We start from the raw sequence: 116320 nt of genomic DNA on the forward strand, positions 1-116320 counted from the left end.
GGGGGGGTGGCTGCGGCGGAGACGGGCGGGGGGCGGGAGCGGATCGGGGGAGGGGAGCGATCGGAGGGGCGGGGGAGGCAGGAAGGATGGATTGGGGGGCGGGGGCGCTGCCGCGCTGAGAGGGCTGGCTAGGTGACAGCGAGGAGGCTAAGTGGCTGGGGAGGGGGTTGGGGGTCGGAGGCTCCCTGTGGAAGGGGCACAGGTCCTGAGTAGGGGTGAATGGAGAAGGGTGGGAGGGAGGGTCGTTGGGGGAAGGGATGGACCGAGAAGGAGGGGCATCCGGAGGGCTGGGAGGGAGGCTCTGAAGGGGGGGGGTCCCCAGTCTGTGCTAGCCCCAAGGGCTGGAAGCAGTGTTCATCCAGAGGGGCTGGGAAGCTGTTGTGCTCTGAAGGGTCTGCAGGGGAGAAACCAGCGAGGAACTGGGCTTGGTGGGAGAAGGAGAGGGCGCTGGAGAGGGGAAAGAGAGAAGTGGAGAGGCAAGAAGGGAGGAGGGGCCAGGCCAAGGGCTTCATACTGGGGGCCACCACGGAGGACCAGGCTTTACTGGGGGATGGGAGCCAAGGGGAGAGGAGGTTATCGGGAGGGAGCAGAGGGGAAGGTGCCAGGGAGCTTGAGGCAGAGATGGGTTTGTGCTGGTGGAGAGCCGGGAAAGATAGGGGGCCTGAGGGAGAGGAGCGGAAGCTTGCGGGGGAAGGTTGGGGGCGATGGAGAGGGAGACTGGGAAATCAGTAGGAGGGGGCTGTGCTGGGGTGGGAATGCGCTGGGGGCAGCGACAGGGTTATGGTCAGAGAGTGCTGCAGGGAGAGGCAGCTGCAGGGCCCTGGGCTTGCTCCCCCACCCCCAAAGAGGAGGGGACCATTTCTCATGTCCCGGCCTTCCCCCCAGCTGAAGGAGCCATCTGCCCTGGGTTCTTTGGGCTAGGTGTGAGCCCTTGAACCCTCGATGGGCCCTTGGAGGCAAAATTGGCTTTTCGGGGGGTGGTTGTCTTCTTTACTCTCAACCTCTACCTGAGTCCTGGGTGAAGGCATTTGGTGCCTCACTGAATGAGCAAGGGCTGGGAAGGGATTGTTTCTTGGTGCCTGGAGGTGAAGGGGGTAGTCGTCCAGACCTGGAGGGATGGAATAAACCTTAGGGGGTGGGTCTTGGGCATCCAGTCCTCTCCACTGCCTTGGGGGTTTCCATACACCTCTGGTTTTGTGTGTGTTGGGGTTGGGGTGGGGTGGGGGAGGACCTTCCACTCGCTCCCGCCCCTCTTTCTGTCCACCTGCCTTGTGTCTGGGTATTCCTTCTGGGGGACTTTAGGGCTTTGCATTCTCTATCTTCTGCCAGAGAAGTAGAAAGAGAAAGGAGACGGAGGGAAGAAAGAGTGGAGGGAGGTCGGCTGGTCTGTTAATCGTGAGGCCTTCTGTTTTGTGGGTGCTTCATCCACTCCAGTCCCTAAGTCCTCCTGTCTCCAGGGATGCCTGTGGGGATGCTGGCATCTGAGGCTGGGTTGGATCTTCCTGAGGGCAGGGGAGAAGGGTCTAGCTGGGGGTTCCTTCATTCCTGCTGGAGGAAGTGTTCTCAGACCCATCCTGTCCTCAGATCCATGGGTGGGTGGGACTGACCGATTGGCAGGGGCCGGTGGTCACTGGGTGGCTGGGAAGCTCTCTCCAGGAGTCGGGGTTCTGTCCTGGCTTCTTGGCCTGGGCTGAATCCACACTAAGGGCTCCTGAGAGGCTGGGGCTCGGCTCTGGAGGGGCTGGCTGTTAGGGACCTCTCTGGGAAGCTCGCAGTCTCTGCCCGGGTCCAGCGGCTCCCTCCTGCCCGCCCTTGACAGTGACACAGACAACCTGACACTGATACATACACTCGGTGGCACCCACCCAGACACACACCTACACAGGCACACACACCTGCATACACAATACACCTCCCGGCAGCACACGCCTACACTCCCTGCCCGGAGACTGCCACCTCGCTGCCTGCCTCAGAGACCTCCCCCAGGTGCCCTGTGCTCATGTACGCGACACATGCATGGCCCCTACCTGCCCCCGGAGCCCCAGCCCCAGCTCTGCACTGTCAGCCCTCACCCTCACACACACACACACACACACACACACACACACACACAGCTCCCCACCCACCCGTTCACTTCCCCAGGAACCAGGGTCAAGTCAGCACTCTTGCGCTCCTCCATACACACCCTCGCCTCCGGAACACACCCTCCCGGACACCCCCAGCCCCAGTCGGCATCACGATGTGTCATGGTACCACGCTGCCTCAGGCCTTTGTGTGTGTGTGCACCCTGGCACACGCTCGTGCTTGCTAACACCCTTTATGCCCTGGCTCACCCCTTAAGCTTCTCCCCCACTTTCATTCGCTCTCGTTCACTCTCATATCTTTGTGCCCTGCGAGAGCCCCCTCAAGCCCCAGGCCCTCCTACCCCTCCTGACCACAACCACAATCCCTCCCTGTCACTAGCTACACCTGGCCTTCCCCAGAAACTCCCATTTCTAGGCCCCCACCCTAGGCACTAATCCTTGGGGGCCCTACCCCTGCCTGACGCTGGAGCCACGCTGTCCATTCATCCCAGCTCCGAGCTCAGCCCCCAGGGGGACGCCAACCATGTGTCTCACACGCCACCTACCCTGCTGCTCCATCTGTCGGGGCGGCTCCCCGCCCGGCTCCATCCACACTGGCAGGCCCGTGGGGCTCAGAGACTCACTCAACAGATAATCCAGCATCTGCATGGCACCTGATCATTTACAAAGCCTTCTTGCCACCACCATGGGGGCGCCATGTGGGCTCAGCTCTGCCCCTCAGTGAGCCTCAGTTCCTCATCTGTAAAATGGGGGTCCTCGTACCTACCTCATGGGGTTCCTGCAAGGACTAGATGAGGTGTCAGTAATAATAACAATTGTATGCATCACGTTCCTATTGTGGGCCCGGCTCTGGGCTAAATGCTCTGAACTTTACCCTGTGTATTTGTCAGGAATGGAGCGAGCCTCCGGCAAGTGGCAACCCTTTTCATCGTGATCACATAACCTTCCACACACACGTGTGCACACACCTGTCATGGGTACCTTTAGGATCAGTCCCAGGTACCTCATGCTTACTCACAGGTCTGCCCCTGGAAACCATCTGTCCCCCTGCATCACTGGGGTGTGCCCACCCAGGTCGGCGTCCCCCAGCTGTGCACAGCTCAGAGATGGGCATAGGGGTGAGCTCACCACTTCCACTGTCTGCCCCCAAGCTCCTAGGCACCTGTGCTCCAGCCCCCACTTCGCCGAGTCATTCAACTGCACCTCCGTCCCCAGCCCACCCAACTCCTCAGCCCCACACCTGACAACAGCCTCGTCATGCACGCCTCGAGGCGCTGCCTCTTGTGCCCAGCCCCCTGCATGCTTCTCTCCATGTACACAGAGACCTGCTCAGGGGGCCGCCATGTACACACTCAGGTTGTCCTCACTTCTACCGGTGCTGCTATGGGACTCCCTCTGGTCTTTAGACCTTCTCCCACCTTCCTAGGCAGGAGGAGGTGCCCAGCAGAATCGGGGAGGGCCCGGGGGGCAAAATTTGAGTCCCAGCTCTGCAACCTCCAAGCTCTGTGACCTTGGGGGGGCCCCTTTTCCTCTCTGACTGTGTTTCCCCATCTGCAAAAGGGGGCAGTTATAAGACCTGCCTTGATTGCTTCTCCCACCGGGCCCTGGTGGAATCAAAGGAAACATGGGACATGTGGAATTTTGCAAATTGCAAGATGCTGAGATGAGGAGTTTTAAATGTAATCATTAACACAACACATACTTTAGGCTATGCCAGACACTGTTATAAAGTGCTTTACATATATTAACTCTTAATTTTGACGACGCCAGTATTACCTCTATTTTACACGTAAGGGAACTGAGGCCCAGAGGGGCTAAGTGACTTGCCCAAAGTCACACAGCCAGAAAGGGGTAGCTCTGGTATTTGAACCCAGGCTCTGGAGTTAGTGCCTCCGATCACTGCTTTGTTTTTGCCCACTGCTGAGGGGTGGCCAGATGCGGACATGCTCTAGGTCTCCCCAAAAAAGTCATCAGGGCTGGAAGGAGGGAGCAGAGGAGGGAGGTCAGAACTGTTTGTGGCCCACCAAGCCTGCCTGTGGTTTCACGGAGGAGAGGGGACCCTCCAAAAAAACACATTGGGACTGAAAGGGGCCTTAGGGCGCAAGTAGTGTGATGTCCCCTCCCATGGGATTCAAGGGCCCCCTCCTGAGCTACTCTGAGCAGTAGTCATCCTGCTTCAGCTCACACACCTCCACAGAAGGGGAACTCACCCCCCTCCCCCGCCCGGAGGCAGCCTACTCCACTGTTGGAGGCTTTAAATTGCCAGCAAGCCTCTCTTTAGCTCAAGCCAAAATCTCCCTCCCCCTAACACGCACTTCTCCCACCTGTCCATGGGCTGCCTTCTGGGGCCACCAGAATGTGTGTAAACCCAGCTCTTCCTCGCCGGCGCCTGGGGGAGGCCCCTGCTGTCACACTCCCAGCTGGCGTGAGGCGAAGAGAGCCAGAGGGAGGCTGGCGTTCCCATGGCTGGAGGTGTGTGTGTGTGCACGCGCGCGTGTGGTATCAAGGTGGCCCGAGATGGGGGTGGGTGGATGTGGGGAGAAGGCCCCTGGCCAGGGGCTCTGCCGGAGTGGGCATGGACTAGCTCTCCTTCCGGAATTTGCATCTGTTCGCTCAGGTTGCCCCGAGGGTGTAGGGGCGCTGAGCCTTTTGGTCAGGCAGAAGGCCCAGGTCTGGAACGGTGGGTACAGGGGGAAGCATCTAGAATGGAAGGCCAGTGACCTTTGTTTGAGTCTTGCTCTGCCGTGTGGCCCTGGGTCAGTCACTGTCCCTCTCTGGGACTCAGTTTCCACCTCAGAAAAAGCAAGAGGGTTGAACTCCATGAGCTCTGAGTTCTGTGGTTTTCAGTTCCAGGGGCCGACTAAGTCTGGGTTGTCTGTAGAGGGCAGTGACCCCCTGTGATGGCCAGATCAGAGAAAGGTGGGCTCTGAGCTTGACACCTCCCTGTGGCCCGTGGCCCGGGCAAGGTGGCAGGAAGGCCATAGGTGTTGGAGCCAGCAGACCCCTTACCTGCACTCGTGCTTGGGCAAATGGGTTTATCATGCTAAGCTCAGGTTGCTTGTCTGTAAGCCTGGGGTGATGAGTGGGCTCATCAAACTCCTGAAACTGAGACAGTGCGTGTGGTGGTCCAGCCAGGCGCTGGGTGCGCACTGGGGAGCCCAGAAGTTTCAGTCCATGTGCCGCCGTGGCACTGTCCTGGCCTGGCCACGGGAGACGAGAAGGCGGCTGTCAGCCTAGGAAGACCTAGAAAGAGTCTGTGGGAGAGGGCTCAGTGGGCGAGAGAGTAGGCCAGATCCTCAGAGTAGACGAGTCACCCCACACCCCCTCCCCATGCGGCTCCCCTCCCCATTGGCTCAAAGTTACAGAGGCCATCTGTGGGTAGGAGGCGCTAGGAGGCTGACTGGGTGCAGAGTCCTGGGGAACATGGGAGAGGTCAGGTCCCCCAGGAACAGTGGTCGGGGGACCAGCAGTGGCTGGCTGTGGGCAGTACACTGACGTCAGTCAGCAGACAGGATATCCCGAGGCTGCTCTGGCCAGTGTCCCTGCACTGACAGTGGGCACTGGAGAAGAAGAGTGGGTCTTGGGAAGCAGTGCCTGGACGGTGGGGGTAGGGGGCTTCCAGTGTACAACTCGAGGGGAACCATTTACTTGATGTAGTTGTGCAAGGCAATGGGCCTGGCCCATGGCAAGGAGATTGAGCCCGGAGAGCTGTGTGCCAGGAGTAGAGGAAGGTTAGTGGGTCCTAGGTTTGCAGGAACCCCCTGCGTCCTGGGAGGAAGGGTGGGCTGGAGGCTGGGTCAGCAGAAGCTTAGTCCTGGGGAGGGGAAGAGCAGCAGGTTTCCCCGGGAACTGTGGGGTGGGGTGGGGTGGGGTGGAAGGGACCCAGGTGTCCACTTAGCACACAGTCTTCTTGAGGCCATCTCTGTCTCACAAGCCTGCAGCTGCCCCAAGGGTCTCTGGGTCCCTGGAGAGAGGACTGGGGGAGGGTTGGGGCTTCCTCCTGGCCAGGCCGGCAGCCCCTGTGCTCGGCACCGAGCCAGGCTGGCCTGGGCTGCGGAGCTGTGGGCTGTGGGGAGAATGAGTAATGAGCCTTGAGGGGCCCTGGTTCCCAGACCCTGCCCTCGCCCCTCCCCGGAGACACCGCACAAGCCCAGTCTCTGCCCCCACAGCTGCCTCCCAGCATAGTACCCGTTCCCTTCCCACACTCTCCCTCCACAGCTTGGCACACACCGCCCTGTGGAGTCATCCGCTCCTGGACTCTCACGCACTTTGCCTCCCCCACCCCCACTGGCCTCCAGGTAAATTCCTTCTGGCTCCTAGGACCCAGGCATCTACCTCCCAGCCTCTGGAGGCCTCCTCACCAACCTTCACTTGATCTGTGCTCTGCCAGCCTCCCGAACAAGGGAGACCCAGCCCCGAGGCTTTTTCAGTAAGAAGCCCTCTGCCGGCTCCCTCCAGGGTGGGGGATGTGAGTATGACAGAGGGATTGGGTTCGGGGTGGGGCAGGAGAACTAATCCCCTCCCTCTCCTGAGCTGAGGGGTGAGTGGACAGCAGCACAAAATCCTATTCCCTCTGCTAGTGGAAATCGATAGCTAATTAATTCCCTCCCCAAAATGTGTCCAGAGGTGGGGGTGGGGTTTGGGAGAGAGGCAAAGAGAGGCTGGGCCAGTCGGAGACTGAGACCCCAGTCGGGGAGGGAGGAAGGACGTCACTTTTCTGGTCTTCCGGCCTGTGCCTCCACTGGGGGTCTCCCTGCCCCTTCTGGAGAAGAGGGGGCTTGGCCTTTCCCTCCCCCAAGCCTGAGGGTCCCCCTCCCCTGCCCTGGGCTGGGGTGGGGGTGCATGTGTGTGGGGGTAAGGGCATCAATCAGCCTGGGAGCAGGTGCTGCATTTAATTTGATTGGCTAATTAGCCCGCGCATGTTAATTATCTCCATTACCCAATGAGGAGAGGCAGTGGTAAAGCTATATATAACCCGGACAGTGTTTGGAGGGAGAGGGGGCTGTCTGCCTGCTCTGTCCCCTGTTCAGGAAGGGGCAGCCCTTGGAGGGGCAGTGAGGCAGGACACTTGAGTCCCCATTGATGCCTGTGGGCCTGGGAGGGGGGGTTGGTGGGGGGGGGCAACAGTCAGAAGAAGCCAGATGGAAGGACCTGAGAACTGGGCTTTGAGGGTCTCTTGGAGATGGCTCCCCAAACTCTCCCGCTGTTCTCCTGGGACCTTCTCTGGCCCTTCTTCCTTCGGCACACATGTCACCCTAACCATCCCTGCCTTCCTTCAACTCTTCTCACTCCCCTGCTGTGTTTTTTTTAGGGGGCCCCTAGCTTTCTCTCTCTCCCTTCATACCCCAGCTTTCTCCCACGTAGAAAGGAACTGTACCCCTCCGACCTCTCTCGCCTCTTCTCTCCTTTTGGTTCCCACTGCCCTGAGCCACACCTGTGTCTGCCCTACCCTTTGTATCCTTTGTGGAGAGACTGGAGTCTGACACCTGTGGATCTAAGTCCCAGTTCCCTGCTGATGGGCTGTGTGACCTTGGGCAAGTCCCTAGACTTTCTATGAGGGCTTCCCCAGTGCTTAATGGGAACAGCAGGACTTCTCAGAGTGATTAAGTAAAATGCCATTTGTAAAAATGCCCAGCATCCAGGGCTTTGACAAATGCTGTTTGGATTAATTTTCTCTATCGTCTCTTTCCTCTTCTCCCCGCCAGGCCACCTTTCTCCTCCATTACTCTTCTGTCTCTGTCACTTTTCCTGTGCTCCACCTCCCCCCCCAACAACTTCAATCTTTCCCTGTCTCTTCCTAAACTTTGGCCCCTCCCTGCTTCTCTCCAGGGTTCTCCCCACCTCCTTCCCTTCCTCCCTCCCCAAAATAAAATCAATGCAATATTCAGGAGGGTTGTTGGATATAAATAATTACGACTCGGAGTTTAACGAGATGCAAATTCCCCTCCCCGGTGTGGGGTATAAATTGCTCTCTGACAGCCCGTTACAAGGGTAATCATTTCAGAAAGGCAATTTTATGTAAATAAGCCTGCCTGCCTCCTGGTGGCTCCCCCAGCCCTGGATGGGGAGGGGGTGGAACTGAAGGGTGAAGAGAACCCAGGTATTGGGCCAGGACTGAGGGTGAGGACTGGGAATTGGAGGTTGAGGGTAACAGACATTTAAGTTTAGGAAGGATCTGGCCTTCCAGTGAGCAGTGGGGTTGGGGCCCAGGGAGGGGTGAGTGTTGTTTAGGGGGACTTGGAGATGAGTGTCCTTGCATGGATGGAGAGGGTTTGGGGCCTGGATGCCTGGGTCCTAGCTGGCTTCTCTCCCTTGCCCCCTTCTCAGCCAGGTTACCCAGTGATCCCATTGACGAATTGGCATTTAATTAATCCCAATGAATTATTTAGCAACTTCATTATCCAGCATCAGGAGCTGATGAGAGAGCGGCGACTAGCTGGCTGGTGGTGGGAGCATCACACAGAGGTTGCGTGGCTCAGAGAGGAAGGGGCTGGGTCACCAGCTGGTGGAGAGTCTCCAGGCCTCACCCACAGGAGCTGGCCCTGGTCCTGACGGGGGCGGGGGGAGGCACGAGGGTGAGGGCGCCCCGGTTGGGCTCCTACCGAACTTTAAGATGCTACTCCCACCCGCCCACATCTCAAATTAATAACTACCCTAATGAGTGCTATCTCTCTGCAAGTGCTGGGCCCCCAGTCCTACCGTCCGTGGTGGTGTCTCTTGCTCTGGGACCCTCTCCGGGTCAGGGCCGGCTCCTCAAATCCTAAAGGGGAACAACTGGGTGCCTCCTGGTGTGACGGGGGAGTCAGCACCGATGATCCCCTCCTTAACCCTCTCCCCTCCTCCGAATCCCTCATTAACCCTTTCCTCTCTGTTTCCCCGCAGGCATCCCTCCCCCATCTTTCGTCGGAGCCCGCAGCGGGGGAGGGGCGCCTCCGCCGCCGCCGCCCGGGGAAGCCGGTACCTGGGCCTCTGCGCCTCGCCCCACAGCCGGGCCCATGGCACTGTGAGCCGGCGAGGGAGCCCCGCTCGGCGCGGGGGGCGCCCGGCCCCCTCCCCGCCCCATGCGCCCGCGGCTCTGAAGCCTGAGCGGGGCCGGGGGCCGGGCGGGGCCGGGGCCGCCGGAGGCATGGCGGCCGGGAGCCCGTGGCGGCCGCCGTCGCCGTCGCCGCGGTTGCTGCTGCTGCTGCTGCTGGCGCTGGCGGCGGGCGCGGGCAGCCTGGAGTTCGGCGGCGGCCCCGGGCAGTGGGCTCGCTACGCGCGCTGGGCGGGCGCGGCGAGCAGCGGCGAGCTCAGCTTCAGCCTGCGCACCAACGCCACGCGCGCGCTGCTGCTCTACCTGGACGACGGTGGCGACTGCGACTTCCTGGAGCTGCTGCTGGTGGACGGGCGCCTGCGGCTGCGCTTCACGCTCTCGTGCGCCGAGCCGGCCACGCTGCAGCTGGACACGCCGGTGGCCGACGACCGCTGGCACATGGTGCTGCTGACCCGCGATGCGCGCCGCACGGCGCTGGCGGTGGACGGCGAGGCCCGCGCGGCCGAGGTGCGCTCGAAGCGGCGTGAGATGCAAGTGGCCAGCGACCTGTTCGTGGGCGGCATCCCGCCCGACGTGCGACTCTCGGCGCTCACACTCAGCACCGTCAAGTACGAGCCGCCCTTCCGCGGCCTTCTGGCCAACCTGAAGCTGGGCGAGCGGCCCCCGGCGCTCCTGGGCAGCCAGGGCCTGCGCGGCGCCGCCGCCGACCCACTGTGCGCGCCCGCGCGCAACCCCTGTGCCAACGGCGGCCTCTGCACCGTGCTGGCCCCCGGCGAGGTGGGCTGCGACTGCAGCCACACGGGCTTCGGCGGCAAGTTCTGCAGCGAAGGTGAGCCCGGGGTGGCGGGGGGGTGGGTGGGGGTGGGGAGCCGCCGCTGGGCGCCTGGGCTCGGGAGTGAGGGGCTGCCTGCGCCGGGTCCCGGGGTCGCGGCCTGAGGGGGAGCCGGTGGCCCGCGGGCTCGGGCGCGAGGCCGTGTGAGAGCGTGCACCAGCGCGCGAGGGTCGTGAGGCGTGTCCTTGCGAGGGGCGGGTGAGGACGCCTGTCCCGAGGAGAGGGGGCGCGTGGCTAGCCAGTGACCTGTGTGGACTTGGCCTGTGCGGGGCCACCTGAGGGTAGTACTGTATCGTCTGGTCCGGCGAGGGGCTGGCGGGAGGACGAGGGTCCCGGCGCTTGAGGGCCTGTGGGTCGGGCGTGTGAGGGGGTGTGTGAGGGAGTGTGCGGACTCGATCTGTGCGGGGTCGGCTCATGTGGGCGGGGACTATGCGGGCGCCAAGTCTGGGGCCTGGGAGGAGTCCTGACGGTGTGTGCGGCCTGGAAGGCCGGGCGGTGTGCAGGGCCGGGAGTGGGAGGGGTCTGCCCGGGGGGCGGGGGCTGCGGGTGGGGCCGGGGTGGGCGGGGCCTGCGAGGCGGGCGCGCAGCGGGCGGAGGCGGGCGGAGCAGGTGCTCCCAGCGGCGGGAGGCGATCTGAGAGTTTGTGAGAGGGAAGCGCGGGAAGTATGGCTGGTGAGACCGGGGCACGACGGGAGGAAGGGGCCCTGGGCGTGAGGAGAAGGGCACGCAGCGAGGGCAGGTGAAGGAGAGTGGGGATGGCAAGGTTGTGCCTGGAAAGGGAGGTTTCAGGGAGGGAGAGCTTCCACCAGCTCCCCAGCTTCCAGAGGCGGAGCTGAGTGAAACGAGGGGAAAGGTCGCGCGGGTGGCGCCAGACCCCGGTCCCTGCGGGCTGTGGTTCAGGGGGACGGGAAAGGAGGGGCTTGAAGGCGCCTGTTGTACCTTGGTCTGGCGGGGGGCGGGGAGACGTTCCCCGTCAGTTTGGGGGCGAGGGTGGGCATCTCCTTCGACCCTGGTCTGTGGCGGCAGGCATGCTTTCCTCTGCCCCAGACCCCTAGAAGCTGTGGGCCACCCAGCTGCTGTGTGTGTGCCTGCCCCCTCCCCCGAGAGGTAGAGTCTCTTGGGGAGTGTGTGCGTGTGCATGTGTGTGCCCTCAGACTAGTGCGGCCCTAGGACCGCTTTGGGGATGGGTGTCCTCCCGGCTGTCAGCATGTGGACAGCCATGGGAGGAGCCGAGTCTGCAGTTGTGGCCCTGGGTTTGGGATGCACGGTATATTGACTGTGTATCTGCAGTTGTGGTAGAGGAATCCTTAAGGAACGTGTTTGGATTGCTTTTGTGGGGTTATTTGTACAAGGTTGTGGGATATATCTTCAGGAACTGGGTGTATTAAGTTAACCTGACACCTTCTCACCTTTTCTCCAAGGAGTTCAGGTGCTCCCTAAACTGTGAAAGTGTGTGTCTGTGTGTGTTTGCCTGCACGCAGAGGCTGTGAGTCTGGCACTGTGTGCATTATGTGTGAATGGTCTGCTTGAATAGAGTCGTGTTTACAGATGGGAGTGCAGTGCTTAAGGGAGTGAATAGTATACAAGTGTAAGGGCGTGTGCTCATATGTAGGTACCCGCGTGCATGTGTCTTAATGTGAGACCTCAGTAAGACACTGGAACTCCATAAGGAATTTTTCTTCCCATGACTTTGAACTTGATTCTCTGATCTCTATGACCTTTCCCCTCCAAGCCTTTCTAAGAAAATAGGATGAACCACCCTTCTAACTTGATGGAAAGGGAATCTGAGCTTCGGAGAGGTTATAGTAGCTGGTCCATGGGCTTACTGGCAGAATTGGGCCTGAGTGTATGAAAAATGCAGCCAGCAGCACATTGGTCAACCAGACCCTTGTGTCCATTCCCTGAAAGGATTTATTGGCCAGAGGCTCCCAGTGAGCCACATAAGGTGTATGCTTCTGAATATGGGTTGTGTGGTTGTGTGTCTGAGATGTGTTGGAGTACCTGTGTGTGGGAGGGACAGTTTGTGTATCATATGCGTGTGTTGGATGTGTGAGGTGAGAGTTTGTGTTAGCTGTGTTGGAGCTAGGAGGGACGGTTCCTTATCTGACCCATTGTGCGTGTGTGTGTGTGTGTGTGTGTGTGTGTGTGTGTGTGATTCATGAAGAAGAGGGAAAGGGGCTATTAGGTGGGTGTCAGACAGTTGTTGGGGCAGGATTGCCTCTGTGTGTATGTGTGTGTTTGTGTTGGTAGCTGTTGAGGGAGAGGTGGTGCTTTGTCTGATAAAAGGGCAGAGATAGGGGCACCTGGGTGGCTCAGTTGTTAAGCGTCTGCCTTCGGCTCAGGTCATGATCCCAGGGTCCTGGGATCGAGCCCCGCATCGGGCTTCCTGCTCGGCGGGAAGCCTGCTTCTCCCTCTCCCACTCCCCCTGCTTGTGTTCCCTCTCTCGTGGTGTCTCTCTGTCAAATAAATAAACAAAATCTTTAAAAAAAAAAAAGGGCAGAGATATTCCTCTCTGTATTCCTTGTACCTAATATAGTACCAGGCACTTAGTGGGTGTTTGATAAAAATTTGTAGAATGGATTAAGAGATGTTAATACGTATTTGGGAGAATACAGGCTTGGGTAAGGCTGTGTGTGTATATGAAAATATGCGTATATTTTCAGATATGTGCTGTGGGTGGGCACGGGGTTGTAAACACTGATCGTATCTGGAGGTGACAGGCACAGTGACAGCCCTACTCATTTGCCTCCCTCTCCCCACCCCATGACCTCATTCCCTCTCCTTATATTTGTTCCTATTTCCTGGGCAGCTTTGGTAGTATCCTATGCTCATTACACTTCTCATACATTCTCTCCAGCCGAGGAGGAGAGGAATGCAGCCCCACCCTTGGGTGTGTGGGTTGAGGAGGAAAACTTTAAGGGGAATAGGCCTGGCTCCTCATCCCTGAGACAGATCTGAGGGCCAGAGTCCGCAGGTTTCCCCCCGAAGTTACTGTCATTTCATTATTATCTGCTTTGAGTGAGGCTCAACTTTTTTTGAGATTGTGGGCATTTAAAAAAGTCAGTAATTCATAGTACCCTTTCCAAATAGGAGTTATTTTTATATCTGTCCGTTGTGAAAAGGGACAACACAAAGCTACTATGAATTCAGGAAAGCTTTTACATGACTTCGATGTTACCTTTGCCATTGTGGTTAGTCAAATATACATTAGAAAAAAGTTTTTTAGCCTTATAGGCAAGACATATCAATGTGCCTTCAGTATCTGGTGTGCATATGGATTTGTGGGTGCTTTGGAATCCCCCCCAGGCCTTCCTGGGTCTGGGCCTACCCACTGACTGAGAACCTCCCTGTTAGGAAATATGCTTCTTTTTCCTCTGGGACGGCGGGGGGGTGGGGGGGGTGGGGAGGGTGTGGAGAGTCTGGCCACAGGTAACTGAAGAGAGAGCTAAGTATGAGTAACTGAGTGGGTGTACCCAGTGCTGATTATCTGCCCAAGCAGGGATGGAGTCCACGGGGATGGTGCAGTGACTTGCATGGGAACTCATCCTGTCCCTCACGTGTGAAGATAAAGGGCTGAAAAGTGATCAGGGGAGAGGGTGTGCAGGTGTGTGTAGGAGACCTTGAGTGGAATGGGGGCACAGATGTATAGGATGGAGTGGTAGGGGTACACCTAGCTTGGGAGAGGAGTATGAAGCTAGTAGGCAGGGAGTTAGATGCATGTTATTCATACGTATGCTTCTTAGGTTCGTTGGTGATTGAATTCAGTAAGTAGTTTTCAAGGCCTCCTTTGTGCGAGGCCTCGTGTTGAGGGCTGAAGAGGGGTCAGAAATGAATAAGATGCTGCTCTGGGCATTGACTGTTTAATCGGGGAAGCAGATAAAAAAGCAGTCCAGTCCATGGTAAAGAGCACAGATTCTGCAGACGGGCTGCCTGGGCAGTGACCTTGGACTTCAGCTCTCTCCATCCTGGTTTCCTTTTCTGGAAAATGGGGGCAATAATAGTACCTACCTTACGGAGTTGTTATGGGAGCTAAATCAGCTAATTTGTGTCAAATGCTTAGAATAGCGTCTGGCACATAGACAATGCTCAATAAACACCAGCAAAAGAACAAGACACAAAATAGTATGGTACAGGGACACCTGGGTGGCTCAGTCGGTTAAGCATCTGCCTTCAGACCAGTTCATGATCTCAGGGTCCTGGGATTGAACCCCACATTGGGCTCCCTGCTCAGCGGGGAGCCTGCTTCTCCCTCTCCCTCTGCTGCTCCCCCAGCTTGTGCGTGCTCTCTCTCTCTCTCTCTCGGACAAATAAATAAATAAAATCTTTTAAAAAATGGTGTGGTATATACCCAGAGATGTAGCAAGGCAGTGCAGCTTAGTGATCAGACCCCAGACTCCAGAGTCTCAGGTCTGTGTTTCAATCTGACTTCTGCACTCACTAGGCCCGTGCCATCAGGTGGGTGCCTAAGCTTCAGATGAATTTTTCCTTACCTGTAAATGGGGATAAGCATGCCTGTCTCACAGGTCTGTTGTGGGAATTAAATGAATGTCTGGTACATAATAAGTGGTGAGTAGATGGTAGTTACTATTACCAGCAGAGTGCTATTGGTGTTTTGAGGAAGGGATAGTTTTACAAGTTGAGGGGGGATTGATAATAAAAGGCATGCTATTGAAGATTGACCTTGCCCATGGATGAATAAGCATGGTCTGAGGAGGCCACTGCACAGGCACTGGTAAGAGCAAAGGTATGGGAGGGAGGGACATGTATGTCCTGTCCATAGGGGACGCCAAGAATATAAGGAAACTAGTGGAATCTAATGCAGGAGAAGTAGGTTGAAGCCAGCTCTTGGAGTTTTGACTTAAATCATTCAACCAACATTTATTGGATGCTGTGTCCTGAGTATTGGCAAATGTAGCCACAGAGGAATTTTGAGCAGATATATGAATAATAAGAGCTATGTATCAGAAGCCAGGTGTCTGGTGTAGAAGGATTATGGGCAGCAGAGTTATGCAGTGGAGAAACCACTTAGGAGATAGTTCACGAGAGAGATTTTGGGGCCCTGAATCTTGCTGGTCTTTGGGAGTGGCGAGGAAGGGTGGTGGCCTTTGTCACAGCAGGAGAAGCAGCTACTCGGGAGCTGATGCTGGAATGGAAGCCCTAGGACTCTGCCTGTTGCGTGGGGGGGAGGTGGGCAGCGAGGAGGCAGAGGTGATGAGGTTTCAGGTTGGTGTGGAAGGACGGTGGTGGCGGGCCATGGCAGCAGAGGGGTGAAGGGAAATGGAGGGCGGTGGGAGGGGAGCAGTGTTGGGCCACAGATCATGCATGTGTTGAAATGTGGTGTCCCTTGGTGTTCTTAGACAGAGGCGCCCGGGCTGTTGGAAATGCAAGACCAGAGCTTTGCATTGAAGGCGAGGCTGGGGATGGAGACCTGGGTGCTCCAGGGGGCGTGTGTGGAGAGAGAATATTTGAAGCTCTGGAATTGGATGAAGTGGCCAAGGAGAAGGTGAAGAGACTTCAGAGGAGCCCACAGTTGGAGAGGAGTGGCCTCAGATATAGCGAAGGAGCAGTGAGAACAAAAAGAGACCAGATCACACAGTCAAGGGCAGAGAGCCTGGGGCCTCCCAGCTAGTGAGCGTTTGCTGTGCCTTGGACGCTTTCTCTCATTTCATCCTCATGCCACCACCTGAGGTGGAAGAGCTGGGATCTGAACCCCGAGCTGACTCCGGGGCCAGTTGTCCCCCACCTTTGTCCATGCTGCCTCCCAAAGCTCAGGCATTCGGTCAGCTGTGTCCGTGCATTACTTGCATGTGGTTTATTGGGGTGTTTAGGAACAGCGTTTCATCAGAAGCCAGTAGCCACCCCCAATTCTTCGGGTCACAACTTCTCCCTTCAGCCAGTGTGCCATGAGGGTGTTCCTTTGTCTGCCAGCCAGCTGTCCCAGCACCGGGAGAGGGCAGTGGAAATTGATCAGTAAAATCTCAGTCTTCCAGAGCCCTTGGGGAGAAACTCACCCTGGAAAGTGGAGCATTATCCCATTAAAATACACAACTCACCAACACTGAAAGCATTTCAGATGGAAATCTTTCTGAGATATGTTGCACACCTCTCTGCCTCCCTAAGCATAATATTTTGAAAGTGATTTAACCTTTTCTGGATGACTCAGGATGTCGTGATTCCCCTTAGGTATTGGACTGCTGTCACACAGTGGTTCCTTCACTGAGATTTGTCCCTGCCTGAAATGATGCCTGACTGCTGCATTTGGAGTTCTTCTATTAGCTTTTCATGAGTTTTCCCACCTCTGTCCTTAGGACGAGTTGTCAGGTGGCAGCCCACATCTCTCCCCCCGGCCTCCCCTCTCTGTTGGCGAACTTGGAAATCAGCATTCCCAAGCGTGTTGGGTTGTGGGTCGCCACCAGTATGTGGGTTCTGGGTAAGGTCTGAGAGGTTCTCCTATGAGGAGATAACAGTTTTTATTTTTTTTTTAAGATTTTATTTATTTATTTGACAGAGAGAGACACAGCGAGAGAGGGAACACAAGCAGGGGGAGTGGGAGAGGGAGAAGCAGGCTTCCCGCGGAGCAGGGAGCCTGATGTGGGGCCCCGCTGGTGGGGCAGATAAGACCTCTGTGTGTGAAAGTTGAGTAAATGAGGTCATGTATGTGGCACCACTCTGTCAGCTGTAACATCCGATACCTGTGGTCCTGACAAAAATTCTGCTGCGAGAGAGGTGGCTCTGGTCTCAAGAGAGCAGTTCAGGGAGTGGCTGGTGTGAGAACCCAGAGATGAGACAGATACTCACAAGGAAAGCCTCAAACGGCAGCGTGGTTAAGAGCAAGGGCTGCCCGGGGTCCAATCTAAGTTTGTGACTTGCTGTGTGTCAACTTGGGCAATTTACTTAATCATTTTGTTCTTCAATGTCCTACTCTGCAACATGGAGTTTAAAATGTTGTTGCAAGGACTCAATGAGTTATGTGGAAATCCTTTACAATGGGCCAGGCACTATTCTAAATGATCAATAAAGGCGACTATGATCATTAACCCTGGTGGTCAGAGAAGGCTGCAAGGAGGACGTGGGACTTGGCTAGATCTTGAATGAGGGCTAAGTGAGATTTGTGGAAGGAACAGGCGGGGCTTTCCCTCCAGGAAAACAGCCTAAACTCGCTGTCTAGGAGATGTGAGTTGGGTGTGTGTGTGTTGGGGGGGGACGACGGGTGAGGAGACCAACATGGTTGTGCTTTGGGGGAGATAAGATCAGAACTATAGAGTCAGGTCAGCTTCTAAAATTCTTGACTTCTGGCCAAGAGTGCAGGCCATGGGACGTTTTAAAGCCAGACAGATTTGGGTTCAGATTTTGACTCTGTCCCTCACCGGCAGTGTGACACAGGACAAGTTTCTCCCACTTTATGAGGCTTAGTTTTCCCATCTCTACAAGAGAGTGATGGCAGCATCCATTGACAAGGTAGTAGTTGCAAGGGATGGAAACAATGCATGGAAAGAGCCAGGCACCCTCGAAGTACTCAGTATGTGAGAAGTGTTTTTGATTATTCATTCAACAAACATAGGCATGCCTTTTTCTGAGCCAGGAACTGTGCAGGCAGCTGGAGGTAGAGATGAATGAGACATTGTCCTTGCTCTTGGATATCACACAGTCCAGCCAGGAAGCAGACATGGAAATGCAATTCGCGTTGGAGATACAATAAAGCGAAATGATGATACAATGTGCATATTGAGAGCGGGCACAGAGGAGGGGCGGCTAGCCCTGCCTGGGAGGCCAGTTGGGAACACAAACAGAGGTATACTGACCTGATCTTAAAACAAGAGCTGGCTTTCTTAGGGAGCTGAGGGTGGGAGGAGTGGAAATAGGGAAAGGTGTTTCAAGCCAAGGGAACGGTATTTGCAGAAATGTGGGTCATTAGGGAAATGGACAGCAGTTGGGTGTGGCTGGAGCCTGGATTGTTGCAGGAAAGGAGGTTGGAGGGAGGCATGGCCAAATTTGTGTGAGTGCGTGTGTGTTGATCACAGTAGTATTTTGTCACGTATATCTGGCACCTGTGCCAAGAGAGCTTGGTTGGGGATGGGCAGGGAGAACAACCAGGAGGAGGCTCTTGCAGAAAAACCAGAGGTGAAGGGTGGGGGCGTGGTCAAAGTCTAGTGGTGATTTTGTGCTGCTGGGCAAGTTTCCTTCCCTGCCCACAGGAAGTAGGTAATACCACCAAGCTCATGATGTTGCTGGGAGGGTCATGCGTGAGACGCCTATTGAGGGTCGGTAGGGTGCTGGCCACTTGGCTAACCAAAGGCATCTCGAGCCTGGCAGAGTGGGGGGTACCTCGTGGGTGCTCAAGAAGTGTGGGTTGAAAGCAGTGCCCTTGCCCAATGCAGGGCAATGGGCCCTTGGTAGCAGGGGTTGAGATTAGCATGGCTTTAGTGGTGGAGTTTGGATGTCAGGGAAGCTGTCCGAGTAATTGCTGAGCAGCCAGATGGGGATACACAACTGGTACCCGGGGAAGGGAAGAGGTTCAGTCTACAAACACAGGTCGGGGAGTCCTTTTTTATTTTTTTAAGATTTTATTTATTTATTTGACACAGAGAGACACAGCGAGAGAGGGAACACAAGCAGGGGGAGTGGGAGAGGGAGAAGCAGGCTTCTTGCTGAGCAGGGAGCCCGATGCGGGGCTCGATCCCAGGACCCTGGGATCATGACCTGAGCCCAAGGCAGACGCTTAATGACTGAGCCACCCAGGTGCCCCATGGTCGGGGAGTCCTTAAGCCACGGAAGTGAGCTATCGCCAAAGGAGGGCACGGAGAAGGAAGGAATGTGGAGGGCATAGGACCGAGCCTGGAGGGGTCCGTGATGGCAGGTTTGGGACACAGGTGAATCAGCAGAAAGCAAAGAGCAGCAGAGAAGGAGAGGTCAATGAGTCTCTAGGAGCTGTGTCTCGGAAGCCAGGAGAGGGAAGGCTCATGCAGCCAGCAAATCAAGCTTGCTTGTTGCACCTTCCTGAGTATAGTGTGGCCTGCGTTTGTGGCAGGTGGGAATACTTTTTGAAATACCAGCCATGTTGGATTATTTAGAAATCACCATGCCTGTTTGTTTGTACAGGTGCTGGAGAGATGATTGTGCTGACTGGCCAGGGCCTTTGCACACTGGGGCCAAAGAGGTCCTGACGTGAGGCTCCTCGAGAGAGCCCAGGGGTTTTCCTGAGGGCCCCTTTCTAGTCCGCATAGCAACCCCTGCCCTAAATGCAATGCGATTCAGTTTATTTAAGAACATCCTTGTAGACACAGCTTTGGGGGATGCAGCTGATAGGTAAAGGCTTGCGTGAAATGCAGATAGATGGTCGACAGACAGAAAGAAAGGGGGCTATGTTCATCACAGGGCAGGAGTATTCAGCCGGCCGAGGGAGAGTGGGGTGTGGTGGTGGTGTATGCATCTAATATTAGGTATTAGATCACTGTGTGGGTATTGATTCTGCATTCAGCCTGTGTGTGTGTATTAAGGAGGTGGGATAAGGTCTGATAAATGACAGTGTGTGTGTTTCTGGAGTAGAGCTAACCCCCTAAGAGCCCCTGAGTAAATAACACAAAATGATGCTGGAGGTAGAGACAGTGCGTGCATGCGGGCGTGAGTGTGTGCCGAACGGCTGTTTGTGTGTGTATGTGTGTATCCTGGGGCCTGCAGGCCCATGTGCGTGTGCATGCGTGTGTGTGTTTCCCCATTGGGTCTGTGCGTTTGTAGGTTGCGCTGTTTCTCTGCCCCCCTTGTTTGCTTCCTCTAAAGTCTCCCAGTAGGTGGGCGTGTGAGAAATGTTCGGGGAAGGGGGTGACCCGGTCCTCTCCCAGGGCAGACCAGAGCTTGGGTTGTTGTAGCTTCTTTGAAGGAACTGTCTCCATCCTCTCTTGACCCACTGGGGTCAAGACCCATTGAGGTCAAGACCGAGGCCCAGGCCGAGCCCCGCCTAGGGGAGGGCTGGCTACCGAAAGGCTGTGGCGGGACTTAGGGGTGGCCCCAGTGTGGCCCCTGCAGCTGGGGGGGCGGTGCTCCACCTCCCCCAACTGCTTGTCCTAGAATCACAGAACCAGAGCCAGAGGGGCCTGGGAAACATTCGAGTCTGCCTGTCTCATTTTTACAGAGGAGGGACTGGTGGCTCAGAGAGGTCAAGTGACTGGGATGGGATGCGAGTCACATGGCACTTTGAGGCAGAACTGTGCTTTCTGACCTGACCGCATTTGGACGGCTTTTCTCCCCTGGGGCCGGGAGGGGGCGGTGGTTGCGTCTGTGTGTGCAAAAGCTTCGAGTGTGGGTTGCGTGAGAGATGACATGTGTCTCCGGATCGCTGAGTGCCTATGTGTGTCAGTGTGTCACCGAGTGTGAGTGTGTCTCGGGTAAGCCCTGTGTGAGCGTGTCCCCATCTGTCTCCGAGGCACCGTGGAATGCAGGGGAGGAGCGTGCCTGGGAGAGGCAACCCTGCCTGCCTGCCACTCCGGGCTTTGCCTCCCATTCTCCATGTGACCTTGAGGGTCACTTCCCTGCCCTGGGCCTCAGTTTCCTGAAATGTAACATGAGACGGGGCGGGGGGGGCTCCTGGACTGTGTGACCCTGTGTGTGTGGCCTTGACTCAGGTGGCCGCCCGGCCTGGGTGGGCTCAGGGACCTTGAACTCCTCACCCCCCTGGGAACCTGTCCTTGGTACGTGCACTAACCAGCCCTCCTTTCTTCTCTCTCTCTGCCTTGCCCTTTCCTGAACCTTGCTGGCCTGCAGAGGAGCACCCCATGGAAGGTGAGTGATGCTTTTTTGTCATTGGGGTGGTAGATCAATCACCACAGGGTCCTGTGTGAGGGGGTGTCGTTGGCCACCTAAGGGCTCCCTCTCCTGCCCATGCCTGGGGGCCCCCTAGGGGAAGGATGTCTGGGGGTCCTCTTGGCTCTCTCGGCCTCACCTCTCGTCTGTTCCCTCCTTATTGGTTTGCTGGAGAGAACTGGCGGGCAGAGGGCAGGCCTTTCCACGGGCCAGTCTGCCGTCCAGCATGTCTTCTTCTTTAGGGAGGAGACCGGAGTGAGGACGAAGGGATGGGGTTGGAGGATCTGAAGTGCCCAGAAGTGAGTGAGGAGACACCCTTTGGCCCAGCCCAGTGGAGGGAGCTTAAGAGGGCCATGCAGCCGGGGGCTGGGGGCTGCTTGGGTGAATCTGCTCTGGGTCTGAAGGATGCAGGCAGAGGGTGGGGGGGCCGTGTCCCCGGGTCCTTGGGTGTAGGTGGGTGGCAACTTCTCTGCTCTGACTGACACGTGCGCTGGGAGGTAGGGGCCGTCTGCTTCTTCTTTGGGCCCTGGCCGAGGGCCAGCACTAGGGCAGGAACCTGCCTCTCTTTGGAGTCCCTCTGTCCATTCCTTCCCTGTCTTCTGTTTCGTCTGCCTTTTCTCTCTCTCTCTGGTTTCTGTCTTTACCTTTCTTTTTCTCCAGGGCTCTGTCTCTGGACCTTTTTCTGTCTCTGTCTTTCCCCAGGCTCTCTCTGGGCTCCTGTCATTCTCCAAACCTTCCCCTCTTGCTTTGGTGTGCCCTGCTCCTTTTCCTTCTCTGGGGCTGGACGAGATGGGGGAGATGGGAAAGCTGGGAAGACTCGGTGGGCTGGTCCAGGCATGGAGGCTGGGCTGCAGGGGAGCTCGTGCGGCCACCGGGCAGAAGGCAGGCAGCAAGGTGGGTGGGAGGTAGGATACCATCCCCGAACCTGTCCCGTGTTCTTTTCCTGGAGAAGCAAGAAGAGGGTAGGAGTGGGAGGGATGCAGCAAGTCTAGGCTGGGTGCTCCCCGGGCCCGGGCCTGAGAGGGGCAGGGGACAGCACCCAGGGTGGGGGAGTCCTGGATGAGAAAGGAGGGGAGGGCTTTTGGCTGGAATCCGATTTTCCTTGTGGTGTCCATGGTTTGGCTTGTCTCTTACTGATGTCTCTTCTCCTTGGGTGGCTTCAGTGTGTGTGAGAGAGAGAGAGAGAGAGAGTGTGTATCTGTGTGCACACGTGTTCCTCAGGCTCTGCTGCTCGGTTGTGTCCGTGTGCCTTTGTGCACGTCCGTACCTCCAAGCTTGTGGGCTTGTGCCTGAGCGCGTGTGGAGGGGTGTGCACGTCTGTCCTCATGTCTTCCGTGGCGTGGCCCACATCTCTGTGTGCCTCTGTAGGAGCGCCTACATCTGTGTCTGCATCTCTGTATGTCAGTGTTTACCTCTGTGTGCGTGAGAGGGTCTGTGTGTCTGCATGGACGCAGCCTTCTGAGGGCTGGAGATAAGATTTAGTGCTGATGTGACTTTTACTTGCTCTTGATGTCATGTCTCCTCTGGAACAAAGGGAGAGAGGGAGGGAGGGAGAGGGGAGGGGAATGGGCCTGAAGGGAGAGAGGCTTGTGGCGAGGAAGAAGGGGGCAGAGAGACGGGAGGAAGGAGGGGGGTAAGTAGAGGCAGGAAGAAGAAGTGGGGGGAAGGACAGAAGGGAGAGAACTCAGGGAGGGGAAAGAGCCAGGCCGCAGAAGAAAGCAGGAGGGCTGTCGGGGAGAGGTGGCTGAGCCAGGAGGGGAGGGGAGAGGGTCCATCAGTGCCTTCCCAAGCAAGCAGGGTAGCCGGGGACAGGAAGGGAAGCCGGGCTTGGGGACACGTGGGGAATGAGCCCCTCTGGACGCCGCTGAGCCATTTCTTGGGGGTGGCGCAGTAGCCTGCTGGTTTGGAGGGGGCAGTGCCTGTGCCTGTATGTCGGCGCGTGTGTGTAACACACCCAGGGGTGTGACGCATCTGTGCGTCTCTCTGTGACGTGTCTGCTCGTGTGCCTGTCAATCTTGTCTCCTGTCACCAACTTCCTTCTTTCGGTGCTGGTCCTTTTGGGCTTCTGGTAGAAGGGCAGGGACTGAGACTGGGGGTGGTTTCGGGGCGGGTGGGGCTGGGGCGTCCTCTGTGGCACGATGCTCTGGACTCTGCAGTTGAGATCTTGGAGTCCTCTGTGCCGCCTTCACCCTCTTTGCCCGACCCTCAGCGCTGTGCCTCAGGCCTAGCTTTCTCCCAGGAACCCGGCCATCCTGCTCCCTAGCCCCTGACAACATCTCCTTTTGGGGATTCTGGTTGCACCTCCTCCTTTCTCCCTAGCCTCTTGTAGCAGGGAGAGAAGACCCAGAAGCAGCCAGATAAAGTGCCCGAGGAAAGGACCCTTGGTAATGCCATCCGTCACTGCCAACCTCTTCTCCAGGGGGTGGGAAGGAGGGGCCGATGCCACAGGTGGACGTGCGGAGGGCTTCCCCAGGCTGGTTGGGCACAAGGAAGGAGCAGAGATTTCAGGCCCGGGGGATGGGGGTGGGGCGTGGGGGGGGCGTAGGCTTTAGGGGGTACACCGCAGGCCAGGCTGGCCTGAGCCATGGGTAGACAGGGCAGGGAACCGACCTCCCTGTCACCAAGATGGCTGGTGCTGTCACGCCTGAGGGCGCTGAGCAGCTGGTTGCCGTGGTGACAGAGGGAGAGTGCCGCATGCTAATGAGGCTGCCTGGGAGCTGGGCAGTGGAAGGGTCTGCGAGGGGAGAGATTTGGCTCCGTCCCTACCCCACGCAGCTGCACAGGCCTGTGGGGGACAGAGCGCCAGTCCTAGGGCCGCCAGCTCCTGGGCCTGGATTTCCAAGGCTGGAGACTACAGGTGAGGCTATTTCTGCCTGGAAGAGTTAGGTGAAGGTTTAGGGCTCTAGGTCTGCCTCCTGGATTTAGGGGGTTTGGAAGAAGATGCTGGTAGACCTTGGGGGAAAGTTTGTGGGGGGCATTCAGAGCCAAGAGTAAGATTCAGTCCAAATGCTTGGTCCTCCCCGGTTTTGTGGATAAAACCTTTGTCTTCCCAAGAGCTGTTCGATCCTGATGCAGCTGCCGTCCCCTCCCCCAACTGGCCTGAGACACAGAGGTGGGGGGAGACGCATGCCTTTCCCCCAGGAGAGGAGTAGGGGGCGAGGTGAACCGCTGCCCCACATCTTGCACAGGGTCCAGGCCTTTGGCCCCTGGCCACTCGCTTCCTGACCTTCCGGAGCACAGGCATCCTGGCCTCTGCTTTGTCTCAGAGGCACCTGGAGTCCTTTACCTTGATAATCCCACTCTGGCCTGGTCTTTTGTCCCTAGGGCCACCCTCTCATTGCCACGGCACTGGGATGGTTTCCAGGGGCTGTTCCTTGCCCACCCTTTTGGCTAGAGACCTGGGATGCAGGGTGGGGGGAGAGGGAGGGCCTGGCTGGTCATGTCAGGGAGCCCTGGGGCCTCAGCTTTGCTGGGGGCCTGGTGCTGCCAGCCTCTCTGGGGGAAGGCTTTCTGTGGCTGGTGTTCTCTGGGAACTAGGGTGCTGGTCCATTGGGCCAGAGTCTTTCCCCCTAAGGTTTAGGAAGGCCCGGCTCAGGGCTGACGAGGCTTTTTCAAGGGGCCGAGGTAACCCTGGAAAAAAAATCTCAGCCCATCATGCCCTGAGTCTTGGAGATAGGACTTCTGTTCTCCATTTTCAAAATTCAGCTTTTGGCTCATCTCAGAGAGGGCCAGACCAGAGAAAGGGGGTCCGTAGAGAACCTCTGACCTCTCAGAGAGCCAGACCTCTTGCCCACGGGCCTTGGCCATCCTCTTTGGTTCTTGCTCTCCCAGAGTGTGGGCCCTAGTCTCCTAGTCCTCCCTGTGGAAGGATCCAAGCTCGGGATCTCTGCTCCAGCATTTCCCGGCCTCCTTTCTGCTTCTGCTCTAACTTTGTCCTCCCGAGAGCCCCGCTTTCCTCATAGAGTCCAGGAGCTCGGCAATCCGAATGGAGGTTGTTGGGGAGGTGGGCAGCTGGAAGGACTGGGGCTGGACAGATGCCTTTCCAAAGCCCACTTTGGTGGGAGATTCCTTCTAGGCCCAGGCCCCGCACACCCCCCTCCACCTTCTCTGCCAGCCTCACAGGGGTGAGGGCGAGGGGTGGGGAGTGGGGTCGGACGTCCCCCCTGCCACTTAATCCTGCGCTAACAGGACACTCTCTCTCTCTCCAGGTGGCTTTGATTTTTGTGTCGTGTTTTATTTTTCTCCTCCATCCGAACCGTTTTTTCTCGTTGACTGTTTTTTTTTTCTCTCCGCCTCCCGGAAGAAAAAAAAAAAAAGAAAAAAAGAAAAAGGAAAAAGCAGCCCTCCCAGCCTCATGCTTCTCCTCCTTTTCCTTTTTTTTTCCGGCAAGAAGAAAAAAAAAGAAACCAAAATCTCCTCTCCCCCCTTGCAGTGGCTCCCCGCCCCAGCCCTTCCTCTGTTCTGCCTGTACCCCTCACCCCCTCTGGCCCCCCCTTACTCTCTCTCTCTCTCTCTCTCTCTCTGTCCCCCCCTTGTGCCCTCCTCCCTGTTTCTGGCATCGGGGCCCCTCTCCTCAGCTTCCGGGGCTGGGGGCTTTCCCCTCGATGCCTGTCACAAGTTAAAAAGGGTTTTTAAATTGTGGCAGCAAAAGCTTTTTTCTCCCCTCTCTCTGGCTGATTTTGATGACTCGTGTTTTCTTTGTTTCTTTCCCCTTTTCTTTCTCTTTTCTCCTTTTTTTTTTTTTCCCTTTCTTTCTTTCTCCCCTTCCCCTTTCCAAGGTCCGGCTCACCTGACGTTAAACAGCGAAGGTATGGTTTGAAGTTCTGGTTTGGACTGGATTGGATTGGATTGCCCCCAACCTGCGACTGGATTTTCTGTTCCTCTCCCTGCCCCCTCTCCCTGCCTCCACCTGTCCCACTGCCTTCCTGCCCTTCCTGCCCTTCCTGCCCGCTGCCTCTGTCGTCTCTCCGTGTTCCGGGACTGGGGTGCTGGGGCGGGGGCGGGGCCGGCCCCCCCATCTGTGCTCTCCCCTCCCCCGCCCTCCCTGCCGCGCTCCATCCGCGCTCATGTCACCTTGGTTTCTGACATCAAGAGATGTTGCAACTCCTGCCGCTGTCTCCAAGTCACCCTTTTGCGTTTTCCTGGTAGTGTATCTTCTTTTCCCCTTCTCATGGTGGTGTTTTATTTCCTTCCACTCATTCTGATCATTCTTTCTTTTCTGTGGACCCAAGTACAAAGAGAAAAGCATGGGCTGGAGGAAGAGGCTTCTAGGCAGCCTCGCCACCCTCCCCCTGCTGCTGCAGGGTGTCCCCTCTGTCCACAGCGGCAGCGAAGCAGGGAGAGGCAGGGGATTGGGGTGCAGGATGCCCCCTTTGCACAGCTGTCCCACCGTCCGTCCTCACCAACATCTCTTGACCCTGTTTGACAGATGAGGACATTCAGGCCCAGAGAGATGAGGTGACTCGTTAGTGATTATATGGCCTTTAGTCGGTGGTACCATTGGGGCTGCTTCTCTATTTTTAGCCTCCCTTCAACCAAGTCCCTACCATCTTTAAAAGCCCGGTGTTGAGCAGACCTGACAGCCCAGGGATCCTGACTGTGAACCCACCCCAGCGCTGAGCTCTCCCTGGCCTCCCCATCCCTGATTCTTGAGCTCAGCTATTCTGGACCCTTAGGCACTGCTCCCCAAGCCCAGGGCAGTTCTCTGTCAGGGCTCATTGTCTGTAGAGGGGGGGGGGTCTTTAGCCTGTAGGCAGGAGAGGCCTAGGGGATGAAGACTGGGCTGTGGGGAGAGACTCAGATCTGGAATTTGGGATGGATTTAGGTCTGGGAAGGTGGGGCCCTGGGCTTCTTCCAGGGATGTGAAATCATGGCAGAAACTGGGGGGAAAGGAGGCGTTCTGAGGGGGTGCAGGACAGGGTTGGTTCACTCACCTCCTTCTTGCCTCTCAATGCCTGGTTCTGGGGGTGTTGGTGGTGGCACACCTTTGTCATAGATGAAGACCCAAAGGATCCAGAGCCCCGCTTCCCCCTCCCCTGAAAGGTCCACAGCTCAGGTGTGATTCTAGCTTTACTGGTGGGGATTTGGGATTGAGGTGGAATAAGGGCCCAGACATGGACGTTTAAACTCCATTCTCAAGCCATCCTGTGGGGTCTAGCAATAGGTGTGGGGGCCCCGGAGCCAGGCGCTGGGTGCACGAGTCACTGTCGGGGGTGGGGGGTGTGGAGAGCTCAAGCCAGCCTGGAAGCCAGTGCGATAACATGTGTCTGTGGGGGCTTTGGAGAGGAGGCCGGAGGGTTGATGAGCTGTGTGTTGGGGGGGGTGGGGGGAGGTGGGAAGTGGGAAGTCAGCCCTGAGAAAGGCCTTCCCCACATACATGACGAGCTCCAGTCAGGCAGAACCTCTCTCTTGGTATGCATAGCCCTGCTGAAGGCGCAAAGAACAGACACAAACCATGGCCCTGGCCCTGGGAAGCCCCATGATCTGATCTAACTGGCAAAGCAGGGAACAGAGGTGACAGTAAGAACACTCACTACTGAGTGAACCAGGTGTAGATGGAGAATCAGGTTTGCCTTGAGGACAGGCCAAGAACACAAGAGGCCTTTGGTGTGTGAATCAGGAAGGTCTGGGAGGAGGGGTGCCTGTGTCAGGCTTTTGGAGAAGTTGAAAAGCATGAACTCCCGCCCTGCAGAGAAGGTGCGAGAAGATGCAGAGTGGGGAGGAGAGTGAGCTGAGAATCTGGAAGTAGAAGCTTAGGGGCCTGCAGGTCCCCAGGGCTGGCCTATTTGCATGTTCTTGGGAAGAAGGAGCTCCTGAACCAGCAGGGAGCCCCCTGCTCCTCCCCGCAGTCTCCCCACCCCTGGGCTGAGGGCAGAAGTTGGTGGCTTGAGTCTCACGGGGTCTGTAGGCCTGTTGGGTTTGTCATCTGGCTCCTTCCCCAGAGGCCCCGAAGCAAGTGAGCCCCCAGAAGAGCACCCCTGTGCCCCACCTGTACCTCCAAGCAGGACCTCTACCCTGGAGAGGGCCTTCCATCACCTCAAGGCTGGGGTGGGACTGGCTGGGTAGCCCCCTGTGCCTGACTCCCCAATTCTGCTTCTCCAGTAGGGTCCTTACTGTTCTCCGAGGGGGGGGCCGGGAGAGGAGGAGCCGGCGATGTGCACCAGCCAACGAAAGGTCAGTGACCCCACAGTCCCCAGAGAGCCCAGCCCTCACCCCTTGCAGGCTAAATGCACTTCCTTGGGGGGGGCAGCTGAGTCAACAGAGGTGTGCCCCTTTGTCCCCCCTCCGAGGTCCATGGAGACTGCCGGGCCTGCATCCCTGGGACCTACCCTGGTGTGAAGGGCCACAAACCTCCATTTCTTTCCCAAATCCCAGTTGTCCTAATGACCTTTTTCTAGAACACAGACGACTTTTGGTGGCAGATGTTCAGGCCTGTCCTTAGAAAGTATCTGGGAAGCAGGGTACCTTCCCCATTTAACCATCAAATTCTGGAAGCCTGCTATGCCAGGTACCAGCAGCCCCGGGGGATTCTGGTTAGGAGATGAGGCCTGTATGATAGGTATGCCTCCCCTAAATGAGCCTTCACCACCCTTTGTGGAAGGCCTCGTTGCCCTGGGTTTACAGATGGGGAAACTGACACTTGCCTGAGCCCCCGCAGCTGACTTTCGGTCTGTCTCAGGCCTCTGTAGGTTCTCAGTGACTTTTTCTGCACTCAGGCTGCTTCTCTTAAGAGAATCTCTTTCCGGGGCGCCTGGGTGGCTCAGTCGGTTAAGCGTCTGCCTTCGGCTCAGGTCATGATCCCGGGGTCCTGGGATCGAGCCCCGCATCGGGCTCCCTGCTCCGCGGGAAGCCTGCTTCTCCCTCTCCCACTCCCCCTGCTTGTGTTCCCTCTCTTGATGTCTCCCTCTCTGTCGAATAAATAAATAAAATCTTAAAAAAAAATAAAAAAACAAAAAACAAAACAAAAAGAGAATCTCTTTCCTAAAGAGTTCAGGGGGGCAGTTTGGCAACCCTCAAGGAGCTCAGTGGGTGCCAAGCCCTGGGGCTACTGCGTCCCGAGTCCCGTCTTTGCTCCCTAGTACGTGCTGGGCTGTTGGCTTGGCCTTCCGCCATCCCTGCCTTCTTCCCAACCATTCGGTGTCTCTCTCAGCCCACTCTTGAGAAAGCGGCCAGGCCCTCTACCCTGGAAGTCTCCCCTGAACTCTGCAAGCAAACCCATACGCTGCTCACTGTCGCCTTTGTCTACGCGTCGATTTTATCCCTCACCGCCGTTATCCTGCATCGTTACTGTCACTCCCCTGTTTGCCTCCTCCTCCCCCCAGACCGAGCTCCCTGAGGGCAGGGGTGGGGTGTTGTCATTTGTCCACCCCCAGCACTTTACACAGCTCCTGGCACCAATGTGGGCATGTGCTTGACAACTTTATTTTAAAGATTTTATTTATTTATTTGACAGAGAGAGACACAACGAGAGAGGGAACACAAGCAGGGGGAGTGGGAGAGGGAGAAGGAGGCTTCCCGCCGAGCAGGGAGCCCGACGCGGGGCTCGATCCCAGGACCCTGGGACCATGACCCGAGCCGAAGGCAGATGCCCAACGACTGAGCCACGCAGGCGCCCTCGGCAAACTTTATTTATTTATTTATTTATTAAAGATTTTATTTATTTTTCAACAGAGAGAGAGAGAGACAGCGAGAGAGGGAACACAAGCAGGGGGAGTGGGAGAGGGAGAAGCAGGCTTCCCGTGGAGCAGGGAGCCCGATGTGGGACTCGATCCTAGGACCCTGGGATCATGACCTGAGCCGAAGGCAGACACTTAATGACTGAGCCACCCAGGCGCCCTTGGCAACTTTATTTTATATGGGTGAATGGTCTCTGTTCTCAAGGGGCTCACTGACATTCTAACAAATAACTACAAGAAAGCGTGGTCCGTGCAAAGTGTATGAAAAGTGCAGACTTGGTCCAAGAGGAGTTAACTTATTCATTCATTTAGAGAGAGAGGCCACACGTACACACACACACACACACACACACACACACAGTTACACACCAGTGCGAGAGTCATTTATTAGTGGCATGGTTTACAGTTTACAAAGCTCCATCCCATCTGTTCTACTTCCAGATGGCACAGCAACCTGTGAGGTAGGTCAACGGTCAGCCCCTTTGTCCAGCAGAGAAAGCTGGGGCTTAGAGATTTGCCTCTTGGTCAAGGTCAGGTCTTCTTTCTCGCACCACACTTCCTCTCCAGGGAGCAGTACAAGATGTTACTAGGCAGTAAGTGCCAAATGAGCAGAACAGACAGCTGGAGTGCTTGAGAGTAGGGAGGGGCGACGGAGGGCTGGAGACCTTCCCAGAGGAGGGCTTTGAGCTGGGCCCAGAAAGGAGGCCACTGCTCTGTCCCTCACGGCTCTGTGACAACTGGTCTCTAGCCACATTCAGCTTGACTGGGGACACTTGTGGGGCTCCCCACTCCCTGACCGTGGGAGGTAAACAAGAATCAGCCCTGACCCCCTTTCCTGTGCGGGGGTGGGGTGGGGGGTGGGCACCAGGAGCTGAGATTGTTGCTCAAGCACTGCGGGGAGTTGTAGTCCCGGGGGGTCTGTGCGCAATGGTGGCTGACAGCGCCCCTTGGTGCTTTGAGTCTGGCTCCTCCCAGGTCTGGTTTGCGGCCCCCTGAACACCCTGGGTGGGCATCCTTATGGCCACAGAGGCCCCCATCAATCCCTTGAGGTCCTGCTGCCCTCGTCCCCATTCGGGGTCTGTCTCTGTCCTTCCCACCATCTTTGGGTTGTCTTGTTCACATTTGCTCACCTCCATTCTGTCCCTCTCTTCCAATTCTTTCCCACCCCGTCTCGCTGCTCCAAGCCCCTGTCCATCTCTGGGCCTATCCGGGTCGCTGGTGCAATTGGAGAACGCGTAGACTCCTCCGACTCCATGGCTGGCTTTGCCTCCTCTCCTAGGAGATCCGAGGCAGGGCCTAGAGGAATCGAGGAATGGCCGTGTTTCTTCATTTCACCTTGGCAGCTGTGGTCCAGCCCCTGGCCCTCCTCTCTGGTCTCTTTTGTTCTGGCCCCATCGCTTCTTCACGTGATTGCTTTATTCTTTCTTTCTGTTTGACTGTGCCTTTAATGATAGTTCCTTTGACTGCAGTGAAGGTGAGGGAACGGGAGGGGAGGCCTGGCTTCTGGGAAGGACTAGTACGTGTGGCAAACCCAAGGTCAAACGCGTCCCCTTCCCTGGTCCTTGAGCCCCCTTGGCTCTGCCAGGACTTGGGCAGCAGGCCTAGTTGCTATGGAAACGGCCAGGCCCCGAGAAAGCCTTGGCTTCCATTCCCTAGAGGCCCCTGTCCCCCTTTCCTTGCTGGCCCTGTTCTGTCCCCCCTCTCCTGTCCCCCCTCGGCTCGCTGCTTGCCTTTAACCAGACTGCTTCGCTCTGTCACCTCTTGCTCCATCCGTGCTCTGAGCCGGCTCCATGTCCCTTCTGCCTCTGATGGCCATCTTTCCCCCTCTCTGTGGCCCCCCTCTGTGTGGCCCTTCTTCCTCACGTCCCCTTCACATCTCAGCCTCTCTCCTCTATGTTTTCTGGCCCTTCTCGCTGGAGCCCGAGGGTAGGCAGAATGGGGTTCCGACTGTCCCCTTGTTGCTCCCGCCCCCACCAGCCTCACGGCCTCGTGGCCTCAGGAAACCGGGCCTTGCCAGCTGCAGTGGGTGCGGTGCCAGGCTCTGGGGCAGCAGCTGGTGCCTTGGCACCCGGAGGCAGTGAGGATGGAGTCTATGGGCAGCGTGCCCGGAGGGAGAGAAGCAGGGCTGTTGTGTGCCGGGGAGGGGCATCTGCGGGAAGCGCACCTGGGTCGCGGCCGCTCCCACACATGGTGCTTGCTACTGTGGCTGGGCTCACAGGGGCACAGGTGTCTTCAGAGGGCTGTGCGTGTGCCCCGGCATTGCGCCCTGCTCCTTCCTGGGCCTGGTGGCCTAGACTGAGAACCCCTGCGCTCCATGAGGGCCTGAGGCCGGCCATCCCTGCCCTCATCCACCCTGTGAGGTGGGCGGGATGAGCCATTGCAGCGCTGTGTGCTGGGGAGAGTGAGCCCCTGTCACCGTCACGTCCTCTGCTGTGCCCTGACTCTGTGCCCCGTTCTCTTCCTCCTGTGTGTGCTCTAGCTTGCGGAGGTGTGGGGCTGGGACCCCAACGTGCCTCCGCACAGCTGTTGTCCTGTCACTTGTCACCCACTTACAGACGCTGCAAATCCCTAGGGTCTCCCAGTCTTTTTTTGCTTCTGCTTGAAAAGTGCCCTTGGAGGGAGCCCTGTGCCAGGTGCTTACACACACACACGCACGCACGTGCGCACAAGACCCACAGCCGTCTGCTGGCACTCAGAGGTCCTACCCCTGCCCTCTGGGGCCCTTGAGAGGCTCTCCACCTAGGGCCCGTCTGCACTCGCCTCTCAGGTTGGAGTAGAAGATGGGGCTGGGGATGGTAGCTGGCCTGCGGTCATCTGTATAAGCCTCACCCGGTGGCCCACAGCTCCCCAGTGCATATCGTTGTCACCTGCATTGTCCTCCCGTGTGTCTTCCCGATGCCTTACCCCACCCCACCGCTCCCCATCCTCCTCTACTGCTCCCTGCCGCCTAACAGGCCTGCTCCCATCCCCCCACAAGAGGCCTGAAACGGCCCCGGGCACTGAGAATGACCATCGCCAGAGAAGGGGCAGGGGTGGAAGGCGGGCTGCGCTCAGGAGACCCTCGGTGCCCCAGCCTTAGGGGAGGCACTCCAGGGAGAAGGCAGGTGGAGGCTCTTCCGCATCCCTTTGTTCAGGGGAGTGGCCGATGGAGGGTTGGCCGGGGAGGAGAGAGTGCAAACGTCCTCTTTTCCTGGTCCCGTGGCAGCTAAATTGTCAGTTGTCAGTGTGAGAGCCACTTAACAGCCTCCTGCTTTGGAAATGGACACGGGCGGAGTGGACTTCTGACAGTCAAGACGTCTGGGTCCAGAGAGGAGGGTGGACGGGCGGGGGAATGGAAGAAGGCCTGAAGCTTGCAGAGGGGGCTGTGGGGCTCCCGCCGGTGCCCAGGACCCACGCCCCGGGCCGTTGGAGGGGCCGCGGGAAGTCTGGCGTGCCCAGCCCCACTCAGCCTCTCCTGTTTCCCCACACCGCGGCATCCAGGCAAGGAGGAGTTTGTGGCGACCTTCAAAGGCAACGAGTTCTTCTGCTACGACCTGTCGCACAACCCGATCCAGAGCAGCACGGACGAGATCACGCTGGCTTTCCGCACGCTGCAGCGCAATGGGCTGATGCTGCACACGGGCAAGTCGGCCGACTATGTCAACCTGTCCCTCAAGTCTGGGGCTGTCTGGCTGGTCATCAACCTGGGCTCAGGAGCCTTCGAGGCCCTCGTGGAACCCGTCAACGGCAAGTTCAACGACAACGCCTGGCACGACGTCCGGGTCACCCGAAACCTGCGCCAGGTAGGGGGAGCAAGAAAGAGGTGGGGGGTGGGGTGGGGGTGGGCAGCTGTACTGGGGCGGATGGGAGCGCTGCGAGGGGGCAGCCTGCGCTGTGGGTGTCAGGAGTCAGGGCCTGGCCCATGAGGTGTGGTTCTGGAGAAGTTCCAGGCTTGGGGTGTGAGGGCCCAGGAGCGCGGGGCCGCGGGCAGGCTGCAAGCAACAGGAAGCCCAGTGGAGAGGAGACTGTAGAGCGGCCCGGGGCGGGGGCCTGAGGGAAGGGAAAGGGCCTGGCTCGCACTGGTGGCCGCTGCTAGGCTTTCAAGGGCCCCAGGCTAAGAAGTCAGGTGACCTGGCAGGAGGGCAATTTGGGAGATGGGAGGAGGGCGGTAGAGCCTGGGTGGGTGGGCCCTGGGAGCCTGTGGAAAGGCTCTGGCCTGGCATAGTAGCTGTGGGTACCCTGATTCTAGGGCGGAAGGGCGCAGATGTACACGTGGGGACAGAGTGCGGCCTGCCCTCAGGCGGGGCCTTTCCAGAGCAGAAGCAGGGATGGGGTCCGGGCAGGGTCGAGGTCCTGCAGGTGTGAGGGAGAGCAGGACTGCAGGGTGTGCTCGGCCCCGCCTCTCCTCAGGGCGGCACACTTCCTTCTCCTTGCTCTTCCCAGAGGGCCCAGCAGCCCACGGCGATCTTTCCGTGGCCCTCGGGCCCCTTGCAGGAGCCCAGAGGAGGCCCTTGGGCCAGCCCCTGCAGGAAGGACGAGATTCTCTGCAGTGGCTCCTCAGCTCTGGCTCCCAGATGGACCACCTGGAGAGGGTATCAGCTCTACCATCTTCGTGGTGGCCTCCGTGCCACTTATAAGGACCAGGGTGGCTACGGTGGGTGAGGCCATCTCTCTGGCCAGGCTTCTGCTTGACACCACCCCCCCCCCAACCCCCCGGTTCCGATCCTGCAAGCTCCTGCCTCAAGCAGAGTCCCAGCCAGACCCTTCTTCAAACCAGCGCGGCCACTGTGCATCCAGTGATGCTTGTCTCCACCTCCTGACTCCTTTTTCTGTTCCCTCAGGCAGGAGCCAGGGGCCTGGGCTTCTGCTGGTCCTTTTCTCTTGGATGCACTGCTCTCTCTTGCAGCGAGTGGCCGGGAAGCTCATCCAGCTCCATTTCCAGCGGGCCGAGTGCCGCCAGGAACGCGGACCGTCTCTGTCCCAGGAGGCACTTAACCGCTGCTGGGTTAGGCCTCCTCTTGCTAGTTCCCTTCCCTGTACTTCCGAGTTCTAGCCATGCGGCAGCTAGCCTTCCGCTGCCTCTCCTCCTCATGGTCCTCACCGTGCTCCTTCTCCGGCCCCCGTCCTCCCTGACGGGCTCCTCCGTGGGAGTGGGGATCCCGGCTGACCTCACACTCTTCCTCCCTGTTCTTCACCACCCCTGGGGGATGGTTGAATGGGGAATCCACCTCCTTTGGCGCCTTCCCCCTTGCTGGGAGGCCTCCGTGACGAATCCTGCTGCTCTTTCCTGAGCCTGCTACTTGCCGTGGTTGTGGGGCTCCTACCTCTGGGCCTGTTCTCTGTGCTCCCCGTCCTCCACGGGGTACCAAGCCCGGTGCCCTGCCTTGCTTCCCGTCACATCGTTCTCTGACCAGAGGTCGGTCCTGTGTTGTCTCTATTGTCTGAGCGCACCTGAGCGTGTCCCGTACATTCGTTCCACTTGTAGGTGCCATGCACACGGTGCCCGCTGGGGGCCGGAGGGCTTGTTTTGGTACTTCTTGCTGGTTTTCCCTCCGCAGGACCGGTGCTGTCACCCGGTACCGACCTCTGGCAACACGCTGCAAGCCCAGGGTCCCCATCCACGTGTTGTTGGTCAACAAACGTATTGTGCATCCACACTGGGTACAGAGGGAAAAAAGGCAGTCCACGCCCTCCCAGCCCTTTGGCTCCCGAGGAGACAGGAGGAGTCTGTTAAAAGTGAGCAGAGCAAAACTACACAAGTGCCAAGGGAGCAGCAGGGACCCTAAAAGTCCTAGGAGCTTGAGAGTCACCAAGAGGAGACTAGGGGAGGCGGATGAGGTCTGGCCTCAGCAGTACTGAGTGTAGACAGTGACCCACGGTGGCCTCTTCCTCAGCTCCCAGAGTCGGGGGTTCAGGCTGGTAACTGCTGAAAATCACTTCCCCCTGGCCTTTTTTCTTTTTCTTTTTTTTTTTTTAAGATCTATTTATTTATTTGAGAGAGCGAGCGCACGCCTGAGTGGGAGGAGGGGCAGAGGGAGAGGGGGAGAAATCTCAAGCAGACTCCCAGCTGAGCACAGATTCCAACATGGGGCTCGATCTCAGGATCATGACCTGAGCTGAAATCAAGAGTCGGACGCTTAACCGACTGAGCCACCCAGGCGCCCCCTCCCCCCGCCCCGGTCTCTTACGACGGGTCAGAGCAGAGTCCGGTCATGGTGACCCCAACACAGGCCTCCAGGGCCAAAGAGGGTGTCTGCCCAAAGACTTTGATTGCGAGTGCGGTTTAGGAAGGGTTTCTGGAGGGATCCACATCCATACATGCGAGGTGCAGTCCTGTTTTTGTCACTGTGACGATCCCCGAGAAGGTCAGCCTCGGGCTTGTGCTCTGGACTCACTGTCCCCACTCAAGGCCCAGCCTGTGGCTGAGTCCATCCTTACCAGGCCCTTCGAGTCCCTGGCTTTTTTTGGGGGTGCTCCTGTCATCCCTAGAGCTGTGGTTCTCAACCAAGGACAACGTGTCCCCTCAGACCCCCTGGGGAGACACTGCCGATGAGACAATGCGTTCCAGCCCTGTCATCACATTCCTTCTGCGTGGTCGATATTCGTGTTCATTTCTTCTCTCTACCAGGTGGTCCCATGCTTGAGGGCTTAAAACCAGCAGCTAGTGCGCATTTGTAGCTGTTTTTCAAGTGTTTTTTCTGGTTCGTTTAGGTGCTTTCTTGAAGCTGGTTGGTGAGATTTTGGACATGAAGACCCAGCCGATCTATTTCACCCCAATATCACACTGTCTCTGATGCCCTGGGAACAACTCCTCTTCCCTTACAAACCAGAGGAAAGCAAGCCTCTCCCTCCACCCCTCTGAAGTGTCTCAGGACTGTGTTCTTTCTTTTTACAGCGTTTCTCGGAAGACACTGACAATCTCTTTTCTTTTTGTATCTCACCTAATTTTCATGAACCATCCTGTGCAGTGGGACATACTCCCATTTTATCAATGAGCAAATTGAGACTTCACAGGTTAGAGAGCTTGCCCCCCCAAACCCCCCCCCTTATCTGCTTAGGAAAGGGTAGGACTGGAAGTCAGAAGTCGGTCTGACTTTGAAGCTACGCCCATTTTCCTGCCTCCCAGGGAGAGCCTGGTTGTTGTCGCTGGTGCAAAGTGCAAAGGCTGCTCGAATTCGTAATTTGTCTTGTGGATCTGCCATTCTTGGATGTTCCCGAATCTCGAAACCATCTGAGCGTTCTGAATACCTCTCTGAAAAATGGGTCCCTGCGATCCCTGAGTAGAGTGAGCACCTCTTCTCTGTCCTGAGCTGCTCTTCCTCAAGCTCTGCGAAGGTTGCCTTCATCCAGAGTTCTGTGATTTATGATTTGTGTGTAGAGTCCCCGTCTTGACTTTCTTGAGGGGTTAGAGCTACAGCCAGAGTTCAAGGTAGGGAGGGGGCTAAGTTGCCCCTGGATATAATGGCTGAGCCCCACCCCCACCCCCATGACTTGATGCCTTCTTCCTTCCTCCTTCGCTATCATTCTTGTGCTCTTGGACTCCAGGAGTCCTCTGTTCCTAGAGTGCGGAAGAGCCTTTACCACTCATGTGCTAGTGGGAAGCCTAAGTCTTCCGCATCCTGACATTCGGGAAGGCACGGGCTGCTCCGTGGACCCCTTCCTTGTGCTGTGTCACAGGCCACCAGGAGTGGCTTCCAGTACCCTCTCCACTCTAGTTAATTTGGCCACAGTCGCCTTGGGTTTTGGGTTCTGGACCTGCCACTGCCTCACCTACTCCAACCTTGCTATTTTTCAGAGGAGGCCGGGATGTCCTGACATTAGTGGCAGGCCCAGGCTTTGAACTCACATCTCTTTCCTCTCAATCCTGCTTCTGAATTTGCTGTTCTACTTGTTAAAAATTAAAGTTGTCCAAGAAAGTTGAAAACGTTTTTTTTTTTTTTAATTTTAGTCTCTGCAACCAGTTCTAGTTCAAAAAGAATAATAGTAGTTGGATTTTTACCTCTGATCCCCAACCACCCCCCCCCCGCCCCCCGCCACGCCTTTTTTTTCTGCCTTGCTAAACTAGACAGGGATATCAGACAACTCTTCCTTTTGGGGTGCAATTGGTTTAGCTGCCCTGGAACTAATTGTCCCTTGTCCTGACTGGTTGGCCTCTTCACTTCGCAACAGCCCCACCGGCAGTATAATTCTCGAATCCTGGGTTAGCGCCTCGCACTGGTCACTGCATCTGACATTCGACTCTTGCCTTCCCGTTATGTAAACTGCTTCTGCATCACTAATAATTGATATTGGTTATCTGGCACTTCTTCTAGCTGCTATATGTAGAATTCTGTTATTTTTCATTATACGAGGCCCTTATTAATTGTCTTTCTGAATTAGTCCTGTGCCCACCGGTGATAATAATGCTGTAACTAATGGATCTGTCCCTAGAATACTTCTTGAAATCGCGCTCTCGGGTGTGCAGTTTAGTGTTTAATGGCTATCGAGCAATGGTATCCCACCATTTCTGATACCCTCTGTGAAGCTGCCTCAGTCCCTTTGATTTCTCCTCCACAAGGACAGGGTTATTGGGAAGGTGATTGTTGCCTCTGCCTTTGGCCTTGAGAAGAGAAAATAAACAGGGCCACATGGGGGTGCGGACTCTAGAGACTGGGAAAGAAGAAGCTGGCTTATGGCTTAGGGAGGAGTGAGGGGTTTTAGAGGTGGGTGGGCCTCTGCGTTCCTTTTTATGGTGTGGTGTGTGGGGGATATGGATTTCTGGTGCTGGCTGGGGGGAGTGGAGGCTCAGGGGTCTGTGGGTGTGCATGGAAGGAGGCTGGGCTGCTGGGAAAGCCTTACCAATTCCAGGGACTTGCAGGGGTGGTGGTGGGGGCACTTTATTCCAGGATGGGTGGCTGCCCAGAGGAGCATAAGGGACCGAGGGTGGGGTGTTTGAAGAACCTGGGGAACTTTGAGGGGGGGAATGGGCTCTGGAAAGTCAAATTAGGCAGGAAGGAGGGATCAGTGATGAGTAGGAGAGAGGAAGGAGAGGAATGAGATATGCCGTGAACATGAACCCTCTGCCAGCCCACGGAGGGCAAAGTTTCCTTTTCCCTGTTCTGGTGGCGACTCTCTCTCTCTTCTTTTCTCAAGGAAGAGAAACAATAAAAGAGAAGGTGCCCCCTTCCCTCCAATACTCCCTGGATCGATTTGCCTATCCTCCATGCCCAGGAAAAGCAGACCCCTATATCCCTTCCTATGCTCCTTGGGAACCTCTTCCCTTTGCCTCCAAATGAAATTGCCTCTCATTCTAGCCAGTCCTGTGATTCTCTAGGGGCGTTGGGCACCCTTCTCCCGGCCTGACAGCCAGCTGGCCCATCACCAACCAGTTAACCCATTAACTCAATATGGTCACTGGTCAGCCAGTTGGCCAGTTCTCTAGAAGGCCATCTGGTTGACCAGTTAGCCAACAACCCATTGTCCATTACCCGAGTCAATAGCCCATCCCTTCTCACATCCCTTGTTCCCCCCCTTCCTTCCCCTCAACTCCCTAACATTTCAGCTGAAAGGACTTACTAATACTGCATAACTGGGTCTGCTTCTTAACCCCCTGCCTTCCCTCTCTCACCCTCTGTTGGAAAACCCCGTTGCCGACTCTGTGTGTGTTACTAACACGCTTATAACCCAGGGGACCAAGGGATGGCAGGGACAGGTGGGGTGAGGTATGAGTGAAAAACCGAACTAACCTTTCTGTCTCATTGCGGAATGTCGGCCATCTTTAAGTCTTTGCTTTCCTGGTCCAGTTCTTTTGTTGTTTTCTTCTCTACTAACCAAGGTCTTTAACTGTTCCCCTTCTCTGCAGCCGGCTCTTCCGGGAGGGGTTGCGGGGGTAGAGGAATCCAGAGGAGGGGTTGGGAGGGGGGATTGGGAAAAGAAGGGATTTAATTTTTTTGTGTGTTTTATTTCTCCCTCCCATTATAATTTAATTTTCTTTAAACAGAATGCTTTAGCTGAGCCTAAGGTGGGAGGGTCTGAACCACCAACCAAATATATATGGATATATATTTTTCCTCCTTCCTTGAGTTTCACAGTTGGTCATTTTATTTTTCTTTTCTTTTCGTTCTGTTCTTTCGTTGTTGTCTTTGTTGTTGTTGTTTTTTTTTGACCCCCCCCACCCCTCCCCCATATCTCCGGTGAAGCACGCAGGGATTGGACACGCTATGGTAAACAAACTGCATTATCTGGTAGATATCACTCTAATTGTCTTACCGTTTGGTTTGCCGTGGGTTTTTTTAACTGTTCGATTCTCCCTCTTTTGTTGGTTCCTTTCCCCGTTTGGTTTTGGTTGTTTTGCTCTTCCGATTGTTTTTGGCGTCCTGGACAATCTTTAGATTTTGCTTCTCTCTTTTAGTTTTCCTCTTTCCCTTTTCTTTCTTTTTTGGCCCAAACTCAAATCCAAAAGACAAATGGAAATCGAGGAATTTGGCCTGTCCTTGCTCTAACCCTGAGTCCTGAATTCAGATTCCTGGCCAGAGAGACTTGGGGGCAGGCCCCATGTTCATCGGCTCTGGTTAGACCAGCCCCAATGCCAGGCTGCTGATTTCTATTGCTTTATTTTGTTCCTTTTCCCCCACACCCCCCACTCCCTCGTTTTTTCTCTTTGATTTAGTTTCTTTCTTGGTCTCCTGAAAATCCATGGAAAACACCATCCCATGACATGCTACGCTCTGGTCACTGTCAGCTCCTGGACAGGCCCCTCCAGTTGGGAGTGGGGGGCTGGGGCTGAGCCTCCAGTGGCAGCCAGCTGGGCAGGTTCTGTAGGGGGGGCGGGGATGGCCCTGGGAGATGTGGAGCGGCCCGGGACCAGTTCACACCAGTTTGGGTGCTGTTCTATGCTGGCTGCCAGGGAAGAGGTGACATCCCCTCCCTCCCTCCTCAGCCTTGAGGGTTCGTGGTTCCGTCTCCCCCAACATTTGCATGGCATGAATGGTCTTTTCCCCCCAGGAGGGATAGCGGCCAGTTCCCCCCACCGCTCTGCTGTTCGGACTAACACTGTGTTTCACACTGTCTTCCTTCCCCCCGCCCCCCGCCCCATCTCCCCTGACCTCCGTCCCCCTGCCTGTCCCGCATGGCCTCTGACGGGGTGGTTACCTTCCCTCGTGAGGGGACGAGAGGAGGAGGTGCAGGAGGGGTGAAGTGGGGCCCCCTGTTGCCAAACTCCTCTGTTTGGGTTGGGCTCGGTCCCGGTGAGTGTTGGTGTGGGTGTCTGTGTAAACGCAGCTGGTGTGTGTTGGTGTGTGGGTGCGACTGTGGGTAAATGTTGGTGTGACATTTAGGGGGTGTTAGTGGGAGACTGTGCTGTGTGTCTGTGGGCTTCTGCTGGTGACTCCACACGTGTGAACGCTGGTGTGAGCTGCGGGCTGTGGGATGGTGCGGAGGTTTGACCCTGGGCAGGGCTCTGCGGGGAGGCGAGCAGTGGGGGCCGGCCCTCAAGTCTTGGGCTGTGATGGGCAGGAGCAGGGCAGGAGCAGGGCAGGAGCTGGGGCTGGCCCTTTGCTCCTCGCCTCGCCTCAGCGCGTGTGCCTGCTGGCTGTGCTGGTGCCATCCCCTGGGATTCCCTCGTGCCTGCCCGTCCCGGCTCTGCAGCGCCAGGCAGTTAGTCATCGCCTATTAATAATGCAGAGTGATTGAGCACCAGGCTGGGGACCCCGCAGATGGACGTGTCTGCTCCCGTGGGGCCCATGCTGCTTGGGGCAGCTGCCTGGCCTTCCCAGCCTCCCTGATCTGTGAGGCTGCCTGGCTGGCCACGAAGGAAGCTTGCTGGCTGGAGCTCCCAGGCAGAGCAGCTCCTCGGCCTCCCCAGGGGCTCGACCTGTGAGGCTATGTCTGGCCTGTCCTGATGTTTTCACAGGCTGTGTTTCCCTTTTACCCACAGACCCGTGGTGGCCCTGTCCTCTGCCCGGTCCCCGAGGCAGTGCCCACAGCCGCAGTCATCATCCCAGCCCTTCCCCATCCGAGACCTCTTCTGGTCACTCCAGGCATCCTGGCGTTCCAGTAGAGCCAGGTGGTGGTCCCGGCGCCATGCCACCCACAGGCTCTGCTCTCCAGCGGCTGCTTCTAGAAGTTAGCTTCGGTCCACCCCTCCAGCCAGGCCAGGAGCTGGGCATTTGGAACTCTTTCTTTGCAGAGCCCCCCTGGACAGCCAAACTGTGACTTTGGGGACAGAAAGGAGGCAAGATAAACCCATGTGGCACACCCCAAACACCGGGGCAAAACCATCTGAGCATAAGGACTCCGTAGACCTTCCTTCTGGTCTTGGCTCAGTTAAAAATTGACCACATGGGCTTGGGCCAAAGCTCAGTTTCCTCATCTACTGCACAGCTGATGATATACATTGGCTGTTTCATGGGGTCAGTGTGAAGATCAAGCAGGGTAATGGAAGGGAAAGCATCTGTACTCTGTAAAGGAAATTATAATTTTATTCATCCTTATAACATATTAACTGATTATCCATCTCAGTGTTTCCAGGGTGAGGGTGTGTTGTAAAGAAGTGATTCCCTTCCCATAGCAGACCCTGGAGAATACAGCATCTCGGGCCCCACAGGAGATCCTATTACCATCCCTTCTTAGGAATCAGTCTCAAAATAACTGCATGAAACCCCAGAATGCCTCAGGAATTGGCCTGGGGAGGAGGAGGAAAGATGGAGGAATGTGGTTAAGTTGGTTAAGAGGCAAACAGCCTTGTGCGGTTTCAGCCCTGGCAAGGAACGTTCCTGCTAAATTCTACGTTTTTAAAGTCTACGGTGTGAGCATCACTGCTTGATGATCAGGGCTGATTGCCTCCTGGTGGCCTGAGGAGCCTCATAAACCCTCGAAAACCTGTCCCTGGGATCAGCCTTTTCAGGGCAAGACTAGACTCAGAGCATGGGGCCCCAAAAGAGATGGGGTTCACCCTGTTGTTACTCCCGGGCATTCCTCAGCCCCAGTTCCAGTTGGCTTTGAATTTATTTTTACTAACTCATTTTTATAAGGTCTCTTTTCTTGTTATTGGAGGGCTTCTCGTTGGGGGAGGGGGTGGATACAGACCAAAAAGGCCAGTACGTTGAGAGGTTTGGGTCAGGTGTGGTCAGGATGATGGACGTTTTCTTGTAAAAATAGTAATAGTTTTCTTGTAATAATAATCAAAGACACACACTGGGGTCTCTGATTCTTTTAAATAGCTCTCACATCCTGCATATAATTTAAACTTGACAAATGCCTAGGTTGAGGCATCAGGCAGAGACTGTTGTCAGTTAACCGAAGGGGAAACTGAGGCCCAGAGACAGCTGGGGGGGGACACATAGCAGTTATGGAGGGTCCGGTGCCTTCACTTCTGTTATCTCAGTCGATCCACATCATCAGCCTGGAGTACGAGTGATGGAGGTAGTTACACCCCTTTTACAGATGAGAGGCAGAGATTGTTCTGGAAAATGGGAAAGGCGAGAGGAACTCAAGGTTTCTGACCTGAAGTCTTTCCCCTCTAGCCCCAAACTTTATCAAATCCAGATGTCAGGAGTTGCTGTAGGGCTATAACTGCTGGCCAAATCATTTTCCTGGGAGTCTTTTCAACCTGATTCTCCTTTTAGCTTCTCCCTGCCCCAAACAGATCGCTGAACTTGAGCAGGTAGCAGGCCTGCACGACCTCCCTCAGCCATCCTGTCTTCATGCCCTACTCCACCCACTTAATCTTTTTTTTTTTTTAAAGATTTTATTTATATATTTGACAGAGAGAGACACAGCGAGAGAGGGAACACAAGCAGGGGGAATGGGAGAGGGAGAAGCAGGCTTCCCGCTGAGCCAGGAGCCCAATGCAGGGCCCGATCCCAGGACCCTGGGATCATGACCTGAGCCAAAGGCAAACGCTTAACGACTGAGCCACCCAGGCGCCCCCACCCCACTTAATCTTATGGGGAGGCCCGGGCCTTCTTCCTAAACTAGTTGTTCTTAACCACCTTTGGCTTCTGGAACCCTTTGAGAATTTGATGACAGTAATGGACAAATGAGACAATTTTGCATACAATGTCGATGGCCTTCAAAATCCCAGAAACCCTTCTAGCCCATCCACAAGTCAAAAACATCAGCCCTCCATCTTATTCTCTCCTGAATAGTCCCCCTCCCAAGGAGGTCAGTGACCCTGTGATCCTAGTAGGCAGCTGGGAAAGGCGCTGGATGGTGCCAGAGGGGCTTTCCCTCTTCCTCAGCCTTTCTTCCTGGGTCAGGACAGGCATGGAGTGTGCCTGTGGGGACAGGCATGGCCAGGACCCGGTTTCACATCCCACCAGCCTGCCTACGAGCAGACAGGCAGAGCAGAGCGGAAGAGAGGGGGGCCCAGCAGGGAGGGTTGAGACCCTGCCCAGGTCAGAGGCTGCCTCTTGCAGCCACCTCCAGCCACACTCCATGCTCCTGGGACGAGGAGGGAGGCTGGGCTCCCGTGTCTTCGGTGCGTCACCCCTTCTTCCCCGGCTGCGCATGGCTGTTCCAGGGCAGAACTATGGCTCATTCCCGTTGGCGTCCTCAGTCCTCACTCAGGGCCCTGGCGCGGTCCGGGTTGATGTGTTGGTGTGGGTTGGGTGCTGAGTGTCTGCTGTGTCTCGGGTGCTAGCCGTGGTCCTGGTGACCGAAAGGAGGATGCTTGGAAATGAGCCGGTCAGGACTTCCTCCCACTGCCTCCAGCAGGATGTGGTGTGTGAGCAGGTGTGTCTGGGTCAGTGATCAGTAGTGAATGGGTGGTGGGAATGAGCGTCTGAGTCACCCTCTGGTGAGGAAGATCTGAGCCTCGTGTCCCTTCCGTTTCTTTCTCAACCCATAAATGTCTCTGTCCTAGCGGTGGCTCCTCTCTCCTCCTCCGTTGGAAGGAAGCTTCTCCTTCCTGCACCCACAGCTTCCTCGCCTCCATCTCTGCTCTTCCCCATCTCCCCTGACCCTGCATGCCCTCTCACCTGCGGCTGCCTCTCTCTCCTCTCCTGCTGGGCCTGGCTCCCAACCCTGGCCCTCTAACCTGCATGTGTCCCAGCTGCAAAGGCTGTTCAGTCGCACGGCCCCCCTGCCCTCCTCCCCCGCCGGCCCCACCCCTTCCAGAAGCTGCGCGGGGAGAGGGGGTTGGGGGGCAGGGGCATCACGAACCCCTGGGGTGGAGGGGGACGGGGGAATTATGCCCCTGTTTCCTGCTTTTACTAACGAACCTGCCATTTTTGTGTCTGGACTTTGATTTGTCTGAGGGAACAGTCGGGTTTTACTAATCTCTGTCATCTCCCTCCTTGCCTTCCCCAGAGACTGTCCTCCATTCCCCCTACTCTTGGCTTCCTTTCCACCCAGTGCCCGTCTCTCCCTTTCTCCCTCTACTTCCTCCACCCCCAGGCTGACCCCCCCCCTTCCTCCGTGCACCTCCGTATGTCACCCTGTCTCCTGCGACCCTCTCCCTCAGCCCCTGGGCCAGGGCTGCTCTAAAAAATAGTTGTGAATTTGGGGGACAGATAGGAGGGTGATTAAGGCACCCCTTTTCCAAAAGGGGCACCACATGGCAGGGATTTGCATAAAGCCGTTGAGGGCAAGGTCAGATTCACGCCCAGTCTGAAGGGGAATCGAGGAGGGTGCTGCCCACAGGTCAGGTCCTTCTAACTGTAGAATGGCAAAGGCAGGTGAGCTCACTGCATGGACTGGGCCAAAGAGAACCCATAGGGTGAGGAACGTGTCTATAGCTGGTGCCCTGGCTGCTGGGGCCGAGGGGGGAAGACACAGCTGAGTGGCTCAGGGGGGCTGGAAGCCTGAGGAGGCCAGGGAAGCCTCTTCCTGAGGAACTTGGGGGCCAGCGGGGCCCTCCGGCTGCACCGAAGCAAGGGCACCTGATTAGAGCAGTCTCAGAGGGTGGAGGCTCTGTCCGCTCAAGGCTCCTGAGGTGCTGGGCTTATAGATGGGACATAGGCAGTGAGAGCCCAGTGTCTCTCCGGGTCGCGAGGTGACTTGATGTTCGCCTTTAATGACCATGATGTGTCCCTGGATTGTGCTGGGATTAATGTGGTTGCAGGGACATGTCAGGCCAGATACCTGCCCTTCAGGAGCTGACTGTCTAGGTGGGGTGGCCAGTCACAGGCTCAGGAACTAATTAGTGGCCCATCTCCAGGTCTTGGTGTGGGATCAAGAGCGGAGCTGCAGGGTGGGACGGGACGGAATTTGCCCTAGGGAGACCCCTTCACCTACCGCCCCTCCCTGTCTTATCCCACCCCTTCACCCCAGTCCCCTTCTTCCCATTCCCCAGCCTCTTTCTGCCCACATCCTAATCTGGTATGCATGTTTTTGTGACTAATACTTTGACCCTTCCCTTTTCCACCCCGATCCCTACTTCCCAGCCTCAGGTGGGTTGAGGGAAGAAGAAATAAACAATAATGACCAGCCCTCCCCTCAAAATAAGACTCAAAAGCCTCCAAACTGCCCCCTCCCACATAGACCTTCTGTCCTTGAACCTGATCCCCCCAGCACAAGGTTTGATGGTTCCCAGGAGGGGGCCCCTTCAGCCCTCACTCTGCTCAGCTGTACCCCCACTCACTGTGAGTGAGGAGGACTCGAGGGCCCTGTGGGGGAAGCTCCCCTTGCCTCGTTGTGCCCACGTTCTTTCGGAGTTCCTAACATCCTCCTCCTGCCCCATGACAATGGAGCCCTGGAGACCAGGCTCAGGAAGATGGCTGGTGGCATGTGCGTATGGGCTGGTGTGGGTGGGGACATCACAGGATGTGACTGGAAGGCCCAAATCTCCAGACGGTGCCTGAAAAGAGGGTCCTGAAGCATCTTTGGGGACTGGGAAGTGGGGGTGAGCTGTGGTCTGCGGAAGCACAGTGTTGGGTTCACTGCGAGCCAGCTTCCTGATGGCTCCCGTAGGAGCCTGCCTGCTCTTCCCAGGTGACCATCCTAAGCCACAGCTTCCCTACAGTGGGGCGCTCATGGTCCCGAAGCCCTTGGTTCTTCCCCCACAGTCTTGTTGGGTCTCTGGAGCCCTTGCGGGCTGCTCCTATGGCTAAACTTTTCAGGGGCCAAGTGGGCATTTGTCTGGGGAGGGCGTAGACAGAGAGTTCCTTGCATCTGTCACTCCTCCCCAAGGTCACTTCTGCCTTCCCCAGGTCACGGCTGAGCCCCTGTCCTCTCCTTGGAACATCGGGTACTCCCCCGCTCCTTACCCACGTTGCTTTCTTAGCTGACTTTTCAGCCCAGGGTTAAGGTGTTGTGAAATTAGCCCACACCCCCTGTTCCCTAACCTGAGTAATGATGGCGGTGTTAGTAGGGAAGACAACGAAGAAAAGAAGGCAGGCTGATAAATAAAGGGCTACCCTCTCCTTGGGAGACAGGAGAACCACCGGCATACAGGGGGACCTGGGGAACAAAGAGACAGACTCAGGAAGAAGGCAAGGACCAGTGGGAACCCTTGATGTTAGGGTGGTGGTAGTGGGAGTCAGCCCCGAGGGCGTTCTGTGTCCCCCAGGAAGTTCCAATGCTCCCCAGTAGTGTCTGAGTTCCTGTTCCGCATGCCCTCGCTATCTCCCATTTCCCTGTTGGTCTAAGACTGAGAGGACTCCCCAGTGCCCTGAGGGGACAGCCTCAGGTGAGGCAAAGCCACCAAGATCTAAGGAGAACTGGTATTCTCTACCTCCTTTATGAAAGATGCTCTGAAATCACATGAGGGTCCAGAAAGCACCTCAAGAGGAGGGAAGTGAGGATGCCATTTCCATCCCCCCATAATGGGGCCTTGTCCTGAGGTCGCTACTCCTGTTTGGAGCCATTTCCAGGAACTGCTTCTTGCTGTTCTTCATGGTGGGCCCTCCAAGTACCCTTCAGGCCTCTGCCTGCTGAGTTGGGGGCTGTGGGGCAGGCCTTAGCCCACCCTGAAACCATCAAATCTTGTGCTACCTCCTTTCCTGCCTTCCCTCTCTGCCCCCCACTGTTCCTCTTCCAAGACAAGCAGACATAAAAATGGGGGTCCCCCTCCCCCTGGCCCCCTGGCCCCTCCCTTGCCCAGCCCGTGGCTTTTCCCAGGGAGTTGATGCCGGTTGTCTCCTTGTCTCTCTCCCTCCCTCCCTGGGCTGGGCAGGTGACCATCTCAGTGGACGGGATCCTGACCACCACAGGCTACACGCAGGAGGATTACACCATGCTGGGCTCGGATGACTTCTTCTACATTGGGGGCAGTCCCAACACGGCTGACCTGCCGGGCTCACCCGTCAGCAACAACTTTATGGGCTGCCTCAAGGACGTGAGTAAGGCTAGGAAGGGTCTGGGGTCAGCCAGGAAACCCTTTGGTCCCTGTCTTCAGTGTGATTTAGTCGGAGCTGGCCAACGGCCTGGTTCCTCTGTTCCTTCCAAGGTGCAGGGAGACTTCCCCTCTTCAAAACCTAAGCCCCATTGATTTCATCAAGAAGCTTCTCCTCTCTCATTTCCTTGAGCCCCCAAAGTCCCCCATCCTCTCTAGGACCCTTGAGGACCCTTGAGGGTGGCAGTGGTGCAGAGGAAAGAATGTTGGATGTGAAGACTAAAGACCTGTGTTTGGTCCTGGCTCTTTCACCCACTAGCTCTGTGACCCTAAGGTCAAGTCCGTTGGCCTGTCTAATTCTTAGTTTCCTCAGCTGGAAAATGAGTAGTCAGTACCTACTTCTCAAGGTGGGTGTGAGGGGCAGATGAGAGGGTAAATAAAAATACTTTGTCAGTTGGAAGATGTCCACTAGATGTGAGCAGTGATTCTCTTGTCATTATTATCAACCCCGATTCAGCAGGTACTGAGGGCCGCCCGGCTAGGCTGGGCCAGAGGACAGAGCACAGACCCTAAGTGGGGCAAGGGAGGTGTTCGTTCACAGCCTCTGTGCATGAAGTTCTAGAACAGAGGTCCAAGCCAGTGATCCAGTGGCACTGAGCAGGCCCCCCCCCACCCCCCTTGGCAGGGTCCCATGGTGGCTTCTGCTGCTGCTGAGCAGGAGTGGCCAGGCCCTGAGCTGCTTTTGCTTCTTCATCCCTGACCCCACCCCTTCCTGCAGGTGGTCTATAAGAATAATGACTTCAAGCTGGAGCTATCCCGCCTGGCAAAGGAAGGGGACCCCAAGATGAAGCTGCAGGGGGACCTATCATTCCGCTGCGAGGATGTGGCTGCCCTCGACCCCGTGACCTTTGAGAGTCCTGAGGCTTTCGTGGCACTGCCCCGCTGGAGTGCCAAACGCACTGGCTCCATCTCCCTGGACTTCCGCACCACTGAGCCCAACGGGCTCCTGCTCTTCAGCCAGGGCCGGCGGGCTGGGGCCGGGGTCGGCAGCCATAGCTCTGCCCAGCGGGCTGACTACTTTGCCATGGAGCTGTTGGACGGTTACCTCTACCTCCTGCTGGACATGGGCTCTGGGGGCATCAAGCTGCGGGCGTCTAGCCGCAAGGTCAATGACGGAGAGTGGTGCCATGTGGACTTCCAAAGGGACGGGCGCAAAGGTCAGGAGGCCTGGGGGTTGGGGGTCTCCTTCCACCCTCCCCCTGCCCGACTTCCTTTCCAGGCCCCTCCCACTCTCCTCCTGGCCTCTCCCCCATCTGTTCTAGGCCCCTCCCACTCTCCTCCTGGCCTCTCCCCCATCTGTTCTAGGCCCCTCCCACTCTCCTCCTGGCCTCTCCCCCATCTGTTCTAGGCCCCTCCCACTCTCCTCCTGGCCCCTCCCCATCCTTTCCAGGCCCCTCCCATTGCTGTCCTTCCCTTCCTCCCATCCGGTCAGCCCCTTCGTTGCCCCTCCTGTCATGGTACATTGACAAGAGGAGTGTAGTGTTTCGAGTCAGCAGAGCTGGCTTCACACCTCAGCTCTCCCACTTACCATGTGTGTGACTTTAGGCCCTTACTCAGCCCCCTGAAGCCCAGTTTCATTATCTATAAAAGGAACCATTGCACTGGGGTCCTTGAGAGGAGAAAATAAGAGAATATCTGTAAAAGCATAGCACAGTGCCCAACACAGAGTAGATATCCCATTCTCCTTTAAACAAACAAACAAAAATCTTCCCAATCCTGCCTTCCTTCTAGCTAGGTCCACGCAACTTTCTTTTATTAACTCATTTAACAAGTACTTACGGAGTACCTACCGTGTGCCAGGTGCTGTCCAAGGTGCTGGGTTAGGGTTGGTGGTGGACGAAACAGTCTTCGCTGTATGGAGCTCGTGCTCTGGTTGGGGGGGGGGGGACACAGGAGCACCCGACACTCTCACCGGGTGAGGTTTCTAGCACAATAAAACAGCAGGGCAGAGAGTGCTCGGGCCAGGCAGGTGCTATTTCTTGAAACTTCTGTTGCTTCCAACCACCCTTTCCTCTACTCTTCCTTTTTGGTCTTCTTTTCTGCCCAATTCTCTTTGCTCTTCTCCATTTGTTGACCACGAGAGAATGGATTGATGTAAAGGAGAACTGACACAATGTCCAACGTAAGCACTTACCAACATCAGCTAAATTGTTGTGCCCCCCCCCCCCGCAGTTGTCCCTGCACCAGGCCTTTGAGACTGGGTGAAGGGGCTGTTTCCCCCCACACACAGGGAGCAAGGAGGCACTGTGGCTCCCGGAAACATCCACCTCTCGTGGCTGGCTGTTTCTTCCCTTCTCTTCCCCAGAGAAGTGTCGCCTTCCCCAGGCTTTATAGTACATGGGTTCATCCCTCGGTTTTGTCTCATGATGGCACCTGGGGGTCTTCACAGAGCACTCGCTGCCTCCCAGGGTTTCCCCGTAGGTGACTAGTGACTCTCTAGGTTGGAAGTCTGCTCAGGCCTTGCAGAAAACCCCAGGGCCTTCTCTTCTCTCCCTTCATGCAGTGGTCTCATTAGCCTCCCACAGATCTCCAGAGCCCACACACCAGGTCTGGCTGGTCCTTGGGTCACTGTTTGACCAGCTCTGGCCATTTCTGATGTCCCAAGTTCATTTGTGCACTTAATCCCACGCTTGGGGCAGTCATCCCAACAAAGCTCTCCTTGACCTTTTCCGTGGTTTTTTTTTTTTTTAGTTGTGTTAAATTACACATAACATTACCATTTTAACCATTTTTAAAGTGCACAGTTCGGTGGCATTAAGGATCTTCACACTGTTGTACAACTGTTACCACCATCCACCTCCAGAACTTTTCTTCTTCCCAAGCTGAAACTCTGTCCCCATGAAACACTAACTCCCTGTTCCCCTCCCTCAGCCTCTGGCAGCCACCATCCTACTTTCTGTTTCTAGGGATTGACTACCCTAGGGACCACCTGTAAATGGAATCATATAGTAATTGTCCTTTTGTGTCTGGCTGACTTCACTGAATGTGTTTTCATGTTCATCCCCATGTTGTAGCGGGTGTCAGCCTTTCCTTCCTTTTCATGGCCGAATATTATTCCATTGTATGTAAATACCACCACCTTTTGTTTGTCCATTTATCTGTCAATGGACACTTGGTTTGTTCCATTTCCATGTTTTGGGGCAAGGATCTGGAGCAAGGCCTGTACTCACTTTAATTTCCTTTTGTTGACTCTCCATTATACATTCTTTCCCCACCTCTTCCTTCTCCCCCATTTGGTTCGTTTACTGAGAGTCCAGCTGGGCAGCGTCCATGTCCAGGAGGCCCCACAGCAGGTGGGTAGAGCAGGCATCTGGGGACTCTGCTACCAACAGGGATATGGGTGATCAGAGGGCCATATATGGGGGCCTGGTCGGGGAGTGGGTTTTAGCAGCGAGACCCTGGAGCATCTGACACCTTGTCAGGAGAGACAAGCTAGGGCCATGTTATTAAAATGGGACACAGGGGAGTGACTTCTCTGGCTTAGGAGAGGCTTTGAGCAGAGGAGAACGTGCTCCAGATTAGGAGTCCCATCCATAGAAGAGGCCCTAATTCTGCTTCTTGAATTTGACACCCTGTACTCAGGCTTTGATCTCCTACTGCACCCCCTCCCCTATCCAAGATCTCTGCCCAGTCAGGCCTAATGTAGACCAGACCCTCCTTACCTCTCTTTAACCCCGTGGAGATAGGCAGACTTTTTAAAAAAAATTTATTTATTGGGGCGCCTGGGTGGCTCAGTCGTTAAGCGTCTGCCTTCGGCTCAGGTCATGATCCCAGGGTTCCTGGGATTGAGCCCCGCATTGGGCTCCCTGCTCAGCGGGAAGCCTGCTTCTTCCTCTACCACTGCCCCCTGCCTGTGTTCCCTCTCTTGCTGTCTCTGTCTCTGTCAAAAAATAAATAAAATCTTTAAAAAGATTTATTTATTTATGAGAGAGAGAGAGAGAAAGCAAGTGCACTAGTGGATGGGTTGGGGGGGTGGGAGGGAGGGGCAGAGGCAGAGGGAGAAGCAGACTCCTCGCTGAGCGGGGAGCCTGATGCGGGGCTTGATCCCAGGACGCTGGGGTCATGACCTGAGCTGAAGGCAGACACTTAGCTGACTGAGCCACCCAGGTGCCCAAAGACTTTTTTTTTTCCTTAAGAATTCTTGAGAAAGGACAGAAGAAGGAAAAAGTATAGAAAAAACTGTAAACAGAATAGTTTCTAATGTATAGGCTTCTGCTTCTTAAAGATCTCAGTAAAGGTTTTGAAGCTCCCACTTGATCCCAAATCTTTTTTCTAAGGTAACCAGCCTTTCCTTCCAAAGAAGTCTTACGACTCAGGAGCTCTGTGCCTGGCCACCCCTCTCGTGACTGTCATCCTGTGTCGGGCTCTGGGAGCGGATCTGCCTGCCCATTTTGTCCACCAGGCAGAGGGTTGGACCAGCAGGCTCTGGATGGCACTCTGCCTCTGCTCCTTACCCTCTGGGGTGCTTTGGGCAGGTTCCCCAATCTCCCTAAGCCTCACCTGCTGCTTCGAATGGGATCATAAAGGGCTATTTTCATAGGGTTACCTTGAGACTCTGACATAAGAGAAGTGCCGAGTGCCTGACATAAAAGTTCAATAAATGTTAGTAGGAAGAAAACACTTTGGATTCAAACTTTTCAGCCTCCTTAGGGTTCTCTGCCTCTGGTTTCTGGTCTAAGGCACTGGCCGGGGGGATGACCCATGAGTGATCCAGCCCTTTGGGGCATGTCCAACTGCTGTGCATGCCCCGAGGACTCACTCGGGTGCAGAGGGAGGAGTGTGGACAGAGGCCCACCGCACACCACAGCTGGGCTGGGGCTGGCTCACCTGAGCTCCTGAACTTGAAATCTTTGTCAAGTAGTATCTGCAGCTGCAAATAAGACTGAGTTTCCGGCCCAGGGCTGCTGTAGGGTACGGGGTGGGAGGTCAGGGGTCCCTTTCTGGCCCGTGTTGACTCTCAGTCCTGCCTTCGTCCCTGAGGCCCACTCTCCCTTGATTCTTAGGCTCCATCTCAGTGAACAGCCGCAGCACACCGTTCTTGGCCACCGGGGAGAGTGAGATTCTGGACCTGGAGAGTGAGCTGTACCTGGGTGGTCTCCCTGAGGGAGGACGGGTGGACCTGCCTCTGCCCCCGGAGGTGTGGACGGCGGCGCTCCGGGCTGGCTACGTGGGCTGTGTGCGAGACCTCTTCATCGATGGGCGCAGCCGAGACCTTCGGGGCCTGGCCGAGGCTCAGGGGGCGGTGGGCATCGCCCCCTTCTGCTCCCGGGAGACACTGAAGCAGTGTACCTCTGCCCCCTGTCGCAACGGGGGCATCTGTCGAGAGGGCTGGAACCGCTTCGTCTGTGACTGCATCGGGACCGGCTTTCTGGGGCGGGTCTGTGAGAGAGGTGAGGCTGGTTTTCATTCCCGGTGTCCCCGCTGCCCATCCCTGGGCCCCTGCCTCCTCAGGGTGCCCCTCCCAGGCCAGCCCTGGGCCTGTCATCCTTGTAACGATCCTCTTGGTCTCTCTCCCTCCACTGGCCTTCACCTGTACCTCGATTCCCTCTCCCCCCACTTCTGGGGCAGAGGCCACGGTCCTGAGCTATGATGGCTCCATGTACATGAAGATCATGCTGCCGAATGCCATGCACACGGAGGCGGAGGATGTGTCTCTGCGCTTCATGTCCCAGCGGGCCTACGGGCTAATGATGGCTACCACCTCCAGGGAGTCCGCCGACACCCTGCGCCTCGAGCTGGATGGGGGCCAGATGAAGCTCACGGTCAACCTCGGTAACCACCCCACCCTGTGTTCTGGTCCCTTCCCTGTCCTTGCCTCTGACCACACCCCCTCTGTCTGGAGAAGCTGGTGGTGGCGCCACCGAGAGTGGGAAATGGGGAGGTGCCAACCCTGGGTCAGCGCCTCTGAGAGCTCCGTCTCTAGCAAGGATGCACAGGGTAGGGGATGCTCCATGTTTGGCAGCACCGGGTATGGGGTACCCCCAGCATGGCTGTGCCATCCATCCAAGTGTGTCTCGGTGTGACAGCTGCTCTCCCGGGACACTCATTTGGGTTTGGTGGCTTCTGTCCTGTATCCACACGTAACAACATAGCTCCTTCTTGGTTGTCGGCTCATCCACTTACTCTTTCACTGGTTCATTCATTTCGGAAGGACTCACGGATGCCTATAGTGGTGCTAAGCCTGAGCTCAGCGCAGCTCATCTGGAGATGAGGAGGACCTGGCCATGTACATAGCCACTCTCACCTGCTCTGAGTTTAAAAAGCCATGTCTGTCTGTGTCATAGGTGCGCAGGTGACGCTGGACAACTCGGGACATGTCTTCCCTTGTCTACTTTCACATTTGAGTCCCTTGGCTGCCCTGTGAAGCCACAAGATCACCTGCTGGGCTTTGCTTTGCCTGCTTTATAGATTGTGAAATTCACATACTGACTCATCCAACATCACAAAGCCAGCAGTGGTTGGGGAAGGAGCCCAGACTCAAACCCAGGTCATTTGCCCTAAAGTACAGTGTTTTCCCATTGCCTCTAACAGACTGGGGAGTGGAGGGCATCAGGGACCCTCACCATCAGATGGCTTGCCATCTCGGCTCCTGCCCAGAACATACCTCACCGGGCCATCCCCAGGGTGTCTGTTTGGATGGGACCATCAGTCCTGTTGGGGCAGGAAGAAAGCAGCAGGTGCACTCATTTAGCTCATATTTATGGGACACTTTGTAAGCGCCAGTGTCTTCTGCCCCTGGCCTACAACAGTAGGGAAGACGCGGATCCCGCCTTGGTGGGACTTTCAGTCAGGGGAACACTGGAAGTTGGAGGTCCTCAGCCATCCAGGCTGGGCTCATGACTGTCCATTTCATACTAGACTCGCTAAGCACATAGAAGTATAGCACCCAAGGGCCTGCCATATAGGAAGATTCAGGCCACGAGGCTCACTTGTTGTGTCCTGGGCAGGAAGAGAGGTAGGATTCTTCTGAGCAGATTAGGAGTCTCAACTGGAAAGAACACAGAGCTTTGAGCTTTTAAATCTTGATCTGGAGTTTCACCCTAACTTTGGTCTCTAGGCCACTTGTGGGACAGACTGTGGCCTTTTGGGGATCCATTGCCTCATTAATAAATTTATACGATGTCTTTCCCTTTCCCCTTTTGGCCACTTGGTCTTTGTCCTCCTAGGACAAGGATTTGCCGAGCAGGGCAGGGGCTGGAGGCAGGGAGATGTGTAGGCGGCTGGGGCCACAGAGTTGGGGAACATGAGGGCTCTGTGAAGCTCTGCTTTGGGCCATCATCACAGCCCACAGAGTGGGTGCTGGGTGTCAGTGCTGCAGGGGGGAAAGTGGGAAGGGAGGCTCCCTTTGGCCAATGTCTCATGGTCTGTACAACATCCCTGGCCCCTCTGAAATGGTCACGGGAGGAAGGCACCAGCCCAGGACCCCATGGGTGGCCCCGTGCTTCCTCAGACATTCCTGGTCTGTGTACCCAGACCCAGTGTGACAAACGCCTTCGCCCTGGGAGGCGTGTGTTCTCTGCACAGTAGCACATGGTTCTGTGTGCTGGGGAGTGAGACGGTAGGGAACATCTCTGGCCTTCTGTTTGCAGGGAAGGCAGATGCTGTTTCCTCACCTGGGCTGTCTTAGGTGCCTGGGGAAAAAGCTTGGGTTCCTTTTAGATTAGACAGGAGGCAGTGTCCTCAGCCAGGAAAATGCTCTCTGGTGGGTCCTCAGGACCTTTCACCCTTAGGATCGACCCTCTCCTTCCCGTCGGTATGCTTTTCTGTCTGTGCCTCATAAGTACTTAGAAGGCAGAGAAGAAGGTGGCCCTCAGGATGCCAGCCAGCAAGACAGTCCTCCTACCTCTCACCTGTCCCTGCCTCTCACCCCTGCCTGTGCCGGGCCCCATGTCCCTGCCTCTCACCCCTGCCTGTGCCGGGCCCCATGCAGAGGTGCCATCTCTGATATGGCTCAGGACAAGCCGTGACCAAATGCTTGGTGCAGATGCATCTGTCCACAATACCAAGGGACATGTGTACAGGGAGGCGTGTGGTTGCTGTGTGATCTGCACCCAGCCATGCAGCCTCAGGCTCTGATGGGAAGAGCACTTCCCATCATAGGGCCAGGAGATCTGGGTTTCAGACCCGGTCTCTTTGACTGCTGGGTAGGTCATTCCCCTCTGCTGGGCCTCTGTTTTATCTGTAAAATGAAGTTAAGGATCCTCGCTCTGTTTACCTTCTATGGTGGTTTTGAGGCTCAGATGGAATAACGGGAATGAAGGCATTACACAGATGCAGGACACATATGTAGGGACTCACCCAGCCTTCTCGAAGGAAAATCTTACTGGGGTAGGGACGTAAGCTTCGAGCCAGGCCTGGAGGCTTGCTTCCACACTACATGACCCAGTCTGACTCCTGCTTCCCCAATCTGCTTGCTACCCAGGGCCTGTGGGGCCTCACAGGCGGGGAACACCACCAAGGCTGGTCCTGGGCTGCACTTACTGCTGGGGACCAGAGAGAAGCCTGAGAAGCCTTGCTCTCTGGCCTCGAGGTCTCATCTTGTAGGGAAGGAAGGCAGCTCTGCAACCTGTCAGATGCTCGGTGGAAGGACGCAGACTTGGTGCTGGGTCCTAAAGAGGAAAGTGAGGCTGCCGGTGGCCACTTGGTGGGGCAGCTGGGAGGAGGTCCTCAGTGCCAGCTTCAGGAGGCGGGGCGTTTGCTGGGCCACGAAGGGCCAACCAGGAGTCGCTACGTCCTTCTGGGCAGAGGACGCTAGAGACACTGGACTGTGCCTCCTGGCTGTCCCTTGGCCTGCAGACACTGAGCAAGTACCCAAAGCTCTGCTGTCTGCAGCCTCTGAGCAGGTGGTTGATTTCTGTCCCCAGAGAACATTAGAGTCCCCTGGATTCTTCACCCTGTTCCACTGTGACCTGTGTTCCTGGGTCCTTTTGCCCTTGGTATGGCCTCTTGGGCCATTGCCCAGCCTGGCCTGTCGCTGTTGCCCTCCACCAGGCGTGCCCCTGAAGATCCAGCTGTCCGTGAGGCTGACGTGAAGGGCATATTGTAATAGGAGAATCTCCAAGCTGGAGCTACCCTTAGAAGTTATCTCCTCCAGCCAGCGTGCCCCGTCCCCTCCCCGGCCCATGTGTGAATTACCATTAGCTCCTCCATCTCTGCTCAGACGCCCATGTCAGGAGCTCCCCGCCTCTGATGGCCACTCTAATCATTGGGTCATTTTTCCTTCATGTCAACCGCCCCTTCTGAAGTTCCCACTTGTGGACCTAGTTCTGCCCTCTCAGGCCATACAGAGTAAGCCTAACTCGTTCTTGTCGTAAATGAGGCTGAATACACATTACGTTCCAAAGCCTGTTAATCCCCGAGGCCATGGAAGGGTGCTTCGTTCCCATGGTGGGGCGGGGGCTGTCAGTGGTTCTCAAACTCCTCCCATAGCCTGGGCTGCCAGGGAGATTGCTCTGAACAAGAACTGCAGGCTGCCGCTCTTTGATGTCACTTCTGAGATGAGCTTCTGGCCAGTGGGCTCCTGAGGCTCCTTGCCTAGGAGCCTTGGGCCCACCATCTACAATCTGTGGGATCTGTGTGGTCTGGGTGGGGCAGGGGATCAGGTGGCGTGTGGATGGAAAGCCTAGGTTCTTTACCCTGGGTTCCTTAACATGCAGGTGACCTTTCCCACCTGTTTCCTCACACGCTCGTCCCCTCATCCTGGTCTCTATGTCCAGCCAGGACCTTGGTGGGTCTGCACAGACCTGTCACTTCCATTCCTTCCCAGAACCTGAGGCACAGGTCACTAGCTAACAAGTCGCTCGCTGGTGCTGCCTGAGCTGGGCTCCGGGCGGGTGGGCGCACAGAAGGCTGGTGCCCTCTCTCACCCCCACTTTCTGCCCGCCTCTGGGATGGTGCTGGCTCCTTCCCGCAGTACCCATCTTCACGGGGTGTTTGCTGTCCTCAAAGCCCACTGGAGCGGGGCTTCTGAGGGTGGGGTCCTTGCAGGGGGTGGACCTGGAGCCAACACCTCTTCTCTGGACAGATGGACCCCCATTCCTGGCACTCCCCTGCTGGGGAGGGGAAGAACTGAGCTTTTCCCAACAGGGGATCGGCCTGCCCTTCCAGCCCCTTTTTTCTTTTTTGGACCCTTCATTGGTGAAGGCTCTGCTGGCCCAAAGAGAGCCCCCGTGACCCGACTCCAGGCCTGGCACCCTCCCACCCTCACCCTGACATTCTTCCCCTCCCTCCATCTAGCTTCTCCTTCCCTCAGCTCCCCCTTCCTTCCTCTTTTCTCTCTGCACCCTCTCGACCTCCTTCTCACTGGGCCTCTGACTTTCCCCTGAGTCTGCTCCTTGGCCTTCCTCTGCTTCCTCTTCCCTCCCTTGGTGCCAGGCAGTGGCTCAGGGTCCCGGCTGCTCCCCCCACTCTTCTGTTGCGGTTGACAACGCGTGTGGAGCTCAGCCGTACTGCCCGAGGGGCCCATGCCCCCAGAGCCACAGGGGAATCTGTTCACCTCCACTGCAGGAACCTTCAGGGGTCCAAGGGATGCCAGATGCCCCCGCCTTTGTTTCCTGGGTGTAGGGCTGTGGGCAGAGCCTGCTCTGGGAGGAGCCATAGGATGCCAGGATATTGCTGGAAACTGCCCCTTTTCTGAAAGACAAGGGCCCGCTCCGCTGAACCCCTCTTTCTTGTTCTCAGCTCACAGGGAGGAAAGCTGAGGCTCAGAGAAAGGAGATTTGCCCACAGCCACGTAATGAGATTAGGACCCAGCTCCTCTGCCTCAGGGTGTAGGACTTCTGCAGTCCTAGGCTGTCTGGGTCCGATGGTGTGGTGCAGGTGTCCAAAGGGCCCTAATTCCCGACTTCGTAAGACCCTAGTGTTCCATTCCCTCTGTAAGGCTGGCTGACTAACGGTGTGGATAATGTGTCCCATCGAGGGGGGGTGGGGGTTGGCCCAAGGCCCTGGGGCCCTGGGCTGCAATTCTGTGTAGATAGCGTGCTTTCTGGCCACACGGGGCCCGCTGACCCTGGAGTCATAAGATAGCAATGCTGGGGCTGGAGCAGGGGCAGGAGACTTAGCCTATGGTGCCTGCCTGTCCCTGACTCGCTGGGTGTCCTCTGGAATCATACTGTGGGGGCCTTGGTATCCCCACCTGTGAGGCCCTGGCCCCTCCTTTGGAGAACAAATTGATGCTAGTTGCTCTTCAGGGTGCGAGATCACTCCAGTCCCCAGTGGCAGCCTGGCATCCTCCGTGTTAGGAAGGGTAGAAGGAAGGTTCCTGGAGGGGTGGTGCTGGCCCCCTGAGACTTTGGGAGGTGGATGGCCTCGGGAAGGGAGCCCTGGGGCAGACCCCTCCATTTAGCTCAGAGCCCAGGGGGCATGGGGAGTGACGTGTCACAACTTGGGCTCTGAGCCAGGGAGTCGTCCCAGAGCAGGGGATGCAGGGATTCTGGCCTTCCCCATCCATCTCCCGGAGATGTGGAGCTATGGGGTTGGTCAAGCCTGCAGCCCCACTATGATCCCCTGTACGACTGGGATCCCCAAGGTGCCCATCTCCCTCAGACATGAGAGGCCTGGGCCCCTCTAAGGGAGACGCAAGCCCTCTTCCCATCACCTGACTGCCCTGCCTCCCAGCTCTGGGGAGGGTTGGAGCCCTCTTGGGGGCAGGAGGGACAGGGGTCCAACTGAGGAAGGGGAGAGGGCACCTGGGCACGCGTGGTCCCCGGAAAGTGGTCCTGGGGGGAACCCCCACCCGCAGACACCCCTGCCTGTGAAGGATGTAAAAAACAAAAAAACAAAAAAACAAAAAACTTGTTCTGCCTTTTTGTCTTCCCTCCCCCTCTGCCCGCCCCATGGCCCCCCCAGACTGCCTGCGCGTCGGCTGCGCACCCAGTAAGTGGCTTCCCTCTTCTTCTGCAGAGCCCCCAGGGGCCTGGGATGCTGGACGCTGGGATCTGGGGAGGGATAGCGGGGAGCTAGCTTGTGTGGGGGTTGGGTAGTGGGTGTGGGGAGGGGAGCAGGCATGAGGGTGGGTGGGGATGGAGTGGCTGTGGAGGGCAGAACGGGCCCAGTGACGCTGAACCAGGAAGAGTTGGTGGAGGACCGTGGGTCAGCATGCTCCCTAGGTCTGAGCAAAGGAAGGCCAGGAAGCCTCGTCATCTCAAGTCCTCAGGAGGGTGGGGCAAAGCCTTGGTGGCACCTCCCGCAGGAAGGCCCACAGCCCGCAGGAAGTTCCCACCGCCCTACCCTACGGCCAGAAGAAGCCCTCGAGGATCGGGGACATTCCACTGCAGCTCCAGAGGTGGCCACAAGGGGGAGGGCGAGGCACACAAGAAATAAGATGAGGCTAGGGGAACAGGGTCAGGGCTTCAAAGTTCAGCCCTCCACAGCTCCTGTGGCGGGTGGGGGCTGAGCTCCTGCCAAGCTTGGGGTGCATTCAGAGGGGACGGGGAAGCTCTCGGCTGGGGTGAGATGGAGAGCAGGTGTGGACATTCTGAGCATTCCAGTGTGCTGGGCTCAATGTTCCGTCTCCGAGAGAGTGTTTCTGCATGGTGTGCCCTGATGTCACGCAAGAGAGCCCAGGGGCACGGCAGATGCCGGCAGAGGGGCTGTGTGTGCTCAGCGTGTCTCTGTGGGTGTTTGGTCCCTGTGTGCGCATGCCTGGTGAGCCCGGTCCCCGCTGGCCTGAGCCCTGGGGGGGCCTGGTGGTGATCTGGGTGTGCAGCGCGGTGTAGCATCATTCTACAGAAACATATATTTCATCCTAGACTTGGGACCGGATAATCCTGGTCTTGAAGAAATGGTCATGATTCCTAAGAAAGGTTCCCCTCTCTGGCCATGTTGGCTGCGCTGTGTGTGTGGTCGCATGTCCAGGTGTGTGGAGTTAACCAGTTGTATACAGAAGGGTCCCACGGGGTCCCTCCGGAGATGGGGGAGCTGCGTGTCTGTACGAAGGTTTCACTGCCAGCAACGGAGCTGTGGGTGCAGACTCACACGTGGGGGCATGGTAATGCTCTGTATTTTTGAAAATTATAGGTCTATGCCTATATGCTGGGAATCTCACTGCTGGCTACACACACTGACATTGAAGTTCCTTAGAAGACTTGGAAGGAAAATATTGGTTGTAGGTATGAGTGTCTGTGTGCAGGGCCTCAGGGCACCAGTCTAGAGGCACCTTTCCCATCAGACTCTATTCCAATGACGCCCTTGGAAGTCGCACAAAGTGGCAGTACTGCTATCTGGATTTATGACGGGGTGTGGAACCACCGTGCGAGCGTGTGTCCTTGTGTGTGTGGGTGCGTGGCACGGCTGAAGAGGTGCCGCAAGCTGTGTGTGTGCACCTGTGTGCACGGGGGCGAGACTGTGCGTGCTCGGGGCGGCACAGGAAGCCATATGCGGGCGTGTGGGAGTGCCGTGCTCACTCCCCCCTTGGTGCCGCAGGTAAAGGCCCCGAGACGCTCTTTGCGGGCCACAAGCTCAACGACAACGAGTGGCACACGGTGAGGGTGGTGCGGCGTGGCAAGAGCTTGCAGCTGTCTGTGGACAATGTCACTGTCGAGGGTAAGTGCTCTGAGACCAGGGAGTGGCTACATCTCCAGTGGCCTGTGGATGGCTCTCTTCTTGGTGAAAACTTCCTGGGCCTCCCTCCCCGGGGCAGCATTCTGGCAAGCTACGGCTGCCATTTCTCCCCGAGGAGTGGTATATTAGGGGGGGCTCCTTGCAGGCAGCACGGCCCCGGATGCCCGTGAGTGCTGGATCAGAGGGTCGGCCGGCTTCTCCAAGGCCCAGCTGCCGGCACCCCTCCCCCCGAGGCCCTTGTGTGGAGGGGAGGCTCCTGGGGGACCCGAGGCCCAGCCCCGGAAATGCTCCCCATCTGCCCACCTCATCTCTGTGTCTGGCCCCGAGCAGGACAGATGGCAGGAGCCCATACGCGGCTGGAGTTCCACAACATCGAGACGGGCATCATGACGGAGCGACGCTTCATCTCCGTGGTGCCCTCCAACTTCATCGGGCACCTGAGCGGGCTGGTGTTCAACGGCCAACCCTACATGGACCAGTGTAAGGATGGTGACATCACCTACTGCGAGCTCAACGCTCGCTTCGGCCTACGGGCCATTGTGGCCGATCCGGTCACCTTCAAGAGTCGCAGCAGCTACCTGGCGCTCGCCACGCTCCAAGCCTACGCTTCCATGCACCTCTTCTTCCAGTTCAAGACCACAGCCCCTGACGGGCTTCTCCTGTTCAACTCGGGCAACGGCAATGACTTCATTGTCATCGAGCTGGTCAAGGGGTGAGGTGCTGGGCCCGGCACCGCTGGCGAGGAAGGGATCCCCTTCCCCTACTGACCACGATCTGGCCCCCAGCCGCTGGCTGAGATATCCAGTCCCCTTGAACCACAGCTCAAGGTGCAGGTCCCCAGCCGCCAGCCAAGGTGGAAAAGCAGCACCCCCTTCTTCCACCCTGGTGACTCCCCAGTTACAGGCTCGCCAGGATTCTCCCAGTTACAGCTGTCCTACGTTCACTGTCTGGGCTCAGGCAGGCCCTTTCTACAGGCAGAAGGCAGGGCCCGGCCCCTGTGGCCTCTCTTGCCTGAGAGGACCCCATCCTAGAGCAGCTCTGTCCTGCCCCCGCCCCCAGAGGGCCCTGCTGTCCCCACAGACCTCTCCCCAGACCAGCTCCTCTTCTGAGCCTGTCTCAGGAGCCGGCTCCTCTGTGGCCCTCCAACCCCACGTTCCCTCCGTGATGGGACTTCACACCAGAGTCCTCTTGCCATTGGGCTGGTCCCTCCACTCTGGGGTCTCCCTCTCCATCCCTTTGTCCTGTGGTACCTGGGACCCCTTGTGAGCCATTGCTCCTCTTTACCCTGCCCTCCCAACTTCGCCCCCGCCTTGACCCAGTGTCTCCTCCCTACTGTGGGGCAGGTACATCCACTACGTGTTTGACCTGGGGAATGGCCCGTCCTTGATGAAGGGGAACTCAGACAAACCAGTCAATGACAACCAGTGGCACAACGTGGTGGTGTCCAGGGACCCGGGCAATGTGCACACGCTCAAGATCGACTCCCGCACGGTCACGCAGCACTCCAATGGCGCCCGAAACCTCGATCTCAAAGGTGGGGCCTAGGGCCTGTGGAGAAGGCCTGGCCTAACCCAGACACTGCCCCCCCCCCGCCCCCGGCCACAGCACGCTCTCCCCCGGCCCTGGGGTCCTCTCTCTCCACCGCCACCACATTCCGATTCTCTGCTGCGTCCAGCCTGATGTTTTCTCTTCAGCTCTCCTGTGAGGCTGCCCTCAACAGGGGAAGCCTGGCCACAAGATGTGCCTTGCGGGGAGCTTGGCGGCCTCGCTCCGGAGCTAGGAGTAGGCAGCCCAGGGCTGCTGAAGGCCTCTTGGGCCTCCAAGCCGGAGAAGCCTGCCTTGGCTGAGGGCTTGAAAGAGAATGGGGAGCTCAGCGTCCTGGCAGGTGCCTCCCCCGGGTGGGGTGGGAGGGGGCAGTTGATAAGGGGAGGAGGGAGTAGCAGTCGTGGACTCCCTGTCTGCTGCCCTAGTTTGGGCATTGGCTAGGCTGACTTGGGGGGTTCTTTTGGACCCGGGCTCCCCTGTAGGCTCTGTGTCACACCAGGGTCACGCATTCCCCAGGGCCTCTGGGGAAGCTCTCAAAGTCACCAACGCCTGCCCTCAGAATGGGTGCTTGAGAGAGCAGGGAAGGAGCCTAGAGCCCGGGCGTTGGACCAGGAGTGAAGATGAGCCCTGCAGCTTCTCCGGAGCCCACCGGGGCAGCATGAGCGGCCTCCACTCGCCCCAGGCAGGCATCAGGCCCATGGGGACCCCTGCGTGTCAGTGTGACTCAGACTGTGTGGACTTGGGGAGGGTCCTCAGAGACCCTCTTGAATTCACCCCCCTCTTGGAGAGGAGAAAATGGGAGCTTCAGAGGCCAGTGAGCTGGAGGCAGAGTTGGAGCTAGAAGCTGGGTCTGGTGCCGTCAGAGTGCTGCCAGTCCCCCCAGCTCCCAGAAGGGGGCAGTGTGTCACAGAGAATCCGGGGCGGCAAACCCGAGGCGGGGGTCTGGGCTCCTCTGTGTTTTGAGGAGCCAGTGGCCGAGACTGTGTCTTGCCGAAGCTCTGCGATGGGCTGGCCAAGATTTCCAGGGAGTTGGGTGTGATGTGGCCAGGCAGCGGGGCGTGGGGTCAAGTGTCCCTGAGGAGAACTGCTTTCTGGAGTCGCTCACAGTCCCCAGGTCCAGCCCCAGCTGTTGGGGAAAGGGAGCTGGGTTAGAGCACCCGGGAGGGAAGTGAGAACTGGCTGGGAGAGGCCTGAAGAAGCCCTGGGAACAGGGAGAAGGAGGGAGTGGGAGGGGCCCAGGGAGGGCATCACGTCTCTGAAAGGCCCTGATTACAGGCCGGAACTGGAATCAGATGTGTGGGAGAGCTCACGGAACCCGTTCTTCCAGCTGCTCCCCCCCCCCCCCCGCCCCCAAGCAAGCCTGCCCTGGGCATCTGGGCTTCTCTGGGAGGGGAGCAGACAGATGGCAAAGTGGAGAAAGAAGGAGGAAGAGGTGGGGTGGGTCGTGGGATCTCTGTATGGAAACTGGCGCCTGGGAGGGGATGCTGCAGGCTGGGAGGACTTGTCAACCAGGGGCTGGTGTCCTGGGAAGGGACCGGGGGCCAGGATGCTGAGGTTTTGACCCTCCCCCCTTTACAGGGGAGCTGTACATTGGTGGTCTGAGCAAGAACATGTTCAGCAACCTGCCCAAGCTGGTGGCCTCCCGGGATGGCTTTCAGGGCTGCCTGGCCTCAGTGGACCTCAACGGACGCCTCCCAGACCTCATCGCTGACGCCCTGCACCGCATCGGGCAGGTGGAGAGGGGCTGCGACGGTGAGTGGAGGGTGGAGGAGTTAGGGGTGATTCTGCAGGCTGCAGGAGGGCCAAGCTGCAAGGGGTGCATCGGGGCGGCTCTGGGGCAGGGGTGCAGGGGGTGAAGGGTTGTTTGCCCTTCCTGTTGCCTCTCACCCTGGCCCCTTATCATAGTTCAAGGCCCAGCCTAGCAGTCCCTGAGCACCTGTCCGCTCCCTGCCCCCCATGCCCCTGTCAGGATTTGGCCCTTCCAATCTGGCAGGGTTGAGAGCAGGACCTCCCGCCTGGCTCTGAAGCTTCCACACCTCCTGGGGAGGGAAGGGGCTTGGCTGAGCGGGGGGTGTTCCTTCCTCCTGCCTCTTCCAGGCCCCAGCACCACCTGCACCGAAGAGTCCTGTGCCAACCAGGGCGTTTGCCTGCAGCAGTGGGACGGCTTCACCTGTGACTGCACCATGACTTCCTATGGAGGCCCTGTCTGCAACGACCGTGAGTGCCCGGGGAGGGGGGGGTCCTGGCCTATGCCCAGCTATGGGGACTTTCTGGGAGCCGGGGGGGAGTCTCTGAGAGCCACGCCACTTGCTTCCTTCTTATCCCTTCCTGCCACGAGAGCCAGGGGTGCTGCTGGCTACGGTCCACTCTGGAGTCTTTTCTTTTGGGCCTGTGCAGGATTGCTGCTGCTGAGTCCCTGGGGCGATCTGTTGACAGATGGCCTCCTCTCCTCGGTCGGAGCTGGTTGGACACTGCTCCCTTCACCTATAACCAAAGGCATCAGCCTCTGTTGCTATTCCTGTGAGATTTGGTTGATAGTCTTCCGTGTCTTATTTGTAGCTCCACATACACGCTATGGTGCAGGATAGGGGGCAGGCATTGACCTGCACCCCCTTTCCTCTGGTGCCCTCCAAATTGTGCAGTGGAAGTCTCTTATTTCTTGCCCAGAGTGGGCCCACTCCCAAGGGGCAGGCTCAGGCTCAGTTACCGGGAGGCCAGGCCCAGCTGGCTTCCCTAGACCCCGGCTGTGCAGGTCCCTTGTCCCCCCTGCCCCCTGGAAAATCTCTGCAGGTTGTCCCTTGGGGCCACAAGGACACTCCTCCGTGTTCTTGTCTGGTTCTTCTCCTCCCCGTCTGGGCATCTGTCTGCCAACTTGCATGTTGTTTAAGGCCCCTCCCTGGAGAGGGCAGGGTGAGCAGCAGTCTCCACTCCCTCGTGGTTGGTGGCCAGCAGCTGGGGAGAGCTTGGGGCAGGCAGTGGAGAGAGGTGACCTCCTGTCGGAGGGGGGCTGTGGCGTTTCTCTTGGTTGATTGGGCTGGGACAGCAGCTGGGGAGAGGGCAGCCTTCTCAGGCATCACCTGAATGGTCTTCCTTGGGGTAGCCCTGCTGAGAGACCAGGGATGTGACAAGTCAGAGGCCTGCAGAAAGATACACACACACACACACACACACACACCACAATGCAGCACTGGGCTTCTTCATTTTACAAAGATGGAAACCGAAGCCCGGAGGGGTGGGTGGATTTCTGGGGGGTAGTTAATAGTAGATCTGGGCTAAGAACTGGGGTTGCTGCCTTGCCTCCGTGACAGACCTTGGAGCCTTCGTCGTCTGGGCTTGAGTCCTGAGTCCAGGATCAACCTGCCTGTTTGGGGGCTTGGGCTCTTGGGCAGGCCTTGGTTTTTTCCTTCTCCTCTGGAAGTATGTCCCGCCCGTCCCCCTCAGCGTTGTCCCGGTGCTCTCAGGCATGGCCCAGCCTTGAGAACCTCCACGTCCCCCTCTTATCTCCAGGATTTTCTCGTCTGACCTGCTACCCTCTGTTCCTTCCAAAGCCCCCAGATGAGGGCCACCTCAGGGACACTCGAGCCCTGGCTGCTGGGGAATAAAGACAGGGCTGGGCCTCTTTCTACCCAGCTTGGTTGCTATACACAGGAGATCTGGAGATGGTGGTAACTTTGCTGCTTAATAGTAGCAATGTCTGCTGATTGTTTAGTGTTTGGCAGCTTACAGGGCCCTTTGAATTTGTTCCTCAATGAAGTCAGGGGATGGAGACCAACCGTCCTGTTTAACTGATGAAGACCACGAGGCCACATGCCCTAAGTCCTAGGGTGCTGGGGGCAGAGTGCAGCTAGGCCCTAGGAGCTGCTGCCTCTGTTACCTCCTGCTGCTCATTTAGGCCCGGGTGCTGGGGTTGCTAATAGTGGGCATTTCTTGCCTGCGGTGCAAGGGATCACAGTCAAGAAATGCCACTGCCCATTGTCACTACTACAGCCCCCACACACTGGAGCCTTCTGGAAGCCAGCATAGTGATTGGTGGGGGTTTAGGGAGTCACGCCATCTTTTAGCAAGGGTGGGAAGAGAGGCTGGAACAGCTTTTCCAGGTTCCAGGCAGGTGGGAGGCAGGGGTAATCGGGGCTGGGGAGCAGGGCACGTCTCGGGAAGAATCACCATCCCCTAGCATTGGTCTGTGTGTCTGGTGGAGAGCCTGAGCAAAACCATGCAGGTAAAGACAAGGTGGGTGCAGCCTGGCAGCCGGCGGGATTCTGCCTGCTGTTTCTCCAAATGCCAGCCCTGGGGGACCTTCTGAGAAGGGCAGGGTGGGAATCTGGGGCTGGGGGCTCTGCCGTTGCTCCCCAAACCATACTTCCCTCTTCTCTGGGGGTTGTGTCTCCTAAGTCTCCACACTCGGCTATTTCTTGTTCATGCTGCCTCTCTATGGCTGGTCTTGTCGGGGCCCGATTGAGGCACAAGGCCAAGCAGGAACCTGGCCGAGAGGCCTGTTCAGTTCACTCTACCCATGGGCACCAAGGAGCTCTGTGCCTGAAGACAGGGAGGAGGGTGGGCCTGGCCAGGGTGTCTTCAGAGGGTTGGGGTTGTCTCGTGGGGGAGAGACCGGGATGAGGAGAGGTCTGACCTTCATTCAGGACAGCCTTTCCCAACTTGTGGCCTCAGTTTCTCCATCTGTGACATGGGGTGTGAAGGACCTCTGTGTCCCTTTAAGGCTCATTAGTCTGCTCTGAGAAGGCAGGAGATTTAACAGGAGGGAGCCCATCTCTGCCCTGAGAGAGAGGAAAGTGGAGAGAGAATGAAAAAGAGAATATGAAGCGAGAGAGGAAGGGAAGAGAGAAGGAGTGACACTCCCTGCCATGGGGCTGGGGTTCAGGACCCAGGCACTCTGGTTCGGGACGCAGGCACTCCCATCAGTTCTGCTCCGGGGTTCTGTCTTCCAGAGCCCGCCCCTCGCAGGCAGGCAGGTCTGCCCCTGTCTCTGTTTCCCAGCTCATCCTCTTGCTCTGTCCCTCTCTGCAGCCTCTATTGATCTCTTGCACACCTCTCTTCTTTTGTACCCTCTGTCTCTCCCCTCGCTCCCCAGCGTCACCCCCTCCAACTCTCTCCACTTCCCACTCACTGATATTGATTGGCCTCTAGGCGGTTTCCCTTCCTCTCCTCTCACTGCCACAGGCCCCTCCCTCCCTCCCTCGGGGACCATACATTTTCTGCCTGCTCAGAGCTTTGTCAGTCTCTATTCCGGAGCCAGGGGCGTAAGAATGGGATGGAGAGGGCCGGACGACAAGGCTTTGGGGGACCCCAGCCCTGCTTCGCAGGCTGCCGTCCCTCCTCCCTCCTGAAGCCCTGTAGCACCTTGTAGCCTTCTCTTCTGAGGAACCCCTTCTTCACTTCTGGAGGGCCTGAGGCCAAATGGGAGCCCCTGTCAGCTCAAGAGGTTGGGGAGGTGGCAGTGGCAACAGAGGAGCTGTCCTGGGTGCTGACTGCATTCGGGAGCCGCTTGAAGCACGTGCGCGGCTCTTGGTGACAGTTTTTGCTCCAAGATGGAATTCAGAATGGATAAGCAGGAGCCAGCCCTCTCCTCCCTGGGCGCCCCCATTCTCTCTCCCCTTTCTCACATCACCTCCCCCTTCCTTTTGCCCTTTCTTCACCACCTCTCCTCCCCACTCTACCCCACTATTTCTTTGGCTCCTTCCAGGTCCGTGTCCACCTCCCTCCCTTTTCCTTTCTCTACCCTCTGGCTCCCCCCCACATACCTCCCCCTTCCCTGGTCCTAACCCAACCCAGATTGATGTGGGTGCAGAGGTCACATCCAGATGAGGGGAAGGGAGACTCTCTGCACTTACCTCTTGGGCTATGGTAAGTGGGGAGGGAGCAGATCCCAGTGGAGGGGCACCTAGATTAAGTGGCTTCCTCAGCTGAACATAAGTGACCCAGGAAGGGTTTTGTCTTATGTGGGACACTCAGGGGACAGGTGTCCTCAAAACTCCGTGGAGGGAGAGGTTGAGGCTGGTGGAGGGGCAGGGGGAGTTGAGAGGAAGGACTGGAGGAGTCCAGCAGGGGTGTCCAGGGGGTAGGGGAGCATCCTTTGGGGGAGGTGGTGAGAAGACTGTATGCGTGTGTGACATGTCTTACTCTTGAGTACCTTTGAGGCTCTGGGTCATTGTTTTTGGAGGGTAAGCTGGGAGGAGGTGTCTCTGTGTATGTTGGCCGTTCATCACTTGTGGCCAAACATGTATGTGTGCGCGGATGTGTGCCTCTGTCCATGTGTATACCCCGTGCCCCTCCCCCGCGCTGAGTGTGAGTCTGTGTGCCAGTGTCTATGGGCACATGTATGCATGTATGTGTCTGAGCCTGTGTGTGTCTGCGCGCTCACTCGTGCCTGTATGGGCACGTGGGTGTCTCCACACCCGTCCACATCCTAGCGTGCACGTGTGTTCCGAGGGGTGCGTGCAGAGGTGGCCGTGGCCACATCTCTGCGTGCTGGACCAGAGAGCCCTACTGGGGTTCGTCCAGGTGCGGGGGAAGGGAAGGAGGAGGAAGAGAGCTGCTTCTCTTGCTAGCCTCAGTCCTGTTCAATTATTCAGCAGGGCCTCTTCTCTGGAGCCGGCGGGAGGGGTGCGCGCGCCCGGAGCGGGGGAGGGGCGGGGCGCGCGCAGAGGAGAGGCGAGCGCCTAGCGGGCTAGCCAGGTGCCGTGCGGCGGAGCTGCCCAGCGCCGCCCGCAGATCGGGAGCCGCTCGGGTCCCTCTGCCCTGCCCCCTCCTCCTCCCGCGCTCCCTCTCCCCTCCCCTCTCCACTCCTCTCCTTTCCTCCCTCCCTGTCTCCCTCCCTCCCTCTCTCTTCCAGCCCTCAGCCTCTGCAGCAACACTCCGCTGCCTCCATCTCTCCGCCGGAATCTCGCAGGCTCGCGCCTTTCCTCTGCTCAGCCCCGCTCCCCTCCTCTCCTCTCCCCTCCTCTCCTGCCTTCATTCCCCCCTCACCCGGATTTGCTTCCCTCCTCCCTTCTCCCGCCCCCCCCCCCCACCTCGGCCGCTCCCTCCTTTCCCCGGGCTTCCGTCGGGCGGCAGCGGCAGCAGCGGCGCGGCCGGCCCTAGTCTCCGTCGATCTCCCTCTTCTCCCCTCCAGTCCCCCTCCCCCCTAGCTCGGTTTTTCCGCAGGATTTCCCCCGCTCTCCCATCCCTGCTTGGCCCCCGCGCCTCCCCTGCCTCTCCACCCAGCACCATGCCCCCTCCCCCGGGCGCTCCCCCGGGTTTCTGACGGCCCCCCTGCGCCGCTCCGACCCCGCCGGGATGCGGGCAGCCCCTTAGCTCCTCGGGATGGACCCAGGCGTCTTGGACCTTGGCGTTGCCGCTCGGCGGACCTCGGATTCCCCGGCGGGATCCAGTTGATTTCGTTGGCTCCGGACCGAGGCTTGGGCTCTGGTTTTCCTTCTCTTCACCCCCTTACCCCCCCTCCCGGGGCTCGGAGCCGGAGGGGGGCTTCGCGGGGCTGCGCAGCCCCGCGTCCCCGCCCCCGGCCATGGGGCTGTGAGGCGGCCGCCCCCGGGCCGAAATGCCCCCCGGGGGGAGCGGGCCGGGGGGGTGCCCGCGCCGCCCCCCCGCCCTGGCCGGGCCCCTGACGCCGCCGCCGCCGCTGCTGCTGCTGCTGCTGCTGTTGCTGGGGGCGGCCGAGGGGGCCCGGGTCTCCTCCAGCCTCAGCACCACCCACCACGTCCACCACTTCCACAGCAAGCACGGCACCGTGCCCATCGCCATCAACCGCATGCCCTTCCTCACCCGCGGCGGGCACGGTAAGTGGCGCTGCCGTTGCCGGCCGCCCCCCCCCACGCCCCCTCCCCGGGCCTCCCGTGCGCGCGGCCCTGGCCCCGCGGGCCGCACCCCGGCTTGTGCGCGCCGGGCTCGGCGCCCTCCGCTTCGAGGGCCCGCGCTCCCTCACCGGCCAGCTCCGGCTCCCATCTTCTCAGCCCCGCCCTCGCCTCTCCAACAGCCCCTTCCTTCCTCGCCCTCAGCTCTGCCTCCATCACTCATCTCTTGCCTCACCTTCACCTCCTTCTCCCCGTCTGGGGTTTGTCATCACCTTCCTGTTTCCGCTCCGTCCCCTCCCGGTCTCTGTCCTTTCATCCTCTGTCCGGCTCGCCCCTACCCGATCTCTCTCCCTCATCGTCTCCTCCATCTCTGCCCCTTACCATCTCCCCAGCCGCCTTACCTCCACCTCTGTCTCTCCCCACCTTCCCATGGCTGCTCTAGCATCTCTGTGCCTGGGTTCTTATCTGTGTCCCCCCATCTGTGCTCCCCTCTGTCCCATCTGTCATCTCTGCCTCTGACATGTGCCATCTTTTCCTCTTTCACCTCTCCATGTCCGTCTGTTTCACCTCTGTCCCTCCAGCAACCTTCCTTTCTGTCCCCCCTACTGTCCTTCCATCACCTCCCAAACAGGCGGCTCCCTCCACTGTCCCAGCCCTCTCCCAGCTTCCGTTCTCCTTTGCATGCCCCTTCTGCTCTGCCCTACCTCCACCTCTGACCCCCAGCATCTCTCACCTCTGCAGCCCAGTTGCTTAGAGATTACATTCCCCCATCCTGGGCTCTCCATCACCTTCCAACCCAGGCTCCCTGTAATCTCCCAGCCCATCTCCCCATCACCCCTCCTCCCAGTCTCTCCCTCATCCCCATTCCAGCCTCCCTATCACCCCGTCACCCCCACTGCAGGCTCCCCATCACCTCCCCACCCAGTCTCCCCATCGCCTCTTGTGGCAGGCCTTTCTTACTTCCCACTGTCACCTCTTATCTCAGCCCCTCATAACCTTCCACCTCAAAACCTACTTCATCTTCCCTCTCAGACCTCATCACCTTCCAGTTCCAACCTCTATCACTTGTTTCCGGCCTGTGTCACCTCCCATCTCAGGTCCCTCATCATTTCATAGCTTCAACCCCAAGGTTCTCTGGATGCCATTTCTGACTCTGTACCTGTCACTTTCCATCTCTGTCCTTTCTGGTCTTGTGGACTCTCACTTCCCATCACCGCACCCCACACCTTCTGTCTGTGCACTATCCATCACCTCCGTGTCCGGCCATCTTCCCATTTCACCTCGTTTCCATGCCAGACCCCATCACTTCCCACCTCAGTCCCTCCATATTCCACCTCAGACCCCCTGTCACCTCCCATCCGAGGCTCCATCACCTCCCATTTTAGTCCACTCATCACTTCCCTTCCCTGTATACTGCCATCAGTTTCCATAGGGGGCCCCCCAACTCTGTACCTCTCTTACTTCCTGCTTCTGCACTTACATCACCTCCCATCTCTGTACCTCCTTCGCCTCCTAGACCCGTCCCCCATCACCTCCCATCTCTGGACCTCCTTCACCTCCTAGACCTGTCCCCTATCACCTCCCATCTCTGTACCTCCTTCACCTCCTAGACCTTTGCCCCATCACCTCCCATCTCTGTACCTCCTTCACCTCCTAAACCTGTGCCCCCATCACCTCCCATCTTGACTCCCATGGTGTCCTGACATCTCCAAGCTCCCATCACCTTTTATCTTGACTCTCCTGGGCTCTCATCACTGTACTGTCACCAGGTCTCACTCTGTACCTTTGTTGCCTCCCATTTCTGTGCTTCCATCACTTCCCATTTCTGCCCATCCATCACCTCTCTCTCTCTCTCTCTTTTTTTTTTACTCCACTTTTGTTCCCCCCTCATCTTCCACGCTTATGTCTTCCTCCCTTCCCGGCCATGCCTCTCAGGCCTACCGGGTCTGCGCTCACCTCTGCCTCCCTAGTCCCGCTCCGCATCTGTCCATCCTTGCTTCCCAACCTTTGCCCCATGTCCCTTCCAATCTTTTCACCCCGTTTCTACTCTCCTCTGCTCTCTTACTTCGTCTTTAGCTCATTTTTCATGCCTCTATGCTGTCTTTGTCCACTTCCCAAGAGTGGCCCCTTCCCAGCCCCCTCGCCATTGCTTTCTTCTCTCTTACCCAGCTCAGCGTCCCTCTGCTCATGTCTGTCCCTGCCCCAGCTAGGGTCCTCTCCATGCAGCACTCTCTCTCGGCTCCCTCTTCCTCCACTTTCCCAGCCTGCACCTTCTCCGACTCTTGACTCTCTTCTTCTCCCCACGAGCTCTCTGGCCCTCTGTGCCTTCCTCCCTCCTCTTCATCGCTCCTCTGGCTCCCCAGAGGCCCAGTGTTGCTCCCAAAGGGGCCCAGATAGGACACAGTCTTTCTGCGCACTGAGGCGAGACATGGAGGGGTGAGACACAGAAGGGGAGGCAGGGATGTTGGGGGAGAGTGTGTGCAGGGAGGGCCAGGGGACCAGAGGTGAAAGAGGAAGGGATCGAGAAAGGAGTTGGCTCAGGGGAGGTGAGCAGATTGGAAGGAGGGGCCTTCCTTGGAGTTGAGTGGCACAGGGAGGCTCAGTGAAGGAGCTGGAGTCAGGATGCAAAGAGCTGGGAAACCAGGAGAGAAAATGGAGGAGAGAGCATGGGTGGGAGTGTGTGTGTGTGTGTGTGTGTGTGTGTGTGTGTGTGTGTGTGTGTGTGTATGGAATGTTGGTGTTGGGGTTGCCTGAGAGATGGCCACCCCCTTGCTGTGCAGAGGAGAAGAACAGCCCCAAGAGGGCTAATGGCTGCCCAGTGCCACATGGCAGCAGAGGGGAGCAGGAGGGTGCTGCAGGACAGGGATGGAAGGTGGTAGGAGCCTGAAGGGAGGAGCCAGAAAAGGTCAGGCAGGTGAGAGCAGGGAAGCGGGTCAAAGGGCAGCTAGAAGAGTAGGGAGGAGGCCACCTGTTATGGCTGACCCCCACCTCTGCTGACCTTAGTCATGAGAAGAGGTGAAGGGAAGGCTTCTCTTGGGACCCCATGCTTGGCTAGAGGAAGAGGCCAGCTTGGGAGAGCTTTCTAGGAGGGGGGGAGATCCTTCCTCTCTGCCCCAACATCTCCCTAGCATCCCCCAGTGTGAGGGAGCCTCTCCTTCTGCACTCGCTTTTCCATGTCCCTTCTCTTGGCTTCTCCCTATATTTCTCTTTGCCTTCCTTCCCTCCTCTTCACTCTTTCCTCCATTTACCTTCCATCCCTCAACCCCTCCTGTTACATAATATCCCTACCGACCTGCCAGACACCCATTGACACCCCTGCACCAGATGTCAGTCTGGGCATGGAGGGACTAGTACACCTGGCTCCTAAAAATGCCCCGAGGGGGTGACACTCTCCTGGTTCTTGACCCCGATTTTGGTTTCAGAGCCTTTCAGCCCCTCCGATCTTCATTTCTGCTACTCCCTGAAGTGGGGGTGGTGGGGGTAGGGGGGTGGAGGGGTCAGTTCCAGCCTCAGTTCTGAGTCAGTAGCTTCCAGGGTTCTGGATTCATCACTCTAGCTTGCTTCTAAAGGGGGCTGGCATTGATCTTGATTCTGAAAAGGGGTGTGTTAACTTGGGTTTCTGACTGGGTGGTTATGGCCAAGAAAGGGCACAAGAATTGAAGGAATATTGTTCTGGGATTCTAGATCAAGAGAGCTGAGCCCAGGGATGTGGACCTGTGGAGGTCCCCCTGTGTTGTGGAGGTCCATATACAAAGAGCTGGTACGGGCTATGGGCACCCGGGACCGTGGCTTTTCGGGATTGTACAGGCGTTTTAGCTTCTCAGATTCTAGGTCTACCAGAAGGTTTTTGTCATGGCTTCTGATGCTGCATGGAGGCAGGCAGATGGAGGGTCTGCACGTGTAGTTTTAACCACAGGGGCATCGCTTTGTGGGTGTTTTTTTTTTTTTACAAGAAATGAGTTTATTGTTTGGGTCTGCATTAGCTAACCATTATTAATGGCTGGTTGTTGTGTTTTTCTAGAATGCAGGTGTGTGGGAACTCTAGGGAAGATTCTTGATCATTTAGTGTTTTACTGGGGTCAGTGAATTTTGGGGTCCAGGAGGCCCAGACGATGTTGGGTGTAGACAGAAGGTGCCAGCCCTGGGCCGTTGGTGGTGGGTACCTGGACCCGTGGCACCTTGTGTGTGGCCAGAGGCTCTCTTGCCTTGGGCTTCAGGGTTGTGTGCCCCCCTCCCCGCTGCTAGGCACTATGTAGCTCACTAGCTAGATGGGGAGGTCAAAGACAGTGGGTCTGGGCCATCCTAGAGTAACATTCTGGGCCTTGGCTTAGGCCCCTCCCCCGGAGCTCTTTCTGGAAACTTTCAGAGGTTCTGGATGCTGTGTGGTGTCCTGGCCTCCTTGTCTGCGCGCCCCCGGGGAGTCTGGTGGCCAGGGGCGTGGAGGACAGCTTGCAGGGGGTGGGGTGGGGGGAGAGACAGGAGTTACCTTCAGGGCCCTGCCCTCCTGCCTGCCATCCACCCCCCCTGCTGGAGGGAGAAATGTCTCCCCAGGGTAATTACTGCTGCCCCAGTCCAACAAGCCATTCAGCCTTGTCGGTGCAAGAGGCGCGTCTCTCCACCCGGTTCCCCCACAGTGTAATAAACGCCCTTAGGCTTTAACAGGCCTGCCCTGTGTAATAAACTGGCTGCAGGGTTAGAACAGCTGGGTAGTAAACCCCGGGGGAAGCTGGGCTAGCAGGGCCTGGGCTGGGGACTGGGAACCGGGGTGGGGGGGTGGGGCGGGGCGGTGGGGGCTGGAGGGCTGGGGCGGGGCAGCCTTTGGCCTCGGGGGCGGGGACATGTGGCCGTCTTGTCCCGCGTCCAGCCGGCCCCTGCCCTCGCTGCCTGCCAAGGCCCGTCTTTGTGCGCTCCCCGCCATGCTGCCTCGTGCCTCCTCCCGGAGCCTGCCTCCCCACACTGGGTCTTTGTGTGCAGCTGGGTGTGTCCTCGCCTGTGTGTGGGTGTGGGGTCTGTGGGTGCCTCCCTGGGGACGGGTCTGCTGTGGGGCCTGGGGCTTGAGTGCCGGCAGGAGGCCTCAGTGCCCTGTGGGGCGTGGGGCCTGCCTGCTCCTCAGACCCTCTCTGGGCTCAGGCAGGGTTCTCTCCAAGGCGATGTGCTGTCTGGGTTCCTGGGGTGTGGAAGTGAGGAGGAAGGGCTTCCTTTCCCTTAGACCTGGGAGGTTTGGAAGCAGGTCCCACGGACATAGGGTTTGGCGGGTCTGAGGTACCAAGGAACCCAATGAGCCCCTCCTGCGTCTGACTTGGGGGACCCTGAAGCCCATGAGGTGAAGAGGCAGCGGTCTCTGGTCAGGGAGGCTGGGAGAGGAGCTGTGTGGAGGAAGGTCAGCAATCTCAGTTCCCCTGGCCCTCCCCACGCCCCAAATTGGGACTTACAGCTTGTGAGTGGCGGGGGGAAGGGAGGACCCTGGGTATTATGGTTGCCATGGAAACAGCCGGTTTTCCAGAGTGCTGCAGTGTTGGGAGTGGAGAAGCTGCTCCTGGCTGAGGCCTACCCTGCTCCCAGCTTGCAGGCCCAGCCCCTTCCGGGCAAGTGACCCGCCTGGGGTGGGGGTGTGGCTCACTGTGTACCCTACCACCAGCCAGCTCTCCTCCCTAATCCTGGGTCCCCCATCCTGAGGGTTCTGCCCTCACCATGGGGCCTCCAGGGCCCCCAGGTATAAAGGATACCTGGTCTGGGGGGCAGGGGGCAGAGCCAAGCTCCCTCTGTCTGCCAGTTATTAGGCATCAGGGTGGTTCTTTCCTGCCTGCCCTGCCCTGCTCTGGGGCCGGGGTCATCTCTCCTCTCTGGCCACATCTGGGGAGATAGAAGGCATTGATGACAAGTGCTCTGGAGAACAGCTCCTGCCACCGCCCCCCCCCCCCCAAGCCCTGCTGGCCTCACTGCCTCTCTGGGACCCAGGCAGCAGCCTTCCCTTCTCAGCTCTGTCCTGGGCCTGCAGGTGGTGCAGATGGCGCCTCCCTCCTTCAGGGGCCTGGGAGCTTCCTGGGGTAGAGCCCCCTCATCCCTGCTGGTCCAAACTGCACTGGGGCTCCTAGTCCCTGAGGTGAGAGATGCCCCAAGGTGCTTGAGGGGCCTTAGTGTTACCAGCTGGGCTGCCCTCTTGATGGAGCAAACATGGAGCGGGTTTGCGCGCCTCCGAAGTGTCTCATGCCTCAGGCCCTCCTCTGACCTCGCCTTACCGGCTCCTAGCTCCCTGACCCCAGGGCTTTCCTTCCTACCTGGAGGCCCCACTTTCCTCCCAGGCTACTTCAGGCTTTTGCCCTCAGGCCCCACCTGCCTTTCTCTCTCTGGGTAAGTCCTCCCCTGAACCCCTCTCCCCCAAGAAGTGCTTTGAGAGGAGTTGTTAGTGGCTAATTATTTAATTAAGCGTTTTATGAATCTCATCTGCTCCATTTATGTTCTAAAGAATGCAAGATTGTTCTCTTCCTTCTCTGAAGGCCCCGGAGTACTAGTCCTCTAAGGCTTCCCAGACAAGGCTCCCTTCCCGGAAACTGGGTGACCAGCCCCCAGCTCCCACCCCAGCCATCCGTCTGCCCCCCACCCCCCACCCCCGGGAGCCCAGTCAGCCACAGGAGGGAACATGGCGACTAATGGGGTTTATTTTGGGGCTGAGATCGTTAGGGACCTCACACCCGCCCCCGCAGGCAGCCGGATGGAGGAGACTAGGAGGGGGAGGGAGGGTGGGGTGGGGGAGGGCAGGGAGAGGGAGCCTTCATCTCTGGCTCCCATTCTCCCACTTTCCCTCACCTACACCCCTCTCTGTCCCTCTCTGTCCATCTGTCTCTCTGCCTCCTTCCTCCTCTGTCAGTCTCTATTCCATACCACCACACCCCCAGCCCCAATACCTGTTTCTTCTTTGCCGGGTAGGGCTCCAGGCACCCCCTCTTTTGGGACCCAGGCAGCCCCCTAATTGGGAGTGGAAGCAAGGAGTCCTAGGCAAACTGGGACCAGGATTTCCAGGGGTTTGGGAGGGGGTGGGGGCAGGTGGTGGAAGGATGCCAGGCTGTGGGCTATGAGTCAGAGCTGAACACAGCCCCTGCGCCTCTCGCCATCGCCTGGGGCTCCTTTCGCCTTGGTGCCTGCTCAGCTTGGCCCCACGGAAGCCCACACCTCTAATCTGTCACCTCCGCCAGCGCTGAGAGAAGTTGAGCTGGTGGGGCCCAGGCCCCCCGGGGCCCACCTGCCCTCCGTACACTTCTCGATCCCCTTGCAGCCTCTCTCTGGGTTCTCTCTCTGTGTCACTCTCTCTGTTGCCTCTCTGTGTTGCTGTAATTACAGCTAGAATTCTTGATGAGGTAGCTACATCTGTCTGTGCGCGTGCACAGGCTCTCACCGGGCACCCGCCCGCCAACTGTTCCCGAGGACTGCGGGGCTGGCGGCTGCTGTGGGCATCACAGCCCAAGCCCGGTGGCCCTGTGCTCTGGTTGCAGCCCCTAGGGCCTGCCAATTTCGCTCGCCTGAAGTCATATCTCCCTTTCTCCCTTCTCTTTGCAGCCGGGACCACATACATCTTTGGGAAGGGGGGAGCGCTCATCACCTACACGTGGCCCCCCAATGACCGGCCCAGCACGAGGATGGACCGCCTGGCCGTGGGCTTCAGCACGCACCAGCGGAGTGCTGTACTGGTGCGGGTGGACAGTGCCTCCGGCCTCGGGGACTACTTACAGCTGCACATCGTAAGGATCTAGGGCCCTGGCCCCTGCCCCCAGCCCCCCGCCACCCCCGGTCTTCCTACCCCAAATCTACTCAGTCCTCTCATTGCCATGGGATCAGCACCTCGAATCTTCCCTCATGTGTTCCCCAATTCCTGGAGGTCCTTCTGCGTGGCTCTGCCTCTGAGGCCCACTCCCTTCCTGTCATGCATTCCCAGAGCCACCCTAGCTGATTGGAAGCTCTCCACTCCCCACTCCCTGACTCCATCTGTGTCTTCTGACCTTCCTGAACACAGGGCCTCCTTGAGCCTTCTGGGCCTTCTTGCAGCCCATGAAGTGTCCCCACATGGTGACTGGCCTGGGCCACCGCCTGCTCACTGCTAGACCACCCAGGGCAGCCAGCTGTGTCCTGCCCAGATTCTCGCTCTGCTTCTTTTATTTTTAAAGATTTTATTTATTTATTCAACAGAGAGAGACAGCGAGAGAGGGAACACAAGCAGGGGGAGTGGGAGAGGGAGAAGCAGGCTCTTCACTGAGCAGGGAGCCTGATGCAGGGCTCGATCCCAGGACCCTGGGACCATGACCAGAGCCGAAGGCAGACGCTTAACGACTGAGCCGCCCAGGCATCCCTATCTCGCTCTGCTTCTTCACATCTCCTGGCCCCAGCGCAGTCCGTGCCTGCTCCTCACCTTGATTGTAGATCTGCGGCTGCCTCTGCTCTGCCCTTAACCGCCGCTCCCATGACCTTTGCCCTCCCAGTGGCCCCTTTACCCTGCCTCCCCTGTACCCTCTCTGTCAAGCTCCCTCCTCTCTAACTTCTTGGTCCAGCACCACATCCCCACCTGGACCTCCTGGCCCACTTGGCTCTGCCCTTTTTTGCCCATCCTCCCGCCTCAACCTCTGCCGCTTTCCAGTGCCTCCCTCTGGGCCTCCTGCCAGACCTACCCCTATCTGCCCTCCCCACCGCACCCCTGCCCCCTTACACTTCATACCCCCCCTTCCACGCTACCTGCCATATCCACCATTATTGCATATCCCCCTGCCCACCATACCCTCCACCCGCCATACCCTCCACCTGCCATACCCCCTACCCCCCATACCCCCTACCTCCATACCCCCAGCCCCCATACCCCCTACCTCCATACCCCCTACCCTCCATACCCCCTACCCGCCATACCCTCCACCCACCATACCCTCCACCCGCCATACCCCCTACCTCCATACCCCCTACCCTCCATACCCCCTACCCTCCATACCCCCTACCCACCATACCCCCTACCCTCCATACCCCCACCCTCCATACCCCCTACCCTCCATATCCCCTACCCGCCATACCCTTCACCCACCATACCCACTACCCGACATACACCCTACCTGGCATACCCCCTACCCTCTATACCCCCTACCCGACATACCCTCTACCTGTGATACCCCCCTACTCGCCATATGCCCTCCTCACCCTACCTGCCATACCCACCATTCTTGCCATACCCCCTGCCCACCAGACCCCTCTACCCACCATATGCCCTACCCATCATACCCCCTGCCCACCATATGTCCTACCTGCCATACCCCCCTGTCATACCATGCCCCAACCCCCTCACCACCATATTCACAGCTCCTCTCAGTTTTCCTCTTAACTCTGGTCTTCAGGTAGCCCCTTTCCTTCCTTGACCCTTTCTCCATCTCTAGTCCTACCCCATACCCTTCCCAGTGGCCTCTGGCCTTGCTCTGTTTCATTTCTGCACTTAGCCTCTTCCCCGTCCCCTTCTCATGGTTTTAACCCCTGGGCCTCTGACCTCAATCTCCACTTCCACCTGTAAGTCCCCTGCTGCCCACATCCCAGGTGCTGACCATGACCAGGACCCCCTGAGCCGGGGGATCGAGCAAGGTGGCCAGGCTCTCTGTGCTGGAAAGATCTGGGTGAGGGGGTCCTGGGCTTTAGGGGGACCAAGGAAGTATGTTTGAGCTCTGGCCCCTCCCCATCTGACTGGACTGTGGCAACTGGCCCCTCCGTGCACATCAACTTTTCAGGGTCCCCTGGCTGCACACACCTCCCCCAATACCAGGGAGCAAAGGCAGGAGGTGTGAGATGTCCCGTGGGCGGAGTGGAGCTGGAGTGGGAGCCGCAGCTGCTGGGTGCTGGACGGGGGAGGCCAGGCAGAGAAGTGTGTTGGAAAGGGGTGCGGAGGGGCGAGTCGCCGGGGGAGAAGGCCTGGAAGGTTCGTGCCTGTGTGAGTGGGACAGTGTCTCCGGCTGGAGGTGAGAGACCGTGGCTGTGGACGGCACACATGAGTGTGTGTGGCGTGTGGGGCTGGGAGCATACTCTGTTGGTGTCAGGACTGACAGTGGGGCCTCGAGGGACTGTGGTGGAGAGGCTCGCGGCCCCTGATCACGTGTGCCGCTCCCCACGTGCCTTCCCCAGCAGAGTGGTATGTGCTGTTACTCCAGTCTCCTGGCCTTGTGGCAGGTGTGGCTGTGTCCCCATGGCCCCGTCTGGGAATGAGGGCTGTGCTCTGTCTCCACACACTCGCGAGAGGCCAGCCATGGCTTCGGAGCTGACGGCCTGGGTTTGAGTCTCAGCTCTGTCACTTCCTTGCTCTGGCCTCGTGCATTCACCCCATGAGCCTCAGCGTCCTCATCTGTGGAGTGGCCCGATAACAGGACGGTAAAAGGACAAAGGGAGTCTGTGAGGTTCCAGTGAGTGTGTGTGTCAAGCCCTCAGAACACGGCCCAGCCTGCAGGAAGCGCTCGGTATCAGCCCCTACCCCGAGCGTCTGGGATTCCAGACCTGCCTGTGCTCTGCGTCTGCCTCGTTGACCACTCCTGCGGGTCTTTATGTCTGTGGGGTTAGGAGACAGGGCTCCCCAGCACTGAAGAGATAGCGTAGGGGCTCGGGGTGCAGGGAGAAAGGACCCCCTCTTCTCTCCCAGCATTCCCCCAGGCCTCACCTGGCTCAGGGTTATGGAGGGATGAGGCCTGGTGCCTGGTGCTGCAGAGGGCAGGGGTGGGGCGCCAGCTGAGGGCTGGGGCCCCGGAGGAAGGGTGCGAGCCCTGGGAGAGGCAAGCTCTGAGGGGAGCACCGGGTGGGCCAGCCAGGCTGAAGCCCCTGGGGGACAGCCCCCAAGCCACTCCTCTCCTGGGAACACACCAGCTCCTGCTGCCGTGCGTCACTAGCAGCTCTCAGAGAGTGGGGAGGCGGCAGCAAAATAAGAGAAAAGCAATTTGACGTTTCTAATAAAGCGTCGCTCCACTTTGCCAAATTAATTTTGACTCCCATAATTATTTGCTGTAGGAGCGGCCGCGTTCTCCCCACTGCCGCCTAATGAGGTAATTGGGGAATTAGGAATTAATGACTTTAACAGAAGTGACAACTGACTTCACGTCGGGAGCAGCTCTGGGAGCTGCCTCTCCCCCGGAGTGTATGGCTCTGAGCTCGGCTGCCTCCTAGGAAACCCGGGTGTCCTGCCTTCCAGTCACCCCCGCAGGCCTCCCTGGCACCCCAGCTCCCAGGCGGCCTCTACTCCTTGACCACCATCACTGTCTGGCCTGAGCCTCACAGGGAGAAAGCCCCTGAGGCGTCCAAGGGGCTGATGCTATTCTGGGCGATGTTATCGCTAATAATAGTACTGAGGAGCATCGGCTGTTTCCCTCATGTGTGTGGGGAGCATGTGATCATCCAGTCTCCCTGGGATGTTGTCAGTCTGTGGGTGGTGGGTGCGTGGGGCTTGTGAATACTCTTTGTTAGGCGAGCCCGGCCTCAGTTTCCCTGCTTTACTGCACCTGAGGAGAGATGCTACATGCGTGTATGACTGTGTGTGCATGTGTGCGTGTGTGCGTGTGCGTGTGTGTGCGCGTGTGTGTGCGTGTGCATGCGTGTGTGTGTGTGCGTGTGTGTGTGTGGCGGGGGCTTTCCCAGGTTCTAGGAGGGGGAGAACTGGGCCCACAAGGTGGGAAGGGATCAGGCCTGGATCTCCCAAGTGAGCCACAGCTGCCCACCCTGTGCCCGGCTCTCTGCAAAACCCCAGTCTCCGCCCCATCTGTGAGCCCCACATCCCATCCTCAGTGCCACCAAGCTGCTTGGCTCTGTTGGATGAGGAGTTGGCAGGTGAATGGGCCCTCATGCCCAGGCTGGACTGGGGTAGTCTTTCAGGAAGACCTGTGTGAGTGTGTATATTCTCTGATGATCTGGGTCCTATGACTGTGTGTGATTCAGGGGGCCTAAGTGAGCCTGTGTGGGTGTCTGTCCTTTGCAGGAGGAGGGCTGTGGGGGACTCAGGAGGCTGAGCTCAAGTGCTGCTGGCAAGTGCATGGGAATGGAATGGGAGCTCAGGTTTAGGGCCTCCTGGGCCTTCCGCTGGCTTCTTTAGGTAGGTGTCTTTGGTCTCTCAGGGGGATTGGCCTTAGTAGCTGCTCAGATCATCCCCCTGCAGTTTGAGTCAGTGTCTCCCTAGACCAGTGGGAGGGAGAGCGCACTGGCTTTGGAGTCAGGCCAACTGGGGTTCAAATCTGGGGTTCTTTTCCTGTGATGTGGATTTGGGGGTGTTACTCAACCTCCCTGAGCCTCAGTTTTTTCCTTGGTGAGTTGGGAATGCCATCAGCTTCCTGAGAGGGTTGCTGTGGGGATGAAGAGAACAGAAGGCCCGGCACATTTTAGGGGTTTGGTGAAGTGCTCCCTCTCACACCAGTGCCATCAACAGAACTCTTCTGGGGCTGGATCCTGAGTGGCCTCTGCAGGGGTCCCCAGGCCCTGCCATGTCCAGAGCCTGGGACCCTAGGTCCCAGAGGTTGCTGAGACTGACTCTTTGCTTCCCTTCTCCAGGCCTGGGTCTCTCACTTTCTTCTTGTGTCCTTCCTCAGCTCCCAGCCCCATTGTCTACCCCTTATACCCACACACTCATCTTTCCTTAATAAGTCTACTTTGGTTTGTCTCCCTGATCTCTTTCCATACTCATCACCCCCCAAAATACAGAGTTCAGAACCCCACCTCCACTCCTATGATTTCACACTCAGGCCTGACCAACATGGGGCCTGATGAGATGCCAGGAGAGGCATGTTGATGCCCTAGTGCAGGGGCCCCGGGGGACCTGCTCAGTGCTGAGCATGCAGAGGAGGGGAGGCTCGAGGCTGGGGGTGGTAGGGAGCAGGGAGGCCAGTCTTTCCTCTGGCACGGAGGAAAGTGTTGGTCATGCCCTAGGGAATCCTCCACCCTCTGAGCTTCCATTGGCCCCCAGCTTGGTCCTGGCCACCATGTCTGGGGCCTGGACTCAGTGGCCCTTGCACAGAATGGGTGCCCTGTAAACATTTGTGAATATTCTGAACGAACCAAAAGGCAAGAGGCAGGTGTGGATAGTGGAAGTGCTCCCGGGCCAGGTTCTGCACCCCACCGTGGTCTCTACCTCTCTGAATCTCAGGTCACTCCCATGCCTGCGAGTGAGAGAGAGGCAAGCCTGCCCACCTCTTTGGGCGGGTGAGAAGGTCAGCAAAGGCATGATGAGGAGATGTGCATTTTAAAGCTGTGAAGTGCCACAGATTTGGGCCAGTGGTCACAGGTGGAGTTCTAGAAAGAGTGAACTCTTATTCCCTCCCGGTTGCTGACCTCTACCTCCTTGTCCCCAGGACCAGGGCACCGTGGGGGTGATCTTTAACGTGGGCACGGACGACATTACCATCGATGAGCCCAACGCCATCGTGAGCGACGGCAAATACCACGTGGTGCGCTTCACTCGAAGTGGCGGCAACGCCACCCTGCAGGTGGACAGCTGGCCGGTCAATGAGCGGTACCCGGCAGGTAGGCGGCGCCGGCGCGCGGAGGAGGTGCTGCGGGCGGGGCGGGGCGGGCAAGGCGAGCTCTGATAGGATCGCTGCCTGCACCGGGGGCGGGGCTAAGCGGGGAGGTTGCCGGCCGTGCTGGGGCTGGGGTGAGGCTGCGCGAAAGGCAAGGCTAGTGGGGACGTGGCTAAAGAGAAACGTCGGCATTCGCAAGGCGGAGCTAGACCTCGGTGGTGGGAGTCTGGGCTAGGGAGGGGGCGGAGCTGAGCTGGGAAGGCTGCAAGGCCAGGGTCCCGGTGGCGGTGGGGGAGAAGAGAAGAGGAAGAGGGGTAGAAGTAGGGAGAGTCTGACGCGACCGAGCAAAGGATGGGTTTAGAATTGAGGGACAGGCCGAAATGAGGAGGCAGATGCAGAAACCAAAGAGAGATCCATCAGTAACCCAAAATATATCTCTGCGAGGAGGCAGGCCTGATCCCAAGGACAGAACCAAGGAATGAACCAAAGTCTTTACAAAGAGCAAATCAGATCCATATCAGGAGATCTAGATAAAGGAAGAGAAGTGACCACAGAGGCTCAGAGAAAAGGAACCCCAATGTCTCAGGGAATAAGGGACATGGTGAAAGGGAGAGAATGCCAAGTGACAGGGGTGCAAGCGCATTCCACAGACCTTTACAGGGAGCCTCCCAGGTGTCAGGCTCGGGCGACACGGGGGAACAGGACACAGCCTCTGCTTGCAGGGAGCTCACAGTCTGGGGGGGGCACGGGGCACGTTCGATAGCGTCACACAGTGTGATGGCTGTGGTGGCCCAGGACAAACCAAGGTCTGAGGAGCAAGGGGAGGGAGGGGGTGAGGACATAGGAGAGATGAGGAGGCAGAGAAAGAGCCTCAGAGTGCGGGGGAGCCAGGGGAGGGGCGTTGGAGAGATATAGGAACAGTCACTGGGACAGTAGCAGAGACGGAGGCAGCCCCGGAATGATGCAGAGAGATATATGGAGATGCTGTGGCACGGACCCAGCCAGTGGGAGAAGAGGTGGACAGAGCCTTGGGAAGGAGAGGAGGAGAGCCCAGCGCGGGAGACCAAGGGGGAGGGGAAGGGAGCCACTGCAGGGGAGAACTGCAGAAATGCAGACTTGCGGAGGTATGATCTGGCTGAGCGACCCCGCACAGTCACACATGGGGGCGACTGAGGAGAAGGGAGAGCATCTGCAGCCTCAGTCCCTCTCTGAGGCAGAAGTTATAGCCAAGGCGGGGGCAGAGAGGCTGCCCCACGCTGGCTGAGAAGGGTGTGGGCAGAAGGACAGGGAAAGGTGCAGGTGTGCAAACCCTCATGGGCCCACTTACACTGGCAGAAAGATGCCAGTGTAGGTTCCCAGCTCCCCATCGTGCAGGCTTGTGCCCAACCCTCTCTGGAGCTAAAGAGAACCACATCCCCCCCCAACCCCCACCCCCCCGCCAAGAAATACAGAGGCTAACAGACATACAGGCCAACCACAGACACATGGATGACAGCAAAGACTTGTGAGGTCAGACTGACATAGGAGAAACACGAGCCCTGCCGAGGGACGCCAGCCTACACCCAGGTTCTGGGCCTGTGTGGGGTCGCTGAAGCACACAAATACTCCTGTGTGAAGTGTTGCAGGTGCACAGGCTAGGCTGCGCGGGTGTGATTACCCTATGGCCATCAGTCTTCTCTCTCTCTCAGCCACACACATGTGAGGGCAACAGTGTGGTAAGAGTGAGGACTCCAGCCTGGGCTGAACAGGGTTGTACTGGGAGGACATGAAGGCTTCACCACATCAAGCCATGACTTGGGTCCAGAGCTTCTTCCCTTGGGGCCCCTCAGGCCAGGGGCCAGGTTGGAGGGTTCATGCCTGCTCTCTTCTGCTCAGGGACCCCTGGCGGGGGGTGGGGAAGACTGGTGGGTGCCCCCTCTCTCACAAACCAGGGTAACCTGGTGCCTGCCTGTGTGCAGTGTGAGGGCAGATGGTCGACGAAAGCCAAGTGTCATCCTGAGCCCCACTGGCGGGCTGGGTTGGCAGGCTGCACTGGCCCAGACCCTGGGCCTCCAGACTTTTCAGGAGCACAGAGACTCAGCTCTTAGGCTCCGAGTCCTTTTAATCCTGGACCTCCTACTGACAAGTCATGTGGCCTTGGGTGAGTCATCTGGCCTCTGTGAATCTGTCTCCACCTCTGAAAGATAGGGATAATCGGCACCTCGTAGTAATAACCCAAGAAAGCACTAGAAAGGCATGGCATAGAGGAAGTGCTCAACAAACAGAACTTTGGTTAGAACTGTTATGTGCTCCAATGAGGCAGATGTGCATTCTTCCCTTCCTCTTGGGACACACACAGGGACAGCTACACAGACACACATGGGAGGTGTCTGAGAGCCTCCTGCCCTCCTGAGTCTCTGGCTCTGCATATGTGCTCCCCCCTCCTTGCTGTGCCTGACTCCCTTCTGGCCCCTTCACCTCTCCTCCAGGGTCTTCTTGGTCCCTCTCACTCCCATCCCCAGGCTGGGATGCCCTGTGCCACCTCTAGCAGAACAAAGAACACTACTGGCCACTTGCCAGTCTCCCCTGCTTGGCTGGGGCACTCTGCGTGTAAGGGCCAAGCCTTCGTCTTTGCATCTCCAATACCCAGCACGAGGAATAGAGCAGGCACTTAAGAAATGTTTGCTGAGTGACTAAACGAGTGAACAATCCATTTTTACTGAAACACTAGTGACCTAAATCCATAGGGAAGGCAAGGTCTTGTTGTGTCAGAAGCACCTAGGGAGGCAGCAGCCATGCACACACACGGACACGTTGTGTGCTCGTTCACAGGAGTTGTCCACGGCAGGCCCGGGCCCAGGCCTCATTGGGGGCACACACAGCCATGCAGTGTGAGAGGAGCAGGAAAGCCCCCCCGCCGGCCCCCGCCAACATGTTATTGAACACTGTACATGGTTTCAATGGGAAGAGTGGCCAGATTCCCCCAAAGGAAATCATTTCCATTTCCACTGCTACAGACTAGGGTAATCCACAGCCTGTGGGTGTGGGGAGGAGCACACCGAACTCCTAGGCACACTGACAAACCCCTTTCCAAAGTCTGTTTCTCTCATATAGGCGCGCGCGTGCGCGCGCACACACACACATATACACACACAATCTTTGCTCCCCATCTCCAGGGCCTGGACAATGGTGAGTGGAGAGAGGGACAGGCAGGGTGGAGAAGGGATGGGGTTAGGGATCAGGGGGAGGAGCCTGAAGGAGAAAGGCTAGTGAGTGATGGGGGTCAGGAGCTGGGCTGGGTCCCCAGGGCAGAGACAAAAGGGGACCAGAGCAGAGCTGAGTCTGAGGGTCTTGGAATGGGGCTGAGATGGGGGGAGAGAGCCACCAGACAGAGGGGCTTGGGAGGGCCTGTGGGGAGGGAACCAGGGCAGGCTTAGAGGCATGGAAGAGATGGCTGCAGGAGAGGTGGAGAAGGCCAGAGGGGTGGGTGGGGTGGCGGGGTGGCAGGGTGACCTGTAGGGATGGTGGGCAGGGTGGCAAGGCTGCAGCAGTGGGCCCTTTGGGGAGGGCGGGATGGGGGTGGAAGCCGGTGGGGTAGGGGTGCGGGGTGAGCTGGCAAAGAAGGCGCCTCGGGGAGCTGAGCACGGAAGGGAAAGGGAGCTGAGTGCCTGCAGAAGTGGTTTAAATGTCACTGTTAAGTGTGAGTGCCGGGCCACCCCCTAAATGCCGCATAAACCCCACTTAACCCATCCCTCCCAGTTCTAAACCACCCTCTAAACTCAGTAACCAGCTGGGCCACTGAGGCCCCCCACCCCTAACTTAAACCCGCTAAATGCCCCTCCCTGCCCTCACTGCCCCGCTCTGGGATGGGGAAGGAAGGTGGGCACAGCAGCTTTGAGCACAGATAAACCTGTTTAACCTCTGACCTTTGACCTTCCAGCTGCCTTTTCTTTTCCATCCCCTTTCCTTTTCTTCTATGTCCCTGTCTTTTTCTTTGGGTCACTCGTGCCCCTCGGGTGGGGCTGGCTCTGGACGGGAGCCTAGGGAGGGGACGGGAGGACGAGGGATCCAGTGCTTCTTCTCCCGCCTTGGGTGGACCTTCCCCCCTTTCCGGTGGATGTTGCTGCTTTACTCTGAATCTCCTGAGAAACGCGTAATTACTTTGCTAACTCCTTTGGACTTCGCCGCCTGAGAAACCTACTGTCTTTCTAAACTTTTCCAAGGAAACTTTGATAACGAGCGCCTGGCGATTGCTAGACAGAGAATCCCCTACCGGCTTGGTCGAGTAGTAGATGAGTGGCTGCTCGACAAAGGTAATTAACCAGAATTAATTAATTAATTAATTAATTAACTTTAAAAACACTATCTTAAAGGTGCAGAGCTCTCTCTTTCCCCACCGTGCCTTCCCCGTCGCCCGCCCCTTAGCGGAGGCCTGATGATCCCCCCCCGGGATGCCCCCCCCTTTCCTCTCTGGAGTCAATCATCTGTGTCTTTAGAAGTAGAGTGGTGGTTCTGGACAGGGCTGGGTTTTGCTCAGAAGAGGGAGAGTCCTTGGGCTCTTTCCAAAGCTGGGATGGGCTAGGATAATCCACGAGCTGAGCCTCCCGAACCTGGTAAAGCAGGCTGGAGTGTAGATCGGGAGCAGGGTTTGGTGAAGGGCCGGCCAGAGGGCCACAGGGCGCTGAAAAGCAGGAAGTGCTGATCCTAGGATCCAAAAGGTGGGTGGGAAGGCTTCACCGGGGTCATCCTAGGAGGAAAGGGAAGCGGCCGGGGGTGGGGGGCTCACATCCTACAGGAAAGACCCCCACCCACCCACCCAAGGGAGTGGCTGTGGGACACTGTCTCCGGAATGGGCCCACGTTGGTCTGGAAGGCCTCTCGGAAGTAAACAGAGGTGGGGGTAGGGAGAAACTAGGAGGTAGGGGCAGGGGCAGCCGTCCCACAGGGCTTTCTGTGCTGGCTGAGCGGATGAGGAAGACAACAGGCTAGCTGAGTGGCGAGGCACTGTTGGGTGTGAGGGAGAAGGCCACTTGTCACCAAGGGAAGTTGGGGCCAAGGGCAAAGCCATCCCATTCCCTTCGGAGAGGGGGCGAGCTCTGTACCTCTAAGGCTAAACTCTAGGGGGGAAGTAGCACTGTTAAATCCCCACCTAACCAGCTGATAACTGTGCTTTTAAATGTCCACTGGGGCCTGCCCCAGCTAAAACCCCCAAATGTCACCTCCAGCCCCCCACACAGCCAGCGGGGACTAAACATGTTGATAACCAGATGTGATAAATCCATAACAGGACAAAAAGTTAAAGGGACTGTAACAGACATCGCTAAAACCTACAGCCCCCAGCCGCACTGGGCTGCTCTCTCCAGCGGGGCGAACTTTAACCCTTTGAGGAGTTCATTGCGGGCGGGGCTGCAGGGGCCAAGTTCGCTAACCTGTGTAGCTTCCTCTCCATTACCCAACTCCCTCTCCCAGAATTAGAGAGGCCAAGGGAGCAGCTTGGGCTGAGGCTGGGACAACTTGTGACCCCAGGTAAGCAGAGCTGGACAGGCCCTTGGTGGGGGAGGGGTGGTGGGGCAGAATGCTCTGGTATTTCCCAGAGTGTGGAAGGAGGAGCTCACTTCCCCTTTCTCATGAGGGGTCAGCCCCCTCAGCCTATCTCCTGGGGGCTGCTGGGAGACTGAGATGAAGTAAAGAGCAGGAAAGTATTTAAGAACGAGATCTGGGCCCTCTTGGAGGGATTATTTTACTGTCAGCATCTGGCATGTGGTAGGTGCTCAATAAATATTTATCGAATGAGTCCATTTCCCGTTCCAAAACATGTCCGGTGAAGCGCAAGTCCCATGAGAGGCTTCCCAAGAAACAGACTGTGGTGAAAGGAGCTTGGGAAATGCCAAATCCCATTTCTTCCTCTTGGAGATGCACGTGGACATTGGTTTAATAAAGACACTGAGAAGTCCTGTGAGAAAGAAACCTGTCGTTTAATTGTGAAGCATTTGCTTCCCCAATGTGTTCAACGACTGTATGAGCCTTCTCCTCTTGGCCGTCTCCTAATTCTTATGCCTGGGAGTAATCTCTGGACGTGGTAGTCCTCAGGCACCTCTCTGGGTCTGGCATTCCGGTTGCTACTAACTAGTGCTCAGCTTTTGTGGGCTCCGGTTCCCCCATTTGGAAGAGGGTGCCACTGCTCCAGGGCAGAGTAAGGAGTTGGGCAGTGGGGGGGCACCGGCGGCGGGGGGGGGAGAGGCTGAGCAGAGGGCTGAGCAGATTCCTCGCCATGGACGGTCGGGCAGATGGTTGGGTGGCCCAGGGAACCTGTGTTTCCAAAGAGGGTGTGGGTTTCACAAGTTGGACTATCCTCAGCCCAGGTTTTGGGGGCAGGGAGTACAGACACCTAACTCTAAACCAGATCTTTAACGAGGCACTAACCAGAGGCTAACGAGGGCTAAGCCAGGTCTTAAACCCCCTAGCGCCCGCAGGGAAGGTCCAGGGGAGCGGGGGGCAATGGAGTAGCTCCCCTGCCGCTCCTCCTCCCCAAATAAGCAACACCAAAAACCAAAGTTAAATCTAAACTTAAACATAATAAATATCTTTTCTAAAAACCAAACCAAAGCAACAAACTCAGAGGGTTAAACCGACCCCCAGATCCACTAACACCAAAAAGAACAGCCGAACCCCACCCAGGTGGGAATGCTCAGGTGTCACTGCTGAGTGGGGAGCGAGATTGGAGCTGGAGCGGGTTTTTTTTTTGGCTGTCAGCGAGCGAAGCAAGGTCCCTTTAACGTTTTCCATCTCTGTGCTTGCACATCCTGGCGGGGAGGAAGGCCTCTGCTCTCCAGGGTCAGGTCCCCCCCCCCGGGCCTTGGAGGGGGGAGGCGAGAGGGGAGCCTGGCCAGAGGTCAGAGGGCTTGGTGGTGGCTGGCAGGGCAGAGTGGGGTCTGCGTGGCTGCTCCCACCCTCACGCACGCCAGCCCTCCTCCCGCGCACCGTCCTTACCTCCGGCACGTCGGTGTCGCCTCCCTCTCTGCTTTGACATGCACTGACCACTCAGCCTGCCAGTCCCTTTCTCTGTCTCCGCCTCTTTGTCTCCTCTGTCTGCTGCTTCTGAGGGCTCCATGGCTTGGGGCGGGGGGCACGACACCGGGCGTGGGACGTTTGGGGAAGCAGAGGGAGAAGATGGGGATCAAATTGAGGGAAGGGAAAGAAGGGGGAGCGATGCCCCTGGAGCAGGAGAGGGGGATGGGAAGGTCAGAGGCACGAGCATGGCGGGGAGAGGGGGGAGCTGGGCTCCCTTTCCCAGCCCATGTGTGCCTCAGGGCCCCTCCCCCTCTGGGGTCCCCACCTGGCTGGGCTGGGGGCTGTGGCTGACGAGGACTTTCCCTTTGGTGTCCGCCCCTCCCTCGTTTCTCCAACCCCCCGCCCCCTTGCTGGTTTCCCTCTCCATCCTCTTTCCTTCCCTCGGCTTCCCTCTGTTCTCCCCATCCCTCTCTGATCTCTCCCCACTGCCTGCCCCTCCTCTGTCTGCCGCCCCCACCAACTCCCCTCCCCACCAGGCCGCCAGCTGACCATCTTCAACAGCCAGGCTGCCATCAAGATCGGGGGCCGGGATCAGGGCCGCCCCTTCCAGGGCCAGGTGTCCGGCCTCTACTACAATGGGCTCAAGGTGCTGGCGCTGGCCGCCGAGAGCGACCCCAATGTGCGGACTGAGGGCCACCTGCGCCTGGTGGGGGAGGGGCCGTCCGTGCTGCTCAGTGCGGAGACCACGGCCACCACCCTGCTGGCTGACATGGCCACCACCATCATGGAGACCACCACCACCATGGCTACTACGACCACACGCCGGGGCCGCTCCCCCACGCTGAGGGACAGCACCACCCAGGTGAGGACCCTTGGGGCTGATGGACGAGGAGCGAGGCCTCGGGTGGGGGAAAGGGCTGATGTCTACGTAGCAACTGTGGCACCCAGGGGAGGGTCTGAGGGGACTGGAGGGGTCCTGGAGGCTCCTTTGCATCCTTGTCATGGCGATGGTTCAGGTGAGGTGGGAAAGGCCTCGTTCACGAAGTGGCCTTTGCCCTGGTGACCAGGGATGTTGTACGTGGGAAGGTGGTCACTGTTTCTACGGGTCAGGCCCAGTGGTAAGGGGGAGTTTGGTACTCCAGCTAGACCAGGGAAGACCGCCCAAGAGGGAGGAAGTCTGGACCGGAGTGAAGGTGGAATGACCCGTCTGCCCGCCACATGCCGGAGGCCAGGCCCCGTGGGGTGTGGGCAGCGAGTGGGAGATGGGTACCACCAGGATGGCGTTGCTCCGGCTGGGCACCGAGGAGACAGCCCTGGAGGGGCCGGAGGCTCAGCTGGGGGTGGCCGCCGCTCTCTGGAGGCTGGCTGAGGCCCGGAACAGTGTCTCCTGGATTGCCGGTGTCCTCAGAGTGGGACTCCAAGCCCACTGCCTTCTCGCATCCTCTCTTTGTGACCTTGAGCAGATGTCCCCCCCCCCCAGCGGGCCTCAGGGTTCCCTATGCCTGTGGGCCGGAGGGGTGTTGGTGCCGACGGTTCCCTGGTGCTTTACCCTCCCCGCACTGCCTGCCCACCTGCTCAGGTGCTCTCTCTGGATCAGGTCAAGCCCAAGTGATTTGAGTTGATCTTCTCTTGTACCCGGAGGGGGGTCGAACCTGGGGAATGAGGCTCTCCGGGTGCCAAAAGCCAATTGGGCGTGTGTGACTTACGGAGGCAACTCGGGAGCCCGGCTGAGTTTTCTGGTTGTTGCCGTCAATGATTGTGGCCCAGGGAGGGCTCACACCTGGCATGGTAGACCTTACTCAGTCACCCCAGCCCCCTGCCCGAGCTACTGCTGTCCCTCATCACCCATGGTCGTTGAGCCTCTATGTCTGGAGAGAAATCTGTGCTGCTGGGCTGGGGGAGAAGTCTGGGGGCAGCCTGGGGGGTGCGCCTCAACTCCGCCGGCCTTCACTGTAAGTGAGGGCACGACTCCCTGAGCCTGAAGTCCCCTCAGCCCTGCCAGTCTGTGCCGTAGGGGGCCTGGCGCTGGCTGACAGCCTCATGCAGGCGGGAGAGAGGAGTCTGAACCCCCTTCCCCTCTGCCTTCATGGGCAAGGAAAGCTAGGGCCCCCAAAGGCCAGGCCTTGCCCCAGGGAGCAGGGAGCCCCAAGGTTGGGCACCGACTATGCCCAGTGCCCAGAGGCAAGAAGGGCCCCCCAGTCTCAGTGAGAGGGCGATGGACTGACCATCCAGGTGGAAGAGGCAGGTGGGGGCCTTCGGGGTCACAGCTGTGCTGGAGAAGCCCCCACAGGATGGGGGTTGCTGGAGGGGCAAGGATGCCCAAGGAAAACCAGTCTTCGAAGATAGGGGGTGGGGTGGGGGTGCGGGAGTGAAGAAGAGGCACCATGTGACCCTTTCACCCCTCCCCACCCCAGACTCCTCCCACCTCTGGCCTTCAGGAGCCCTCTCCCCACACCCTGCAGTCTCTTGGGCACCATTCCTGCCCGGACTCCGGGTTTCCCTCCTTGGGTCTCTTCCCTAACACACTCTGAGCACGCTCCCCTCCCCGCCCCCTTACATTCACTCATCTTGGGGATTCTCTTTCTTTGCAATCAGGAGGAAAGAAAATGCTGACAAAGTCGACTCCCATTGCCATGGCAACCACAGCCCTAATTATTGTGTGCAGCCTGGTTCCGGGCTCTGGGAAGGGGGTTGGGAGACAGATGAGGGTGGTGGGGTAGTGGGGTTGGAGCCAAGAGCCACCCCCCAACCCCAGGTCCTGCTTCCCTTCTCTGCCTGTGCTGGTCTCCAGAGGCCCCCATGCCGCATCTCCCCGATGCCCTGGGCCCCTTGCTCCAGGCCCTGCACCCCCAGGGCTAGTGTCCAGTCTCCCCGGCTTCCTGGAAATAAAAGACACAGCATGAGCCGTCTCACTGATCCCCGGGAGCTGTGGGAGCTCCCGCAGGGTGGGCGCTGGCCAGTCTGTCTTTGCGCAGCGGGGAACAGGAGGCTCTCGGTCACCCAGCCAGCAATGGGAGAACTGGGGCACAGACCAGGGTGTGTGTCTTGGCCCAGGACCCATCTCCTGTGTGGTGCCACACCTCAAGAGGTGGCTTTGGGGCCTACTGACCCACCACTGGACCCTCTTCCCCACCCCCCCCTCCTCTCGCCCACAGAACACGGATGACCTCTTGGTGGCCTCTGCCGAGTGTCCAAGTGATGACGAGGACCTGGAAGAGTGTGAGCCCAGTACTGGTGAGTGCCTTTCCCCCCTCCCCTGCCCCGGGCCCGGGTGACGCTGATGGGAGGGGGGCGACTGTCCCTGCCACCTGGCCCGAGCCCAAGGGGCCTGCTGCCAGGTCTTACCTTTCCCCGATAGTTTCCTCTGCCTTCCTGCCATCCCCCTCCAGGTCCCTCAAATTGTCCCTCTGGCAAGGCAGTTTCTGGCCCTTTGGTGCCCCAGCCCTCCGAGGTAGTGAGGTCCTTAGCTTGGGATCCTGGGGTTCAGGGCCAAGGAATGCTGGGAAGGAAAGAGGGAGACTTTTCCCTAGCGAGATGAGTAACTGCAGCTCCCATGAGTCTTTACTGGGTCTGGGGTGGGGAGGGGGTAGTTAGGTGGGAGATCGCAAGCTTAGGAACTACAAATCCCATCAGCTCTTGGGTCCAGAACTGCAACTTCCATCAGTCCCTGAGGCCTGATTTTCGCTGGGTCAGCAGTAGAGATCTCTGCTCATTCCCGGTCTCAGGGAAGTGGCCACTCTGCCAGGGCTGCCAGGCCAAGCTGGGGCAGTTCTACCACACGGCAGCTCTGTGCCAGGCAGTGCGTGGCTGGGAGGTGTGGTCCCTTGGGGAGATTGGGACCTGAGGTCTGGTCTAGATTTCTAGTGGAGCACCTGCCATTGAAGGAGAGCAGGGCTGGGAGGGAAGGCTTCCTGGGGGTGGCATTCCAGGCCTCTGCTGGATCCTTTCAGCTGGAGAGAAGGGTGCGGCCCCAGAGAGAGACCTGACTGGCAAAGGAAGGGTGGGCCTTGAGTGCCAACTGAGAAGTGTGGGGTGTGGAATGGCGCAGTGGGTGCAAGGGCTGCTCACCTGAGCAGGTTGGGGGTGGCTGAGAGGAGCTGGGGGGAGGGAGGGCCTGAGGAGCTGAGGTCCTGGTGCTTACAACTGGCAGCGGGAAGGGAGGAAGGACTGAATATGGCCAGATTTCTCAGTGAGGGATCATGGGACTTCCTGGATGAGCCTGTGGGAGCCTCATCCCTGGCTTGGGTTTCCAGAGACTTCTCCTGGTTACCTTGCAATGTGTGGCACCTGGGCTCTTGCTACTGGAAGGCTGGAGGTTGGGGCGGATGCCTGCAGGTTTGGGGGAGGTGATCAGTCAGGTGAGGAGGGCAGTGTGACTGGGGCATATCTTGTGAATCTGGCCTGGGGTAGGGGGGGAGGGGGGGTCTGCCAGTCCCAGAGAATGTGCTCAAGCTGAGCCTAGGCTGCAACCATGGAAGGAGTGTGGGGAGGAGCAAGAAAAACCATGGAGCCTTGGGGCAGAGGCTCAGGTTCCAGAGACCAAAGGCAGAGGCAGTTCTGGGGCCCAGGCCACCCCGAAACTGTAGGCCAGAGCTGAGGAGGGTTGTTTGGTGGTCCTGGGCCCTGAGGCACTTGGAGGAGCTGTAGGCTGTTGGGTTGGAAAGGCCTCCCCATCCATAGCCAAGAGCTGGTGCTTTCTGGAACAGACGCCCTCCACTGTGTGGGGGCCATCTGGCTCCATCTCACTAGGCCCTCTCAGCTCAGGGATGCACCCTCATGCTCTGCCATGGCTCTGGGAGGTTCTGGGCATCTGGCAGCTTCAATATGGCATTCCCCCCCTCGACCCTGCTTCACCCCTCTGACTCGTCAGGACTGGGCTTTCCTGGAGGTGGAAGCAGTGCCTTGAGCCTGGGCCTGCCGAAAGTGGCTGTGATGAATGGCCCCATGAGAGCCCTGGGGTTGGACTCTGGGGACATAGGGCTGGCGGGTCCTGAGAGAAGGGCACTTGGCCCCATCCCATGTGTTTGCACACATGTGCTTACTCTGGGGGGGGCTGCTGTGGGGTGAGAGGAGGGGTCTGCTCTCCTTGGACCCCACGGAAAGGAGTGTTGGGCCAGACGGCCACTGTGCAGGGACCTGCAGCACATCCTGGGCCATACGAGGGCCACACGTTATCTACCAAGGTTCTAGCTTCCCAGCTGTGGCACCGAGCGTGTGCGCCGGGGGCCGAGCTCCCTTAGGCTGTGTGGGGACAAGGGAGCAAGGAGAAGCTGAAGTAGGCAGGTCAGCTGCCCTCCCCCAGTCAAAGGGCCAGGCCTATGAGGGGAGGATGGAGGGTGGAGGAGGAATGGAAGCTGGGGGATAGGGAGAGGCCGGCGGGCAGCCCAGCACCCGGCTTCAGATTAAGGGCAGAGTGTGTGCTTAAGCCTCCAGAGGAAGCCGTCGGAAGCCCCCGGCTCTCACCGAGATGTGCATGGCACTCGCCTGCATTTCCATACTCGCACCACTCTGAAATGCTTGAAGGTGGATTTTTATCTTGATGGGAGGCAAGGCGAAGATCAAGATGACTCCAGAGCCCCTCAGGCTGATCTAGACCATGCCACCCCCCTACTTAGAGGGAAAGGGGACTCCAGCCAGAGGCCCTCTTGTGCCCCCGGTACAGGGAGGCTTTTTCCTCTAGCCGAGGGCCAGGCCTCCTTGGGCTCCAAGGTCAGTGTTAGAGGTGAAGGCAGCCTGCCTGGAGACTGTGGCTACCCAGGGGCTAACCCCAGGGACCCCAGGGCATTTGCATCCTTCCCACCTGCCAGATCCTCCTCCCTGCGTCCAGATGCCAAGCCTGGGATCATCCCTACTTGCTTTCCATCCTTTCCCTTGACTTGGGCCCCTTCATAGACCCGAGGCCCCACTCCTTCTCCTCCCATCTTGGGGAGATCATCCTCTAACATGGGTATTTCACTTGAGGTTGGCAATCTAGTCAAAGAAGGGTATCGTTTGCCGGACACAGTGTTTAGATTCTTTTGAATGGGAGTGCCTTTAGTGGGGACGCGCTCTGCATCGTGGGTAATGTCTCACCGTCTTAGCCAGCCTGACCCAAGCATTACGTTGGGGGCCTGGCCCCTGCAGGGATTAGAGTGTGCACCCCTTGAGGCACAAAGGAAGTGCACACCCAGACTCAGATCCACAGAGGCACACATCTATAAGCACACACAGAGGCACACACACATATATCCATGCACATACATTTATGGATCTCCCAGCAAGCTCACACCTGCCCACTTGCTCACAGGCACCCACCTGCTCAGACCCACAGTGTTTCACACTTACATGTCCTCGTCACACCAAGGTATGCACATGGGGTGTCTTCAGCACACGGAGGCACGCTCACACACACTCATACCTGTTGAGGCACAAACCAAATGTTTAGGATCACATGCACATGGTCAGAGGCACCCACATATTTCAGACACTCGCGATGGGCGTGTGTGTTCAGCGTGAGCTTGTTCACACACGTCCTCGGACTGCCAGAGTTCCACACCTGCAGTCAGCTCACAGAGGTACATACATGTATACAGATCCACCTGCATAGCTCCGACCACGTCCTCCGTGCATGCTCAGGCTTACAGATGCTCACAGATGGTTCAGAGGGACCGTGTATGCATGTTCAGAACAGTGTGCTCAGACCTCCGAGGTGTGGGCGCACATATTTGCATGAGTTCAGGGAAGCATGCATCTGTGCCTGGGCTCAGAGGTGTGTGCGGCACAGCTCCACCCAAGTTTGCACTCACGCTCAGACCTACAGTGTCCCACGAATAAGTTCACAGGCACTGGGATGCACAAACATCCTCAAAGGGATGTCATGTCCCAAGCACATGTGGCTCATTCCCACAGAGGTGCGCCCACGTGCACCCTGAAGGCACCTGTGTGCCGAGATCCCCAGGGTACGTGTGCACAGGTCCTCAGAGATGGGCTCTGTGTCGCCAGAGCCCAGGGGCCATGCTCGTTCAGACATTTGTTTAGACCCATGCCTGTTCCCCTCCCGTGGCCCCATGAGAGGGGATACTCTGAGGCTCCCCGTAGCTCAGACCTGCAGAGGCCCATTCTTACGTTCACGCCCATGTGTTCAGAGACACGCACATGCTCAGACACACACACACACACACACTCAGAGGCACATACTTTCAGACTCACACACATGCTGGGAGCCACACCAGTGCTCAGCCCTCTCAAGGCACACAGACTCGTACTAGGGTCCTACAGCAGTGCGCATGCACACACACACACGCACACACACTGGTGTCTACACTGGCCCACATGGGCTCTCACAGGTACTGACACACTTACTCCTGTGCTCAGATGCACACCTGAGCTGCGCGGGGAAGGCCTCCTATTCTCAGGCCCTCAGGCCATACAGACATGTTCAGACCCAGTAAAGTGCCCGCCTCCGAGTGAGCACACTCAGCTGTTCAGACCTGCACACAGCTGTTCAGGTGCCCGCGGACACGTGTACTCAGATCCCCAGATGCCCACATGTGCTCAGACCACGGAAGCAGCTCATGCACGCACCCTATAGGCACGCATCCCTCCTGAGGCTTGGCCCCCATGCACACATACACGAGACCCTCTGAGGCGTTCACAGGCTCAAGTCCACAGACACACAGACACACTCACTCAGACCTACACCTTTAGCTGAGAATCACAGAGGTGCAGATGTGCTCACATTCTAGTGTTTCTTAAGGTAACAGCAGTTGCAGTAATGGATAACCTCCACAACACCTGTGGTTTGTTACATAGAAATGGATTTGTCCCTCACTTAAGGTTACAAACCAGTGTTCCTGGTGGGTGGGCAGCTCCTCGGGCTACTCCAGGGCCTCGTCCGCTTCCCCAGGTGACTTCCTCAGTTGTGGTGGAAGGTGACCAACAGGCGGGGTCACGAAGGGGTGGGTTCTGTGGGTCAGGCCCGGGAGGAGACGCACATTACACCTGCTGCTTCTGCTCAGTCACGTGGCCACAGCTCCGTGTCCAGGAAGGTGGGGAGGTGTGGCCTTGCTGTGACCCTAGGAGGAAGCAGAAACAGATTTGGGGACCAGCTAGCAATTTATCTGCTCAGTGTGGCTTTGGGTCACCAACAATCCCTTTCACTCTTCCTGACATCCTGAAGCCCTACCCACTCAGGGCCGTCACGGCAAAGGGGAGGGTGTCTGGCAGGTGGCGGCCCACTTGTTGGGTCCAGACTTGCTCCTGAGGACCCTTATGTGGTCCGGATCCCTGTGTACTAAAAGGATAATTGATCTCACTGTCTACAGAGCTCAGCACACACCCCAAATCCAGTGGTGGGCCAGATGCAGCCACCACAGTAAAAACTAATTGAAAAAAGAGGATGAAAATAAACAAACAAACAAACAAACACAAATAAAAAGAGAGAGAAAGATGGAAGGAGACACACAGGGGCCCCAAGTTCTAAGCTTTAGGAAATCCAGCCAGCACGCAGTACGTCAGACTCCACCCCTGCAGTGAGACTCCACCCCTGCAGCGGGGAAGTTTCTTCCTTAAACCCTCCATCTCTGGTCTTTGAGAAACGCCCTCTCCTTTGTGGCCCTGGCGCTGCCCTGTGTGAGGTTCTAACCAGTTCTTATCCTCCGTGGCCATCTCTGAAGTGGGTGTTGGGGGAAATGTCCATCTTGGGGGCCCTATGGTGTTGACAGCCCACTTCCTGCTCCTGCATATTTGGGGGCCCAAAGGCTCAAGCAGTCAACGTAACTACACTCAGCGTTCTTTCCTGGACATACTTGTCAAGAGCTTTATTTCCTTGTTTCTCTGAATCCTTTCCTGTCTCTTAATTTAGTCATGACTATTTTGAGGGCATTTGAAACAGTAGGTGGGAAGGCCACATCCTTAGGTTGATCTGTGGGGCACGGCTGAGCCCTCCTTATTCAGGTGGAGGTTTCACTTTGTCCCTTAAAGCCATTCCTGACCTCTCTTGTGACTTGCAGGTTGGAAGCAGGGGCTTTTTTGACACTTGGCAAGCCCCACATTTTTGGGCTCTCTCTGTTCCCTTCTCTGCTTGCAAACCCACCCACTCTTGCCTAACTTTGTCTTCTTGTAATATGTGACTGAAAGCAGACAGTAAAAGCCAGCCTTGTCATCCCGACTTTCTGGCACGTTCCTTTTGTGCCTCAGCCTCAACAGGCACATGGCCTTCCCTGTAGGTCATCACAAGCAGGGTTGGAACCGGATGTCCTGCCACTGCATTTTATGGTTCTGCATCTTTCTAGCCGTTTCCTTGGATTGTTGCAGGAAGGCCACCGGTTTTTGTGACGTACATTTCTGGTTCAGTGTCTGTATTAGTTCAGGTAACATTTGTTTCTGGAACAGATGACCCCCAAATCTCAGGGGGAATTCGAGGGAGGTTTCTCGCTCAGGTGAAGCCCCGCCAGGATGCTCCTGCTCAGCAGCAGTTCTGCCCCAAGGGGTGCTTTTGGGAATCCAGACTCCTTTCATCCTATGGCTCCTCCTCGATATTCAGCACGTGGTTTGCAAGGTCACCGGAAGGAGGAGAAAGAGCACGGAGGATCGCACACAGGAGACTTCTGTGGGCCAGTACTAGTAGTGCCCACTGCTCAGTCATGTGGCCACACCTAATTGCAAGGGATGCTGGGAAATGTAGTCTCGGTGCCCAGGAGAGGGAGAAAATGAGTTTGGGAAAAGGGTCACTCCCAGACGCCTACCTCACGCCACAGGTGGCATGCTCACAGGTTCTCAGCGGTACAGGCATGAATTCACACACAAACACACGGGTTCTGACCCGGGCTCAGAGGCGGGTGAGAGGCTCACTTACATGCAGATTCCCTGGCACCTGCGTCCATGCGCTCAGATCCATCGAGGTTCGTGTACATACGCACACAGAGGCTTAGAGACGTGTGCCCAGGTGCACAGAAACAAACTCTGGGCGCACGCGCACACACACACACACACGCACACATGCACGCACGCCTGACCTCGCGTCCACCTTGATGTTTGCCGTTGCTGTGCTGGGGTGTCCGAGTGGGGTGGGACTCCATCCTTCGGGCCACCGCACCCAGTTGCACAGGTGGTCCCCTGCTGGAACAGGTGAGTAAGGGCTGAAATCTAGCCGGTATTCTCTCCTCACCAAGCTGCGTGTCCTGGTCCTGGGAGCAGGGCTGTGTCCACCAGGAAGACAGAATACCTTTTTCTGATTGTGTACAGAGAGACCGTTTGCCAAGTCATGCACCTGAAGGGCCGTGGCCACAGAGGGGCTGCCTTTTTTCTACCCCACACAACATGCCCTGTGGGCTAATGGCTTTGCCAGGGCAGGTACCCAAGCGCTGGTGGGTGGGGCCTCAGCCAGCTGACTGCTGAGCCTCTGACACTCAGCCTCAGTTCTCCGTGCTCCTTTGGGGGCGGGCATACCCTGCTTGGGTGGGAATGGGGTTCTTGGGTAGACTTCCAGTCAGGAGCCTCTGTGCCCTAAAGGCAGAAAGAGCTCAGCTTGCTGGTACAGCAGTCCCTAGAGGTAGGGGAGCTGGGGGAGGAGGGGTGCTCAGGAATGGCCACTGGTCTCCTTGGCCAGATGGAATTCTCTCTAGCAAGTGGGACTGACGTGCCCTGACATTCAACTTAAAAAGAGTGGAGGGGGGTGGTGTCTGTGATAAATGCCCCTGTGAGGACTTCCAAGCGCTGTAGCTGCCTGACATGGGGGAGGGGAGGGAAGCGGCCTTGGCTCTTTATCAGACTCCCAGGGGCACCCCATCCCTGGGTGCACCCTTGTAGAGCTGAACCCGGGGTTCCGGGCACCACAAGTCTTTGCGAGTCTGCTCCCTCCAAGGCCCAGTGAGAAGGGCAGCCCAGGGAGCCACTGGTTGGACTTTCACAGTGCGGAGTCTCTGAGGGGTCCTCCCTTCCTCCAGACCCTCACCAGGACAAGCTTGCCTGACCCCTCCCGGGCCAGTGTATGACCCCAGGAAAACCCAGTACCCTATGTTGCATATGACTTGCTGGCCACAGAGCCCAGATCGGCTTGAGTGAGTGTGGGGGAAGGAAGACAGTGTGGGGTCTTGGTAGCATGCTATCTTTTGGAGAGAGCGGGAGCTGTGGGGGCGGGCAGAGATGGAGGCTCATGTGGAGGATGTGGGTGAGTGCAGGACACCCTCAGGAGATGCTGTCAAAGCCGTGGACAGAGCAGCGCCCAGGAAAAGCTCCTAGAGAAGCTGGGGGCATGGGGACAGGGCTGAGACCCAGATATGGAGGCCAGGACACAGTTGGGGTTGAAGGGCAGGGGCAAGAGTCAATGTAACCAGGCCCGGGAGGGCTCTGGAGCCTGGAGGAGACTGCACAGGGGGAACTTGGTGGGGGGGGGCCCTGTGTGCCCCAAGGACCTAAAGAACCAGTGAGTTGGGATAAATGGTTGCAGAGGGCTCAGGCTAGGCAGGATTTGCCTGTGGCCCAAGGCCTGAAGCCCCCCCCACCCCTTTCCCCAGTGTATCTGGGGGTGAGAAAGAGAGTAGCGAGGCAAGGTCTGTGCCCTGACTGTGACCTGATCAGCCCCTTTAGGGCGTGACATGCCCCCCAGCAAGGGACTCCTCCCTGGGCCCTAGCTATGGGCAGCTGGTTGAGGGCCACAAGCCTGCCCAGGACAAGCCTGATCCTGAAGTTTCCGGGAGCAGCTGGTGACCCCATGTAAGATTGAAGGTAGAGATGGCTATGGGTGAGCGCTGGGCCATGGAGCAAGGCGCCTGTCAGGCTGAACTCAGCAGTGCCTGAGAACCCAGTTGCTCTGGCCCATGAGAGGGGCTCCCACCCCATCCCAGATGCCAGGCCCAGTGCTGGGTGCTAGGGAGACAGACAGATGGGCCTCAAGCCGTCCTGGAAGAGGAGGTATTTGGCTGGACTTGAAGGATGAGTGAAATATCCTCAGGGGCAGGGTGCTCTAAACAGAAGGCAAAGGTCAGGGAGAGGGCAGGGGTGTATGGTCCAGCAGGGAGGGGAACCCTGCCATGATTGGACACAGGCACCAGCCTCTCCCCAAGAGCTGAGAGCTGAGTGTGGCCCTTACCCAGGGACCAGGGTGCTGGGCCGTCCCTAGTGGGTCCAGGGCTCAGGAGGTGGTAGAGGGACAAATTATTCATCCATAGGCTGGAGGTCCGTGGGAGCCAGGCCTTGGCCTTACCCTGGGCCTGGAGCCCAATACCTCAATTTTATAGATGAGGAAGCTGAGGTCCAGAGAGTGAGAGAAGATTGTCTGCAGTCACACAGGGTGGCCTCCCAGGTTAACAATCAAGCTAAGAGTCAAGCAGATTACCACAGGCATGGGGAGGATGAATCAGGCCTTTCCAGGCTCCTTGTGAGATTTGGCCCTAGTGAGCTTGGGAAGCCTGCCCACCCCAGGCCTCGGCATCCTCCTCCATAAAAGGCCAACGTTGGAGGGTCCCAGCTCCACAGAACATGCTTGTCTGCTTTTGGCTCAGTCTCTCAGTGTGGCTGAGCCCCAGGAGGGCCAGGTGCCCTGGGGCTTCACAGTCTGGGGTGCAGGTGAGCCCTGGCCCAGCGGGAGAGTGGAGCCCGGTGGGAGGAACAGCCCGAGAAGCTCGGCAAGGCTACAAGTTCAATGGCAAGATCTTGGCTGTGGCTGGCTAGTGTGACCAAGGACAGCTCTGCCAGGTTGCTGGAGCTTGGGATGTGAAGATCAGCAGTGTTTGAACAGTAAGCACAGAGACTGGAGGGCTTAGGGAGCAGGGAGCTGGAGAAGGGACACAAAGATGTGGCAGCGGCACATGGTTGGCTTGGCTGCAGTGGGGCCCTGGGATGCTTCCAATGGAGGGGGTAGGGGGTTGTGGAGTCATGAAAACCAGACCCTGCAGAGACCAGGGAGAGGCACTCAGATGGGGGCAGGGCTTGGGTGGAGGGAGAGCTAGAGAGGAAATCTCCAGCCCCAGTCAGACCCAGAGGTGCCCATCTAAGAGGAGGAAACCCTCCCAGCAGCCCCCTAGGGCCAGACTCCAGCTATCTCTACCCCACACCGGTGGGTAGCAGTATTTGGGGACGGGGCAGTGGGCTGATGGGAGTTGTAGTTGTCCTGGGCGGCTGATGGGAATTGTAGTCCACACCCCTCCAAGGGCTAATGGGAGTTGTAGTTCCCACCCTTTGGGGCTGATGGGAATTGCAGTTTATGCCCAGGGTACCTCAGTTATCAGACCTAGGGAGAGAGACCTAATCACCCCCCACCAAACCTTCCCCACTAGCTTCCCCCCCCCCCCCCCCGCCCGGGGCCCTGTATTAGCAAGTGCTTCCTTCCCAGATGGCTGTGTATGTATTTTCTTTTCTTTTTTTGCTTTCTTCTTCTTTCCGTTGTTTTATTATTGTTTTAACAATAATAAGAGGGCCAGAGGCTGTCAAGCCCTGGTCAGGTCCTGGCGGCCCATGGGGGTTCTGGGGAGGGGGAGGGGGGAAGCCAGTGGGGGTCAGAGGTGGAGGGTGAAGAAAGAGAAAGTTGGGGAATTAGGGTTAGCTCAGGACTCATGTCCCTGTCCACTTCCCTCCCTCACTCCCATCCCTTCCCCACCTCCTTGCCTCTACATGGCTTGTCACCAACTCACCCAAAGTCCTATGGGACAGGACCCTTCTCCAATGTCTCTGTCTCCTCCTTGCCCACTCTTTCTCATGGACCTTGTCACCTCCCACCTTCAACTTCTTGTCTTCCCATGGCCAGCCTGCAATTAGCCTTCAAAGCTCCTTCCCATGATCATCCTCTCTCAAGTCCTCTCACCCATGTAGCAATTCCTACACAGCTGCCGGTCATGTACCTCTTCCCTCCGCCCTCCTCCCACTGCTCCCCACTTCCCCCCCGCACGCTGACACCAAGTGGTGGTAACAGTTTCTCAATGCCAGCCTGCACTGTGCAGATTTTAGCTTTGTGTTTAATGAGGGGGAGAGGGCACAAGTAACAAGGGAGGAGAGAGAGTATTCAGGAGGAAGCAAGATGTCCAGGGAGAGAAGAGTGAGGGAGGGAGATACCAAACAGATAGAAAACGTTGTACGGAAAAGTTGTTTTTTCTTATTTTTTCCGGGAGAACCCGCTTACACAGCTCTGTTTGTAATTTTTTTCTTCATGCTAAAATCACACGGCCTATTTGTTGATGTAAGTTGCCTGAATTCCGTGGTATGCTATCTTCTTTTTTAAAAACAAAAGAAAAAAAAAACAAAAGCAAAAAAAGAGAAAAATCTAGAAAAAAAAACCCTAAAAGATACTGTTGTTAGGTTTGTTTAAATGCTGCTCTTGTATCTGTTTTTAAGCCTTAAACCAGTAGAGTTTTTTTTTTTCCGTTTCTTTTCGATTTCGTTTCCTTTCTGTTCCTTTTGGTTTCTTAAGACAAACAAAAGACCAAAACCCAGTGAGCCACAGAGCCCGTGCGTGGGGTGCCCAGGGCATCTGAGCCGCTGCCCGCTTAAAGCGCAGTGCTCCGGCAGGCTGGCGGGCGGGCCCGGCCCGCTCTAGTCTCCGCCAAAGCCAATTGGAACCGATTTGGGTGTGTGAGGCTGTTGTTTCTCTCTCTGTGCCGGCCGCCTGCACCCTGGGCCCTCGCTGACACCCTGTCTTTTCTCTTCTCTCTCTTGTTCTAGGAGGAGAGTTAATATTGCCCATTATCACGGAGGACTCCTTAGACCCCCCTCCCGTGGCCACCCGATCCCCCTTCGTGCCCCCACCCCCCACCTTCTATCCCTTCCTCACGGGCGTGGGCGCCACCCAAGACACCCTGCCCCCACCCGCGGCCCGCCGCCCGCCCGCCGGGGGCCCGTGCCAGGCCGAGCAGGACGACAGCGACTGCGAGGAGCCCATCGAGGCCTCCGGCTTTGCGTCCGGGGAGGTCTTTGACTCCAGCCTCCCCCCCACGGACGACGAGGACTTTTACACCACCTTCCCCCTGGTCACGGACCGCACCACCCTCCTGTCACCCCGCAAACCCGCTCCCCGGCCCAACCTCAGGACAGATGGGGCCACGGGTGCCCCCGGGGTGCTGCTAGCCCCCTCCGCCCCGGCCCCCAACCTGCCTGCGGGCAAAATGAACCACCGAGACCCGCTGCAGCCCTTGCTGGAGAACCCCCCCCTGGGGCCCGGGGCCCCCACGTCTTTCGAGCCGCGGAGGCCCCCTCCCCTGCGCCCCGGCGTGACCTCCGCCCCCGGCTTCCCCCGTCTGCCCACAGCCAACCCCACGGGGCCCGGGGAGCGGGGCCCGCCGGGCGCCGTGGAGGTGATCCGGGAGTCCAGCAGCACCACCGGCATGGTGGTGGGCATCGTGGCGGCCGCAGCGCTCTGCATCCTGATCCTTCTCTACGCCATGTACAAGTACCGCAACCGTGACGAGGGCTCCTACCAGGTGGACCAGAGCCGGAACTACATCAGTAACTCGGCCCAGAGCAACGGGGCGGTGGTGAAAGAGAAGGCCCCGGCTGCTCCCAAGACGCCCAGCAAGGCCAAGAAGAACAAAGACAAGGAGTACTACGTCTGAGCCCCGGCTCGGCGCCCCACTGCCAACTGCCCCTCCCCGGACGGCCCGGGAGCGGGGTGCGGCCCTCTCCCTGCCGGGGCCATGGGGACCTGCTCCCTGGCTGCCTCAGACTTCTCTCACGAAGAGGAAACGCAAAAAAAAAAAAAAAAAAAAAAAAAAAAAGAAAAGAAAAGGGAAAAAAGAACGAAGGAAAGAAAAAAAATGAAAAGAAAGAAAGAAAAAAAATAGCAAAGGAAACCCCGCGCTCGTCCCCTTCCTCCTGCCGTCCAGTGGGGCGGCGCCATCCGGGGCTCTCCGTCCCTCTCAGCTCTGCGCCCGCCCTGGGCAGGGCACGTGCTCACAGCCCTGGGTTGATTTATTTTTTTAAGGGGGGGTAGTTTTATTTTGGTGGGGTTGGGCGGGAAGGAAGGCTGGGGGTTTTGTAAAGTGTCCACTACTCGTCCTATTCATTTCCTCCATTTTTCTTCTTCCCTCTGTCCCTCCTGCCTTCCTTCTCTTCCCAAGCCCTCCGGCCCCCATCCCAGGCTTGCTGTGTCTCTCTCTGTCCCCACCCTCCCTCTCCATTTCTTTTTTGTGTCTCCCTTTCCTACCTTTGGGTTTGCAGAGTCGGTGGGAGAACGGCGGGCGGGTGGGCCGAGCGGCCCAGCGTGGGGTGGGGGGCGGGGGCGGGGCAGGGCAGTGGGGTGCCCACCCCAAGCGCCCCGACTCTGCCCACCAGGAGGAGGCGCTGGCCTGGAGCCGCCCAGGGAAGGGGCTGGGGCCGGGGAAAGTCCTGTTCTATTGTGTGCCGCCGGGCGACGTGCATTGATGGGGAAGCTGCTGGAGGAGCAGGGGTGGGGGGGCGGGTGGGAGGGGAAAGGCAAATGCAGATATATATTAAAGACAAATTATCTAGATACCCGAGCAGCAGCCTGTGGCACCCGTTGGGCGCGGGCACCAGGGAAGAGGGAGCCGGGCGTTGCCCGCTGACTGCTGGGGTCACTTCTCTGCCCACGGGCTCCCTGCTCCCCCAGTTTTTTTTCTCTCTTTGTTAACAAATGTGTCTGAGTCTTGGAAAACACCCCAACCCCGGAAATGTGTGGGAAAAGAAAACAAAAACTTTCCAAATCCAACGGTCCTGTGCAGTTTTTTCGGGGTGGGTACTGTTGGGACATCGGTCCTGGCTCTGGGCTCGGGTTTGGGCTCAAATTGCGGCCTGTGAGAGCTGGTAAGTAGCATCCAGAGTTTTGGGCTGAGCATGGTTTTGGGCTCCTGGGGGCGGCCTGTCTTTGTCTCACCCCCATGTACCTCCTGGCCGGAGGATGGGGCTGGAGAACCGCTAGGTGGCCTGGTGGAGCCCACCCACCCCCGCGTGTCAGGACAAATCCCCAGAGGCAAGAGCGTCATGGTGCCCCCTAGTGGCTAAGGTGGGTCTATGCCTCTGGGGGCTGCTTGTGCGCGGGTCTTGCAAGGGCACTGGCCTTGCTACAGCCCCGGGGGAAGGTGGTGTTACTCCCGGGCGACAAGCGCTTCAGAGGCTGAGTCCACGTTTGCCCCCAGTTCTGCCTAACTCGAGTCTCTGCTTTTTCTGCATCTCTAAGGATTTGGACTCTATGGTCTGCAGCCCCCACCCCCCACCCCCCAGTCCATGCGGGCTGACCGTGGGTAGCTCCTGGGCCTGCAGAACCTCATCCCCTGGTGTTTGCTCCTTCCTGGAGACACCGAACAGGCCCACGGTCCCAAACACGCTGAGAAGCCGGTCTGTATTTGCTAAGCTTCTCGGTGGCAAGGAGTAGAAACTCTTGAGGCGAAGGTTGTAGTGAGGACCTGAATGTGCGGACATTCTCAGGGGAGCAGAGTGTGGATGGTCTTCATCTCCCAGCTGGCCGTGGTAGATCGCCACGCCACTGGACACATGAGCCGTGACTCGGCCACGCTTCTGCCACTCAGGTCTCCTCCACTTTGTGCTGGATGGATCTCGCCTCCCTCTGCTGGCTCTGCTTTCTCGTGCCGTTGGCTCGCCATCACCCTTCACCGCTCGGATCTCTTCGCGAGCTTCCATCCACATGGGGCTGTGTTGCCGGCCAGCTCAATCTTGCGGCCTTTTCCAGCTTACAAGCCTGGTCCATGTTTAGGCCTGGACACCTCTCAGGGTCCCTGGGCTGCATGTCCACAGGAGACCCTCCCCCTCCTTCCTTCCATCCTGGAATGAAGCTTTTGTTTGAAGATCCTCCTTACCCTGGGGTGTTTCCCCAGGGACCTTTGAGAGCTCTTCCCCAGACTCTTGTCACTGGTGGGAGAGTGGGTTCTCTTGCAGCCGCCCCCAGGTGTGGATTTCCATAGACTTGGCCTCACCTTGCCCTCCTGAACCAGCCACTTGGGGGAGGCATGGGCTCTGCTCGTCCCCCACTGCTCACAGTGTTGGAACCTGAGGTCAGCTCTAACTCCCTGTGGAAGCCTAGGGCGGGGTGGGGGGGGGAGGCCCTGACTCGGGGCAGTCTTGCCAGGACATCCTGTCCGCGTACCAGTGACAGGCCCGCGTACCTGGGCCTTCTGCGGCTGCTCTCTCTGTCCAAGGGATGGAATCATCTCAGGTTCCCCTGCCCCATCACCACTAGCCAAAGAAAACAAATAGAGGCAGGCAGGAGTTCTGTGGTGCCAAGAAGGGAACATTCTTTTCTAGAAATTTCTAGAATGGGCCTGAGCAGTCTGTCAGAGTAGGGGACCGGAAATAGGGACAGTGCAGGAGTTGGAAGGAGAGGCCCCAGTCCTGCTCACTGCCATGTGGCTGTAGGACTGGGGGCTTTCCTCTCTGTGTCGGGAGGCTAAGAGCTCCTATCACTCGAGGGCTTGGTTGTAAGAGGAAAGATTTCTGGACTCTACCATTGACTCAGTTTACCCATCTGTGAGATTGGTCACCTCAGTCTCAGCTCCTTCATCTGGGTATCTGATGTTGAACTTAACACGGCCTGAGCTGAGCTTCTTGAGGTCTGGCTGGCCTGGCAGTGACCCCCAGGAGTGTGCAAATGGCATCTGGGTGTGACTGAAATTCCAGGAACCTCGCTCTTTGACACTCGGTACTTGCAGGGATATGTCAGGAGATTCCACCCCGGGAGGATCAAGGACAGAGTTGGGGCGGAAGCTCAAAGTGGAGTCTGGCTGATACCTTGGCCTTGAAGACCACACAGCCACCCCAGGGGAGAGAACACAAGCTCAGCCAGGGCTGGGATTACTCTGGGAGGACATCCCTTTCCTGGAGGTGGATATGGAGCTGAAGGAGCCTGCATTGCCCTCCCCACATACCCTTCTGGGAGAGCTGCACGTCTGGCTGGAGCTAGAGAGGGTCCTGAGCCACCTTCCTGTCCCCACTGCCCCTCTCCCGCCATGGGAGGGAATGAGACTGTAGGGTAATTGATGGCTTCTTCCTCCCCACACCCAGTTCCCTTGGCTCTTCCATTTGCAGGGTGCCCCTGCTGCCTCTGGGATGGGGAGCTCCCTGTGGTGTCCCGAGTGAAGGCCTGCCATTTGGGTGGTGGCGCCCAGCTGGAAAGTGGGCTTTTGACTGCTGCCAAGAGAGCCCCCTCTCCCTTTGCGGGGCACCCACTCAGCCATGGTGATGACACCGCCTCGCTGCCCGAGAGGGGTAGGGCCCTGGACCCTCCCAGCTTCCAGGTCCCGTTGAGTTCAGTGAGTTCATGTTGGAAGCAGGTAGTTCCTGGGTTCTAGAAGACGGGGACCCCCTGGAAGGGCCAGGAGCCAGGCTGCTCTGAATGTGGGCAAAGGGATAGCTCTGACCACATGGCGAACTGGTGAGCACTCTAGGGGAGAGGAGGAGCCATCTCTCACCGGCCCTGGGTTCTCTCTTCTGGAAGCTTCTGGACACCAGAAGGGGGCCCTGAGAATGCTGAGCAAGGGTAAGAAAGTAGCTGGGGCTCAGCTGGGCAGCAGGCAGACAGGACCAAAAGTTCAGGGCAGGCTGAGACAAACTTGCCTTTGGGCAGCTTTACAAACGTGATCCCCACCCCCACCCCCCTCTTCCTGGGGTCTTCACTGAGAGGTGGCCACAGGCAGGTGCCTGGAAGACATGATCCCACCCGCCCCCCAAGAGGCCCAGGGGCTGTGGTGGGTAAAACCAGGCCAGTGAGTGATCCTGTCTCCCAGGGGCAAGGAGCAGCCTTCTGTTTTCCCGTTCATCTTCTCCTGTGTGTACCCACCACTGATGTGTGTGTGTGTGTGTGTGCACGCGCGCGGGCACACACGTGTGTAGGGGCACAGCCCTTTGCGGAGGTTCCCGGAAGCAGTGACACAGGCAGAAGCAGAGACCACCTGAGCACAGCTTTGGGGCGACTCAGCAGATCAGCAGCTGGTGGGGACCCTGATGGCCTGCAAATGGCTTCTGCCTGCACCCGCATTTGTATTAGGGGAGCTCGGGCTTCTGCCCCTTTCCATCTGAGCCCTTGTCCGGGGTTTTCCTGTAAAGGGTGCTGGTGGACTCCGCAGGGTCCCGGCTGGTTCTGAGAGTGAGACGCCTGACTCGAGAGGCATCACTGGCTGCCCAGTTGTGCGGCCGGAGGCTGGGGGGGCGGGCAGGGGGTGTCATAGCCAGGGCTGGGCTCTGGAGACCGGGGCTGGGCTCTGGATTCTTCCCCTCTGAGCTGCAGGTCATGGGCAGTTGGTTTCTCCAAGCCTTACTTTCCCATCTGTAAAATGGGCTGTCTTCCTTGAAGGGTTTGGGAGAAGATAAGATGATGACTTGAGGCGTCCAGGGTGGTGCCTGGCCCACAACAGAGGCAGGAGAGGGCAGACACTCTGGCCCCGGCCTTCAGGGAAGGAAACCCAGCCTGGGAAAGGGCCAGCCCCTTGAGGGGCTCCCCAGAGCTCTCCGTGTCCCCACTCCCACCCATGGCTCATCCCTGGAGTCAGCGAGGGGCCGTCATGTGTTCCTTTATTCACTCTTTTGTCTCCCCCGCACTAGTGCCCCTCCTGCCAGGCTCTGTGTGGGAGCTGGGGTCAAGGGGTAAGCGGCCACTCCAACCCTCTGGGAACTCCGAGGCTGGAGTATGGGTGTCAGGTGCCAGGCCGCGGCTGTGGGTAAGGGTTTTACTATGGCCCCGGGCTGGGCCCTGGGCCCTGGGTCTGGGAGGCACCTTGTCAGGTAGAGAAGGGGTGTGGAGGATTGGTCCTGTGGCTGGAATGTGGACAGAAGGGGGCCTGGGGGCCTTTTGGGAACAGCTGAGGAGCTGAGACTTGTGTGGGGCCCTCGGGGCAGTGCGAGGAGCTGGGGAAGATTTGACCGTGGGTGACGGTAGCCTCCAAGCTCGGGTGGGGGGGGGTAGTGGGCAGCTGGGGGCCGTGAGCAGGGGGGAGGGGAGCAGGGGGTGGACAGGTTCCTGCAGGTCCCTGCTCCATCTCGCAGTCATGAGGGAGGGTCCCATGAGGGTGCTCGGGGCAGCCCCCAGCCCGTGAAGCTGTTCTCTTGGCCCTTTCTTTGTTGAAGGCGGCTCCTCAGGCAGAGAGGGGCAGCCCCTGGGCCCTCTTCTAGAGATGGGGGCCTTTGCCGTCCTGCCTTCTCCAAAGGAGAGAAGGGGCTCCTCCCAGCTTCGCCTCGCAGAATTCCTGGGGGGCTTAGAAGTGTGTGGATTCTAGGACAGTGGGCCCCGGGGTGTTGTGTGTCGCCTTCTTTACCGCCCTGTTCAGACACAAAGATAAGAAGGTTGTGTCTCGTGGGTGCAGCGTGACCTCTGACCCCTGCACTGTGTCTCTCCTGAGGATTCAGGAGATACTGCCCAGGAGCCCAGGAATGCGCTCCCTGAGCACGTGCTGGGGAGGGGGTGGGCGGTGACAGCCCTGCGGTCATCCAGGGGCTTCATCGGGAGAGTCTGGGGCCTGTGAGCACCCCAACAATGCCCATCACAACCTTGGCCCTCCCCCTTCCGAAGGTCTACGCACTTCCTTCCTCTTGACTTCTCTTAAGGTGGAATGGAGCTGGGGTCAAGGGGTAAGCGGCCAGCTCTCTGGGCCTCAAATGGTGGCATGAAGGGCAGGAGACCAAGTCCACACGGTCAGCCAGGAGACCCAGCTTTTGGTCTCCCCTCTCCCACAGATGTACGGTGTGACTCCGAGCCAGGCCCGTCCCTCTTTGCACCCCTGTTCTCCCTCTGCCCAGCGGCAGCGCGGGGGACCAGGCCCGCCCTACTCCAGGCTTCCCTGGAGGGACAGAGCGGGGGGGCCCGGGGCGGAGTTCACTCACTGGTTCTGCACATCTTGAATGGTGTCAGGCAGCGGCAGGCTCTGAGTCTCTGGGAGCAGGAGGGCAGCCAGGCCACTAAGGACTGGCACCCCCCCGTATACCAGCAGGGGCAGCCAGCGGCCGTGGACAGCCAGCAGCCGGACCAGAGGCCCCAGGATCGCTCCCACTCGGGCTGCCATCTGGCCCAGGCCCACCGCGGTCATCCTGTCGTCGCAGACACACCAGTGAGGGGCCCCTCTGCCTGCCCACCGTGGCTTTGACCTCCCAGCCCCCACTCTGTCCAGGGTGGCCCAGGGGTTCAGGCTGAGCCGTGACGCTCCTGGGCGGCCCTGAGACCACAGGGAAGGGAGAGGGCGGTGGGGACATCGGAGGCTGGGAAAGGCCGCCCCCGCCCTGCCCTCCCAGCTCTGGGCGACCCCTCACCTGAGCACGGTGGGGAAGAGCTCACCGGTGTAGATGCTGAAGCAGGTGAAGGCGGCCCCCAGGCCCCCGAGCCCCAGCACGGCCAGGGCTGAACGCAGGGCCCCCATCTCTGTGGACAGAGATGGGGTTACCGAAGTTGGTGGCAGGGGCCCCGAGGTCAGATGGGGGCTTTCTCCAGCCTAGACCTCTCCCTGACCTCCCAATGTCTGTGACTCAGCTCCACTTGGGTGTCCCCAGAGCACATCCCGAGTGACTTCATGGCTACATTCACTGCCCCCAAACTGCTGCCCAGCCTGACACCTGGAGCCAGACCCTGGGAGACCTCCTTGACCCCCTGCTCCTCACCTTCCCCCTGCGCTCCGGCTCTGAGCCTTATTTTATCTCCACAGTTTGTCACGAAGCCACCCCTCCACACCATCCCTGCTCACTGCCTTCTGCAGGCCACCACCATCTCTCCCGGAGGCTCCACAGCCTCCTTCCTAACTGGGCCCCTGCTCTGGTCCAGCGCCCTCTGAGGAGGGGGCAAGGGCCTCTGTTCCTGGCTCAGCACCCCCAGGTAGGGAAGCCTCAGGCCACAGCTGTGCGCACCCAGGCCTGCGCACTCACCGTAAGGCACCAGCGTGTTGGCCAGGATGCAGAGCCCCGACAGCACCAGGGACCCCACCTGGGTGGGCCGGCGGCCCAGACGGCTCAGCAGCAGCAGGGAGCCTATCTTGGCCGGAATGTCCACGACCCCAATGAGGACCTGGAGCAGGAAGATGTTGCTGTCTAGGGCCTGCAGGTCCAGGGCCAGGCCGTAGAAGGTGAAGCCAAAGGCGAACCTGCGGGGCCAGGGGAGTCAGGCCGGGGGGATGGGCTGCTCATTGGCTCCTTTGTTCTCAGACCCATTTCCACCCTCCTCTTGCAAGCTCTGTGTAGTGGAGGGGTGGTCTCTGCAGACCACCTTTCCCTGGGCTCCCTGCCAATGCTGCCCGTCGAGAGGTTTGGCCAATGGGAGGCACTGGTGAGAGGCGCAGGTGCACCAGCGGGGTGTGTGTGTGGGGGGGAAGGCCGGGATGTTCCCTCCTCCCTCCCTCTGGGTGCCGCCTCCCCTCCATGGCTACGGCTTCTACTGAGCGTGTCCTTCCTCCGTGGCCTGAGTGGTTCCAGTCCTTGCTGGGAGGCACTGGTGCCTGGGCTCTGATAATCCCCCTCCCTCCTCCCTGGCCCCTCTGGACGGGGTGGCAGGCGCTCTCCTCCTCAGCCGGCTGGGCACTTCAACTCTCCCAGAGCCTTTGCTGTGACTCCTCCCGTCTCTCCTGCTCCCCGCCCCCCCCCGCCCCCCCCCCCCCCCCCCCCCCCGCCTGGGCTCCTTCCTCTGGGAGCCTGACTGCTACTAGAAGGGAGGTGACCATGCTGCACACCCTGTCCTGGAGGTGCTGTCAGGACCGTGGGTTTGACAGGGGAGTCATTAGAGGCCCCTTGACTGGATGCCAGCCAGAACCCTGATTCCAGGGTCCCTGGGGGCCCGGGCGACAGCCCAAGGCAGGCCAGAGGCAGAGGCTGGGGCCCCGGGCAGGGTTCAAGGGGTGTCTACCAGCACAAAGTGGAGATGCCAGTCCGGAGGGGCAGCCCAGGCGTGCAGAACAGGGCACCTAGGCTGGCAGGGGCCTGGCCCACACTCAGCTCCTCCTGCATGGCTGAGAGCAAGACCTGCGGGGGCGCAGGGGGGGGCCTGTCAGCACTGGGAGCACTAGACCCGCCCTCCTCCCTCTGACCCTCCTCCTCCCAGGGGCCCAGTGCGGGGGCAGGGAGAGGGTCTGAGGGTTGGCCTCACCTCGGTGGTCAGCGTACCCTCCACCACCCTCTTCCTGTTGATGGCAGCCACCCTCCGCAACTCCTGCAGGCCCCGCTCCAGCCTGCCTGTGATGAGGAGCCATCGGGCCGACTCTGCCAGCCACCTGCCGGGGTTCAGGGGGAGAAATGGAAGGGGGCACTGCCTGTGGCCCCCAGGGCCTGGCCTGCACGAGCCTCACTGCCCTTCTGTCTCCTGCCCCGGGCGGTGGCCTCACTGGTACCCACAGGCCCCCGGCTCAGGGAGGCCATGCTGTTTGACACACTCCTTCCCCAACAGGCCACCCTTTCTGCCTTTTTCCTTCTCCCTCTCGGGTTGTGCTTGGGAAGCCCAGGCCTTCCCTTCCTGCCTCCCTCCCGACCTGGTGGCCTTTCCCTTGCCTCACTTGGAAGCCAGGCCCAGGTGACATCGTGTGCAGTAAGGACCCCCCAGTGGTTACGGGATGGCAGGCCTGTGAGCCCAGCACGGGCTGCAAGCCCCCCAGGGCCCCCTCCTGTCTGGTGCCTCCCTGCTGTCCCACTGTCTTCCTGCTCACCCTCAAGGCTGCACCTTCCTGCTTGAGCTGGCTCCTCCCCCAGGGCCCCTCCTCGCAAACAGCTTCACACCCAGCAGGGTCTTTGGTCCTGATATCACCAGCCCCCTCCACTTGCACCCAGTCAACCACCAATTCCTGTCACCTCCAGTATCCCTTGCATCTGACCCGCCCCACTGCCCTGGCCTCACTTTTGGCCCTGTTGCCCATGCCGGGATGCTCGTTGGCCCAATGCATCTCAGTTCCCCCTTCTCATTGCCGGGAGCCAGCCTGTAACACTAACCTGGCCCCGCCGCCCTCCACATCAGCCCAGACCCCTTGCACCGGCCCAGCGCACTAAGTCCCCTGCCGTGCCCACTACCCTACACAGGCTCCTGCCTCCAGCCAGGCACCCCCCCCCCAGCCAGGCCCCCTCTCTCCTGCGAGCAGCAGCTAGGGGTGGGGCTGCCTGCTCCTCGTGCGTGGGGCCCTGAGGTCCTTCAAGGTTAGCAGAACCAGGGAGAGAAGGGAGACTCAAGGCACACGTTAGAGGTAGAGTTGACAAGACCCAGTGACCTGCTGGACTTGGGGTGGGGGCACAGGGAGGGATGGGGAGGAGGTGTCATGGCAACTCTGACTCTGCGACCTAGTGGGTGGGGGCTGCTATCCATGCTGGGGAAGGCTTGG

The 116320-nt window shown here is 58.1% G+C and overlaps 2 protein-coding genes across 19 annotated transcripts in view; one reads left to right on the forward strand and one right to left on the reverse strand.

The window, feature by feature from the left end:
* Window positions 1-9195: 9195 nt before the first annotated feature.
* On the forward strand, window positions 9196-106636 carry NRXN2 (neurexin 2). Of its 16 annotated transcripts, none has more exons than XM_088017576.1 (22): window positions 9196-9946; window positions 20709-20726; window positions 25526-25555; window positions 27849-27920; window positions 32903-33204; window positions 39580-39603; window positions 47496-47657; window positions 48433-48871; window positions 52718-53104; window positions 53283-53486; window positions 59562-59588; window positions 61137-61256; window positions 61605-61986; window positions 62618-62808; window positions 64398-64571; window positions 64917-65036; window positions 78182-78363; window positions 83959-84130; window positions 88329-88418; window positions 91652-91977; window positions 94271-94349; window positions 105750-106636. In XM_088017576.1, the coding sequence occupies exons 1-22, from the start codon at window positions 9211-9213 to the stop codon at window positions 106634-106636; spliced, it is 5124 nt and encodes a 1707-aa protein (XP_087873702.1). In that variant the 5' UTR covers window positions 9196-9210. The 16 variants fall into 16 exon arrangements, with proteins under 16 accessions (XP_087873702.1, XP_087873701.1, XP_027974237.1 ...); XM_088017575.1 differs by having other exon boundaries at window positions 9211-9946; window positions 39580-39624; window positions 61128-61256; XM_028118436.1 differs by having other exon boundaries at window positions 9211-9946; window positions 39580-39624.
* A 5604-nt stretch (window positions 106637-112240) lies between these two features.
* Window positions 112241-116320, reverse strand: part of SLC22A12 (solute carrier family 22 member 12) — a 7607-nt gene continuing 3527 nt past the window's right edge. For all 3 annotated transcript variants that reach the window (XM_028118349.1, XM_028118348.1, XM_028118347.1), the window contains 6 exons: window positions 115105-115228; window positions 114865-114980; window positions 113895-114109; window positions 113289-113397; window positions 112866-113069; window positions 112241-112304 (listed from right to left, as the gene is read on the reverse strand). In XM_028118349.1, the coding sequence (XP_027974150.1) occupies window positions 112241-112304; window positions 112866-113069; window positions 113289-113397; window positions 113895-114109; window positions 114865-114980; window positions 115105-115228 (832 nt within the window). The remainder of the gene's footprint in view (window positions 112305-112865; window positions 113070-113288; window positions 113398-113894; window positions 114110-114864; window positions 114981-115104; window positions 115229-116320) is intronic.

This window comes from Eumetopias jubatus, unplaced genomic scaffold, assembly GCF_037043125.1.
Source record: "Eumetopias jubatus isolate StellerSeaLion01/CBP00866 unplaced genomic scaffold, mEumJub1_p1.0 scaffold_13, whole genome shotgun sequence".
NCBI lineage: Eukaryota > Metazoa > Chordata > Mammalia > Carnivora > Otariidae > Eumetopias > Eumetopias jubatus.

Excerpts from the sequence above, each read along its gene's own strand:
- NRXN2 (XM_088017575.1), top strand. The coding sequence starts at position 9,211 with ATGGCGGCCGGGAGCCCGTGGCGGCCGCCGTCGCCGTCGCCGCGGTTG. Across the intron at positions 61,987-62,617 it reads GTCATCGAGCTGGTCAAGGG|GTACATCCACTACGTGTTTG; the intron begins GTGAGGTGCTGG and ends ACTGTGGGGCAG. Across the intron at positions 84,131-88,328 it reads CAATGAGCGGTACCCGGCAG|GAAACTTTGATAACGAGCGC; the intron begins GTAGGCGGCGCC and ends AACTTTTCCAAG.